Below are 106,038 nucleotides of genomic sequence, written 5' to 3' on the forward strand. Positions count from 1 at the left end.
ACGTAGTCATTGTACTCATATACTGCGTTTCCCATATACTAGGAAATATACTAAGTGCTCCACTTGGATGATCACAACAGTTCTATAAGGTGGATATTAAAGTTCCCATTTTATAGGGAGGAGGAAGGTTTTGACTTATCCAAGGTCAAACTAGAGTGGTGGAACCAGAATTCGCGTTCTTTGACAACAGCTCTTATGTAACAATGGAACGTTAATGACACTGTATGTTTTTCTAATTCTGCTTTAGGCTTAAAGATCATGAACATTGTTTTTTTCAACCAGTTTTTTTCTTTTTATAAGATAATGTTCACTCCTGTCTGATTTAACTATCTGCTCACTTTCTGTCCTCTTTACCAACCACGAGGAAGGAGAGTAAGAAGGTTACTTCTTCTGTGTTAAATGCGTCTTCTAAGTCTACGTTTATAGCCGAGCACAGGAAAAGGAACGGAACCCCCCTGGCTTTGTGCCTCTGCGGCAAACCGTGCCTCTCTCCTTCCGCGTCCATTCCGAGAATTCGCCTTCCCCCCGTTAACTACATTTCCCAGCGGCCCGCGCGGCCGAGAGCGCGGGCTCGACAGCCCTTCCTTCCTTCCTTCCTCCCTTTCTCGTCTATCAGCCGGTCGCAGCGTGATGACGCAGGCTCGCCGGGCGCTGACGAGTGACGGCGTTCTGGCTCGCGACCGCAGCGGCGGCCTTAGCAGCGGCAATAGACGCAACAGCGGCGACTGCAGGGACGACGGCGGCGACGACGACGACGGCGGCAGCGGCGGGGCGGGCGCTGTGCGCAAAGGGGAGGGGTAGGCGGGCGGCGCCGGCGGCTTCAACTGCGGCAGCTACACGGCTGGGGCGTGCGGAAGAAGAATCCCCATCAGCCGGCGGCCGAGTTAGGCCCGAGCAGCGCCGGGGGCCGCTCGCGTTGTCCTCTGTGGGGGGAATCTCCATAGAGACGGTGACACACACAGAGGCGGGGGTCCGCGGGAGCCTGCGGGACCGGAGAGCCAGCTCCTGGGCCTCTGTGGCCTCCCCCCCCTGCCCCCCCCACCTCGCTGCCGCCGGCGCGCGTTCTCTTCGCTTCTGCTCGCCGCCCCGCGGTTCCCGGTGGGCCTGGGCCCCCGCTGTGAGGGCAGCGCGGGCGGACTCTTGGGGGCTGGGGCCGGGCGAGGCAAGGCGGGGGGCGGGGGTCCTCTGAGGCCGCCTCTGCCTCTCCCGCCCCGGAGGGGGAAGCCGCAGAGGCTCCGCCATGGCCTCGGGAGCCGGAGGCAGAGGAGGGGGCGGCGGCGGCGGCAAGATCCGGACGCGGCGTTGCCACCAGGGCCCGATGAAGCCTTACCAGCAGGGGCGACCGCAGCACCAGGTAGGGGAGCCCCGGCGCCGTGTGTGAGGGGGGCCCTCGGGGCGGGGGGGTACTGGGCTGGCGGCGACGGGGTGAGCGGGGGGGGGGCGGTCCTGGCGCCCCACGTGGAGCGTCCGGGAGGCCCCGGGCGAGGCGGCGGGAGCCGAGGCCGCCGGGGCGGCGACGGGAAGTGGGCTTGAGGACGGCCAGCCCTGCGGCGCACACGTGTGGCTCGGCCTCCTCTCTCCACCACCCCCCCCGCCCCGCACCCTGGCCCTCTCCGCCCCGGGGCTTTCCCCGGGCCGGAGCGCAGGGCGGGAACACAAGTCCGAGGCCCACGGTGGGCCCGTATTTCTGCCCTTTTTTTTTTTTTTTTGGCGGGGATTACGAGCTTGGGGGGGGGTGGGGCGGTAATTACTCATGTTCCTCAAGGGAAAAGGGAAAAAGCTGTGGCTGGGAGGGCCACCCCCTTCCCCCAACGCCTGCAGATTTCTGGTCACTCGCGTTTCAGCGCGTGCGGGGAGCGGGGCTGCCCCAAGGACTCTGATCCTCACCCCGCCAGGGTACCTACCTACCTGGGGCTTGGCGGGGGCGCTGTTACAGGGAAAGTGGAATAACTTCTTCTCCATCCTTTAAATTCTCCATCTCCCCGTGGCTCTCCCCGATCTAAGAGTCCTGGCTTATTTTTTTTCTTCAACCGGGATATCGTTAGTGGCACTGGGGCATTTTGAAAGTCCCTCTCCGCACTACGTCTTTTTTTCCGTCGCGAGACTTTTCCCTCCCCACTTTTGTCCAACCTTTTTCCCCCTCCTCCCCACACAACACCCGCGCGTTTTATTTTGGAGACTAGAATTGGCCATTATGCACAGTTGACCGGGACTCCAGTTCTGATCTCATGCACAAAATATTTTAATATTGCAGTGGGTATTCTAGAAGTTTAGGTACTTTCGACACTACAGGAATGTTGGTGGTCTTGAAATTTAACCACCTTGTGCACTTGTGGGTGTTTGAAATTATAAAAATATGAGTTTATCCTCAGACATTTGATTCTGAGAAAGTTAAGTATCTTTAAGTATCTTTAAGTTAAGTATCTTAAATTAAGTTTTGCTTGTTTGTTACGGGGGATTGAGTGGGAAAATGTTGAAAACCTTCTAATAAAAGTCACTTATAAAACTTTTCACTGATAGTGAGGTAGGAAGTAAGTGTGGGCCTTAAACCTATAAAAAAGAGTATAGCAAAAGGGTCTGGTAACTTGTTGCATACTGTTAAAGGTAGACTTTTAGATTGCTTTATTCGGATGATAATAAATATTTAACAGTTAAACATGTTTGGTGCTGTTGTTAAATTGTATCATTAAAAACAGAATTTTAAAAGTAAAGATTTGGGAGAAGTTTCCTAATAGTGAAATTTGTAGTTTATAATGTTAGGTAGCTCTCTACTAATGGTTACAAGTCTTGACATTACTATCACCTCCCACCAGTGTTCCCCCAGATAGGCTTGGTTTTCAAATTTTCTTTGTGAGGAGCAAGATTAGAATTCAGGTCACAAGCCTGGCCCTTTAACCTAATCCTTTTGTTGGGAGGAAGTTTGACACATGTGCTTTCTGGTTTTTCTGAAAAAATAAATGTCTGAGTGCTTTCCTTAGGAGAAAGTTACTACATAAAAAATGAAATGTAAATACAGATCATTGGATGGTCTGGACAGAGTTTAGAAAGAAGCTCCTATATTCTAGGTGGCAAAAGCCAAAGTCACACCTTATTTTTAAATATACTTGGATAAAAACTTAATTTGAGGGAGATGATGCCTTAACAGCATAACACTTGTGATCCAAATTGTCTTAGAGCTGATATGATTTCAGACTGTGCAGTTTTATTTTAAAGTTTGGTAATTTATCATTTCCCCCTGTCTAAAGTATTCAGCTTATTGCCACAGCCATTTAATTGAAAAAGTACATTTGTAGCTATTGAATTGAGATTAAAGGTGGGAGTTTCTTAATCTACTCTGTAGGTATTATTAGTATTGGCTAATATGGTTGGATAGCATGACTCACGGACTCAATGGACTTGAGTTTGAGCAAACTCCGGGAGGTAGTGAAGAGCAGGGGAGCCTGGCGTGCTGCAGTCCATGGGGTTGCAGAATTGGACACGACTTGCCACTGAACAACAACAGTTAGTATTGGCAGTTACTACCAAAGAAAAGTATCCAGGCATATACAAAAGAAGATTTAATTTGAGGATTTTTTAAAATCTTAAGGATGTTCTTTAGTCCTTATCAAAACTTCTGTGAACTTGTAGACCACCTGCTTGCTGTCAGCTATCCTAGGCTGTCACCTCTGTGTTTAGCAGCAGCTGCTGAGTCATCATGAATAGCATGGAGCTTCATGACATGGCATGTTTTATACTGATGTATTTTGATTAAACGTCCACTGGTTTCTGGGCAAAAACAAAGTTTTTTGGTTGTGCAGCTGAGGACTGAAAGAATGAGAGATCTGGCTCAGTTAGTGGGTCTTTGCCATTGCTTGTCAGGATAACTGGCTTGTGTAGTCACGCAGTACCTGTGACTTTCGCATGTGTTCCACTGACTTGCAATTTCCTGTTTTGACTTCTGGTTTAGCTCTGCTGAGGTATATCTAAAGTTTACATTTTTTCCTTTTAACTTCTGATCTTTAAAATGGCATCTTGCTTGAAGTTGTGGAGAGAAAAATTCATTGTCAGTTAACTAACTGAAGGGTGGTAACTTAAGCGAATGTGAAAAACAGCACTGAATGATTAAGTTGATCATTTTCACCTGCTTTCTTCCCTAGCCCTTAACTCTTAGCCCAGATGCATTTAGGAAATGGTATCATTCTTCTAGTGGGAGTGAACAGGTCCCTAAAGAGTATGTGGTTAGGTCTTGTTGCCTGTTCAGTCTCCTTTCCCATTTCCTTTTTATGCAGATTGTCAGGTCCAGAAAGTGAGCTCTGGAGAGGTCAAGCTGCTTTTCTTAATAGCCGCCACAAAAAGCTTGAGCCCATGGGCAAATCAGAACCTTGCCTCTTGAAGAATCTACTGCCACCTCCTGGTGAGAGGGGAACTACTTATTTTTGCCCTTGTTTGGGGGATGTGCTTCAGAGGTTTTGTCTTCTGGCTTGGAGCTAAGGGAATCCACTCATTTTATCTTCCTAGAGGCAGTTTGTCCTTCAAGTCAGTTTCTGCATTTAGCTATTTTTTTGGAGGGAGGTGAAAGCTCCTTTATGTATTCAGTAGCTTAGATCAGGAGTCTATAAAGTTCTTCTGTAAAGGGCCAGATAGTAAATATTTTAGGTTTTGTTCCTGCGTGTTCTTTGTTTTATAACTCTAAAAAATGTGAAAATTGTTCTTAGCTTGAGGCCTGTATGAACACAGGCTGAGGACTGAGTCTGGGCCACAGACTATGGTTTGCCTGGCACTGGTTTATAAGATTGTGTGGTTTTTGCTGTTTCGGTAGCTTCTGTGTGATATTTTGTCCTGCTTGGTATTGGATGGCTGAAGAGCATTCTCAGTTTTGAGAAGGAGGGATATTGAAAGATTGAATACATAACTCATCCCAGAAATCCCTGAGTTGTTTTTTACTTTTATCTTTATTTGCTGTATCCTAGATGTTTAATTAATATTGTCAGCAAAAACAAATGGACATAGTTGTTAGAAAAAAGTGCTGTAATCCACTCAGAGCATCTGGGTTTGAATCCTTGTTCTGCCAGGACTTGGAAAGTTCTCTCTGCTTAATTTACTCATCTGTAAAGTGGAAATCTGTTGTGAGGGGTTGAGTTAGATAATGTAAGTAAAGCTCTTAGAACTGGGCCTGCATATATAGTAAGGACTCATTGGAAACTGTTGTGGTTAAATAGAACCTTTTGATTTAAATGTTTAGTCTCTGATTAGTAGAGGTATCTTTCTTTTATATACCCAAATTCAATCTTTTATAGGCTTGTATTGGATTTTACGACTTGTTTTCTGAGTGATGAGGTCAAACCTTTAAACAGCCGTAAACTGTTTAAAAATATATTGTTTTTAACATTTTCCTCTTAGATGCCAGTCATTTAAGTGTATAGGAAAATAAATCCACATACTGTTTAATGCATAGTAGAAAATTTTGTTTGCGACGAGAAACCCTTGTGAAATAGTTTTATCAATTTACTCACCAATTTTTCTTATGACAAAAAAAGTCCAGATGTCTCTCTTTCCTGGAAAGCCCTTTGAGGCAATTACCTATCAGTTTGAAATAAAATGGTCTGATGTCACTAATTAAAACCATTTCATTAGGCACACAATATTACTGGAAAGATGTAATGTTAATGACCTTGTATTTTCAAAAACGTTTTACTTGTAGCTACTTAGCTTATGGTCATGGTTGTAATATATTTTTGAACGATTCTTCTGTGTTGGGAAGCCCAGTTGAAAAGTCTTGCCACCAGATACAATTTACGGTATTCACTGTTTGAAACAGGGTGATAGAATGCTGCTTCTGTCTAAATATATTTCAGTTTCCCTGCCCATTTGCTTGTGGCTTAATACACTTTTACATCCAGTTTCCAAACAGATTGTGAAAGGAAAGCGACAGTATCTTTTTGGGGTAACTTACGGTGGGTTAAATTGCCTTAGGCTTTTATTGGGTCTCGTGTTGCTAGTTTGGAAGGTCTTGTAGGGAATCCTTTTCTTGCCCTTGTTAGATCACTGTTAATTATCTATTAATTCTACTTCTGTAATATGAATCTCTAAAAATAAGAAACTAAGCCAGGTCATGTTTCTCCTACCTGAATTAGTGTTAAAGAGCCTTAAAGGAGGTTGAAAATTGTGGCCAGTTATAGTTTAAAATTTTTTTTTGGTTAGAATAACTTGTATGCTCATGTTTTCTGACTTAATCTCTTGACACCTGATGCAAAGAGCTGACTCATTGGAAAAGACCCTGATGCTGGGAAAGATTGAGAGGAGGAGGAGAAGGGGATGACAGAGGATGAGATGGTTGGATGGCATGATCGACTCGATGGACATGGGTTTGGGTGGACTCTGGGAGTTGGTGATGGACAGGGAGGCCTGGTGTGCTGCGGTTCATGGGGTCGGAAAGAGTCGGACACGACTGAGCAACTGAACTGAACTTGACGTTGAAAAGAAAAATGAAACGTATAAAGAATGGATGGAAATCATTTACGTGGCCGGAAAGATTTAGACTTGTTGGATAGGGAAAGCTTAACTGTAGGTTGTAAAATGTGACAACAGCTTGGGTTAAATTCAGATTATTGGAATCAGATTCAATATTACTGCATTAGAATTTGAGTACTTTCTAATAGATACATTTTTGAAGTAAGTAATGTAAGAATGGATGTATTAAAAACTGGAAATAACGGAAAGACTTAGAGTAGCATCTAGGTTTTTACTATTTAGTGTTAAAGATATTTTATAATTAGATATTCAAGTCTCACATGAAGTCTTTGGTTCTTAGCCCTTGTTCTTCACTTGGGGTGGATGGAGCAAGGGGAAAACTGATTAGGGAGTCTGTTTGAAATGAGACTTCCAAAAAGAGTGGAAAGGGAAGACTAGGGACATGGGAGCTGAGGGAGTACGGAGAGAGTTCACAGACCCCTGGAAGAAAACTAAGGGTCATTGACAAACTTCAACAAAATCTAGCCCAAAGAGCAGATAAAAATCAAAACAACAGTGTTTTCTGGGAGAATAGGGCCCCAGAACCTTCAAACTGAAGATTATGTTTAATATTTATAGTGAGAGACCCAGTAAAGTTTATGTGAGAAGAGATTTTATAATCTGAATTCTACTGTTTAATAGAGGATAATGTGAAGAAAAGAGTTGAATAGAACTGAGATCAAAAAAACTAGTAGGAACAGAGGACATGTAAGAAGAAGGAAGTCTATGAGTGCTGATATGGAGAGTGTCCCTGCTTATTCTGAGATTGCAAATTGATGAGAAGATACATAGGCAAAGAATTTCTCTTTCAGTACAAAGGAGTTCTGCGTTTGGATTGTAGAAGAGCCTTGGGCCCTACCTCAGCCTTCTTTCATTAACCCTTGAACTCAGGTTCAATGTAATTCGAAAAGCTAATGTAGTCACAGTACCTTACAAATTGAATGTACTTAATATAAGGGTATAGTATTGAATTGAATTTAACTTCTGGCCCCCAAATTGAGTACTTGTTCTAAATCTCAGTGGCATCTTGATAAGGTTTTTGTTGTGGTTTGTTTTTGCCAAATGAAGAATCCTTAGTTCTTGGGGGAGAAACCCAATCGTTGTAACCTGTCTCGGTTTAAAGTTTTGCTCCTATAATCCTTGAATTCAGCTTCATTACTTAGGATCATCTAGTGTAGACTTTGCTTTGGGGCTACAAGAAGTATTTTTAAGATTTTAATACTCTGTTTTGTTGCTTTTTCTAAGCCATTCATTAATTTTTTTCTTTGACTTTTCTTTTCATTTAGTTGGCTTTGTGTTATTTATCATTCCAGAGGATGGTTTGATTTTCCCATGCTCTTGGATAGTTTCACAAATTGTTTTTTGGAGGAAGGGCTATTAGCGTGGCAACGAAAATATTTAAACTGAAACTGTTACACCAAGCAAATGTATTATTTATTTTTTGAATTCTAGGATTACTGATGTTTTTTTTTTTTTTTTGAAACTTGCCACAGCATATCACATGTGGGAATAAGAAGTTGGTTGAGTATTGCATCCGTAGATAAACTAAAATCATGCAGCAGCTAATCTGCACTGTACAGACCTGTTGCTGCCTTCACAGAGCTGATCTTCTAGCGGAGATGAGAGATTTGTCATTACCATCCCACTTGACAGCTCACCTCCACTTGGGAAGTACAGGGCACTGTTGGTGCATGTGAGTGAGTGATGGTCCTAGATTTGGAGGATCAGAGAAGCTTTTCTTTAGGAAAACTACATCACGTTATAATGAAGCCTCTGAAAGTGGAGAGAAAGCTACTCTGGTAAAGTTGGGCTTGAGTATTCACTGCTTATCAGACCTTTACTCCATGTACTTCTGTTTCCCCCTCAAGGTTAGGTTGTTTGTATTTAATATACAAGACGGGGAATTCCCTGGCTGTCCAGTGATTAGGATTCTGAGCTTTCACTGAAGAGGTTATGGATTTGGTCCCTGGTCAGGGAACTAAGAACCCAGGCTGCATGGCCAAAAAAAGAGAGAGAGAATGTATCACAAAACGTTCTTTCTCCTGGGTCCATACCGGAAGCTGATTTACCCCATTCCTGGAAAGACCTGAAACGTCTTATCTAAATAACTCTTGAAAATGTTATTGAAATAATAACCTTTATCTCAATACGAAGGCCCTTATTTGGTAATACAATCAAAGAAACCTTTGGTAAGAAAATGATTTTTCCCTTTTTCTAGCTCTTCTTTTTTTTCCTGACTCCTATTAGTGACTGAAATTCATAAAAATTGCCAGCCAAGAAAGTGCTTCTCCAAATTTGAACGGTAGATAGGGTTTCTTACTCTTTGCCTTGTTCTCTGCGTGATCAGGAGATTTCTTTTCCCTAGCAGTTCTTTAGGGCTTCCTTGGTGGCTCAGACAGTGAAGAATCCCCCAGCAATGCAGGAGCTGTTCTTTAAACTTCTAGTATCTGGTAGTCAATTATTTACTATAAATAAATGTGTTAAGTCTTTCAGTTCAGTTCAGTCGCTCAGTTGTGTCCGACTCTGCGACCCCATGGACTGCAGCATGCCAGACCTCCCTGTCCATCACCAGCTCCCGGAGCTTGTTCAGACTCATGTCCGTTGAGTCGGTGATGCCATCCGACCATTTCATCTTCTGTCATCCCCTTCTGCCTTCAGTCTTTCCCAGCATCAGGGTCTTTAACAGTGTGTCAGTTTTTCTCATCAGTTGGCCAAAGTGTTGAAGCTTCAGCATCAGTCCTTCCAATGAATATTCAGGACTGATCTCCTTTAGGATGGACTGGTTTGCTCTCTTTGCAGTCCAAGGGACTCTCAAGAGTCTTCTCCAACACCATAGTTCAAAAGCATCAGTTCTTCAGCATTCAGCCTTCTTTATGGTCCAGCTCTCACATCTGTACGTGACTACTGGAAAAATCATAGTTTCGACTAGATGGACCTTTGTTGGCAAAGTACTGTCTCTGCTTTTTAATATGATGTCTAGATTGATCATAGCTTTTCTTTCAAGGAGCAGGCGTCTTTTGCTTTTATGGCTGCAGTCACCACCTGCAGTGATTTTGGAGCCCCAAAAAGTAAAGTCTCTCACTGTTTCCATTGTTTCCGCATCTGTTTGCCATGAAGTTATGGGACCAGATGCTGTGATCTTAGTTTTTTTAATGTTGAGTTTTAAGCCAGCTTTTTCACTCTCCTCTTTCAATTTCATCAAGAAGCTCTTCAGTTCCTCTTTGCTTTCTGCTATAAGGGTGGTGTCACCTGCATATCTGAGGTTATTGATACTTCTGCCAGCAATCTTGATTCCACCTTGTGCTTCATCCAGCCTGGCATTTCTCATGATGAACTCTGCATATAAGTTAAATAAGTAGGGTGACAGTATACAGCTTTGACATAGTCCTTTTCCGATTTGGAACTAGTCTGTTGTTCCATCTCTGGTTCTAACTGTTTGTTGGTTCTTGACCTGCTTACAGATTTCTCAGGAGGCAACTAAGGTGGTCTGGTATTCCCACCTCTTTAAGAATTTTCTGCAGTTTGTCATGATCCACACAGTCAAAGGCTTTGGCGTAGTCAATAAAGCAGAAGTTGTCTTTAATTGGGAATAAAATAGATTGAGAAGTATGCTTTTTTATGTTTTACTTCTCTCCTATGTTTAATTTTTCAGAATTCATACTATAAAGTAGATAGTTTTGAAAATTGATGCAAGTGGCATGGCATTTGAGATAATGTCAGAAATAGTTAATTTTGTTGTTAAGCTTATTTTCACGGTTATGTTTATCATGGCCTTAGGTAGGAAACCTGCAATTGAATTTTTAGATGATTTTAGTACAGTGTTCTTCAAACTTTAATTTGCATAAGAATCACCTCAAGAGCCTGTTAAAACAGATTTCCATTTCTAACATGATCTTAGGTGACACCAAGGCTGCTGGTCTGAAGACTTACAGTCTGAGGACCACTGTTTTAGGTTTTGGAACAAAAGGTTTGCACATGGATTCTCTCTCTCTCTCACATGTGCATGCACACACACACCAAATGATCAAAGGGGAATTTTGAAGGATTTAAGTAGTTATTTCAAGTCTATTAGATTAAACATTTATTAACAAAGTTACTGGAAGCTTGGACAGCATGTGCCAAGGACACTTCTACATTTGAGTCTTTGCACTTTTTGCTTCCTCAGTCTATAATACTTCTCTACTAGAAATGTGCAAGGCGCCTTCCTCACGTTTTATCAGGTCTTTGCCTGTATAAAACAGCTGCCCCGTTTTGCTTTCCTGCTTTGTTGTTGTCCATAGCACCAAATCACCATATTGTGTGTGTTACACGTTACACATTTTGTCTCCCTAACTTAGAATCTAAGTTCCAAGAGGGCAGGAACTTGTTCCCTGCTTTATCCCGTGTTCTTGCCTGACATGTAGTGTATGATCAATAAGTATTGATTAAATTAATTGAATGAAGTAAAACAATGTTCGCTTTTACCTCTGTGAGTTAGATAAGATTTTAAAATATTCATCAGGATAAGCCTCTTTCCTGGTCCATTTATGTACTGTCTTATAGAGATAAAAGTTTGATGTAACTTTTGGGTAATAAGTGCTTCCTGGGGAATTCCCTGGTGGCCTACTGGTTAAGACTTGGTGCTTTCACTGCTGGTGCTCCAGGTTTGATCCCTGGTCTGGGAACTAAGGGCTTCCCTTGTGGTTCAGTAAAACCTCTGCCTGCCATGTGGGAGACCTGGGTTCGATCCCTGGGTTGGGAAGATTCCCCTGGAGAAGGGAAAGGCTACCCGTTCCAGTATTCTGGCTTGGAGAATTCCACAGACTGTATAGTCCATGGGGTCACAAATAGTTGGATAGGACTGAGCGACTTTGACTTTCACTGGGAACTGAGATACCAACACACGGCCAAAAAAATGTGTTTTCCCCGAATGTAGCACATGTATTGTTGCTAAAGAAGATGAATCCAATGACCGGGCTGACTTTAATTTTCATATTAATTAGAAAACAAATTTAACAAAAGTACACTGCTGTATCAGTTAAGGACCCAGCAAGAAACAGTTAATTCCAGCTGAAATTTCTTTTAAGAGTCTGCTCAGAGATAAATGCTGGTGGTTAAAGGAATACATAGAGGCTAGCAGGATGCTCAGAGACTAGCAGTAGTGGGAAGCTGCCGCCACCACTAGGACTAGACAAATAAAGGGAAGAAACTGTGTAACTGGAGTGGAGCTAAGGCTGGCTGGCTGGAGCTGTAGTTTTAAAGATAGAGTGTTTGAGCAGAGAGAGCCCAGGAAGAGAGACTTCACTTTCCTTCCTCCTCTGATAGCTAATGACCTCCAGAGTCTCTCATGAGCCACTTTGTTGAGACAGTCATCGAAGATGGTGTCAGGGAAGTGCAAGTGAGGACTGGTACAGAATCAAATCTGTGATTTGGTAGATTTTATTGTGTAGAAAGAGCTGTTTATTAAGAGAAATACACTTCCTGGTGGCTTTCCTAGGGGCTCAGAGAGTAAAGAATCTGCCTTCAATGCTGGAGACCTGGGTTCGATCCCTGGGTTGGGAAGATCCCCTGGAGAAGGAAATGGCAACCTACTCCAGTATTCTTCGCTGGAGAATTCCATGGACAGAGGAGCCTGGCGGGCTACAGTCCATGGGGTCGCAAAGAGTTGGACGTGACTGAGCGACTGACACACACACACACAGATAGAAAACCGTTAAGTAACAGTACAGGTAAAAATCATGGCTAAAGTTGGGAAATGCTCAGGAAATAGTTATGTAAGCCACATTGTATTCAGCACTGTCTCCTCTAAGCTTTGTTTTTCTGATTGGTTACATAGTATTTTGATATATTTTAATTAGTGTCTGACTAGTGCTCCACATATACATGTTCCAGGTAACTGAATATTAAGATTTAAGTATACATAATTTTATTCACCTCTTGTAGAGATAATTGTATTGTGATTTCCTGAAATGTATTTAATTTCCTAATCTCTTTAACTAGATTGGTGGTTCTCAAAAATATAGCGTACACCAGAATCACTTGTGAGGGTCTGTTAAAACAGGTGAGTCCTACCTCCTGGATTTAGTCGGGCTGGAATGCGGCCTGAGAAGATGCTGATATAAACGGTGAAGGGACCACATCTTGGTAACCATGAGAATTAGGGTTTACTGAGCTTACTGTAACTTTTCTTGATTTTCTTGATGACTTAGGATCATTTACCCTGTAGAGGGGTATTGAAGCATGGGGAATATTTCCTTCCGATAGTGTTTCCAGGTCAGTTTTGGCATCCTTATTTCGTTATTTCTGTCAAGCACATCGTGCTTTCTTTCATCGTGCTGCTAGTATTTCCTCTCTCTCTCACTGTAATCTTACACTAAGCTGCTCTGCGCTGTGGTTAAATAAATTGGTTCATTTTAGTTTAAGAAAGAGGGTCTGCAAACAAAATTCATGAGTTTCAGTTACATCTATTTTGACTGTTAAATTTTTACTGGTTTATTCTCAACAATACCTACGCATGTGTGCGTGTTAAGTCGCTTCATTTGTGTCCTACTCTTTGTGACTCTATGGACTGTATAGCCCTCTGTGAGATTCTCCAGGCAAAAATACTGGAGTGGATTGCCATGCCCCCCTCCAGGGGATCTTCCCAACCCAGGGATCGAACCTGCCTCTCTTAACATCTCTTGTATTGGCAGGCGGGTTCCCTAATGCTGCCACATAAGTGACCTTTGGTTAAAGATGGTGTTAATTTAATTTGTGATGTACTTGCCTCCTTAGGTGAATAGAGATCACAGGAATCTCTTAACTACTTTTAGTAGCTAAATACCTTAGAGGAAGTCTACGCAAGACTTACTTTACATACTATACAAACTTTTCCTGCAGTGCTTCGTATCAGGTATGCCTTTTGGGTGCTTGCCTGGTGGTCCAGTGGCTAAAGCCTCCGTGTTGCCAGTGCAGGGGCTCAGCTCAGTCCCTGGGTGGTAACTAGACCCTGCAGCCACAGCTAAGGCCCAGTGCCGCCAAACAGTCAGCAGACACGTATGTTTTAAAGTATGCCTTTCTGAAAATTTACATCTTGAAAGCACTTTCAAGTATTTTGGAATATGGGGGAGTAAATAAATACTTAAATATAAATAGCAAGGTAATAAACGTGTGTTTTTATAAATACTGAATCTTGGAGTAGGTATAGAATCTTTGCCAGAAAAGCCAGTACTTTGTAACACTAGCATAGAGAAGGGGAGCAGTGAATTTGTGTTTTTCAATAGTATTCCATGGCTGTAGGTTTCATGTGTTGCTAGAGAGTTTACAGATCTGTTCAAAATGTCTCTTTGGAGCAAAAATAATTGCTTATTTCCTAGTCGTTACCTACACCTTTTCGGATAATCAGAAGATACTGTCCAAGTGCCTATATCAGAGGTATCTTCCATCTTTTCTATTGACAGGATTTTTCAAGTCCTCCTTGTCTTGGGTTTGCTTTCAAGCTTTATGTATACTACCTTAACTTTATTGGTTTTTTGTGCCTGCTGATTCATTTTTCCCCTTCTGTGACTTTCTGATCCTATTCTGTGAAAAAAACCGTTGCCTGAAACTGGCTACCTCACCCCAGGTTGTTTCTGCCAGCCTTTTTTCTCATTACTAATGACATTATCAGTGTATGTTTCTGTTAATACTTAGTAAATTGTGAAGTGCTTTCACATTATTTCATTTGATCTTCTTTATAATTCCTATCAAGTAATAGTAGGAAAGGGTGTTATTCTTATTTTACCCAGAGTAAATCAGAGTACAGCCTACTGACCCCAAAGTGCATGCTAGATATTCTGCAGCAGTTGTGTTTGTACCTTGGGCACATTACTTCGTTATTCCTCTTCATTCATCAAGTGGCACTGTTAAAAGCAGTTTTATAAAATTGTTGTGAGGATTAAATTGAATAATGTGTATAAACTGCTGAGAACAGCGTCTGCCGCATAGCAAAGCTATAGTGAACATTAATAATGCTGATAGTTTTTGTACCATAGCTTTTTCTCCCTTTAAAAGTTACTGTAATAAAATTCTTGGTTTTTAGGCAACATTTAATATAACAAAATTTTACCATCAATGAAAGTCTTAGATTTTTTTATGTTGCATTTGTTGTCTTACTGCCTTTTTATTCATCTAAATTTTTGTTGTTAAAGAGTGTACAGTGAAATATTTGCTTGAGGGAGCTGTTGAAGGTATTTATATTGCTTTAATATGCTGGGATCAAGATGGCTACCTTTTGTCTGGGATTATAGCATTTTAGTGCATATCTTACTACTAAATCTAAAATGTATATTGTTTAGTTGAAAGCCTGTTGGGGTTTTTTAACGATTAGAGTCATGTGGCCATTTGGGGCAGTTACTGGCTCGTGGATACATGCGTGTAGAAGAAAGAAAAAAGTAGGAATTTCGTAAAGTCTATAGAATTTGTAAAATGCATTATGTCAGTGTTAACTCAAGTAACTAAATTTAGGAAACTTTGTTGGAAATAGTTATATTTTGCTCGGTATGGCTTTCTGTACATAGGTACTTATTTTAAAAGATAAATTTCTAAACTGCCTTCCATGTTTTCCTCTTCAACAGGGCATTCTTAGCAGGGTTACAGAATCTGTTAAGAATATTGTGCCTGGATGGCTACAGAGATATTTCAGCAAGAACGAAGATGTATGTAGCTGCTCAACAGACACAAGAGAGGTGCCACAGTGGCCAGAAAATAGGGAAGATGACCATATATACTCTGATGAGAGCGCGAACATTCATGACGGGAGAATCACTCCTGAGCCAACAGGCAGTAATACAGAAGGTAAATAGAATGTGGATATTTTGTTTTGAATGATAGGTTTTCATGCCTTAATCTAAAATATTTTTATATTGCCTAGCTGTGGTAAATCTAATTGTGTAGTATAGAAACCATGTTGGAGAAGGGTGATGATCACCTTCAAATTGGTATCTTTTTAATTTAGCAGCTTTTTGTTTATTAAGGGAGGTTGAAATACTGTATCAGTTGAGCGCCAGCTCTGCTGTTAGACACTGGGTTTGAATTTTCACACCACCAATTGTTAGTCGTGTGATTTTGGTCAAGATAATCTGCTCTCCTCTGTATGCTCATAAGTGGTTTTGAAGAGAGTGAATGTGAATGGGTCCTGAGACTGAGGGAGCAGTGTGGTAAGGCCCCCCAGCACCTGGATTTGGGTGTGGTGAAGCTGCAGTTGGCTCCCTCCCTCTGCAGCCTGCCCAGCTGGGCTGTTTAATCTTAGACTGTTTTAAATGTGTTTTGGATTTACTTAAGGCATTTTTGTGGGGTTTGCAAATATTTAATAGCTTCAGGTAACGCATGAATGTGACATATTTGGGAATACGACTCTGTCATTCACGTATTTTTTATAGCCCTACTGAGACGTACTTCACATAAATGGGTTCACCCATTTAAAGTATATAGTTCAGTGATTTTCCTGTTGTTGTTGTTCAGTGATTTTTAGTACATACGGAGTGTTTCACAGTGGATTTTAGAACATTTTAATTACCATCCTTCCCCACCCCATTCCCCTGAAATCCTATACCCATTAGTAGTCACTACCCATCCCTGCCCCTCCAGCACCAGGCAACCACCAATCTTTATCTATAGATTTGTCTAGACTGATGTTTGATATAGATGGAATCATAAAATATGTGATCTATTATAACTGGCTTCTTGCACTTAACATGATGGTTTCAGGGTTCATCCATGTCATAGCATGTATCAGAACTTCCTTTTTATTGCCAGATAATATTTCATGGCTTGGATAAACTACATTTTATTTATCCATTGACCAGTTGATGAACATTTGTGTGGTTTCTACTTTTGCAGTATTGAGAACACTCCTTTTTTGAGTATTCCTGTGCAAGTTGTTTTGTGGATGTGTTTTCTTCTGGGTAGGTACCTGGGAGTAGAATTGCTGGGTCATCTGGTAATTTAACATTTTGAGGAAAAAACTTTTTCTAAAATGACTACACCATCTTACCTTCCCACTGGTGTGTGTGAAGAATGCAGTTTCTTTACCCTGGTAGTGTGTGAAGGATGCAATATCTTTTTTACTTCTTTTTTTTAAATATAGCTCTTCTGGTAGATGTGAAGTGGTATCTCATCGTGATTTTGATTTGCATCTCCCTGATCACTAATAATGAGCATCTTTTCATGTGCTTCAGTTCAGTCTCTCAGTCGTGTCCGACTCTTTGCAACCCCATGGATCGCAGCACGCCAGGCCTCCCTGTCCATCACCAACTCCCAGAGTTCACTCAGACTCACGTCCATCGAGTCAGTGATGCTATCCAGCCATCTCATCCTCTGTCATCCTCTTCTCCTCCTGCCCCAGTCCCTCCCAGCATCAGAGTCTTTTCCAATGAGTCAACTCTTCTCATGAGGTGGCCAAAGTACTGGAGTTTCAGCTTTAGCATCATTCCTTCCAAAGAAATCCCAGGGCTGATCTCCTTCAGAATGGACTGGTTGGATCTCCTTGCAGTCCAAGGGACTCTCAAGAGTCTTCTCCAACACCACAGTTCAAAAGCATCAATTCTTCGGCACTCAGCCTTCTTCACAGTCCAACTCTCACATCCATACATGACCACAGGAAAAACCATAGCCTTGACTAGACGGACTTTTGTTGGCAAAGTAATGTCTCTGCTTTTGAATATGCTATCTAGGTTGGTCATAACTTCTTTCCAAGGAGTAAGCGTCTTTTAATTTCATGGCTGCAGTGACCATCTGCAGTGATTTTGGAGCCCCCCTAAATAAAATCTGACACTGTTTCCCCATCTATTTGTCATGAAGTGATGCTACCGGATGCCATGATCTTCGTTTTCTGAATGTTGAGCTATACGCCAACTTTTTCACTCTCCACTTTCACTTTCATCAAGAGGCTTTTTAGTTCCTCTTCACTTTCTGCCATAAGGGGGTGTCATCTGCATATCTGAGGTTATTGATGTTTCTCCCGGCAATCTTGATTCCAGCTTGTGCTTCTTCCAGTCCAGCGTTTCTCATGATGTACTCTGCATATAAGTTAAATAAGTTTCGTGTGCTTCAGATCAGATCAGATCAGTTGCTCAGTCGTGTCCGACTCTTTGCGACCCCATGAATTGCAGCACGCCAGGCCTCCCTGTCCATCACCAACTCCCGGAGTTCACCCAGACTCACGTCCATTGAGTTGGTGATGCCATCCAGCCATCTCATCCTCTGTCGTCCCCTTCTCCTCTTGCCCCCAATCCCTCCCAGCATCAGAGTCTTTTCCAGTGAGTCAACTCTTCGCATGAGGTGGCCAAAGTACTGGAGTTTCAGCTTCAGCATAATTCCTTCCAAAGAAATCCCAGGGCTGATCTCTTTTAGAATGGACTGGTTGATCTCCTTGCAGTCCAAGGGACTCTCAAGAGTCTTCTCCAACACCACAGTTCAAAAGCATCAATTCTTCGGCGCTGAGCTTTCTTCACAGTCCAACTCTCATATCCATACATGACTACTAGAAAAACCATAGCCTTGACTAGACAGACCTTTGTTGGCAAAGTAATGTCTCTGCTTTTGAATATGCTGTCTAGGTTGGTCATAACTTTCCTTCCAAGGAGTAAGTGTCTTTTAATTTCATGGCTGCAGTCACCATCTGCAGTGATTTTGGAGCCCAGAAAAATAAAGTCTGACACTGTTTCCACTGTTTCCCCATCTATTTCCCATGAAGTGTTGGGACCGGATGCCGTGATCTTCGTTTTCTGAATGTTGAGCTTTAAGCCAACTTTTTCACTCTCCTCTTTCACTTTCATCAAGAGGCTTTTGAGTTCCTCCTCACTTTCTGCCATAAGGGTGGTGTCATCTGCATATCTCAGGTTATTGATATTTCTCCCGGCAATCTTGATTCCAGCTTGTGTTTCTTCGAGTCCAGCGTTTCTCATGATGTACTCTGCATAGAAGTTAAATAAACAGGGTGACAATATACAGCCTTGACATACTCCTTTTCCTATTTGGAACCAGTCTGTTGTTCCATGTCCAGTTCTAACTGTTGCTTCCTGACCTGCATACAAATTTCTCAAGAGGCAGATCAGGTGGTCTGGTATGCTCATCTCTTGCAGAATTTTCCACAGTTTATTGTGATCCACACATTGAAAGGCTTTGGCATAGTCAATAAAGCAGAAATAGACGTTTTTCTGGAACTCTCTTGCTTTTTCCATGATCCAGTGGATGTTGGCAATTTGATCTCTGGTTCCTCTGCCTCTTCTAAAACCAGCTTGAACATCAGGAAGTTCACGGTTCACATATTGCTGAAGCCTGGCTTGGAGAATTTTGAGCATTACTTTACTAGCGTGTGAGATGAGTGTGATATATCTTTGGAGGAATGGGCTATTCAAATCCCCCTTTTCCATTTTTTACCAGGTTATTTTTCTTTTTATAATTGAATTGAAAGGGGTTTTGACATATTTTGGATATAAGTCTCTTATCTATATATGATTTGCAAACATTTTTCTCCCATTTTAGCTTCTTGATGGTGTCCTTTGAAGCACAAAAGTTTTAAATTTTGAGGTCCACTTTATCTCTCAAGTATATATTTCTTTTCAGTATATATATTGTTTTCTTTCACTGCATGTTTTGATTTCCAGTTACAGCAATTTTTTTGATAACTTAAGTCTTGTCTTGCCTCAATAATTGATGTGAATATGTACCTATTAATTTTGGTATACTTAGTAACATATTTTCCTGCCTGATTTGCTTTTAGTGAGAACTAGTGAGCGTGAAATGGGCTGAAAGAGGGATTCTTATTTTGGAGAAGTGGCAAATCTAACTTTTCTTAGTGATACTCAATTTGGTTTAGTCTTTTTTATTAGAGTAACTTAGGGAGTTTTAGGAGAAGGCAATGGCACCCCACTCCAGTACTCTTGCCTGGAAAATCCCATGGATGGAGGACCTTGGAAGGCTGCAGTCCATGGGGTCGCTGAGGTCGGACACGACTGAGCAACTTCACTTTCACGCATTGGGGAAGGAAATGGCAACCCACTCCAGTGTTCTTGCCTGGAGAATTCCAGGGACGGGGGAGCCTGGTGGGCTGCCGTCTATGGGGTCGCACAGAGTTGGACACGACTGAAGCGACTTAGCAGCAGCAGCAGAGAGTTTTAATATCTGTACTTTTCAAGATCTCTTTCTAATATATTACTAGCAACCATCTGGTGGTTTTACTTGGTAGGTCTCTAGGGTGACTGCTTCTATGTCATTCTCTTCTGACATCGAATGGGACCCCAACTTCTCTCTTGACTAGAGACTTGTAGTGTGCACCACCATATATCTACCGTGACTGAAGCTTTTTCCATCCTAATGCTTGTGGGGATTAACTAACTTGAAGAATTCAGTTTAGGTGTGAGATAAATGGAGTGTCTCATTGTACAGCTGTGAGGTTCCTTTCTGTTTGTGTGTTTGTACTTTTGTTGAAATGATGGCAGTGGTCTGCCAAGGTTCATTCCCACTTGGATTTTATTCATTATATTATTAAGTTTACACAGTAGCTTTCTATTATATATATACATAGTACACACACCTTTGTGAATAATTTCTAAATTTAAATTATTATGGAAATTTTCAAAGTACAAAAGGAAGGAGGGGGATAATACGGTAAACCCCTCGGACCTGTTAGCCAGTTTCAGGGACAGCCAGCGTACGGCTGACTTTGTTTTCCTCGTTCCCACATCTGTTCACCCGCCTTCTCATTCGAACTCCTCTGATTTAGAAGCAAATTGTGAGCAGCTTTTGATACTAACTTCAGAAACTTGGTGACATTTTTCCCTGTGTCTTGTCTTAGAGCTGACTCCTGCTCCTGTCTTAAAATCTGTAAGTTCTAGGCAGATCTCTTTTGACAGGCTGCCTCCGTCTTTCTCAAAGTATTCAGTACTTACAGCCACATGTGTGACTACAGTATCAATTGATAACTCTCCTGTGTGATGAATATAGATCTTATTAGATAATGATAAATAACGATAAATCTTATTAGATAACGATAAATAACGATAAATCACTTTGTTTACTCTGTGAAACATTATTCTTAAATTTGACAGTGTGTTCTCAAAACAACTTAGACATACTTGCTGTTAAAGTAGTGTAAAATTAGATGTAACAATCCTGCATGTTGCTTACCGATTACCAGTGTAACTCATATATTAATAGTAACTGGACCAGGAGAATATTGTACATCCTTCAAATAGCACACCCTTAAAATGAACGGTACAGAATCTGCAGCCTCTTTGATACCTGCTGTCTGCAGCTTTCTGCGTTTATGCACCTCCTTGTATTGCGTGTTTTAATGATGGTGAGCCATGAGGTGTCTAGATTTCTTTTACTCGGTTAATGGCATTAATCAGTGAGGAGAACCTCAAATAATGTAGAGGATAGATTTTTATCGATTCAGTAAGAGTTCAGGCCTCTGAGGGGGACACCCACAATGGTGCATGTACCATGCTGGTCAGCCATGGACTGAAGTTTAGATTTACTGGCTGATTAACGCTGTGATACCATAGGTGTGCTCTTGGAAACTGAGCCTTTATGGCTGATGGGAATCTGTAGATGACATGACCTCATTTAGTCTTACTGTCCCCAAACGTGTCCTTTATTGGGCCTGGTTTAGAGGGTAAGGAAGCTATATAAACCTGAAAAACTGGCATTGCTGTTAGCAGCATACCTTCCAGTAGAAGTGTATCATACTAGCTTGCTTTTTCTCTATGGCTTCTGTATATGCTAGATTGAGTAGATGTCTGCCAATAGCTTGAAAACATCCCATGGGATAAACTGCTGTGGGGGTGAGAGAATGGGTCAGTAAAAAGCACTTTTAGGATCTACTACAAAATTAGAATACTTCATGCTATAAGAAACATTTCAGCCTATGTGTATACGAATCCTGACTGTGGAGATAATTGAAATATGATAATCTTTAGATACCAATAGGTGTAAGTGCCAATACCAGTAAATTTTGAAGCTCCTGCCAGTTTCTCCCTTAACTTGAGCAAACTTGGTAAGAAATTATTACATTAAACACTAATTTCCCATTCCCTTCCCCTCAGCCCCTGGCAAACACCATTGTACTTTTGCTATGACTTTGACTGCATACTTCAAATGAGTAGAATCGTAAATATTTCTCCTTCAGTGACTGACTCACTTCACTTAGCAGAATGTCTTCAGAGTTCATTCGCATCGTTCTGTGTATCGGAATTTATTTCCTTTTTACGACAATAATATTCATTGTATGTATTTACCACATTATTCATTCATCTGTTGATGGACACTTAGGTTTCTTCCAACTTTGGCTGTTGTGAATAATGCTGTTACGAACATGGTTATACAGATCTCTTTGAGACTCTCAGTTCTTTTGGATATATAGCCAGAAGTGGAGTTGTTGGGTCGTGTGGTAATTCTGTTTTTAATTCTTTGTGATAGTAGCTGTCCTTAGGAGTGTGAAGTGGTATCTCACTGGTTTCAATATGCATATCTCTGTTTAGAAATGTTGAGAATCTTTCCATATGCTTGTTGACTGTGTATCATTTTTGGACAAGAGTCTGGTCAAATCCATTGCCCAATTTTTAATCAGATAGTTTGATTTATTATTGTAGGAGTCCTTTATATGTTCTGGATATTGACACCTTATCATATATATGATTTGCAAACATTTTCTATTTTTATTTCTATTTCTTTTATTCCTTAAGTTGCCTTTTCCCTCTTGATTATCATGTCTTAGTGCTCAAAAGTTTTTTAGTTTGATACAGTCCCACATGTCTTTTTTCTTTTATTGCCTGTCATATCTGAGAAATCATTGCCAAGATCAGCATCTTAAAGCTTTTCTGTTTTTTTCTGTAAACTTTATATTTTGGAGTCTTATGTTTAGATCTTTAATCATTTAGTGCTTATTTTTGTGTATGGTGTAGGAAAGGGTCCAGTTTCCTTCTTTTGCCTGTGGATATCCAGTTTTCCCCAAATTATTTATTGAAGAAACGATTCTTTCCATTGACTGGTGTTGGTGCTCTGTCAGGGATCATTTGACCGTGTGTGTAAGGGTTTATTTCTTGGCTCTCTGTTATGTCCTTTTGGTCTACATGTCTGTCTTTAGGCCAGCACCATGCCTTTGATTGCTGTTTTGTAATGATTTTTTGAAATCAGGAAGTGTGACATCTCCATTCTTGTTGTTCTTTTTCAGGATTATTTTGGTCATTAGGGGTCGATTGAGATTCAATAGGAAGTTTAGGACAAATTTTTCTATTTCATCAAAAAAGGATCATTGGGTTTTTTTTTTTTGTTTGTTTGTTTTTTAAAGAAATTGCATTGACTCTGCAGATCACTTTGGGTAGTATTGACATTTTAACAATTTTAGGTCTTTCAGTCTAAGAACATGGGATGTTTTTCCATTTATTTACATCTTAAATTTCTTTCAGTCATGTTTTGTAGTTTTCATCTTGCAAGTTCTTTCACTTCCTTTGTCAATTCCTAAGTGTTTTATTCTTTTTGATGCTACTGTTAATGGAATAATTTTCTTGTTTTTCATTGTTAATGTATAGAACAAAACTGATTTTTGCATGTTGATTTTGTATTTTGCTACTTTGCCAAATTTGTTGACAAGTATATTTTGATCACTAAAGTGTATTTTGGCAGTAGGCTAGGCAAGTTAATTTCACTTAGTTGAAAACCTTGTTTGGCTAAAGAATATCTTAAATTGGGCTTATCACAGGAGGCTTCAGTGTTTTGAATGGAAGTTATGTTTATTATATAGTATATTTTCTTGAAACAAACACTTTTATTTTGATAGTACATTGCTTTTTCTAAACTGAGTGTTAATAATGTTATTGCTGTTCTCTTTAGAACCCTCAACAACTAGTACCGCTTCAAATTATCCAGATGTATTAACAAGGCCTTCTCTTCATCGGAGCCATTTGAATTTCTCCATGTTGGACTCTCCTGCGTTACACTGTCAGCCCTCCACATCTTCGGCATTCCCCATCGGCAGTTCTGGATTTTCCCTCGTAAAGGAAATTAAAGATTCTACCTCTCAGCATGATGATGATAACATCTCAACCACCAGTGGTTTTTCTTCAAGAGCTTCTGATAAAGGTATTCTTGGCATTTGGTAGTAAATAATTTTGGTAGTAGAAAATAAATTTCATGGGATAATTTTTTTCTAACTTGGCTGTCATTTTCATTTTCTATGTATAAAAGCATAGGCCTTGTTATAGTGTTATTACTGTGCATTGCATATTTTTATTTCAGATATAGCTGTTTCAAAGAACACTTCGGTGCCACCTCTGTGGTCCCCAGAGGCTGAACGTTCTCATTCATTCTCACAGCACACTGCCACCAGCTCAAAAAAACCAGCATTCAACTTGTCTGCCTTTGGAGCACTTTCTCCTGTGAGTCCTAATTTGATTTGATTTAACCACATTAGTTTTGAGGGCTTGTCTTATAATTTATCGTTATGTTTCTGTGCAGTCACTTGGGAACTCTTCAATTTTTAAAACAAGTCAACTTGGAGATTCTCCTTTTTACCCTGGAAAAACAACGTATGGCGGGGCAGCAGCCGCTGTAAGACAGTCTAAACTACGGAACACACCGTATCAGGTTGGTTTGAATAGAAGGGGGCTTATACCTTTTTTTCTTTTAAAAATAAGTTAACTATTGTCACTCAAAAAAAGTTTGGGTCCATTTATTCTTTGGTGAAATGATAAAACTGGATTGCGTTCTTTTCATTTAGGAACTATATTAATATTATTTTGCACCAAAGTGAACATTTTATCCATTATTTGTGTGTGTGTGTTTTAGAAAGTATGGTAGTTAATTCCTTTTTTAAAAAGTTGAGGTGTATGTAACATATAGTAGAATTTACCCTTATCACAGTATTTGTATTTTAACTAAACACATACAGTTGAATAACTACTTCTGCACTCAAAATACTGAATAAACATTTCCATCATACCAAAACATTCTTGTGAAACTCTGTAGTCAGCCCTTCTTTGTACTTCCACCTCTTGGCAACCAGTATCTGTTTTCTTTTCCTGTAGTTTTCTTTTTTTTTCCCCCAGGATGTCATAAATTTAATCATACACTGTGTATTTTTTTGAATGTGGCTTATTCTATTTAGCATAATACACTTAGGCATTATGCAGATCAGTCTATATTTGCATATATCAGTAGTTAATTCCTTTTTATTGCAGTTATACAGTTTGCTTATCTACTCACTAGTAAAAGGATGCTTAGATTATTTCTAATTTTTGTCTATTGTGAATAAAACTGCTATGGACATTAATTTTCATTTCTCTTGGGTATACTCCTAGAAGTTGGATTGCTGAGTCACATGGTATATACATTAATTTTATAATAAACCACTGGAGTGTTTTCCAAAGTGGGTGCTACCCCTTTGCGTTCTCACCATACCGTCAGCACTTGTCATCAATTTTTTATAGGCATGTAGTGACAATTCCAACTTACTGTGGTTTTGCATTTCCCTAATGACCATGATGGTGCTTATTACCATCAGTATACCTGGGGTGAAGTACGTGTACAAATGTTGCCCATTAATAAAAATCTAAATTTTTTATTGAGTTACAATATGAAATATTAGTTTTAGATATGCAACATAGTGGCTTGATATTTTTATACATTATGAAATAACCACAAGACCAGTTACTATCCATTGCCATACAAAGTTGTTAAAATATTGTTGAATATATTCCCTATGTATACATTACATCCTTGTGACTTATTTTATATATGGAAGGGTACACCTGTTAATCCCCTTTGGCAATTTAATCTGTCCCTTTTGCTCATTTTTAAATAAGTTTTTTTTTTCTTATTCATGAGTTTTGAGAATTCATTATTCAGGGTGTATGTCCTTTATTAGATATATGTTTTACATGTATTTTCTCCCATTCTCTGGCTTATCTTAACAATACCTTGTCGAGAGAAGTTTTTACTTTTGAAGACATTCAGCATATCAGGTTTTTTTTTTTTTTCTTCCTTTTATGGTTCATGCCTTTGGTGTCATGTCTAGAAATTTTTACCCAACCCCAGGTCACAGAGATTTTCTTCTGTTTTCTTTTAAAAGCTTTATAGTTTTAGGTTTTAATTTAGACCTTTGATTCATTTTGAGTTAAAATTTTTATGTATAGTATGAAGTGTGGATCAAGATTCATTCTTTTAAGCAAATGAATGTCCATTTTTTCTCGTACGTACTGTTTGTTGATAAGATTGTACTTTAACCATTGAATTGTCTTTGCAGCTTTTTTGAAAATGAATTGACCATATATGTGGCTCTATTTCTGGACTTTCTATTCTTTTGATGTGTGTGTGTGTGTGTGTGTATCCTTTTGTCAACACTGTTCTTTTGTCTTGATTACTATATCTTTATAGTAAGTCCTGAAATCAGGTACTCTGAGTCCTCCAAACCTCCCTCGCCCCTCACAGGATTCAGAGAATTGAAATTTTCAATTAAGGCATAAAGAAAAAAAGTTGAACATGAGCTTAATGACACCACCCAAAGACAGGTTGATGTTAACAGTTAATTCTTTTTCACTTTGCACATTAAATTCTGTTTCATAGTTATTTTCACTCTCTGAAATTTGTGCTTTAGAGTATAAAGTTCCAGCAAATAACTCAAGGTTTACATTATAGGCACCAGTCAGAAGACAGATGAAAGCTAAGCAGCCCAGTGCACAGGCCTATGGTGTGACCAGTTCAACAGCTCGGAGGATATTGCAGTCCTTGGAGAAGATGTCAAGTCCTCTAGCGGTAAGTTTTTAAAATCACAATTAGATTCAGGAATATAGCAAAATTTAAGCTTAGTGAGAAATCTTAATTTCGTTATTTCAACATTAACAGGATGCAAAAAGAATTCCATCTGTTTTTTCTTCTCCTCTGAATTCTGTAAGTTGACTTTTAAATCTTTAAAGAGGTACGTTTTCACATGTTGGTGATACCATATTTTTCAGTTTCCCGTCCATTCTAATGGTATTTTATTTATTTAGCCTCTTGATAGGAGTGGGATGGATACCACCACAGACTTTCAGGCCAAAAGGGAAAAGGTAAGCCTTCTTTAGCATTTATCTAAGGTACTGGCAGTTTTATGTTTATTTTTAAGTTGGCAAATACATAAATTGGCTTTAGTTGATGGTCATTAAGGAACCTGTTTGAAAAAAATGGACTTTTTTTTTTTTAACTTGGATTTTGCAGTTTCTTGTGAGGGCCTTAGCACATGCTGTATATGTAGTAGATGCTATATATTAATTATATCTTGGCATTTCCATTTTCAGTATCCTGGCAGTCTTTTTTTTTAATAATTGATTTACAGTATTGTGTTTCAGGTATACAGCAGAGTGAATCAGTTATGCATATACATGTATTCCCTCTTTTTTTAGGTTCTTTTCCCATATAGGTTGTTACAGAGTCTTGAGTTCCTGTGCTGTACAGTAGGTTCTTATTAGTTAACTATTTTGTATATTTCTGGCTGTCTTTATATGAGTAACTCTTATCTTTTGATAAATGAAGATAGGCGTGAACAGAGCTTGACATGTTTAATTAGCAGTTCAATGAACTAAAGTTCTCATTGAACATGGTTACTTTGTAAGTTTTCCTCATAAACATGTCAAATCAGTTATGTGTGATAGGATTTCCAGTTTGCATTACTTCTTCCATCAGTCAGCCAAGACAGCAGAGCTAATGAAAAATGTAATAGTTATATCTTGATAAACCTTTTTATCACATTCTATTTGGTTAAAATTAGTTTGGGGTTTTATTGTGGGAAATGCTTGATAGTTAAGGTTAAAGAGGTATAATTTTTGTCAGTTATATTTATGTATAAGTGCCCTTAAGGGAAAGCAGATTCCCACATAATTCCTTGTAAAGCATTTATTACACCACCAGGTTCCCTCAGGAGTAATTGATTAAAATTATCATAAATCTCTGAATTAATTGTAGGAACTGTGTTCAAGATACTGGTAAATGACAATTATTTTACTGCAGTTCTGATGCAGAAAAGAAAATATTAATTGAGCTTTTTCTTGGGATAGCATTATTTCTCAGTTTTTAGTATTACCTTATGGCTCAGCTGGTAAAGAATCCTCCTGCAGTGTGGGAGATCTGGGTTCGATCCCTGGGTTGGGAAGATCCCGGAGAAGGGAAAAGCTACCCACTCCAGTATTCTGCCCTGGGGAATTCCATAGACTGTATAGTCCGTTGGGTCGCAAAGAGGTGGACTCGACTGAGACTTTCCCTTTCAGACATTTGTAATAAAGCAAGAGGGAATTCATTATTGGCTGCTGTAATGGGATTAAGTTAAGCCATTATCTGCTTTTCTGTGACTCATTTATATCAGATTGTTTAAAAAGAAGTAAAATTTTAAAATTATGTCATAAGAGAAGTTCTCATCAACAAAAATTTTATTAGTGATTGAGTATAGTATAAGTTGATGGGGTTGCAAGAGTCTGACACAACAAGTAAATGACGACAACAGTAGTTTCAGTAAAATTTTGGTAGCGAATGCTAGGAAATATAAAGGCCAGGATACAGTATTGTTGTTCAGGTTTCACAGTTGCAATCAGAACAGTCTACAAAATAGACTTTCTCATTGAATTGTAGGATCACATTCGTGATGAGGATTTAGGGAAGAGCTAGGGACTAGATGGAGGCTTTGCCCTGGAAACCAACATTGTTCACAGCTGCTGCTGGGTGAAAGGACTGTATTCATAGTATTATAATCTTTGGACAAAGTAGAAGCCCTTGGCTTTATAGTCATCTCACACCAACTGGAGTTTTGCTGTGTTTCAGTGTACCAAAAGACGTTGACATAACACTTGTGTTCTTCGATAACAAAGCCAGTTCATCTTAAGATTTGGAATTCTTCACTGTGCTTTACTAATTAGACTTAAATTGTAAAGACTTGGTTTTTAAATAACAATGGAGGAAAGTTTACTTGGAGAGATTTGCACACATTTTAAGCAATTAAAGTTTTCATAGCTGCTGCTGCTGAGTCCCTTCAGTTGTGTCCGACTCTGTGCGACCCCATAGATGGCAGCCCACCAGGCTCCCCTGTACCTGGGATTCTCCAGGCAAGAACACTGGAGTGGGCTGCCATTTCCTTCTCCAATGCATGAAAGTGAAAAGTGAAAGTGAAGTCGCTCAGTCATGTCCGACTCTTAGTGACCCCATGGACTGCAGCCTACCAGGCTCCTCCGTCCCTGGGATTCTCCAGGCAAGAGTACTGGAGTGGGTCGCCTAGTTAAATATTTATAAGTGAAGAAAATATAGATAGTAATTTGGGGAAAATGTGGCAAAATCAATTTTGGTTCATATATTTGAGATTCATCCTGTAAAAGCTTAGAGTATTCAAAATGCTCTGTAGAAGTTTCCTTGTGTGTGTCACATGTGTGTGAAGTCATTAAGTTTAGAATAAAATAGTCGGTGAAACCATTTTGAAAGTATATGTATATATAGGTATATGTCTAAATAAATTCGTACTTACATAGATTAATAATATCAATGTTAATACACATTCGTTTACTTTTAGTTTTTCCTCTTAGTGTTTGTTTGCACCCACTGTGTATTTCTCTAGAACTAGGTACTCATAGTCTCTCGGTTATATTAGCTATTGTCAAATAATTTTTAGACATTCGTGGCTGGTATATGAAAATAAAAGTTTGTCTTTGATTTCTGCCTCTCTCTAAGGTGGACTCTCAGTACCCCCCTGTTCAGAGACTCATGATCCCAAAGCCAGTTTCCATAGCAGCAAATCGAACTGTTTATTTTAAACCATCTTTGACTCCATCTGGTGAATTAAGGAAGACTAATCAAAGAATAGATAAAAAGTACAGTGTGAGTATGTGTTTATTTTCACTAGTCTTTGAGTATTGATTAAAATAAATAAGAATACATTGTAAAGTACAATTATTTACTATTGCAGTCTAGCAACTAGATAATGCGTGAAGTTTGTGAATTAGTGATTATGAATTGGTATGGCTTTTAATGGTTGACACCTTGGTCATATCCTGAATTAGTGTTTACTAGCAAGCATTGTTTATATTAAATAATTTTGCCACACTACCTTTATTTGTGTGTTTTGTCTGCGTTGTTGAGCTATTTGAAAATTTCAGGTATCATGACTGTTCACCCAGAGTACTTTGGTATACTATATGATACACTAATATCTCCTATGTTACCATGTTTAAGAAAGTTAATGTCAGTTCCTTCCTAATATTATCTAATAATCTAGTTCATATGTTGTTTATAGCTGCTGCTTTTTTGCCACTGCTCAGCTTGTGTGATCTTAATTCCCCAACCAGGGATTGAACCCTGGGGCTCTGGCAGGAAAAGTACTGAGTCCTAACCACTGGACAGCCAGGGAATTCCCTATAGCTGCTTTTTTGAGCCGGTATCCAAACAAGTGTATTACTTGTGGTTTTGTCTTTCTAGACCTCAAATCTTTACCCTCACCACACTGTTTTTATTCTTATGTTGCTTCTGTATTGAGATGTGATTCTCATACCTTGCTATTCACCTTAGAGTTTATAGCTCAGTGGATTTAGTGCATTTACAGTTGTTCGTCTGTGTCACTAGTCAGTTTCAGAACATTCTTATCGTCCTCTCCCCCACATCTCATATCCATTAGTAGTCACTTCTCACCTCTCCACCTCCAGCCTGAGGCAGCCATTTATCTTTCTCTTTAGATTTACTTATCTGGACATTTCGTATATATGAAATCTTAAAATAAGTAGTTCTTAGTGTTTGGCTTATTTCATATTTTCATCATTAGCATGATGTTTTTAGGTTCACCTCATATCAGAACATTGTTCCTTTTTATTGCTGAATAATATTTCATTGTTTAGATGTAGTGATTTTGTTTATCCATTCATCAGTTGAGGGACATTTGGGTCCTTTTCACTTTTTCACTGTGATGAATAATATTGCAATGAACTTTGATACAAGTGCCAGTTTTTTTGTGGACATTGATATTCATTTCTCTTGGGTCTTATACCTTGGAGTAGAATTGCTAGGCACATTGGTATTTGAAAAGGCCAGATCATTTGTCTTCTACTTTGTCTCATGTCCTGGGTCTGTCTGTTTTCCTGTGTCATTTAACTAAAGTGTGTTCTTTTTCCATTTATAAAACATCTTCCTATTTGTGCCTTTGTTGGTTTAAGCTCATTGAATCTTCATGGCAACTCAATTTCTTGAAAAATTTCAAACTGAAATTGAGAGAATAATACAATACAGTATTTACCTATTTGCTTTAACTTGACTCACCAGTCTTTAACATTTTGTCATATTTGCTTTATCAGACTTTAAAAAATAATTTGAACATAATTTTGGACTTGCATGAAAAATCTTAAGTCCACATTTTACTACATTTCCTTTATCTTTTTCTGTTTCTACAAACAAGAAATTCCCTCACATACCTGAAGAAGTTACCCAAACCAGAAAGAAACTTATCATCAATACAATACTGTTAATTGCAAATTTTGTTAGGATGCCAGTTGTCCCAAAAGAACAAAAATGGAAGATCATGTGTTAAATTTGTCAAATCTCTTTATCTCCTTTAGTCTAGAACAGTTTTTTTGGTTTTGGGGGGGTTTGTTTTTGGTATTTCATAACATTGATATTTCTGAAGGAGTACAAGGATGTTTGTTTGCTCATGATTAGATTCTGGTTGGAGAAAGAAATGGCAACCCACTCCAGTGTTCTTACCTGGAGAATCCCAGGGATGGGGGAACCTGGTGGGCTGCCGTCTGTGGGATCGCACAGAGTTGGACACGACTAAAGCGACTTAGCAGCAGCGGCAGCAGATTCTGGTTAGGCACTTTCGGTAGTAATACCACAGAACAAATTCTGAACTCTTCTCAGTATCATAATATCCGGCAGTTTCTGCCAGTTTGTCCTGCACTGATGCTGTGATCAGCAGTTTAGGTGGTGTCAATGGGATTTCTTCACTGTGAAATTGCTAGTATTGTACCTTTTATAACTAATAAGATAACTTTAAGAGTATAAATATCCTTTTTACCCACCACTGTTAGCAGTTTTGATGATATTTGCCTGAATCTTTTATTTGTAGATGCCAAATGGTGGTTTTCTAATTCTACTATTTCTTCTACCTTTATGAAGTTGGTTTTCTACTGTAGGAAGTTTTCTCTATGTATGTATTTCTCTATGTATTTATTTAAGTCAGTGTGAATTCTTAAATTTGATAAGATTGTAATCTTTTATTAGGATTATTTATTTTGATGTTCACTGTCCCATATTTGGCCTTTGAACCGGCTCATGTCCTTTTAATATTTCACATCATTTTTCAAGCACTTAGTTGCTTTTTAATATTATAAAACAACCCAGGCTCATCTTGTGAGTTTTCAGCCCCAGCCCTGAAATCAGCCAGTTCTCCAAGGAACCCTCATTCCTTTAGATGGAAGAACTCTTTAAGTTGCAGAGAATCATTTCAAAAGGACCGTCAGTGTAAATTTGATTGCACATTTAATAGGCCATAAGTAAAATATTTGTGTGGTTGATAATGTGTATTAAATTTGTATGCTACAGTTTTGTTTAAAAGACAGTTGTGCTTATTATCAGTTTGTGTATAATCACACTGTAACTCTTGGTCATCATTCAGGTGACAGGGTATGAGTTGTAGATTTTAAAATTCATTAAACAACTGTCAAATTCCTGACACCAAATATTAAAGTTCACAGATAAAAAGGTGGTGTTAAAATTAAATAAGCAGCTATATAAATATGTTATATTCCTTTTTTTTTAGACTGATTATGAAAAAAATACTACACCAGGACAAAATAGAGAGCAACAAGAAAGGTATTGTCATCTTTATAGTGAAGCTTCTTTATATTTTTTGTAAGGCCTATATTTGATTTGTATCTGCCTTCTTGAAGATTAAGAAGTTTAAAGAAATAGAAATCTACACATAGAAATCTGTGAGCTTTTAAAATCACATTCAGCTGAACATTTATTTTCTTAATTGTTGACATCTTTTTTTTTTTTTTTAGTATTAATTAACAAGTTATGGACCAGAGTAATATTTCATTTGTTTTAATTTTCTTTTTCTTTGCCTAGTGGCTTTTCTTATCCAAATTTCAGTATGTCTGCAGCCAATGGTTTATCTCCTGGAGTAGGTGGTGGAGGTGGCAAGATGAGGCGAGAGAGAACACGTGTTGTGGCATCTAAACCTCAAGAGAAGGAGGTAAGGTTATGCTCTTTGACATATATTTTGAAGTATCTTAATACCTTGAAGTTTATTATTAAAAGTTTTGATGCGGTGATGAGGGACCCACCTGGAGGTCCCTTGGAAGGATGAGGTTAGGGGAGACCCAGCATAGGAATTATCTACCATTGAAACAGTTCCTTAAAAGTGTGTGTATGTTTTAAACTATCAGGCTTTTTAAACCATCTTCACTGTGACCTAATCTAATACCTTAAATTTCTTGGGTATCCCTAGTCTAAAGCCGTAATTTTTCAAATAAAACTATTGCAATTGAAATTATTTGACCCTTGAAATAACTATTATGTAGTTTGGTTTTGCCCATTCCTGAAACATGATGTGTTTGTCTCATGGGCCTTTTCCTTATTATTTGTAAAATATATCAGTCTTGCAAAAAATAGCAGGTTTTCCCTGTTACGTATTTATCCAGTATGAAGACTCAGCACAGCCCATTCTGCAGGTGCCTTTGGGTTGATTCCTGTACACGCCAGTGTGAGCATGTATGCCCATCTCCCCCAGTACACGTGTAGGACTTCTCCAGGCTACTTGTCTGGGAATGGAATTGTTGGATTGTAGGGGATGATACACATCTTGCCTTATTGCTCTTCAGGGTACTTTTACAGTTTAATGCTTCCACATAACAGGTAGATCTGGTTTTCCTTTATTTTTACCAGTACTTGATTTTTTTTTTCTTTTTAATATTAATGTTATGAATGTGAAGTGATATGCCATTGGATTTTTAATTTGCATTTCCTTCTTTACTAGGGTGAGGAGACATCTTTTTGTGAGTTTCTTGGCCATTTTGCATTTTCTCTTGATCCATTTTTTTCCCCTTTGGGTTATTTCTTTTACTGGGAAGAATTCTTTATGTATACTGAACATGAAAGTTTGAAAACGATAAGGACTCACTGAAGATTGGTTAAATTAACTTTTCTGTTTAGGTTGCACTGTATATTTTCTAACTACATTGAGTTGCATCTGGGTCCATTTCAGTCTTCTGTAAATCAGTTTCAGCCTGGCTAAATCTTTGAAGTTATGTATATCGTACTTTGATTTGTGCTTTTTTTCTAATTGAAATTGTATTTGTGACTTTCTCATTGACCCATGAGGAATTAGGAGTATGTTTTTAGGTTTTTAAGTAGGAGGTCTTCTGTTGACTGTGAAATTAATGTTTTGATTGAAATTGCTCTGTGTGTGTGTGTTTCCTTCGTATCTATTGGTATTTTTTTTTGCAGCCTTGCTTAGAGTGAGAGGTCTGTGTTTTTCTTTTTTTTTTTTTTTTTTTTTAATCTCCCCTTTTCCAGTATAAGATCTTGTCCTGCGTTTGTGCCTCTCTGACTTATCAGAAGCTTGACTTTGGCAGTTTGGGCTTTCTGCCATATGCCTGTTGGGTTCTGATATTTGAGATCATGCTGGGGACCTTGGCTCAGTTACGGGTCTTGAGACTTTGCCCTTAGGTTCTACTTGTTGCTGCGCTAGAGTGTGGGGAAGGGAGGGGATGTGTTACTGCATTACAACATCTTAAAAATAAAGTTGATCATGTAGCATATAAAATTTTGTACTTAGAAAATTTTTCTTTTCTGCTTGAAACTCTTTATGTAGATTTGATTCATTACATTTAGAAAATGAGTTATTTGCCTTGCCCATGTATATGTAACAAAGTGAGTATCTCATTCATAAAGGATTAGATAGTTCTTTAGAAAAGCTTTTATATTTCTTGGTAAAATGTGTGGCCCCACCTTCTTAAAAGTTTATCCTGATAAGAGGAAAGCATTAGCTTGGTTTAGTGTTTACCAGGTGACAGATTGGGAGTTTTATTTCCCTTTAGTTTCTGTTTTTAAAGATACAGTTTCTAAGATCTTCAGCTGTAGCTTAGACTGATCTATATAGCTCAATTTTAGCTGTCTTGCAGATAGGTATGTGTTTAATATAACTTTGCTGTTTTGAGACATTTGGAGGGGGGTTAAAAATTTGTTGACTTTTACTATCTGGTTTACTAAATGTGAGGAGTTTTATGAAAATCAAAGCCCCTTTATCACCTTCTCCCTTCTCTGGACCCCCTCTCCATTCCTGCCCACTGCTGGTTTTGCACCCCAGGATGCCTGCCCTGACCTGTCTGTCCCTGCTTTGTTCCACTCAAGTTACAGTCTCCACATTTCTGAGGAAAGAGATACTAATAATGAGTGGCTGCCCAAGTTGGTTGCCTAGTCTGTGGGGTTTTTTCCCCCCAAACTTTTCATTTTATATTGGAATACTGCTGATTTACATAATGTTGGGATAGTCTCAGGTAGACAGCAACAGTAGACATGAAGTCCTGAGGTTATATATATTTAACTTTTTAAGTAAACTGACAGACTTACTTTCCCCAAAGTAATTGTAACATCAATGGATGGGGCTTTTGTTACTCTACATCTTTATCAATAGTTGATTGTCATCTTTTAAATTTTAGCCATTCTGCTTTGTGTATGACGATGTCTCATTGTAATTTTAATTTGCCTTTCCCTCTTGCTTAATATTTTGTTCTTGTTTATGTGTTTATTGGCCATAATATCTTCCTTTGAGAAGTGTTAATTTAGAACTTTTGGTCTTTTAAAAATAGGGTTGTCTTACTATTATTCAGTTGTAGGAACTCTATAAATTTTAGATCCAAGTACTTTGTCAAGATACGTGTCTTACAAATATTTACTCTCTGTCTGACTTGCCTATTCCTTTTCCTAACAGTGTCTTCTGATTAGCAGATGTTCTAACTTTTATGAAGTCTGAACTTAAACATTTTCCCATTATATTTACGGTTTGTATCCTAAGAAACCTATCCCTGTCTACAAAAAAAGTCTTCCTGTGTTTTCCTCTAGAAGATTTATAGTGGTGTTTCTGTGAGAAGATTTTCCTAGTTTTCTTTTGGATTTCGTATATGATCCATAGAGTATTTAGAAGTGGGTTTAGTCATGATTTTAATGTTGTGAAATGCATTGAGACTTGCTGTAGCCCAGCTCGTGGTCTGCTTCTTGAGTCTTGCCCATTGTGTATTCTGTGGTTGTTGAGTGTCAGATAAGATGACTGTAATAATTCTAACGTCATCTTTGTTCTTACTGAATTTTGCGGGGAGTAGGAAGGGAGGTATGTGTCTAGTAAATTGTTGAGATATGAGTTAAAAGTTGTCAGCTTTTACTTGGTGAGTTTGTCTTTTTCCTGTTAATTATATCAGTTTTTGCTTGTTTATCTTGAGGCCCTCATTGGCGTGTACACCTTATCTATGGTGGCCTCTCAGTAATTTACCCCTTTTAATATTACTAAATGTCCTTTAAAAAAGTCTTTGGAAATATTCTTTGTCTTGAAATCTACTTTATCTGGTATTTAATATAGCCAGCCACTCTGATACTAAAATATGCGTTCTTAGGGTTACTATTTGCAAGTTAAATTTTTGTCCATCCATTAACTTCCAATCTATTTATCTGTCTTTATGTTTAATGTAAGTAAATCTCTTACAGAGAGCATGTAATTGAGTCTTGCTTGCCCTTTTTTTAATTTTCTAATTTGCATGTTTACTTATAAATAACATAATTACTGGTATGGTTGGATTAAGGTCTACCTTTTTTTATTTTCTATTTTCCCCATTTTTTTATTTCTCTCTTGTTCTTTTTGAAAGCTTCCTTCTTTTGGGTTAATTGGATATTTCTTAGCATTCCATTTTAATTATTTGTTGGTTTTATATCTCTGACCCTTCTAATAATTTACACAGTCCTCTTGGGATTATGGTGTCTTTAACTCTTTAAATTCTACTTTGTGTTAATATTGATCATTTCCTATAAGATTTAAGAATCTTGTAACTTTATAGTTTGATTTACCACCGCCTTTTCCTTGGTATTTTATCCTATATATCATTTATATTACATTTAGATATGCTGTAAATCCACAATATATTTTTGCTTTACATACTTAATGTGTATTTTAAAGAAACTAAGAGGAAGAGAAGTTTACTCACATATTCTCCACTTCTTCCAGAAATCTAAATCTCCATTTGGTATCATTTCCCTTCACCCTGAAGAACCTGTAGAGCAGGTTTTAGTTTTGTTTTATCCAAGTGCCTTTATTATACACCTGTAGTTTACACAGATTTGCTCTGCCAGAGATTTGGAGAGTTTATATGCAGACTTGGGACTCCCCTTCTGTGGCACTTCATCTCCCCTTATTTTCTAGCTACTGTGGTCACCCTAGTCTGTCCTTTGAATGCCTCAATCAACAGATTGGCAGTTTTCTTTGAATTTCAACTGTCCAACTGGTACCAACTCAAAGAGGACAAGAAACTCCTCCCTTCTTCTCAGTATCTTCTTCCCTCCAATATCTACTTGCTTTTGGTTGCTTTCTAATGTTTTCAGATGGTTGTTTTTAATATATTGTCAAGCATCTGTAATTGTTACTTGTCAGAGCATTGGTTAAATACAAGGTCTTCCACCATTAGCGGAAGTGGAACTCAATTTTTGTCTGTTCTAATATGGGTAATTTGAGACTAGTGGAGATCTTTGCTTACATTGAAATAAAAACCGAAGCAGTTCACCAAACTCATCAGTACTGATGTTTAGAATGCTGATGTTACATGCCAAGACCAAAAGTGACTTTGTTTCATATTTAAACCACAACTCTGATATGTTAATTTTTTTTTTTTTTTTTTTTTTTCATTTTCACCAGCTAGGAAATTGGTACTGAGGACAGATAGGTTCACAAAGTCACATTTCTGGCTGGTGGCACAGCTGGGATTCAAATCTTGTTTAGTTTTTTCTTATTCAAGAGCCTACATTGTTAACACTGCATAGTGCTGCCTCGTCCCTGTTTATTCTGAATTTACATGTAACTATATCTGTTCTAGCTGAAAATAACGTTGATACAACAGAATGACACAAAAGATGAAATTTGTCATTATAAAATATGTTGTGTTTTAGGAAGTGGAAGTACCAGTATTACCGAAAATCTCTCTACCCATCACCAGTTCTTCACTGCCTACCTTCAATTTTAGTTCTTCTGTGATCACAACTTCCTCTCCATCACCCATTAGTCCTTCACAATCATTAACAAATAAGGTAAAAAAAAACCCATTGTTCCATAGAGGTGCTTTTTGTTTTTTCTTTATTTTAAAAAAACTAACCTGATTAAATCAGTGCTTAATTTTCACTATGGGAATTAACAACTCAGAAATTTGAGAAAAACGGAAATAGCATTGGCTTTTTAAAAAAATGTACATCGTAATGGGAACATTCTTCAATTCTTATGAATGTATTGTAAGTCTGTTTTCAAACAATATTTCCATTGAAAATACTTTATTTTTGGTTAATAATGAATTTCTGCTTTTTTAAAAAATTTCTCAAGTAGGATTAACATCTTTAATCTGCTCCTGAAATTTGTTTGCTTTTTTCCTGACTTACTTTTTCTGAACATTTCTTATAGATGTTTATTTTTCTCCCTTAAGTAATTATCTCCCTCCAAGATCATGTATATTCCTCTTTGAAGAGGAAGCCAAATCTTATAACAGTTTCATGTTGAGTAGTTTTCAGAAATTAAAAGTGATTTTTTTTTTTTAATTTAAAAGGGAAAAAAATGCTTTTGGCTTCTTTGTAATTAATTTGCTTAAGGTCTATTTCACTGCCAATTTCTTTTTCTAAAAAGCTTTTTCTGTCATTTCTTTAATAATTTGAAAAACCAGGTACAAGTGACCTCTCCAAACAGCACTGGCAGCCCCTTGTTTAGATTTTCATCTCCAATTGTAAAATCTACTGAGTCAGATGTACTACCTCCGTCATCTGTAAGTAGCAAGCAAAGAGTGTTGCATATTGATTGATTCCAAAGGCATACTGTATTTTTAAGCTGTAATTTACCATTGCTGGTAAGAAATGCCATTTTTCTTACCAAAAAAATTCCAATGTACAGAAAACTTTGAACATCTATACACAAAATATATGTGTATATATATATGTATGCATCTTCTCATGTACCATTTGGAAGTTAGGATGGAGATATTTTGGTATCCTTAATTTTCTTTGTATCCCCTAAGAAAAAAGATACTTTTTGCATACCCATAATACAGTTGTCATACCCCAAAAAATGTAACATGATGTTAATAGTAACATAGTGTGCACATTCAGATTTACCCATCAGCCTCAGACTCTCGTTTAATTGCTGTTTTGTTTCTCTTGGTACCGGATCCAGTTACAATTAAGACTTAGCAACTAAGTCATATTGCATTAAGTTAGCATGTCTCTTGGATTGGCTTTAATCTAGAAAAGTTGGAAGGTTTTATGTGCCACTATATATTTGTTTCTTCATAGTAAATATTTTGAGTAAGAGTGGTATATAAGTTGGAGACTTCCTTGGTGGCCAGTGGCTGGGACCCCGCCTGCCAGCCTGCGGCCCCTCCACCCAGTGCAGAGGGCCCAGGCTCGGGCCCTGGTTGAAGAACTGGATCCCACATAGCACAACTGAAACCCAGCACAGCTAAATACATAAATATTAAAAAAAAATAGTACATAAGTTTGATGTTCTAGTTGCCCCATCTCTATTTGGCATGTGTATCATTTAAATATGTTCAGTTCAGTTCAGTCACTCAGTCGTGTCTGACTCTTTGCGACCCCATGAATCGCAGCACACCAGGCCTCCCTGTCTATCACCAACTCCCAGCGTTCACTCAGACTCAAGTCCATCGAGTCAGTGATGCCATCCAGCCATCTCATCCTCTGTCGTCCCCTTCTCCTCTTGCCCCCAATCCCTCCCAGCATCAGAGTCTTTTCCAATGAGTCATCTCTTCGCATGAGGTGGCCAAAGTACTGGAGTTTCAGCTTTCACATCATTCCCTCCAAAGAAATACCAGGGCTAATCTCCTTCAGAATGGACTGGTTGGATCTCCTTGCAGTCCAAGGGACTCTCAAGAGTCTTCTCCAACACCACAGTTCAAAAGCATCAATTCTTCGGCGCTCAGCCTTCTTCACAGTCCAACTCTTACATCCATATATGACCACTGGAAGAACCATAGCCTTGACTAGACATGTTACCTTCTGTTTTTTTACTGTGTCCTTGGCTTGTTTTCTGTTACAACTAGATGTTCCAGATTATTTTGTAATTTCCCTGCCAAATGCCTGAAATCTACTCGATGTCCATGAAGTCTCATACTTTTTATTAGGAAATGGCATTTAGAAACCCGAAAGTGGGCATCAGGAATACATTATTATTTTATGTAATGCTTTGAATGAAAAAATGCTTTAGAAATTTAAAATGCTCTTGTTAAACTAGGACACATCATTCATTATAAGAAGCACACTGATTTTAGAGATTTAAAATAGGAAAAACTGTGAATCTTAGAATATGTGAAATCCAGTATACTTTTTTGACTTGAAATAGAGCTTTATATTTGATGGGTTGTTTGCAGCTAAATGGACAGTTAAAGGACACCTTCTCTCTCTACAGATTGGATTTACATTTAGTGTGCCTGTGGCAAAAACAGCAGAGCTTTCTGGCCCTAGTAGTGTTTCAGAACCAATTACAAGCAGTTCAGGTAAGATACTTTTTCTCATAATAGTTTACATAAAAATAGGTTAATATTTCAGATTACTTCTTTTACCTTTGGCCATTCTTGTAAATGCTTTTATGTGAATATAATTAGCTCCCTAAATGTGAATAAGTTACAGCTTGTGAAGGGGATGGTCACAATAGCAAATTTATCCAGTTTAATCCCAAAAAAGTGACAGTTTATTATAAATGAAATCTCAGTATAGGAAATTCAAGGGTGTTCCACATTGTAATTACAGTGGATTCCATCTCTGGGTTTCTCTTGAGTTCACAAGCATTTTTATGCATAAGGATTATACCAGCCTCTGCAGACAGTAGTAGTACATAATTTCTCAAAAAAATGGGCTCTTTCTCAAAAAATTATATATCTGAATAGATAATTAGACCATAGGAATTTGCTGTGGTGGTCATGATGTGTGCTCTCAAGTATTGGGTGCTTGGGGAATGAAGAATCATCTGGGCTAAACTGCTCAGGTCAAGAATTGAGAGGAAGGGCTTTTCCCCCAGCAAACAGCAAATACAAGACAACAAGAGGAAAAGCCTGATGCACTTTGAAAATAGCAAATAATTTGTCATGAGATTGAGAGGTAGCTTTAAGTTCTAAAGATTCTTGAGTGCTATGCTAAATAATTGAATTTTAATTTGAATGATAGGAAAACACTGCATGATTTTTATACTCGGGGGGGGCGGGGTGTGAGATGGTTCCTTGCAGTAACAGCAGTGTGTTGAGGGGGTGTGGGTGGGAGAGGGGTATTATGGGCTGAGGTATCAGTTATGGGGCTGTTGCCTTATTCAGAAGTGTTTCTTTGACTATCTTCTGAGTTTGGGAATCTTAAAAAACTAGATCTTCCCTCATAGATAGATTAAAAAAAAAAAAAAAATCAGAATATCAAAGAACCAGGACCCCTAAGCTGAGAAGATCTTTGGTTTGTATGGTCTGGAAGACAAGAGTATAGGTTCTGCAGGTAGCACAGAATAAGAATTTGACTGGTATGTTTGCAGTCTTAACTTCTGTTGACTAAAACAGCCCTGTGTAAGAGAAAGTAACAAGTATATTTCAGGTGTACTTAACATATGACTTTTTTTTCTTTAATGTTACTGTGAATTCAAGAAGGAATAAACCTATTCAGATTTCATGAGGGAATAGGCATTAAAATGCTTCCATTTTTACTAATGCTTTACTAATCATCCCTGAATGAGTAAGTTTGTTAAAACAACTTTTGTGTTTCATTACATGTGGGGAAATTACTCAAGAGTTTTTAAGACGTGTATTTTAAGTAGTATATATAGAATTGTTCTTACATTGACACCTCTGTTTCTTACCACTTTGGTAAGCTGATTTGAAAAGCTGATTGAAAATTGGAAGTCATGGTTAATTACTGTATGATAGGAGCTAATTTTCGCATTATCTTTTTCCATCTCTTTGAGTACACTGGAAGAAATCCTTAAAATTTACCTTAAATTCTAAAAGCAATTCAATTTTGACTGTAAAGGAATATAGAATGTGATAATGAATAAAAGCCAATTTTTCTTCATTTTGACACAATTGTAAGAAGTAGGTATGGTGTTTTGGTTTTTGCACATTTTTATTATTGAGGTGAAATTGAGATAAGATATAATCATGGGCTTCTCTAGTGGCTCAGGGGTAAAGAACCCGCCTGCCAATACAGCAGACACAGGTTCGATCCTTGAGTTGAGACGATTCCCTGGAGAAGGAAATGGTGTTTGCCTGGGAAACCCCATGGACACAGGAGCCTGGCGGGCTACATACAGTCCATGGGGTTGCAGAGTCAGATGTGACTTAGTGACTAAACAATGACAGGAATGAAGTTGATCGTTTAAAGGGAAACATTCAGTGGTGTTTACTACATGCACAGTGTTGTGCAGTCACCACCTTTAATTAGTACAAAACATGTTATCACTCCTGAAAGGAAGTACCCACTAACCAGTTTTTCTCCATTTCCTGTTCCCCCTGACTGCTGGCAACTAGTAATCCATGTTCTATTTCTGTGTATTCACCTGTTCTGGAATCATACAGTGTGACTTTGTGCATCTGGCTTCTCTCAGGTTTTCAAGGTTTGTTTGTGTCGTAATGTGTACTGTTAACATCATTCCTTTGTGGCTGAATGACGCTCCGCTCTTTTGATATACCATAACTTATCCGTTTATTTGTTGGTGGACATCTGGGTCATTCCACCTTTTGACTGTTGTGAATAGTGTTGCTAATAAAGGTACGTGTACTTGTGTTTGTTTCAATACTGGCTTCGGTACTTCAGAGGATGTACCTAGGAATGGAATTGACAGGTCAGATGGTAGTCCTACATTTAACTTTTTGAGTAATTAATAAAACTTCTCAGCAGCCAGCCTGTTCACATTCCCACCAGCAGGACTCTCCACGTTCTCACCATGCTTATTCTTTTCCGTTTTTTGATGATAGCCGTCCTAGTGGGTATGAAGCGATGCTTCGTTGTGGTTTTGATTTACATTTATGTCCCTGAGGCCTGTGTTTAGTTTTCGTTTTTCTTTTTAATGGAGAAAGATTTATTGCAGGACCAAGCAAGGACGATGGATGCCTTGTGCTTTAAAAACTTGAACTCGTGTTTAGCATCTTCTCATGTGCTTTTGGCCTTTTACATGTCTTTTTGGGAGAAATGTCTGTTTAAGTCCTTTGCCCATTTTTTAAATTGGTTTCTCTTTGTGTTGCTGAGTTACTTGCCTTTTTGTATGGTCTGGATACTAGATCTTTATCAGGTATGTGATTTGCAAGTATTTTTTTCCTGTTCAGTTGATTGTCTTGTCACTTTCTTATGTCCTTGGATGCACAGAGATTTCTAATTTTAGTGAAGTTTAGTTTTTTTTCTTCTGCTTTTGGTGTCCTAAGAATTCACTGTCATGGTCATGAAGATGTACCTCCTAGGTTTTCTTTTCAAGAGTTTTATGGTTTTAGTTCTCTTGTTTTGATCATCAATCCATTTTGAATTAATTTTTGCTCATGATGTGAAGTAAGCGTAGATAGGTTTTCTTGAACTGCTTTACCCGTTACTACTAAATTGGTGAAAACTTAAAAAAACCTGGTTATTTATACTTTTGAAAATTTCAGGCATTCTCAGAAATAGAATAGTAGACTGAATCCCCAGATACACTTTACTGAGCTTCAGCCTTTGCTATTTTGTGACCAGTCCTGTTTCTCCCACCTTCACTCCTCTGCACACACACACACACATGCAACCGTCAGGTAATTTTCAAACAATACTTCAGCTGTAAACAGAAACACTCCCCATTAAAAATGTGTTGACAAAATGATTATCATACAGTGTAGAGTATTTTAAGCATAAGAACATTATACTTATTTTAAGTATATATTCATTTTAGCAAGTTTGGGAAACAAAAAGTAACAGCATTACTGTAGATGTAAACAGGCACAATCTTCTGGACTTTCTAACCTACTCTTTCCTGTAACTGTTCTGAGAATGATTTTTGTGGCTGCATAGCATTCCATCGTGTCAGTGTTCTGTTATTTATGTAGCTAGTTTATCGTGTATTTATCATTCAGGTTTTCAGCATAATAACTGACAGGTATTTTCCATCATAGGGTGAATTTTTAGAAGAAGTATCTGACTTAAACAATCATTTTTAAAAGCTTTAAACATTTTAAAAACTTCTAAAAACTATTTTTGACTGCCCTGGGTCTTCTTTGCTGCACATGGACTTTCTGTAGTTCTGGCAAGCAGGGGCTGCTCTCTGCTTCTCGTCTCGGTGGCTTCTCTGTTGGGGGAGCACAGGCTCTGGGGGGGCGCAGGCTTCAGGAGGTGTGGTTCGTGGGCTTACTTACCCCAGGGCATGTGGAATCTTCCTGGACCAAGGAATCGAACCCATGTTCCTGCATCGGCAGGCTGATTCCTAACCACTGTACCACCAGGAAAGTCTGAATGTTGTTTTTAAATCAGTTTAAAGTTTCTGTATAATCAAGGCGTATTTCATACAGTGTTTGAGCTTGTCCCAGTGGCCATATCCTCTGTAAGACTTGTTTTGATTTTCTTAATTACTGGTGAACTCATTGACTCTTACCATTATAGTGGATCTATAACTGACTCATTTGTAGGTTATGTATAGTTTATATATATATATTTTTACTCTTTTGGAGGAGAGATGTACAATCCTTTGTTGTTCATTATCTTTGGGTTATGGTAATTTTTTTTCTTTTTTTAAGAAGTTGATTGAAAGATCTTTCTAATGCATGTAACTTGCTTTTTCTTGTCGTAATATCTTTTACAATTACAAAAATTACAGCTCAAGATACCACTGCAGTGAACAGTACAAGCTGTAAGAAGAAGCAAGATGAAGATTGCGAGAGCCCTTTCAGAGTGGCGAAAACCCTGAAAGAAGGAAGTGTCTTAGATATTCTGAAGAGCCCTGGTGAGATGCCCTTGAGATAGTCAAATCTTAATTATAAAATCATGATTTCATCTCAGTATCGTTTGTTACACTTTGTTGTACTTCAGGCTTTTAAAAAATGGTGTCTTGTCTTTTGAATGTAGTGATAGTTCAGGTGTAAATTTTTTAGGCGAAAGACTTTAGAAACTATTCCTTTAGAATTTAGGAATTGCACTAAAATGGAATCTCTAAGAAGCAAGTATAGAAGAAAAAAATGTGAATTGCATGTTAATAGAGATGGACCAATAATTAGAAAAAGTAGATAAACTTGATGATATACCTGGACATATCTCTCTCTCAGAGCACTGAACTACCTTGTCCTCAGATTACTCCCCAGTTGTGGTGTGTATATAACAAAGCCAAGTGGAAAGAAAACATTTGCTAATTGTAACACACACAGGGTGTGTGGGGGCAGGGGGAGGGTAGTACTGGAAAGGAAATAAGATATGAATGCTGGTGGGTAATATTTGAAGGTGATGAATAGAAGTAAGTGCTCAAATAGGAATGGGTTTTCAGTTTGAAAATCAGGATAGCATAATTCCAACTGGGATGTATACAATAAGAATGTAAAAGGATTTATAATGTAGTAGCTCTGAAGTAGTTTAGATTTATCCAGTACGTGTGTTCATGCATAGGTGAATAGGAGTTCAGTAAGAAGGTTGGCTGCTGCAAAATATAGAGAGATTGGGGGGGAGGGGGTTGGTGTAGCTCCCATTTTATGGATTAGTATACTGCTTACTGGAGTCTCAGTATAGACGATTTTATGCAGTTACGGACAGAGCTCCAGAATCCTGTGCTGGGTTGAACCAAGTGGTAGTCAGAATCAAATGCATATATTATAGTCTATCATCGTAGAAGTTTCACTTTGCCTGGATCCATAATGCCCACTCCCTCTTTTAAACTGTTTCAGAAAGCAAAAACTTGGAGTAGTTATATGTTCTCTTGAGAGAAATAATAAAAATCCAAAAAAGAAAAAACTGTAACACCTTGAAGTGGTTGCTGTTAAAATTTTGCCAGCTTTCGTGACTCAGGTTAATCATTAAACAGTACATTGTTGTCTGTTGGGAGTAACTGAAGTATGTGGAATTGCTTTGTCTTTCAGGTAAAAATAGCTCTAGGCTGGATTATTTCTTGGTGCCACTAAAAACCTCTAACAACCTTCTGTATCATCTTTCCCTCTGTTTTTCTTTCCTTGGATTCTACAGTCTAGAGATTTTTTTGGTGTATGTAGAATAAAAGTTAATTGGTCCAAAGTAAAAGGATTGAAAGGTTGTTTCTCCAAATAAAGTATAGCTCGAGTGAATCAATTAAATGATACCACAAACCTTTCCTCATTATTTCCTGATTCTACGTGTATACCTTCAGTTCAGTTCAGTGGCTCAGTCATGTCTGACCCTTTGCGACACCATGGACTGTAGCCTGCCAAATTCCTCTGTCCATGGGATTCTCCAAGCAAGAATACTGGAGTGGTTAGGCATTCCCTTCCTGGATCTTCCTGACTCAGGGATCAAACCTGGGTCTCCTGCATTGGCAGGTGGATTCTTTACCATCAGAGCCACCTGGGAAGCCCCAAGTCATAAATTAGGTATTGACTGAACTATCAATCAGTTGAGTCTCTCAGTCGTGTCCGACTCTTTGCGACCCCATGAATTGCAGCACGCCAGGCCTCCCTGTCCATCACCAACTCCTGCAGTTCACTCAAACTCCTGTCCATCGAGTCGGTGATGCGATTCATCCATCTCATCCTCTGTCGTCCCCTTCTCCTCTTGCCCGCAGTCCCTCCCAGCATCAGAGTCTTTTCCAGTGAGTCAACTCTTTGCATGAGGTGGCCAAAGTACTGGAGTTTCAGCTTCAGCATCAGTCCTTCCAAAGAAATCCCAGGGCTGATCTCCTTCAGACTGGACTGGTTGGATCTCCTTGCAGTCCAAGGGACTCTCAAGAGTCTTCTCCAACACCACAGTTCAAAAGCATCAATTCTTCGGCTCTTAGCTTTCCTCACAGTCCAACTCTCACATCCATATGTGACCACTGGAAAAACGATAGCCTTGACTAGATGGACCTTTGTTGGCAAAGTAATGTCTCTGCTTTTTAATACGCTGTCTAGGTTGGTCATAACTTTCCTTCCAAGGAGTAAGCGTCTTTTAATTTCATGGCTGCAGCCACCATCTGCAGTGATTTTGGAGCCCCCCAAAATAAAGTCTGACACTGTTTCCACTGTTTCCCCATCTATTTCCCATGAAGTGATAGGACCAGATGCCACGCATGATCTTAGTTATCTGTACGTTGAGTTTTAAGCCAATTTTTTCACTCTCTTCTTTCACTTTCATCAAGAGGCTTTTGAGTTCCTCTTCACTTTCTGCCATAAGGGTGGTGTCATCTGCATATCTGAGGTTATTGTTACTTCTCCCGGCAATCTAGATTCCAGCTTGTGCTTCTTCCAGCCCAGCGTTTCTCATGATGTACTCTGCATATAAGTTAAATAAGCTGAACTATAGTAAACTAAAATTCCTAGAGGATGATGATACACTATAAACAAAACACCTTCTGTGGACTTTTAACTGGGTTGTCAGTTACTAACTGTGTAATTAGTACTAGAAATACAGCTTAGGTGAAAACTCATAAGTAGTTCTTGGATTGTAATAATTCGGAAATTAAGGTAAAAAATGTTTTCTCCCAGGAATAATATTACTAACAGCTATAAGTGTATCATGTTATTGAGTTGGCTGAAAAGTTTGTTTTGGGTTTTTCTGTAAGGTCTTACGGAAAAAAACCCAAATGAACTTTCTGGCCACCCCAATGTTAATTAATGTTATTAATATTTATTAACAGTAAACAGGGAGACATTCTAATCAAAACATTAACTAATTTTCCCCCTCCCACGCCCCTCTTCCCCCTGGTTGTAGGTTTCGCATCATCGAAGGCAGATTCTCTCGCTGCTCAGCCTGGCACCACAAGCCCGGTAGTTCACACAAGACCAGCAATAAGCAGCTTTTCTTCTAGTGGAACTGGGTTTGGGGAAGGTTTAAAAGCTGGGTCATCGTGGCAGTGTGATACTTGTCTACTCCAGAACAAAGTCACAGACAACAAGTGCGTAGCCTGCCAAGCAACAAAATTGCTACCTAAAGATTCTGCTAAACAGACTGCAGCCGGGACACCAAGTAAAAGCGGCAAAGTGACTCTTTCCACACCAGGGACAGCAGGCTTCGGAGACAAATTTAAACCAGCTGTAGGAACTTGGGATTGTGATACCTGTTTAGTGCAGAATAAACCTGAAGCGATAAAATGTGTAGCTTGTGAAACACCGAAACCGGGAACTGGTGTTAAGCGAGTCCTTACGTTGCCAGTGGCTTCAGAAAGTGCTGTAACTGTGGCTGCTTCCTCCTCCAGCTGCACTGTGACCACTGGTGCCTTAGGATTTGCAGATAAATTCAAAAGGCCCGTGGGATCTTGGGAGTGTCCAGTGTGCTGTGTTTCTAATAATGCAGAAGACAATAAGTGTGTGTCCTGTATGTCTGAGAAACCAGGTACGTTTATGGCTGTTTGGAATAATTTTGTTCATTACTTCAATAGAACATTTTAATTCGATTCTCTGTAAAACAGCTAAGAACAACCTCAGTATTTTAGGTGTTTCAGGACAAGCATTGCCTCATATGTCGTAATTTTCCAAACTGTCTTGAGATGAAAATGACTTGCTTGGAACTGGCACTGCATGTTCTCTTAAGCTAGGTTGTGTGTTAATCAGTCCAGCATTTGCTTTGACCTCTTCTTTGTTTGCACTTTTATTAGAAACTTCTGGCTCTTCGTGATCATTTTCAAAGTTGGCTGATACAGATGCAAAGGTCTTAGAGCACTCTTTCTCAAACCTTTACACAGAATAAAATACTACTCTGTCTCTTTTTCTCAAAGAGGAATTGAGGATGGCTAGTGGTCATTTCCACAGCTACTTTCATTAAGGAGTAGACAGTATTGTGTTATCAGAAGAGTGTGGCTGAGTACTAATGATGATACCTGTACCTGTATGTGCTATCTGCCAGAGATCCTGCAATGATCATAAATTATTAAATCGTTAATGAAAAAATACTATTGGGCAGACAGAAAAATGGAGTTAGAGTTGAATTTTTCCTGTTTCTCTGTTCAATTTTGAAAGAGTTACTGAAGATTTACACTGATCTTTAATTCATTTGGAATTAATTCACTTGACTCTGATGTTTTTGTAATGCTATTATATAATTATTTGGTACAGATACATGGTAACATAGATAACTAAATAAAACATGTTACGAGTGTCCTGGGAATTATACCTCCTATTCTTATTGCATTATTGGTGGATGCGTGGTTTTGTGTCTACAATGAAAAGCTCTTGATAGCCTAGAACCCTGTCCTAACACAAGGGGTGTGCTATATTTCTGATTCCTGCTAGACATCTCTACAGGAATAAGATTTCAGAGTCTTTATTCTGAAATATCTTTCTCTTCCCATCTGGCATTCCTCATTGTCCCCTTAGCAAAAAAAGAAAGCTGTTGATGGATGTCTGAGAGCAAAATTAATTGAGTTGATGGGTCACACTTATACTTTTGTTCAATCACCCAGTGGCTTTTTGGAGGATGGATTTGAAGGCTACAAAATTTGGAGACCAGAGCACAGATTAGAAAGTTGATCAATAATATAGATAGAGATAGTGGTGATATGTACTAATGAAATCAAATGGAGGGGGATAGAATAATGTATTTAGTTGAAGATACATTAAGTTTAAGCTGCTGAAGTTGACAGATATGTGTGAGAAGACTTTTTAAGATATAAAACTGATTATATAGACACTCTGGACTGGAGACACAGATTTGGGAATCATTCGCTCATAATTTTCAAATAAATGATGAGAGTAGAGGTGATGTAAGGTGAGTGAGTGGAGCAAACAGAGAGGATAGCCTAAAACTGAACTCTGCTTAGCTTAAGAGAGTAGCAGGAATAGAACTTTGAAGCAGTTAATCAAGAGGAAAGACAAGAACCAAACAAGAACCACGTGATACTGCTTGCTTCTTAGGAGGATGGGTTTCAAGGGAACCAAACCAGAAGTCTCAATAAGGCTATCTGTCCACTGGAAGAGCAGTAGAAGGGTCAGAGGAAGAGAATGGAACATTGCAGAGATACATCAGGGAAGAGTTGTCATCTCACCAGGCCAGCCAGGTGCGCAGTGGAACTCCCATCAAAGAGGTCGTGCATAACTGACGCCCCGAAGTATGGGTCTTGGGTGCTAATGGGAAAGATTTTGTTGGTGATGAAAATCATTAGGGTAGATGAGAGCTTGTGAGAGGGCAGTGGACCAAAGACGGCAGGATTTTATGGGTAAAGTGGAAGAGAACATACCGGTAAACCACAGAGCAGGTACCTGGGAGGATGGCAACGGCTGGAGGACGTTGAGAGAAGTGGGGCTACCAGAGCGAATGGCTTTCCTTGCAACCCTGCATTTCTTCACGCAGCTGTGCCTTACTGAGCCATCCCTCCTACGCTGCTGCCTCTCCCACGAATTTGCTAATTCTGCTTAAAAGTGTAAATATGACCTCTGTGAATCCTCGTGTCTCGTAGTGATGTCTCCCCTGTGTGCTTGTGTAGATCGTGTGTCACTCCATCTTGGCGATTTATGCATTTATGTTTGTTTTACTTTCCCCTTTTTATACCAGAAGCACCTTTACAATCGACACTTGACTCATCTTGATATTCCCAGAACCTAAGAATATTACAGTGCTTAATCAATGTCTGTTAAATGGCTACGTTTTAACAAATGCCTTGAACATAGTAGATCATGTCTACTTGAATTGCAGAGTGGATAATAGAACACTTCTGTGCAGAAATGGTTATTTCAAAGGCAGAGATGTGTGCTTTGGAATCTTGAAACTAATATGGCCATGACTGTGTATTTTATGTGTTAGGCTGTTGCCTACGATTTATAACCTGTGTTTTATAATTTGTGATGCTTAACAAAATTTGACAAATATTATTAAGGAAAATTTAGTCTTTTATGCTCTGATCTGTGAGCATCATTAAAAAAAAAAAAGCCATGGCTAGTCAACCTTGTGTTTAAGAGGACACTCATCAGTGAGCAAGGTGAGTGTGAGTTGCTCATTTATAAGACTAAAAGAAATCTGACATGTCTGGACCATTTTTAACAAAGTGATGTTTATATTTCTGGCATTTTCTTTATCTTAATAGGAAACACTTGATAAAAATTGTTCGTTTGGACTTACGTGGTGTCGTGGAGATCGTGACATAATGTAAATTAGAATTTTGTATTTTTACTTTGTTTTCTAGGAAGTTCAGTACCTGTTTCAAGCAGCAGCATGGCCCCCTCAGTCTCCCTGTCATCTGGAGGCTGCCTAGGTTTGGACAAGTTCAAGAAACCTGAGGGAAGCTGGAACTGTGAAGTGTGCCTAGTGCAGAATAAAGCAGATTCAACCAAATGTATAGCATGTGAAACTGTAAAGTCACACACAAAGCCCGAGTTTACAGGTGAGGTGTTCGTAAAGTGCCTCCTTATGAAGTGAAATGTTTGCACACAGCTTTGTTTTTAAAACCATTCTTTCTTGAAAATTCTTGTAAAATGAGGTGTTGTCCTGGATTTTCAGCGCATAATCTATCTCTGAATTACCGTCTAGTTGAGTTATTTGGTGGTCAGGAGTGAGGATATACATTTGCTATTTTACTAGTTTTCCTTAGAGAAGGAAAATGCTTGTTGCAGCCCACTGAAGTAATGACATGACTAAGGGTTACAGCTGGTTTGAAGAACACTGCACTTAGATTTTAGGAGATAACTAAAACTCATTCTGTAACTGTTGCCTCATAGTCTCTTTGCTATTTTCCCCACTGGTAGTAATCAGTTCAGTTCAGTTGCTCAGTCGTGTCCAACTCTTTGCGACCCCATGAATTGCAGCACACCAGGCCTCCCTGTCCATCACCAACTCCCGGAGTTCACTCAGACTCACGTCCATCCAGTCAGTGATGCCATCCAGCCATCTCATCCTCTCTCGTCCCCTTCTCCTCCTGCCCCCAATCCCTCCCAGCATCAGAGTCTTTTCCAATGAGTCAGCTCTTCGCATGAGGTGGCCAAAGTACTGGAGTTTCAGCTTTAACATCATTCCTTCCAAAGAAATCCCAGGGCTGATCTCCTTCAGAATGCACTGGTTGGATCTCCTTGCAGTCCAAGGGACTCTCAAGAGTCTTCTCCAACACCACAGTTCAAAAGCATCAATTCTTTGGCGCTCAGCTTTCTTCACAGTCCAACTCTCACATGCATACGTGACCACTAGAAAAACCATAGCCTTGACTAGATGGACCTTTGTTGGCAAAGTAATGTCTCTGCTTTTCAATATGCTCTCTAGGTTGGTCATAACTTTTCTTCCAAGGAGTAAGCATCTTTTAATTTCATGGCTGCAGTCACCATCTGCAGTGATTTTGGAGCCCCAAAAAATAAAGTCTGACACTGTTTCCACTATTTCCCCATCTATTTCCCATGAAGTGATGGGACCAGATGCCATGATCTTCATTTTCTGAATGTTGAGCTTTAAGCCAACTTTTTCACTCTCCTCTTTCACTTTCATCAAGAGGCTTTTGAGTTCCTCTTCACTTTCTGCCATAAAGGTGGTGTCATCTGCATATCTGAGGTTATTGGTATTTCTCCCGGCAATCTTGATTCCAGCTTGTGCTTCTTCCAGCCCAGCGTTTCTCATGATGTACTCTGCATATAAGTTAAATAAGCAGGGTGACAATATACAGCCTTGACGTACTCCTTTTCCTATTTGTAACCAGTCTGTTGTTCCATGTCCAGTTCTAACTGTTGCTTCCTGACCTGCATACAGATTTCTCAAGAGGCAGGTCAGATGGTCTGGTATTCCCATCTCTTTCAGAATTTTCCACAGTTTATTGTGATCCACACAGTCAAAGGCTTTGGCATAGTCAATAAAGCAGAAATAGATGTTTTTCTAGAACTCTCTTGCTTTTTCCATGATCCAGCGGATGTTGGCAATTTGATCTCTGGTTTCTCTGCCTTTTCTAAAACCAGCTTGAAGATCTGGAAGTTCACGGTTCACGTATTGCTGAAGCCTGGCTTGGAGAATTTTGAGCATTACTTTACTAGCATGTGAGATGAGTGCAATTGTGCGGTAGTTTGAGCATTCTTTGGCATTGCCTTTCTTTGGGATTGGAATGAAAACTGACCTTTTCCAGTCCTGTGGCCACTGCTGAGTTTTCCAAATTTGCTGGCATATTGAGTGCAGCATTTTCACAGCATCGTCTTTCAGGATTTGAAATAGCTCAACTGGAATTCCATCACTTCCACTAGCTTTGTTCATAGTGATGCTTTCTAAGGCCCACTTGACTTCACATTCCAGGATGTCTGGCTCTAGGTCAGTGATCACACCATCATGATTATCTGGGTCGTGAAGATCTTTTTTGTACAGTTCTTCTGTGTATTCTTGCCACCTCTTCTTAATATCTTGTGCTTCTGTTAGGTCTGTACCATTTCTGTCCTTTATCGAGCCCATCTTTGCATGAAGTGTTCCCTTGATATCTTGAATTTTCTTGAAGAGATCTCTAGTCTTTCCCATTCTGTTGTTTTCCTCTATTTCTTTGCATTGATCATTGAGGAAGGCTTCCTTATCTCTTTTTGCTATTCTTTGGAACTCTGCATTCAGATGGGAATATCTTTCCTTTTCTCCTTTGCTTTTCACTTCTCTTCTTTTCACAGCTATTTGTAAGACCTCCTCAGATAGCCATTTTGCTTTTTTGCATTTCTTTTCCATGGGGATGGTCTTGATCCTGTCTCCTGTACAGTGTCATGAACCTCATTCCATAGTTCATCAGGCACTCTTTATCTATCAGATCTAGGCCCTTAAATCTATTTCTCACTTCCACTGTATAATCATAAGGGATTTGATTTAGGTCATACCTGAATGGTCTAGTGGTTTTCCCTACTTTCTTCAATTTAAGTCTGAATTTGGCAATAAGGAATTCATGGTCTGAGCCACAGTCAGCTCCTGGTCTTGTTTTTGCTGACTGTATAGAGCTTCTCCATCTTTGGCTGCAAAGAATATAATTTCAGTGCTGACCATCTAGTAATGTCCATGTGTAGAGTCTTCTCTTGTGTTGTTGGAAGAGGGTGTTTGCTATGACCACTGCGTTCTCTTGGCAGAACTCTATTAGTCTTTGCCCTCCTTCATTCCATATTCCAAGGCCAAATTTGCCTGTTACTCCAGGTGTTTCTTGACTTCCTACTTTTGCATTCCAGTCCCCTATAATGAAAAGGACATCTTTTTTGGGTGTTAGTTCTAAAAGGTCTTGTAGGTCTTCATAGAACCATTCAACTTCAGCTTCTTCAGCGTTACTGCTTGGGGCATAGGCTTGGATCACTGTGGTATTGAATGGTTTGCCTTGGAAACGAACAGAGATCATTCTGTCGTTTTTCAGACTGCATCCAAGTACTGCATTTTGGACTCTTGTTGACCGTGATGGCTACTCCATTTCTTCTGAGGGATTCCTGCCCGCAGTAGTAGATATAATGGTCATCTGAGTTAAATTCACCCATTCCAGTCCATTTTAGTTCTCTGATTCCTAGAATGTTGACATTCACTCTTGCCATCTCTTGTTTGACTACTTCCAATTTGCCTTGATTCATGGACCTGACATTCCAGGTTCCTATGCAGTATTGCTCTTTACAGCATTGGACCTTGCTTCTATCACCAGTCGCATCCACAACTGGGTGTTGTTTTTGCTTTGGTTCCATCCCTTCATTCTTTCTGGAGTTATTTTTCCACTGATCTCCAGTAGCATGTTGGGCACCTACGGACCTGGGGAGTTTCTCTTTCAGTATCCTATCATTTTGCCTTTTCATACTGTTCATGGGGTTCTCAAGGCAAGAATACTGAAGTGGTTTGCCATTCCCTTCTCCAGTGGACCACATTCTGTCAGATCTCTCCACCATGACCCACCCGTCTTGGGTTGTCCCACAGGCATGGCTTAGTTTCATTGAGTTAGACAAGGCTGTGGTCCTAGTGTGATTAGATTGACTAGTTTTCTGTGAGTATGGTTTCAGTGTGTCTGCCCTCTGATGCACTCTTGCAACACCCACCGTCTTACTTGGGTTTCTCTTACCTTGGGCGTGTGGTATCTCTTCACGGCTACTCCAACAAAGTGCAGCTGCTGCTCCTTACCTTGGACGAGGGGTATCTCCTCACCGCCGCCCTTCCTGACCTTCAATGTGGGATAGCTCCTCTAGGCCCTCCTGTGCCCATGCAGCCACCACTCCTTGGATGTAATCACCATACCTTAAGCCTTCTTTCTGAGGCAGAAGTGCCTTTGAACTCCTTTGAGGCAGAGGTGATAATTAGTTAATTATTGTCTTAGACCCCTTTATTTTTTCGCTTTCTGTCTGATGTCACGTAAGGCATTTTCAAGCCCATGTGGAGGTAGCCATTTGATCTTGAGATGCCGATGTAATTTTTCAAGTAAGTTGCTTAGGGAAAGAAAGGTGGGTGGGTAACCATTAAAGGAAAGGAAATCTGAAGACAAGTGCCTTTTACAAGTGCTTGGCTGTTACTTGTCAATTTACATGTGGGTAAGTGGGAACAGTGCATAAATCCCTTGGTACCGTTCACTGATCTCTGTGGAGCAGTCAGGTGCTTAATTTCTAGTTTATTCTGCTACAGAAAAGCATTCTGAAACTAAGACTTTGATCTTGTCATTATAGTATTTGTATCTTTTAAAATACTGCTTCCACTCATACAATTCTGGTTCTTTCATGCTAAATACTTGAGCTCTTAAGTAAATAACACATTTACAAGATTTAAGAAGCAAGTTATGACAGGACTCACACTGAAAGGTCTGTCTCTTGTCCTCATTGGCTCGTTTTCCATCCTTCCTGCCCCACCAACGGCAGTAGTCATCTTTGGTGAGTTTATTGTCTCTCTTCCAACGTCTCTTTATGCACATCACAAGCAAATGTACTTCTCTTCTCTGTATTTTTACTTCTCTCTACCTTGTTAGGAAAGGTTGTAGGCACCATCACCTTTCTGCACCCTTGCCACTGCCAAGATGAGCTCGGACGTGTCTTAGTTCTTCATTTACAGCTGCCTGGGTGGCGCATGGCATTTTACGTACTGTGAGTTTATCATTCAAATAGACTCAGCTGTAGACTTGCTGGGTCAAAGGTTCCTGTGTTTGTAATTTAGGGTAAATGTTGACAAGTTGCTTCCCGCCGACTTGGTGGTGATTTGCACATCCACATGCCATATCAAGACTGTCTGTTCCTCCTGGTCTCATCCCCAGCACTGGTTTATCAAACATGTTTGATCTCTGTCAGTCTGATGGATGAAATGTGGCTGTGAGGCTCGACATGTACTTCTTATGCTGAAGGAGGGGCAGCTTGGTTCGTGTTCACTGTCATTGTTAAACTAATGCTCTTTGAAGTAGGCCTGGTCTGAGCTGTTCTTGTCTCCTCCTGCTTTTCAAGGTTGACATTTTGTTTGACTGAATGGTATTTAGTAATATTAATCCAGTGTCCGTGTGGTGTCTTTATGTTTTTGAAGGCTTCGGCACATCTTCCTCATCTTCGAACACAGCAACCTCATCCTTCAAGTTTGGCATCCCATCACCCTCTTCTGGGCCCTCTCAGACGTTAGCCAACACTGGGAACTTTAAATTTGGAGATCAAGGAGGCTTCAAAATTGGCGTGTCATCAGATTTGGGGTCTGCAAACCCCTTGAGTGAAGGCTTCAAATTTTCTAAACCCATAGGAGATTTTAAATTTGGAGTTTCATCTGATTCTAAACCTGAAGAAGTCAAAAAAGACAGTAAAAATGACAGTAATTTTAAGTTTGGACTTTCTTCTGGTTTAAGCAATCCAGCTCCTTTAGCTCCATTTCAGTTTGGGGTGTCTAGTCTTGGGCAGCAAGAAAAGAAAGAAGAACTGCCTAAATCCTCATCGACGGGCTTTAGCTTTGGTTCAGGTGTCATTAACCCTCCCCCCACTGCTGCTGCTGACACCGCGGTGACCTCTGAGAGCAAGAGTGGCTTCAGTTTTGGAACCACAGACACCAAGAGTGTCTCTGTGGCTCCTTTCACGTGTCAGACTTCAGAAGCAAAAAAGGAAGAAACACCTGCTACCAAAGGAGGGTTCGCTTTTGGCAGCGTGGACCCTACCCCTCTGCCGTCAGCCTCATTATTTGTTTTGGGAAGGACAGAAGAGAAACAGCAAGAGCCTGTCACTTCTACATCTCTCGTGTTTGGGAAGAAAGCTGACAATGAAGAGCCGAAGTGCCCACTGGTGTTTTCCTTTGGGAATTCAGAGCAAACCAAAGACGAGGGCTCTTCCAAGTCAACCTTCAGTTTCAGTGTGGTGAAACCATCTGAAAAGGAATCCGAGCAGCCAGCAAAGCCCGCTTTTGCTTTTGGCGCTCAAACCAGTACTGCAGCTGGTAAGCATTAAACCTTTTTTTTTTTTTTTTTTTAACAAGGTGTCGACAAATGCAGCAAGTCAAGGGATGGTTTACACTGAACATAGTTGAGAGAGTCCCAGTCACAGAACTCTGGGAAGGCGTAGAGGACTTTCAGTTTTAACTGCTCCGTACCACCCCTGCCATCCCCTCCTCCACCCTCCGTGATTCTGACGAAGTTATCTGCATGTCTGACTTTGAGAGATGTAGCTCTGATGGAAAGCCCACAGTATTTGCATATTTGTCTGTGACTTTTTCCCTTCTGTTTGAGCTTTTAAAATCAGAATTGACACACACTATTCAGGAAGATAAGCTCAGGAAATACTTTCTAATAAAATCTTTATGTACAGGCCTTCATATACAAATAGCAATAGCCAGTCTTCAGCTGGCATTCGAGGAACATAGACAACAAATACAATAAATCCCTGAGAAATAGAGGTGGATTTGAAAACTAAAATCACGAAGAAAAAAATAGCATTTTTAAAAGTAAAAAAAAAAAATAATAATTGGTGAAATAAAATCACTGCGTGGACTGAGTAGCAGGAAAAAAAAAACAAACGGCTGATAATCGGATTAGTGAACTAGAGTTTCCCAGAACACAATGTAAAAGAACAGATTGATCTAAGCCGTACCCACAAGTTCCATTGGAATAGGAGTGCCTAGAAGATGAGGACATTATGAAGGGAATATCAAAGAAGCGACAGGAGACAATTTCCCACATGTAAAGAAAGACACTGGTCTTAAAAACGACGTGTTCACTGTGAAGGACCAGTGAAATTTTAGAACATGAGGGCCAAAATCCTGAATGCTTTCAGAGAAAAGAGTTTGCCACAAATAGATTATCAGATTAGCATCAGACTTCTCATTTGTAACATGGAATGCTAAAAACAGTAGAGCACTGACCTCAAAATGCAAAAATGGTCTTGAGAATTCTGTTAACCAGCCAAATACTCTCAGACTCTAAGAGCAACATACAGATGTTTTTCAGACAAGCAAAGAATCAAAAGTTGAATACCTATGAACACTTTTGAATAATAAATTGGAAACACAAGAAAATGAAAAATTAACCTGAAAATATTTGTATGGAATTCAGCACCTAGGTACGAGCAGTTTTTATCTATAAAATTTTACTTAAATTGAAAAACACCCTTCAAAGAAAGCAAAAACTAAATTATCCATTATTATTTAGAAGGAATAAAAATGAGATAGGGTCTAATCAAATTTAATCCTAGTATCACTATACTATTTCCATTGAAACATACATTTTAAACATCCTATTAAGCAACTTGAAAGTGACCTGTTACTACATTTACTGTCAATTATACTGGTGCCCATACTGCAGTGTGACCAGCCCTGGCTAGTAGATAGTGTTGGAATTGAGATATTATTGGAACAAGTCTTTTTAAAAAGTCTTCTACTAAAGGTACCTGGATTCAGGGTCACCATATACAAAATCAATAGCTTTCCTCCAAATCAAAAGTGAATAGTTTGGTAGCATATCCCATGTATATTTTCTAACAGTTCCAATTAGTGTTTTATAATATCAGCAGAACCTGCAATGTGGTAAATGAGAGAACATAAAAGAGGTATTTTACACTTGTTCCTGAGTGAATATCCTTTCCTCTCCACCTCACCCCCAACAGAATTTCAGTTCTTGGAGGAATCTTTGTGAGCTTAAGTGAAAATAATTCTAAAAATTCATATGGAAGGGAAATCTTAAATTGTGGAGAGAAAGGCTGACATACTGTCAGGTTTGCCCTACTGATATCCAGCGATACTATAAGGCTGCAATATCTGACAGTCTAGCAACGGTAGCTGTAGAGGTTTGGAAGTTTAGTATGTTGCAGAGTTACAAATAAGTGAGCAGACTAGGGTGCACTAGTCTGGACAGCCAATTCAGATAGTGGTGTTCAGTGAGATTTGGATTTAAGGAGTATTTAAAAATATATGTATATTTTGCAAATACATACATATATATATATATGAATAGTTTTATGTGTTTGACTACATCAAAATTTAACAAATTTCCATTCGATGAACTATTTATATTCAAATCTTAACGATTCTCAGAGAAGGCAATAGTACCCCACTCCAGTACTCTTGCCTGGAAAATCCCATGGACACAGGAGCCTGGTAGGCTGCAGTCCATGGGGTCGCTAAGAGTCAGACACGACTGAGCGACTTCACTTTCACTCTTCACTTTTATGCATTGGAGAAGGAAATGGCAACCCACTCCAGTGTTCTTTCCTTGAGAGTCCCAGGGATGGGGGAGCCTGGTGGGCTGCTGTCTATGGGGTCACACAGAGTTGGACACGACAAGTGATTTAGCAGCAGCAGTAATAATTCTATTTTCTAATGGACTCTTAAGATTTTGGGGTAGGAAAAAAAATGCTTTCTGTTATTACTTGTTCTTAAAGAATTTTGTTTCTTAATCTCCATCTTACAGATCAAGGTGTGGCCAAGCCAGTTTTTAATTTCTTGAACAGCAGTTCCTCTAATTCAAGTGCACCAGCCACTTCAGTTGGTGGTGGCATATTTGGTAGTTGCACCTCATCCTCCAGCGCACCTGTGGCTGCCTTTGTGTTTGGACAGGCCAGCAATCCCGTGAGCAGCTCTGCCTTTGGAAACGCTGCCGAGTCTAGTACATCTCAGTCTTTGCTGTTTTCTCAAGAGAGCAAACCAGCAACCACATCAAGCACGGGTACAGCTGTCACCCCATTTGTCTTCGGTACAGGAGCCAGCAGTAATAACACTGCAACCTCTGGCTTCAACTTTGGAGCTACAACCACATCTAGCTCTGCAGGTATGTTTTAAAAAGACAAATACATGTTGTAGTTGAATTGGCTTTCATTATAAGTAGATGAACTCTTAGCATATAATATCATAAGAAAGCATGGCTGCATTTAGGTCATCTCTAGCTGGGATGTTGTAATTACTCAATGTGGAATGAAGTACATTTTGAGTTTAATGTAATTCCAGACCACAGCCTTGTCTAACTCAGTGAAACTAAGCCATGCCTGGAGGGCCACCCAGGATGGGCAGGTTGTGGTGGAGAGGTCTGACACAGTGTGGTCCACTGGAGAAGGGAATGGGGAATGGCAAACCACTTCAGTATTCTTGCCTTGAGAACCCCATGAACTGTATGAAAAGGCAAAATGATAGGATACTGAAAGGGGAACTCCCCGGGTCGGTAGGTGCCCAGTATGCTACTGGAGATCAGTGGAGAAATAACTCCAGAAAGAATGAAGGGATGGAGCCAAAGCAAAAACAATACCCAGCTGTGGATGTGACTGGTGATAGAAGCAAGGTCCAATGCTGTAAAGAGCAATATTGCATAGGAACCTGGAGTGTCAGATCCATGAATCAAGGCAAACTGAAAGTGGTCAAACAGGAAATGGCAAGAGTGAACATCTACATTCTAGGCAGTGAACTAAAATGGACTGGAATGGCTGAATTTAACTCAGATGAGCGTTATATCTACTACTGCGGGCAGGAATCCCTTAGAAGAAATGGAGTAGCCATCATGGTCAACCAAAGAGTCTGAGATGCAGTACTTGGATGCAGTCTGAAAAATGACAGAATGATCTCTGTTCGTTTCCGAGGCAAACCATTCAATATCATGGTGATCCAAGCCTTTGCCCCAAGCAGTAATGCTGAAGAAGCTGAAGTTGAACAGTTCTATGAAGACCTACAAGACCTTTTAGAACTAACACCCAAAAAAGATGTCCTTTTCATTATAGGGGACTGGAATGCAAAAGTAGGAAGTCAAGAAACACCTGGAGTAACAGGCAAATTTGGCCTTGGAGTACGAAATGAAGCAGGGCAAAGGCTAATAGAGTTTTGCCAAGAGAACGCACTGGTCATAGCAAACACCCTCTTGCAACAACACAAGAGAAGACTCTACACATGGACATCACCAGATGGTCAACACTGAAATCAGATTGATTATATTCTTTGCAGCCAAAGATGGAGAAGCTCTATACAGTCAGCAAAAACAAGACTGGGAACTGACTGGCTCAGATCATGAACTCCTTATTGCCAAATTCAGACTTAAATTGAAGAAAGTAGGGAAAACCACTAGACCATTCAGGTATGACCTAAATCAAATCCCTTATGATTATACAGTGAAAATGAGAAATAGATTTAAGGGACTAGATCTGATAGATTGCCTGTGAATTATGGATGGAGGTTCGTGACATTGTACAGGAGACAGGGATCAAGACCATCCTCATGGAAAAGAAATGCAAAAAAGCAAAATGGCTGTCTGGGGAGGTCTTACAAATAGCTGTGAAAAGAAGAGAAGTGAAAAGCAAAGGAGAAAAGGAAAGATATTCCCATCTGAATGCAGAGTTCCAAAGAATAGCAAGGAGAGATAAGAAAGGCTTCCTCAGCGAACAATGCAAAGAAATAGAGGAAAACAACAGAATGGGAAAGACTAGGGATCTCTTCAAGAAAATCAGAGATACCAAGGGAACATTCCATGCAAATATGGGCTCGATAAAGGACAGAAATGGTATGGACCTAACAGAAGCACAAGATATTAAGAAGAGGTGGCAAGAATACACAGGAGAACTACAAAAAAGAGCTTCACGACCCAGATAATCATGATGGTGTGATCACTGACCTAGAGCCAGACATCCTGGAATGTGAAGTCAAGTGGGCCTTAGAAAGCATCACTATGAACAAAGCTAGTGGAGGTGATGGAATTCCATTTGAGCTATTTCAAATCCTGAAAGATAATGCTTTGAAAGTGCTACGCTGAATATGCCAGCAAATTTGGAAAACTCAGCAGTGGCCACAGGACTGGAAAAGGTCAGTTTTCATTCCAATCCCAAAGAAAAGCAATTCCAAAGAATGCTCAGACTACTGCACAGTTGCACTCATCTCACATGCTAGTAAAGTGATGCTCAAAATTCTCCAAGCCAGGCTTCAGCAATATGTGAACCGTGAACTTCCAGATGTTCAAGCTGGTTTTAGAAAAGGCAGAGAAACCAGAGATCAAATTGCCAACATCTGCTGGATCATGGAAAGAGCAAGAGAGTTCCAGAAAAACATCTATTTCTGCTTTATTGACTATGCCAAAGCCTTTGACTGTGTGGATCACAATAAACTGTGGAAAATTCTGCAAGAGATGAGCATACCAGACCACCTGATCTGCCTCTTGAGAAATTTGTATGCAGGTCAGGAAGCAACAGTTAGAACTGGACATGGAACAACAGACTGGTTCCAAATAGGAAAAGGAGTACGTCAAGGCTGTATATTGTCACCTACCTTATTTAACTTCTGTGCAGAGTACATCATGAGAAACGCTGGGCTGGAAGAAGCACAAGCTGGAATCAAGATTGCTGGCAGAAATATCAATAACCTCGGATATGCAGATGACACCACCCTTACGGCAGAAAGTGAAGAGGAACTCAAAAGCCTCTTGATGAAAGTGAAAGAGGAGAGTGAAAAAGTTGGCTTAAAGCTCAACGTTCAGAAAACGAAGATCATGGCATCCGGTCCCATCACTTCATGGGAAATAGATGGGGAAAGAGTGGGAACAGTGTCAGACTATATTTTTCTGGGCTCCAAAATCACTGCAGATGGTGACTACAGCCATGAAATTAAAAGACACTTACTCCTTGGAAGGAAAGTTATGACCAACCTAGATAGCATATTCAAAAGCAGAGACATTACTCTGCCAACAAAGGTCTGTCTAGTCAAGGCTATGGTTTTTCCAGTGGTCATATATGAATGTGAGAGTTGGACTGTGAAGAGAGCTGAGCACCGAAGAATTGTTGCTTTTGAACTGTGGTGTTGGACTGCAAGGAGGTCCAACCAATCCATTCTAAAGGCGATCAGTTCTGGGTGTTCATTGGAAGGACTGATGCTGAAGCTGAAACTTCAGTACTTTGGCCACCTCATGTGAAGAGTTGACTCATTGGAAAAGACTGATGCTGGGAGGGATTGCGGGCAGGAGGAGAAGGGAACGACGGAGGATGAGATGGCTGGATGGCATCACCGACTCAATGTACCTGAGTTTGGGTGAACTCCGGGAGTTGGTGATGGACAGGGAAGCCTGGCGTGCTGCGATTCATGGGGTCGCAAGGTTTCAGACACAACTGAGCTAGTGAACTGAACAAAACTCTTGGAAGCGATTTTCTCATCTCATTAGGAGTGTAATCTTTAGTTTGTTCAACTTTTTTTTTTTTTAATGTTGTAAATAACCAGACACTGAAGATTATTTTATTAGACGTTAGTCCTCTTCATGCAGTGGATGCATGATCACATAATAGTCAGTACTTGCACTATGTTGCTTTTCTGATAGGAGATCAGTAGTTTTGGCTGCAAGATAGGAATCTTGTTAATTGAAGTTTTTTTAATGGATTCTTATGGTTTTACTAAATAATGGTAGCAAGCATTGTATTTTCTTCATCAGTAATTCAAAACTTGTCCTGATAAGATCTGCTCAGCAAGGTAAGAGTCTGCAGAGAATCTTGATATGTGCATTTCAGTTTACAAAGATCTCTTGAGGATTGTCTCCTGTTCAGCCATCCGTGCTGATTGAAGTGTCTCTGGGTCTCTAGGATCCTCCTTTGTGTTTGGCACTGGAGCTTCAGCACCTTCTGCCAGCCCAGCGTTTGGTGCTAACCAGACCCCAACATTTGGACAAAGTCAAGGTGCCAGCCAGCCTAACCCCCCAGGTTTTGGATCTATATCATCTTCAGGGGCATTATTTTCTGCTGGTTCTCAGCCTGCACCACCTACTTTTGGGACAGTGTCAAGCAGTGGACAGCCTCCTGTGTTTGGACAGCAGCCTGGTCAGTCTGCATTTGGCTCTGGGACAGCTCCTAATCCCAGTAAGTATGTAGTAATGGTGTAGTTTGTATCCCTATTGGAGTTTTGTATGTCTTCAGTACAATTTTTTTTCTTTGAATTTTGAAACCATGCATGTCTCTTTTCTTCAGTCTCTTGTACTTGGCAGAATAGAGACGTGTATGTTTAGTTTTACCTATAAACATCATTCCCAACTCTTTTCCCAACACAGTTAAGCACTCTCTTTTGTTTTGTTTTGTTTTTTTAAACAAGGCAGGTGCAGTTTTTAAATAACTTCCTGGTTTATTGTGTACTCGTGTATTCGTTCATTTGTTTGGCTGTGCCGCATCTGGGCTGCGCTCAGGCTTTCTCCAGTTGCAGCGAACAGAGGCTGCTCTGCAGTGCACGGCCTTCCCACCGCAGTGGCTTCTGGCGCTGTGGAGCACAGGCTCTAGAGTGCGGGCTTGTTCCATGGCACATGGTAACTTCCCGGACCAGGGATTGTGTCCCCTGCATTGGCAGGTGGAGTCTGAACCACTGGACCGTCCGTATCCTGTTGATGAAAGTTTGAGTTGTTCTTAGCTGTCAGGACATGCAGCTCTGCATGCATCTTAGTGCATCACAAATCATGCACACTCTGATGGGTGGTGCCAGTCACATCCTTCCAGCATTAAATGAACATCCTCATATTTGGATGCTACTTGATTTCATTTTTTGTGAATTCTTTTTGTAATTTTTTTGGGGCCCTTATACTAATTGGTTGTTTTGCTTTACTTATTGATTTGTAGAAATTCTTCATGTATTTTGAATGTTAGTATTTTGTTAGTACATGTAGCAAAATTTCTCCTGTTCTGGACACATGATAATCATATCAGGATTTAATGATTCCCAACCCCCTAATACAAAATTGAAGAGTTTAGCTCTCTTTCACACAGCTAACAATGCCTTCAGTCCTAATAGAGTGATACTGTGTGGTTAGACCACTGTGCTAAATATGCAAACACTGTACGATGTACTGTGACTTTCTTTCCTAGACAACATTTTGTTTTTCCTAGCATCAGTGATTTCTTCTCATGGTTAATATTTTCTTCTCCCATTTGTATATAACTATTTTCAGTTTTTTCAAATACTTTGGCTATTTCTCAGTATCTGAAATTTTACCACATAATTTTTTAAAGTTTTTTATTGGCTTTTATTTTTGCTTTTGTATTGATCTCGTTGATGGGCAGTGTTACGTAGTGTACAACATAGTGATCCACAATTTTTAAAGGTTATACTCCATTGATGGTTACTGTAAAATACTGGCCACCTTCCCCATGTTGTATAATATATCCTTGTAGCTTACATTATACAGAATGGTTTGTACCCCTAACCTCTCCCCTGTCTTGCCTCTTACCCCTTTCTTCTCACCACTAACGACCAGAAGTTCTTTCTGTGTGTCTGTGAGTGTGTTGCCTTTTTGTTATATTCACTAGCTTGTTAGATTGTTCAGATTCCTCAGATAAATGATATCATACAAGTATTTGTCTTTCTCTGACTTATTTCACTTTGCATACTTCTTTCGAGCCCCTACGTGTTGTTGTAAATAGCAAAATTTCATTCTTTTTGTGTGTATGGTGGGATACTACTCGGCCCCGAAAAAGCACACACGCATACACACTGCTGCTGCTAAGTCGCTTCAGTCGTGTCCGACTCTGTGCGACCCCATAGACAGCAGCCCACCAGGCTCCCCGTCCCTGGGATTCTCCAGGCAAGAACACTGGGGTGCGTTGCTATTTTCTTCTCCAACACATACACACTGCATCTTCTTTATTCATTCATTTGTTGAGGAACACTTGGGTTGTTTCCTTATCTTGCTATAAACATTGATTGGGATGCGTGTATTGTTTGGAATTAATGTTTTGGATTTTTTTTTTTTTTTTTTTTTTCAGATATGTACCCCGGAGTGAGATTGCTGGGTCATATGCTAGCTCTATTTTTAGTTTTTTGAGAAGCTGCCTGTTTTGCAGTAATTAGTGGCTGCACCAGTTTACATTCCCACTGACAGTGTGTGGGGGTTCTCTCTTCTCAACATCCATGCCAGCTTTTGGTATTTGTGTTCTTTTTGATGGTAGCTATTCTTACAGGTGTAAGGTGATACCTCATTGTGGTTTTAATTTGCATTCCTCTGATGTTCAGCATCTTTTCATGTTCCTGTTGACCATCTGGGTACCTTCTTCAGAAAAAAATGTTTATTCAAGTTTCTGCTCAGTTTTTGTTGGATTGTTTGTTTTATTGATGTTATGTGAGCTGTTATATGTTTTGGATATTAACCCCTTGTTTATCATATCATTAGCAAATGTTTTCTCCCATTTTGATAGTCTCCTTTGTTGTGCAAAAGCGCTGAAGTCTAATTAGGTTCCATTTGTTTGTTTTTGCTTTAGGAGACTGATCCAGAAAAATATTGCTACAATTTATGTCAGAGTTTTCTGCCTTTGTTTTCTTCAAGTTTTATGGTTTCTGGTCTTACATTTAGGTCTTATGTTTTTGTATATGGTGTGAGAAAACATGCTGATTTCACGTTTTTACGTGTAGCTATATGATTTTCCCAGCAGCACTTACTGGGGTGACATTCTTTTCTCCATTACGTATTCCCACCTCATGTGTCGTATACTGCTGACCACTAGTGTGTGGGCTCGTTTCTGGGCTCTGTTGTGTTCCTTTGGTCTGTGTGTCTGTTTTTGTACCTCTAGTGTGCTGTTTTGATGACTGTGGTTTTCTAGTGTGGTCTGAAGCCAGGATGCGTGACTGCTGCAGCTCTGTTCTTTTCTCAAGGTGGTTTTGGCCATGTGGGTCTTTTGTGTTTCCGTACAAATTTAAAAATTTGCCAGGGATTCCCTGGCAGTCCAATGGCTAAGGCTTCACTTTCCAGTGCAGCAGGCGTGGGTTTGATCCCTGGTTGGGGAGCTTAAATCCCATGTGCCTTGCAGCCAAAAAACAAAGCATTAAAAAAAGAAAAAGCAGTAGCAATATTGCAACAAATTTGATAGAAACTTTAAAAATGGTCCATATTAAAAAAAATCTTAAAAATATTAGTTCTGTGAATAATGTTGTGGGTATGGGTATTTTGATAGGGGTTGCATTGAATCTATAGATTGCTGTGTGTAGTATGGCCCTTTTAACAATATTAGTTTTTCCAGTCCACAAACTTAGTATATCTTTCCCTCCGTGTTGTCTGCAGTTTCTTTCATCGATATCTTATGGTTTTGTGAGTACAGATGTTTTCCCTCCTTAGGTAGGTTTATTCTTAGGTATTTTACTCTTTTTGATGTGATGATGAATGGGATTGTTTCCTTAATTTCTCTTTCTGATAGTTCATTGTTAGTGTATAGAAATGCAGTAGATTTCTGTATGTTAATTTTGACTGTGCAGCTTTACTTAATTCATTGATGAGCTCTAGTAGTTTCCCGGTGGTGTCTTTAGGGTTTTCTCTGTATAGTATGTCATCTGCAAACTGACAGTTTCACTTCTTCCTTTATAATTTGGATTCCTTTTATTTCCTTTTCTTCTCTGATTGACTTCCAAAACTATGTTGAATAAAAGTGGTGAGAGCGGGCATCCTTGTCCTGTTCCTGATCTTAGAGGAAATACTTCCTGTTTAATATGTTCACAATGGGCTTGTCAAAATGGCCTTTATTTTGTCAAGGTATGTTCCATCTATGCCCACTTTCTGGAGTTTTTAACATAAATGGATGTTGAATTTTGTCAAAAATATTTTCTATTGAGATGATCATGTTGTTTTATTCTTCAGTCTTTGGTGTGTATCACATTGGTCTGTGGATATTGAACAGTTATTGCATCTCTGGGTATCATGGTATATATTTCTTTTAATGTATTGTTGGATTCAGTTTGCTAATACTTCGTTGAGGATTTTTGCATTGATGTTCATCATTGATACTGGCTTGTAATTCTCTTTTCCTGTAATATCTTTGTCTGATTTTGGTGTCAAGGTGATGCTAGTCACCATTCTAATGACCATTCTAATGGAGTTCCCTTTAGCTTCCTCTTAAAGGAATCTGTTTCCTGAGTGTCATGTGTTTTTCCTCCTTATGCCCTTGTTTTGGGAGAATACATTTTCCCATGATTTCTTAAGGACACAGGGAAGAAAAGTTTGAGACCTTATATTTCTGGAAAGATCTTTATTCTGCCCCCATGTTGGGTAAGATTTTGGTTGAATATATATTTAGAATGGAAATCACTTTTTTTTTTTTTTTTAATGATTTTGAGGGCATTTTCCCATTGTGGATGTTCTAGCTCCCAGAATTAGTTGCTCTTGAAGTATCTTTATTTTTGCTTTTGATCTGTTTTTCTTTCTGGAGTATCATTATTTTTTTTGCCTCCAGTGTTCTGCTTATGAGGGTGTTCCTTGGTCTGAATCCATTTTTATCCTTGGATAATGTTGGGAAGGCAGTGTGTCCTATTTATTATAAATTTCTTTCATGGGAATTTTCTTGAATTATTTCTTGGGAGATTTTGCGCCTCATTCTTTTTTATCTTCCGTTTTTTCTCTTTTTCTCCCACTTTTTGTTGTGTTTCCTGGGAAGATTTTCTCAATTTTATCTTGAAACACACCTGTTGAGATTTTACTTCTGCATGTATTGCTTATTTTCTTAATGGAAATTGTTCCGTCGATGTTCTTTTTTATATCCTTCTGCTTTTGTTTTATATGTGTTATCTGTTGATCTCTTGAGGATATTAACAATGAGTTTTTGTTTTGTTTTTCCATTTGATAGTTTTTGCTTTGTTTTCTCCAAATTGCTTTTCTTTATTATTGCTTCAGTCTTAGTGTTTCTTATGAAATATTTTCCTCAGATGTCTGGTGCTTCTTGCCTCTTACTCATAGTGTTTAGGTTTTGTTTTTTTTAATTGTAGTGAGAATGTTTAACATGAGTTGTGTCTGCTCATCAGCAAAGGCACAGGTATTGGTGACTGTAGGCACAGAGTTCTAGAACCTGAGCGTCTTGTGTAACTGACCCTGGGCACCTGCTCTGAACAGCACCGCCTCGTTCTCCCCGCCCCTACGTCTCCCTGCAGCCCCCGTTCTCTCAGCTTGTGTGAATTTGGTTATTTCAGATTCCTCATAGAAGTGAACTCATGCATTATTTCACTTAGGTCCTCCACATGTCTCCATGTTTTTTTCAAATTGCAAGATTAATATTCCATTTTTTGTGGACACGTCATTTCCTTTATCTGTGCGTCTGTCTGGGGATATTTGGGTTGTTTCTACTTAGGTTATTGTGAATAATACTGCAGTGAATAAGAGTCCAGATATCTTTTTGAGATCCTGGTTTCAAGTCTTTTGGGTAAATACCTAGAATGGGATTGCTAGATCGTATGGTAGTTTTCTCTTTAACTTTTTGAGAAGCTTTCATACTGTTTTCTTTAGTGGCTGTGGCAATTTACATTTCCACCAACGGTTCACAAGAGTTCACTTTTCTCCACATCCTTGCCAACACTTGCTATTTTATCACTAGCCGTTCTGAGAGAGGATAGCTCCTAGTGGATTTGATTTGCATTCCCTCTGATGATTGGTGAGGTCGAGCATCCTTATTATATATACCCATGTGTTGTCTTTGGAGAAATGTCTGTTCAGGTTCTTTGCCCATTGGGCAAAGGGTTTAATTTTAATATCATTGTAGGTTTATCTAACTGGCTTGTCCTCTTGCCAAGAGCTGAATGTTAGTATGTTTCGGTTTCTCCTTTTGGACTGTCACATTCCCCAGAGAAGATTCTTCAAGTCTCCTGTCTGAAGGGCATAAACACTCGTTGCCTGTGTTTTGGGAGCTGAGTCAGGGCAGAAGGCTGCAGTTCTCAGTATTCTTTGTACTCGGCCTACTGCTAGTCCTTCTATCTGCAGTAGGTATCCTTGCCTCTGTGTGTGATGCGCCGGTCCAGAGGCCTCTCCAGAGACTGGAAGTCTGTACCTCTGCTAGGTAGAGGAGGAGCGTTCTCATCCTGCTTGCTGGGGAGGGGTTGATCTGGGTATCTGCTTCTTAAACAGTTACTCGACCATCCTGCCTTGTTTTTTTTCCAGTCTTCGTTAGCACTTCCAGAAGTCCCTGCACCTAAAACCCTGTGGGCATGGTTGGTGTAAATGGAATGCCCTCTGTGCTTTCTCTTGCTACCAGTTTAGTATTTGGCTCCAGCTTCTAAATTTTGTTCTGTCATCTCTTTCTCTCCCTATCTTTGTAAAATTCCCCTTCCTGTGATTTTAACATAATTTTTGAAAAAGGTAGAGCTCAATATGTTGATTCCACAATCTCAGTCAGAAGTCCACTCGGCCCTTTTTCCCCTTGGTCATGGGTGAGTTGGGTCACTTGTTGGAGGGTGTCAGATGTATATTTTGTTTACAGAGAAATTAATTTTCTTTAAGTAACCATAGGAGAACTTAACCCTTCACGTTTTTGTATGTAAAAGTCAGAGTCATGACTAGAAAACGGTCGTTTTTACCTTATGAGGTTTTTCTGCTTCGACCGTTTTAGGCTCCGTTTTCCAGTTTGGCAGCAGCACTGCGACCAACTTCAACTTCACCAACAGCAGTCCGTCAGGCGTGTTCACATTCGGTGCAAGTCCCAGCACACCCGCGGCCTCCTCCCAGCCCTCTGGCTCAGGGGGCTTTCAGTTTAGCCAGTCTTCAGCAGCGTTTACTGTGGGGTAAGAGAACTTTCTGTTGAGATGTGTGCATGTGTGTGTGTTTAGAATCACCAAGGTCAGTATAGTTGAGGTAAAATCGAGTATGTTCTCCACCAATTCACCGTATTACAGTTTTGGAGGATCATAACCCAAGAAGAGCATGGGTGTGTGTGTGTGTGTGCACGCGCGTGTGTAGGTATGGGTGTAACAGAGTGTGCTTCCTTTAACACTGTCTCCCCACCCCCCATCAGCAGTCACACAGTGTTATGATTGTGAGATTTTATGTGAGCATCATGTCACGTTACAGAGTTTTTATTTTTCGCAGGTCAAATGGGAAAAACATGTTCTCTTCTTCTGGACCTTCGGTTTCTGGTCGAAAGATAAAGACTGCTGTTAGACGCAAGAAATAAAGGTCATGATGTGTTACACACACTGTTTTAACAGCTGGCGCACTGCTCTCAGATACTGGATTGTACTATAATACTGGGTTATCTGAAGTCAGATCTGCCTAAGGACTTCTTTAATTTGGGAATTTTCCTCCTTTTTTCTTTATAGAAGCGCAACTTCACCTCTCCCACCCCCCTTTTTAAAAAGATAATAGCTAGACTGGTGACTGATTCTTCAGCAAAATTATTTTATGATCCAGCAAATTATTCACTGATTGGCATAGGCTGGCAGAACCAGGAACCGAGCCTGCTCGGAGAGTGGCTTTGTGTAGAACCTCTTCGTCCGCACCACCGCGCGCGGATACGCGTTTATGGAGCGCGCTGCAGTTGTAACTATATCTGAGGAATTCTGTATAGACTAGAGAATGTTGAAATGAATGATTTCTATGCTGAGTTTGTGCTGGTGTGTATGTGTGAAGTGAGTGAGTTGGGTGTATCGTGCACTAAAATTTTCTGATAGAGGAAGCCTGATTAAAGAACGGTCCATGCTAAGGACTTGTTAGATCTAGTTCGTTCTCCATTGAATAATTATATGCTATTTCTATATTGTCATTCTTCTATCACCTGTCTTGCCTTTTTCATTATTTTATTATGAAACTTGTGTAAATACAATCTTGTTTCTGTACTTTTTTGACATAACATAAATCTGTGAACTTGAAATTTTAATTTTGTGTTAGAAATTTTTTTTGTTGTTTGTTTAGTCTCGTCTCAGATTTTATTATGTAAATCCCATTATTCAAAGTTGCCTAAATCCATTTGGAAATCTTTAAAAAAAAAAAAAAATTGGGGATTCTTAAAGTGAGTTTATTGGCTTTTCTGATCCAGTTTTTGTTTGGACCAAAAACCAGTATTGTACAAAGTATTAAGCATATATTTTTATATTTACTGAAATGGACTGTGGTGACTTTGGATAATAAGGAAAAGTTTAATATTAAAGCCATGTTTATTACAGTATAATTAACATGTTAAACCATGGGATAAATGCCATCAATAAAAAATTATGAAATACTTTTTGCTCTAGTGTTAAATTATAGTGAAGGTAAAAGTGTTAGTGGAAGGGAATCTTTTTATAGAAGTTAACAGTGGTCAGTTAGAAGAGAAATTCCAAAGAATACATTTAAGGTGATTTGGACAGCTCCTATGTCTGAAGGTACGCTCGCTGCATTTTTGTCTGGTGCTAGGAATCACGCCTACTTTGCATATAAATTGATATACCTTTTTAAAGTAGAAAATAAATGGAAACAACCATTTCTGTTTGTACTTGTATCTTCCTTCATCGGTGACTAGACAATGTTTATTGATTGAATTTTTGGAGATACATACCTAAAGTAGCCCACAAAAACTTCAGTGGTCCTTTTGTGCGATTTCTTTTGGATTGTTTTACGGATTATTATTTTTTTTTAAGAAGTAGATTTGTTACGGCCCATAAAAGAGCTCTTGGGCAAGAGCATTTGACAACTTTATTCTTCAATTTGAACATATAATTTTATGGTGACTTTTATTTTTACTGAAGTTGTGGTTAGAGTCTAAAATCAGTACTTTAACATGTTTGAGCTTTTCTGTTTCCAGTGAAATGATTTCTGTTATGGAAATGTCTTAGGCCATCATCAAGTGCTAGCTTTGGAGTCGGAATTTTGTATTTATAATTCTCAACTTATTAAATAATAAATGTTTGACATGAACCTGTTTGGAGGGCAGAAGATGATGGTGAATACTAATGGAGTAAATTGGAAACGTGTGGGGTGTTAATGCTTAACTAAATTGCATGCTCGCTCAGTCTTAGTCATTGTTTTAAACCCATATGGATGGGGATATTAAGCTTTCTATTCTGGGAAAGATTTTTCATTAAAAATGTACTAGAAATATTTCATTTTATTAATTTTTTTTAAGCTAGTAACCAAAAACCAAACAGGGTGAGTTATCTTATAAAAATGAAGTCTCCTATGCCCCCAGAACTGAGATCTCTAGGGCTAGAGTTGTTGGGACTTGGGACTTGTTTTTTCATCTCTATTGCTTTAACTCTCAGGCTGCACGTGGCAGCTATAGAATACACTCCTGGTAGCAGTTCCAACCACAAATCTTTCCCTGCTGAAGCCCAGCCGACATCTCTCTTCATCAGATTGGTGCAGGCTGCAGACCCACTCCCTGTGGCTGTAATAGCAGCCTTGGGTTCCATACTCCATACACAGATGAAAGTCAAGTGCTGTTTGTGAAACATGGGGAAACGTTATGGAAAGAAAATAGCCCACTTTTCATGCTGGATCAATGAGGAACTGTTTTTAACCGAAAATAATCTGACGGTAAGAAAGCCATATGCAAAAAGATTGAATAATCAGGTATGTTTATATAATTCAGTTGATTTGCAAGAGTCAAGTTGTTCTCACTGAATGTATCAGTATGTTTGGTGGGGTGTGGCAAATGTATATTCTCAGACCTATGCACCAGAGATTCATGCACTCGCTGGGTTCAGATCATGTCCAAAAATCATTCAATAAGTGCCTGGAAGACTTGCAATGCCTGAGGTCCAGGCCTGCCACTTCTAAGGGGTAGGGTTTTTTTGTTTTTTGGTTTTAGTATTTTACAGTTTGAGGCGTTAAGAAAAAGTACAGTTCAGACAACTGAAGTTTTAGCTAATATGTTATGAATTTCTAATTATTCATGTAATTAGGATTTTATTACTTGAGATAAAAGTGTTGGACTAATGTTAGCAATTTATAACCAGTCCATGAACTTCCTGGTTTAACCTGGGGAAGAACTTACGGTTTCTTTAATATTAGGGTGTCAGGTGCTGGCCCTGTCTAATGGAAACTGACAAACTTGGTATAGTAAAATCGAGAAAAATGGAATGTGTTGGGTCTAGCTACACAACAGCTTTATGTCAGAGCTTTCATTTCCTTTTCATGTGGGGCGACTTTTAGAGACATCTCTGACCTCCACTGTAGTTCAGAGTGGAGTGGCTGGGTGCCTAACAGCACACTGCCTACAGGACTCAGACCACACTGTAGTTTAACTCCATTTAAGTTTACCTTTTATTATCTTTTTCTTTCTTGAGGAACCTGTTTTGTATCCTGTCGATCTAGTTTTGTTGTAATTGTTTGAATAGGGAATGCTCCTAAGACCGGAATAAGATTAAATCGCCCGGCTCTTTGACTAGCTGTGACTGAATTCTTGTTCCTCATGTGTCATGTGGGTCTTTAATACCTTGCATGGTGGCTGGAATGGTTAACAGCTTTTACGGAATGGACAGGATTAGTTTAACATCAAAAGCTTAGTCATCTACAGCTAACTTGAGTGACTTGCTAAAAGAATATACCTCAAAGTGGATGATCTTTTTTTTTTTTGGATAGACTTCTATTTCTGAAAGCACTCATCTCTTGAAGGCAGAGAATGCTAGAGCAGCTGTATTTGGAAGCAAGAGATTCTAGAGCAAACCTCAAAGAAACAGGCAAAACACAAAGCATTGTTGACCAGGTATTTATTGAGACAGTACAAAGTGGTGGCATATAAATTATTAAAAATAGAATGCTGAATTTTTATTTAGTAGGCAGGCCATCAGATTACTGCTTGTGGGTCACACCATACTATAAATGAAACTGCAAGGAAGTACATATACAATTTGAGATGAATTTTACCCAGGCAAGTACATACTGATAAATTCTGGCCTTTGGCATAGAGGGGTGAGAAGTGGCAAGTAAGTGAAATACTTGCCAGATTTTAGGAATACTGCCATTATTTAGGAATATTTTTTAAAAGGAAGAATAGCCTATTTTCATAGAGATAAGTATAGAAGGAAAATATTTAATACCCATGCTCCCATCAAAAAGCCCTTTATCCCCAAGTAGCAACAATTTTTCAACTCCTGTCTTTGTTTTGCGGGAACTATTTATGTCTCCATGCACCCAAGCAAGTTACATAAGGGAAAAAGTCCTTTTTTAAGAGTTGAAACAATTTTTACTGTCATTTGAAACAAACATGAAGACTTTTATAAATTGAAACAAAACTCTGAAATATAATGCATTTTTTTTCAATCCTAAATATTTGGGGGGAGATGCGGTGACAATTTAGGTAGAAAGCATTAGCTTCTGAACAAGTGCCATATGAGTATCGCAGCAAGTACTGGCCTTCTCTCTAGTCACAGATTTAAAAGCACAGCTTGCTCGCCACCACTCACTCTCACTTGCCTCAGCCCAGCATACACTTAGTGTGTCTGACTTTTCTCAAGGTCCTGGGGCCACTCAGGCTGCTTTAGTTAATGGGTAGATTTTCTAGATGCCTAAATTATCTGCCTGTTTTGTGGTTTTATGTATGGTATGTTCATTGAAATCGTATTCTCAGCATGACTTCTAATTTTTGTTCCTTTATTATCTTGTAAAAGTGATGAATAATATTTATACTATGAGACAGCTTTCTTTTTGCCTTTTTAGGCTGTGGAGCTTCAGTATGAGGCTGTACACAGAAAAGTCAGCATTTCTAAAAATGAAATATAATAAAGTATACAGAAAATAAAGAGGGCTCCACCCCAAAAAACCTTCCCTATTTTGTCATTTATTTCCCCTCAAATTTGGGAATCCAAAATCTCCCTAAGTGCTACATTCATAATCAGACTTGGGTTTTCATGTAAAGGCAGACAGAGTAATAATAATGTTTATTTTATAGGGCTACATAGTTTAACTTGAATCCTAAGATAGCTCTCAATGCATCTACATAGATATTAATCTGAATCACTTGTGTATAGCAGATGTGCAATATTTTAATGTATAAATCAAACTGGGTATTTACTTTTGTTTCACTGTATAAGTAAAAATAGCCCAGGTAGTTAACCATCCAATTATCTTAGAGGAAAGTATACATTAAAGATAAATTCCACAGCGATATGTAAGAGTACATTTCAACTTGAATTCCCAATCCAGGGCAAAGAGGTGTGTATATGTCAATAAAGTATACACTACTAATCAGTTAAGTATGTAACCATTTATGTAACATTTCCTAATAATCTACTCTGAAAAAGTTAGTGGACGGTTTTGGTTTGTTTACTGCCAAGGGCCGTAACACTTTATCTTCCCAGAAACGACAAGTGAATGATCTGTTCAGTATCTTAACACATTTAACTAACAGGCTTTCTGTGATGTTTTTCAAAATAATTTTATATTAAATCCATGGTTTATGAAATTTTACAATCAAAAGTATTAAGGACATTGTTAAGGTTTCTATAAACTGAAAATACATTTTAAATGTCAAAAAGACCCACTTTAAAAACTGATACAGTAATATAGCAATGTATTTATTATGACCAAAATAAAGCCTAGATTGATCCTGTAAGCACCTGAGATATGAACTGTTCAGTACAGCTTAGTGTTTTGGGGGGAGAAAATACAGCAAATGCAGAAAATGCCTAAGAAAACTTTTAGTTTAGCTATATCTCAACACAGCTAACTGGGCCATCTAACAAAAGCACACACACACACACAATTCAGCGACAGAATAAAATAGCAGCACACACAGTATTACACATTTCCCTCAAAACATCATCCCTGACAGACTCCAAATGAGCTGGCGGCCTCAGAGCCAAAGAACTTCGAACACTGTCTGGACATGCTGCTCTTCCTTGCTAGAGAACAGTCCCTAAAGGGAAAATTGCTAAGTATCTCATAGGCTACTATTTATTTAATCATGAAATGCTAGGATGACTGAACTCCTTGATGTTTCAAAAGTTATGGAGTATAATAAAACTAAAACTAGTATGTGAATATCCTGTATATAAAGAGAAGGTATACTCAGAACACTGAAAAGCACTAATACTTCATGCTGCGCACATACTGGGAATATTGTTTTAGAGTAAATATGCCACAGTTTGATGGAACTAATTTCCCCCCACATATTTATAGTTTGATTTAGGGCACAGAAAACATCTGCACATGAATTTCAATTTACAGTGAAAATTTACCCCCCCACACACACACATAACACCCCACCCCATTTAAAGCAATCACTAACTTACCTTTTTCTTAAAAAAAAAAAAAAAAAAGCAATATGACTTAATACTTTTTCATCATGCAATACTTATCCTGAAATACATGTGTAGGCATTAAGAATAGCTGTGAAGTCATCACTCCTGCGGTAAACTGCAGTACAGGTGTTAACATTTCAGATCAGGGAACTGCTTGGCTGGCCTCAACCTTCCCCTTGTAGTTAACTCACCACCCCCTGGGATGGGAGCTAAGTGGATTATAAAGTGTGTGTCCCCACTCCCTCCCCACAAAAAGCAAAGACGAACATTTCCTCAAGACGTGTTAACTAAAAGAATAATGTGTTTACAAAACACAACTGGACGTTTTCCATCATTTTGGGATAAACCAAAATAACTTTTTAAAGTTTCATTTGGAGATTTCAAAGCTGAAAGTGCATTCAGCAAATTCTAACACCTTAGATGTATATACTGTCTGTTGATGATGACACCACTTGCCTTCTGTTCGATATACAAATTTTAACACTTGGACTCAACAGGTTTTTCTTCTGGAAAAGTTCTTTGGCATTCAGGTAACATCAATACTTTGAGCACAGTCACCTGCATCACACTGGATCGACTGCTTTAATTTCTAAATGAATTAAGGTAACCCAGGGACACTGATGGCCTTGACACATAATTTAGTCTTGTCATTATTCCAGAGAATATGGAATTCATGGCTTTTTGGGGCATCATCTGACCCCATTTCTTTTTACTACAATGGTTCCTGCTACAATGTCATAGGCTGTTCGATTATGCTGAAAAAACAGCAGTGTGATGAAAGCAGGGAAAAAAGAAGCAATAGAAAAATTCTTGATCAAAGCTCGTATAGCGGACCTAAAGAAATGGAAAAAAAAAGTTATATACCAACTACATATAGATTAGTAGACTATCAAGCTCAAAATGTATTTAAAACATTCAAAGTACAATTGAGAGTTTTAACCTTTTGTATCTAAATTACTTTCAAGTAGCATTATATTGGAGAAGGAAATGGCAACCCACGCCAGTATTCTTGCCTGGAGAATCCCAGGGACAGAGGAGCCTAGTGGGCTGCCGTCTACAGGGTCGCACAGAGTCGGACACAACTAAAGTGACTTAGCAGCAGCAGCAGCATTATATTATGATCAAACCACCTGGGCCAGTTCTAAAGACTTCATAACATAAAATTAGACTTTAGAACTTTCACGTGAAAAGCAATAATGTCTTAGAATGTGAGCTAAAAGCTTAGTATTTCCTAGTATTTTGCCAAAAGAACAGAGTAACTTCCCTTTACTTACCTTTTCTATGGTCACTCACTACTTTTAATATCTTTATTTTCTGTATGTTTTCACTGTCTTCTAAACTGAGTAGGTTTAGTACAGTACCATTTTCTACCTTCTGTGAAGAGCACCAGCATTTCAAATTACTGCTTTATCAGCTCTCTCTCTTTGCAGGGTCCTGTGGTTTATTTTTGGCTGTGCTGTGGGATCTTAGTCCCCTGACCAGGAATTCTACCTGCACCCACACCCTGCAGTGGAAGTGTGAAGTCTCAACCACTGGACCACCACAGAAGTCCCTGTCATCCTGTGATTAAGGAAAGCTTCAAAAAGCTTTCAACAGGAGCTTAGAATGGGGAATTATTCTAATTAGATTTTTGCCTTTTAGTGCACTGAACAGTTACAGAATAGCACAGCAGCTGAATGTGGGCTCTGAATCCAGACTGACTTGGTTTTAGGTTCACTTTCTACCATTAGTTGTGTCCAAACAGTGCCTGGTTTACAACGTGTTCAACAAATATTAGCCAACATTGATTCTCAGTAAAAGTAGTAGCCCAAGATTATTAGAATCACAAAAATAAGCAAATTTTGAAGATGTAAGCAAACCCCAGGCTTCTTCTAAAATCTCTTGTTTATATTTCTTTATATAACCATCTAACTCTGAATCATGCTGGCAGCAATTCCAGTCAGAACCTTGTTTTGCTCAGCTAATTACCATCTACTCACCTCCACAACTTCTATTATCCACTTCCATTATCCATTATTCCACTATCTGTACACTACCCTAATGGCAGAAAGTGAAGACAAACTAAAAAGCCTCTTGAAGAAAGTGAAAGAGAGTGAAAAATTTGGCTTAAAGCTTAACATTCAGAAAACTAAGATCATGGCATCTGGTTCCATCACTTCATGGGAAATAGATGTGGAAACAGTGTCAGACTTTATTTTGGGGGGCTCCAAAATCACTGCAGGTGGTGACTGCAGCCATGAAATCAAAAGATGCTTACTCCTTGGAAGGAAAGTTATGACCAACCTCAGTCCAGTTCAGTCGCTCAGTCATGTCCGACTCAGAAAAACCACAGCCTTGACTACCAGATCTCCTGACCGGCCTCTTGAGAAACCTATATGCAGGTCAGGAAGCAACAGAACTGGACATGGAACAACAGACTGGTTCCAAATAGGAAAAGGAATACGTCAAGGCTGTATATTGTCACCCTGCTTATTTAACATATGCAGAGTACATCATGAGAAATGCTGGGCTGGAAGAAGCACAAGCTGGAATCAAGATTGCTGGGAGAAATATCAATAACCTCAGACGACCAACCTAGATAGCATATTCAAAAGCAGGGATATTACTTTGCCAACAAAGGTCCTTCTAGTCAAGGCTATGGTTTTCCAGTGGTCATGTATGGATGTGAGAGTTGGACTGTGAAGAAAGCTGAGCACTGAAGAATTGATGCTTTTGAACTGTGGTGTTGGAGAAGACTCTTCAGAGTCCCTTGGACTGCAAGGAGATCAACCAGTCCATTCTAACGGAGACCAGTCCTGGGTGTTCACTGGAAGGACTGATGCTGAGGCTGAAACTCCAATACTTTGGCCACCTCACACGAAGAGTTGACTCACTGGAAAAAGACTCTGATGCTGGGAGGGATTGGGGGCAGGAGGAGAAGGGGATGACAGAGGATGAGATGGCTGGATGGCATCACCAACTCGATGCACATGAGTTTGGGTGAATTCTGGGAGTTGGTGATGGACAGGGAGGCCTGGCGTGCTGCAATTCATGGGGTGGCAAAGAGTCGGACATGACTGAGTGACTGAACTGACACCTTCCCCCAGCGCCAGATGCCAACAGCTAGCCATGAATACTGTGAGTATTACAACCTCTTTCACTTTAGAGCAGGAGCATGTCAAAACTCCTATTGCCTATTTAAGATGGGGGTACTGACAAGTGTTACCAGAAGGAAGCTTCAACGCAGAATAGTAACTAAACTCCATAACTACAGATCTAGAGAATATAAACAAAGCTAGGCCTGGAGCACTGATACAGACAGCACCACACCCCAATCCTCTCATTATTGTGGCCTCCAGTTCATAAAATGCTTACCCTTGAAGATGTGTATACTGAAAAGGAGTCAATAAATGTTACTGAAAAACATTCAAACTTTGTTTTAAACTTATTAAATGTAAGCCTATTATATGCCAAGAAAAACCAACATCCTAAAAGCACTTTTTTGTAAGTACCATCATTTGATAACGTTTAAGTACAGTAATTCATAAGTACGTAGTAGATTAAGAAAAGAACTTACGTTGTAATGCTAACATTTGAGGATGGAATCACTAAAACCCGACTCGGTGCAATAAGCACTGATGTATCACAGGTCACAACTCGAAGTCCTAGCAGGAACTTCCCTGGGGTAGCTCCACCTGCTCCCCAAATGCAAATTATCTAAGGAGAGAAGGATAATTGTAAAATAATTTACTGGCTCAACTATACCAATATTTTCCTGCCATATGATTCATGGTTTAACATTTTCAAGTTGGAAGAATTCCATAGAAATACTTTGTTTAATCTTTTAATGCATTTCTGCAGGTCTCTAACATCCTCAAGTACCACAAGATGTCTATTGCAGTTATTTCTCTATGAGCCATTATATTTTTTAGCAAGTTGGTTCTATGGAAAAACATTACATGTTCCACAACCAACTTAAAACATTTTTGGACAAATGACTGAAATGTATTACCAAGAAATTGTAAAATTTCTCTGCTCAGAAAATTTTAACTTGAAAAGGTACTATGTTAAAATTTAGAAAAAAAGACACCTGACAAATACAAGATTATAAATCTCTATTACAATATTTCTGTCTTGGGCTGATAATCTAAAATTATATTGTTAAATATTTGCTGAAGTCAGTGGCTTACCTCATAGAAACAAACTAATAACCTGTATATAAGTGCCACAACCATCATCTTCTGCAAGTCTTCCATTGATGTGTCTTCATCTATTTCTTCTATTATATAATGCATAGCAAACTTAGAGATATCCCTATAAAAAACAGTTTTGGGTTATAGAGAATGTGTTACCAGAGCAGTTGAACTGGTATTTTTTCATCAGTGTAAGCCATAAACTCTAATTGAAATCACAAACTAATGTTTTCTAATTATCTAGTTTCACAAAACATTATCTTATTCAACAAATAAGTAGCAGTACCATGAGTAAGCATTGTACTAGCTCTGGGGATAAAATGGCAAGTGAATGAAGTGGGCAAAGGGTAAAATAGAGAAGCACTGGGTACTTGGAAACACCTAACAGGAACACAACTTACTGGAGGCTTCGAAAAAATGACATTTAAGTTGAGATCTGAAGGGTGGAAAGAAGTTGGCCCCGCCTAAGGGAAACGTATGCAAGAGCGGGACTAATGAGAGGAGGACTTGGAGAGTATGATGGCAGCTACAGGCATTTCTGTGTGGCTCAAGTATTGTGTGAGGAGAGAGTGAGTAGAAAATAAAGCATTCGTGCTCAGTCATGTGTGACTCTGACCCTTCAGACTGCAGCCCGCCCGGCTCCTCTGTCCATGGGATTTTTCAGGCAAGAATACTGGAGTGGGCTGCCATGTCCTCCTCCAGGGGATCTTCCCCACCCAGGGATGGAACCCGCATGTCCTGCATTACAGGCAGATTCTTTACTGCTGAGCCATCGGGGAAGGGAGTTTAAGAAACAAGGGTATCTGTTAAAACATATGAAGACATTAAGACTTATGATGGCAATGAGAAACTACTGAACGATTTTAAGGCAGCAGAGTGGCAGAATCAGAATTTATGAGATTAGATGTAAGACAGGACATGGTAAACTGAGATATCGGTTAGAAGACTTGTTACAGTCCAAGCAAGTGATGATGTGACTGGGACTGCTAAGTCACTTCAGTCGTGTCCGACTCTGTGCGACCCCATAGACGGCAGCCCACCAGGCTCCCCCGTGCCTGGGATTCTCCAGGCAAGAACACTGGAGCGGGTTACCATTTCCTTCTCCAATGCGTGAAAGTGAAAAGTCAAAGTGAAGTTGCTCAGTCGTGTCCGACTCTTTGCAACCCCATGGACTGCAGCCAACCAGGCTCCTCCATCCGTGGGATTTTCCAGGCAAGAGTACTGGAGTGGGGTGCCATTGCCTTCTCCAGTGACTGGGACTAGGGAGAAGCAATAATGATGAAAACTGAAATTTTGACACAAACGAGTTGGTACTTGACTGGATGTGTAGGGACTAAGGGAGGGAGAGATATAATCATGGTAACCATTCAGGTTCCTGACAAAGGCCCTGAAATTGAACCACCAGGGTCTGAACTTAACTCTATTTTTGTAAATTTACCTTTGTAAATTCTGGGCTTAACCTTTTGTAAGTCTAAATTTCAATCTCTATAAAATGGAGGCATTAATCTCTACTTAATAGTGGTAGCAAGATTATGAATCCATACAGGGACCCCCCTTGTGTCCAGCGGAGCCCACGCTTTCCCTGGAGTCTGCCCTTTCACTGCAGGTGGTGCGGGTTACCCCACATGCTGTGTGGTGTGGCCAAAAAAAAATCCATACAAAGCCCAGCACGTAGAAAGTGCTTACCGAGTGATAACTGCTATTATGACTATTATTCTGAAAGAAAGACTATTCAAATAAATGGCTCACTTTGCAATTCATTTAGAACTTGCCTGATGTATATAGGCAGCCCCATTTGGAAATGGCATCTAGCTGATTATTAACAGTTTATGCCTTTGTCTTTAGGTACTCCGCTCTGAAAACAATTATAAGAGAAAAATTTGTACCTAGCCTAAGAAAATAGTGAATAAAATCAAAGCAGGGTTGGAGATAGCTTTTACCTACTTTTATAGGTGAAATTCTCCCCCATCTTGCAGAATTTATTGTTTCTCTCTTTTGTAGTTATTTCTTAAAACCAATAAGAAAGTAAACCTGACAAAGTTCCTATAAAGAAATTGTTGACCTTGGCAAACAAGTTATCCATACAATCACTGGCAAGCATGGAAAAAAACTTAAAACAAGACCTCTACACAGTAGATATTAAAACCTTTCTGCAAGTGGCCTTAACTTACTTTATTCCACTCAGGTGCATAATGCTTAAGACAATGGTCGCTTTTATAAAGAAGAGAATAAAGAAATCCACCATCTCTGCCATAAATCTGTGGGCCAAGGATGGAATAACATACTCTCTGCCTGTAAATTTAAAAAAAAAAAAAAAAGTTAAGAAAACTAATCGTTCCCTTGGAACCCAAGCTAGGCAATGAATGGGGAATGTAAAGTCAAGGTACAACTTACTGATAAAAAATTTTTATAACCTTGAAACAATTGACTTCAATAGGGCATGTTATTAAAACACAGCAATGCTACTTCGTAACAATTTAAAGCTATTTTTACCCCCTTAATGTTTAAAAATTATTTCACAGGTAAATTTCATTATTTAAAGTACTCAGTACATTTCACCAGGGATTCAATCGAGAACCGGGGTAATTACAAGCCTATGACAGAAACTTAAACCCTGTGTGGCTCATCTTACCCCTATTCATTTGTCTCGCTTTCTATGTATTTAACAAATTCAGTGATTAATAAGCTGCCATCCTAAATTCTGGATCAAATTCAGGCAACTAGGTCTTGTCCCATATTACCTGAATAAAATAAAAATAAACTAAAAGGTGTCAATAATTCAAAACATTCTAATATCCATACAGAAGTAAAGAGACAATACAGACAATATACAGGATTAAGCCAAGGTTCATAACTGCATTTGAATTCATGAAAATCTCTAATATCCGTCAGTTCCATTGTCGCTAATTCATAAAAGTTACCATATAAACTATAAATCCATGTCTGGATTATTACCAGCATTACCGGCCAACACCTCCCCTCCCCACAAACCGGCTTTGCCATCTGAGAATTAAGCCCTGGGTCTCACTCCAGAAAGTGGAGAGCAAGGTAACAGCAAGTGGTTTGAGGAGCAAATATTTCTTTACATTTGGAAGCGACTAGTCCGGGGAGTAAGGGAATGGATCCGGAGCGCCAGGTCTAAAGGAAGAGGAAAGTAGGGCCTCGCCGGACACCCTGGGAACTGAGACGCGGAGAAACAACGGCGAATGGCAGCAGCGGCGACAAGCGCAGGGCAGAGCCTGCGGGCTCCCGCCCCCCACCTCCCACCCCAGCACGTGCCCCGAAGAGCCTCTCACCTGCCTGCCGCCCGGTGTCGCTCGGGGCTCGCGAAGCGGCTGCCGGTCCCACCCTCGTGGCCGCGGCTGCGCGGACCGGCGGCTGCAGGTGAGGGGCGCGGGCTGCCGGGCCGGCGACCGGAGCCGAGGTGGTGATGCCTGCGGACGCCCCCGGCTCGGGCCCGGCTGTCGCGGCGCTTAGGAAGTAGAAGGGGTTGTAATAGCCCAGCTGCAGGGGCGGCAGGGCGGCTGCCGGGGGAGCGGCGGCGGCTCCGGCAGCCGGGAGGTAGCTGGGCGCGGGCGGCTGGGGGCTGCAGTAGGCGGGGAAGGCGGCCAGGCCGCTGTGCCAGGTGAGGTAGCCGCAGTAGGACTGCCACAGCCACTCGTGCACCTGCCGGGAGTACTCTCGGGCGCTCAGCCGCGCCGGCTTCTCCGGCGGGGCCGCGGCCTCGGACGCCTCACAGCTTGCCGGCTCCTGCAGCCCCGCGCTGGAGCCAGAGTCGGAGCCGGAGGCCGCCTCCCCGCGATTCTCGGGCTCGCGCGGCGGCTCCGATTCCTCAACCGCGGCCGCGAGGCCCAAGGCTGGGGGCCGGCCCAGGGCCTGGGGTTCGGCCTGCGGGCAGTCCCGGGACAGTGGGGCGGCGGCGGCGGCGGCGGCGGCAGGAAGGCCTCTTAGGGAAGGAACGGACTCCTGGTTCCCTCCGCCGTCGTCCTGCCCGGGAGGGCGGCCTCTGGCTTCCTCTGGCCCCTCCGCCATCGTGGCCTCAGCGGCACCCTCGGCGGTCCTGTCACTGCGCCGTCTCCCTTCCCTACTGGCCCCTCCCCAACAGCCCGGTGGCCACCGCAGCAGCCGCAGGCGTCAACAATCCGCCACCGGAAGCGGAAACCCCGCCCCGTGGACGTCGCCGGGGCGGGGCGGAGCTAGGAGGCGGGGCGTGGGATGGTGCTTGGAGCCGCCGAGCCGGTTATGGTTATCGAGGCGCTTCTCAGCTGGGCGTCCTGGGATTATCGCTAGTTCCGCTCAACTATCACCCCTCCGCGCCCCCCACTCCCCCCCGCCCCCACACACACCTCTTGCGGATTTTAACGAAGTTGAAGGCCCAAGGCTTCTCCAGATAGTCTCACGGGTTGTAGACTCCGGCTGCTCCTGGAGGAACAGCTGATGGAGGAGGAGTATTTCAGACAGAGGTCCGGGGGTCAGCGCTGCCTTTTCTGTTTGCAGCCGCGACAGTTTTGGTCTCTAAGCACAGGACCTGTTATTTATTTCCGCCTGCATTCATTCCAGTTAACTGGTCCCCTCACCCATTTGTACTCAAGGTGATACAAGGCATATCCTCAAAGGTTAAGAAATTAATAACCAAACTGGGACCTAGCAAGGTAGTATGGCTCAGCTGCAGCGATCTTGATTGTAAAAGAAAAGGGGTTTTGTTGATTTAAGAGCTAGATTCTGTCCTTGTCCTGGAGCTAACCTGAGTCTGCAATATCTTACTTTCCACTGCTGCAGACACAACCCTACCTCAGCAAAACTGTGCCTTTCCTCAGGCACGTTGTTTCAAACCTTTGGCGCCTGCCTTTCATTTTATGTTCAGGAAAGGCCTTGTTCATATCTCGGGGCTTTGGAACCTCCTCTGAGTACCGTAGCCCAGGCATGATTTCCCCTTCCTCCGAACTATATATGGCACCTTAACGTATTTATATTTTAGTATGCCTTCCGAAGTCCTTAAGTTGGTTAAGTGATAGGCATATATCTTTGTTTCCCCTGTCCCACACAGGAAGGAGATCCACAGGGGCCAGGTACTGTGGGTACAGTTGTCAGCATGATGAATCCCAGAATCATTCTTGACTCTGCTCTGGGAAATGAAAGTAAAAGGCTTAACTTTTCCCCTTAAGAAGCTAATGGATAGGTTAAAGGGAAAGACTTTGATGAAGCACTGGAAGACCTATTTAAGACAATACCAATATAGTATGTATCCAAAACAAGGGGAAGATCGTGGTGGCCTATAGCTAGGTTTATTCTTACAAATGTGGTTTTAAAAATCAGCTTTCCTGGTGGTCCAGTGGTTTAGAATCCACCTGCCAATGGAGAGGACACAGGTTTGATCCCTGCTCTGGGAAGATACGCCATGCCTTGGGGCAACTATGCCTGTAAACCCCAAATGCTGCCGCCTACGCCTAGAGCTGGTGCTCCACAAGTGAGCCACTGCAATGAGAAGGCTATGCACCGCAAGGAAGGCCCCGGCTCCCCCGTGCTGGCCGCAGCTAGAGAAAGCCCAAGTGTAGCGATGAAGACACAGTGCAGCCAAAAGTTAAATAATAAGTGAATAATATTTAAAAAGTCAACTGTGAAGAAACTGTAACGTTTAAACTTGCATTCCAAGTTTGGGTAGGGAAGGAAAGGGAAGAAAGAACAAATAAATGAAGAGAAAATGGAATGAGTGTAAATATCGTGATTATTGGAGACACAGACTTCGTTTTGAATACCACTGGTTAGTAGCACCTGGCATAGTGCTGCTCACATAGACATTTGTTATTAATCAGGACTCCGCTGCAGTTGTCAGGAATCCAACTGTAATTGATTTAAGGGATAAAAAGTAAATGAATTTATTGACTTGCATAGAAAGTTCTGAAATAGTTTAGATTTCAAGGATACCTAGTTATAGTTAATCAAATAGCTTCAGGGACCACCTTTTTCTTTGCTTTTGAGAAAGTAAGAGTGTTCCTGTTTCAGTAATAAACCTAATTCTAATTGGCTTAAGCCAAGAATAAAATTATTGCCTTTTGTAACCAACAAATTCAGAGGTTTTATATATTATAAGAAGGTTCAACAGTACATCTAATAGGCATTCCAAAAGACGGAAAAAGCAATAATGGCCAGTAATTTTCTAGAATTGAAGAAAGATGACTCTTTACATTGAAGCATCACATCAAGTCTTGGGAAAATAACATATACATACAACACATACATGATGAATTTAAACAAAGAGAAAAATAATAATCTTAAATAGGAGCAGTTAAAATATAACCTAACTAGAAAGAAATGGCATTTACAATGGAAGCCATATTGTCAAAAGTAAAAATATCCTGAAGATAGCGAAACATTTATAGTACAGAGGGGAAACTGTGGACAATCTAAAATGTTATAACCAAGTAAGTCATCAGTCAAGAATGAGGATGTGATGTAACACACCATTGCCAATCCAGACAACACCCTGAACAACCTTAGTACCTTCCTGTCATACTCAGCTAAGGACTGATGTCTCAGGGACATAAAAAAGGAAGTATTCATGAGTCTGTAAAATATAAACAGATTCTGGGAAGGAGGCAGTACATGAATCTCAAATCTCCATGAACCACCAATTCAAAACAAACTGTGTAGTGAAACCAAAAATGCATGGATGGGGCAATGTTTACAAAACTAGATAATAGATAACGCCACAGACCCCCAAATACAAGAGTATGAGATCAAACCGCAAATGCAAAATTGCATAGTGTCAATGCCAGAAAAAATCAGATCAAAACTGTGAAGATACTAAGAAAATTATATAAAATGTGAAAGAGAAATTGGAATTTAAAAACTTTCAGAAAGTAACAATTGGGGAAAGAATTACAAATAAGAGGAAAAAGTGGTTTCAGATAAATACTGAACTAGAAGGAACACCAGAGAAGGCGATGGCACCCCACTCCAGTACTCTTGCCTGGAAAATCCCATGGACGGAGGAGCCTCGTAGGCTGCAGTCCACCAGGTTTCGAAGAGTCAGACATGACTAAGCAACTTAACTTTCACTTTTCACTTCCATGCATTGGAGAAGGAAATGACAACCCACTCCAGTGTTCTTGCCTGGAGAATCCCAGGGACGGGGGAGCCTGGTGGGCTGCCGTCTATGGGGTCACACAGAGTCGGACACAACTGACGTGACTTGCAGCAGCAGAAGGAACACAGAAGTAAATACAGGTGATGCTCAAGAAAACTGGACTTTGAAGATGAGATTTTAAGTAAAACAGGTAGTAATGATTTTAGAGAAAAGATAAATATTGAGGACAAGTAAAGAAAATCCAACATATGGATTAAAAGTTCTTCATAAAACCATAGCTAGCTAACAGAACAAAACACATTATAATTCAAGAGAATCTTCCCTGAAATAGAACATATGTACATATATTCTATTTATATATATATTCACACATATATTCATATATGTATTTGAAGTCTCATGCTGAAAGAGTGTACTATGTACCTGAAAACACTCAGAATAAACAAGATATATTCTACGTAGTAAAATTACTGTACGTTTCTTAAAATGGTCATTTAGGTAAAAAAATATTTCTGAAAGAAAATTGGATTACCATAATACTTCAAAATTACTGCTTCATGTAGTAATACTTCATGTGAGGAGAAAATGGTGAAATATTTAAAATACTCAAAGAAAATGAGAACCAAGAGCTCTGTGTCCAGCAAAACTGACTTTCAAATATAAAAGTGTATTTGTTATCAAAACGAAAGAACTCAGACTATCATTTATTTGAGTTTTTCCTGAGGAGTGAAGCTCAGTAACCAAAATTACTCACAGTGACTTGAAATATTACATTTAGAACCAAGACTAAAAGAAGATTTGTCTCAGTCAGGGTCTAGTCAAGAGATAGAAACTACATAGTAATTTGAACCGAGGACTATGTTCAATACTATGAAGAATTATTAATAGAACTGGAATAAAAGGAGGCTGACTGCTAACAGGCAAAGAGAACACTTAGTGTATAGGAGGAAGAGTAGATACAGAGAGAAGCCACCACTCAAACTGAAATAGAGTGGCCAAGAAACACCCTGGCCCTGGCCCTGGCCCCTGACCCCACACCCCAGCCACCTCCTACTTGAAGAGGGCATAATTGTGGCTCACTGCTGTGGCCCCCATCGGTCAGTCAGTCGGTCAGTTCAGTTGCTTTGTTGTGTCCGACTCTTTGTGACTCCGTGGACTGCAGCACACCAGGCCTCCCTGTCCATCAGCAACTTCCGGAGTTTACCCAAACTCATGTCCATCGAGTCCGTGATGCCATCCAGCCATCTCATCCTCTGTCATCCACTTCTCCTCCCGCCTTCAATCTTTCCCAGTGCCAGGGTCTTTTCAAATGAGTCAGTTCTTCTCATCAGGTGGCCATATTATTGGAGCTTCAGCTTCAACATCAGTCCTTCCAATGAACACTCAGGACTGATCTCCTTTAGGCTGGACTAGTTGGATCTCCTTGCAGCCCAAGGGACTCTCAAGGGTCTTCTCCAACACTACAATTCAAAAGCATCAGTTCTTCTGTGGCCCCAATGGAACCCATTAAATCCTCCCTGGAGTTCTTGGAGAAGCTATCCAGAGAGAAATGACTTTATCAGAGTTCACTGCAAAGTGCCCAGAGCAGCCACTTTCAGGAAGGTGATATGCCAGCAGCATACCACTCCATGAAGCCATCTAAAACATGGTGTTTTTGGGGAAACTGCCCTGGGAAGCTGCTGCTTGTTGTGGGCAATGCTGGAAGGAACCACCGGCTCTGCAGGGGAGCCCAAAGAGATAAGCACACAAGAATCAGAAAGAGAAGCCTCTTCCTTCTCCAGTACCTCCATGCCTCCACTCCCAAGAGCACCCTCCATTAACAAAGCCTAACATTAAACCAGCTGATATTGGAGAAGTATTTGCAGAGTTCAGCTCCATTATTGCACAGCAAACAAAGATCTGGAGCTGAGAGCCACAAAGAGTATAATCTGAGATGGATTTATAATCTGAAATATTGGTACAAAATTACTGTAAAACTGGGAAGGAGTTTGGGAAGAGCATTAGCAAAAATTTAACTTTTCAGTGTATTGATGATGGCAATATTAGAGGAAATGGCAACCCAGTCCAGTATTCTTGCCTGGGAAATCCCATGGACAGAGGAGTCTGGCAGGCTACAGTCCATGGGGTTGCAAAGGGTCAGACATGACTGAGCACACACACACACACACACATATATATACACATACGTATGTAATATGGGGTGAAATGAGTAATTATCATGAGTATCAAATATCTAGTTTCCTGCATTATTTTCACTAGCAGTGTTCACTGTTACCAGCTGGACTGCAGTTTGAAATACCAACTCCCACTTAAAGAAGCAAAGATTACTTGGAGAATTGGATGATTCTAGATCTGGGGCAGGAAATGTATAGAATCAACATAATATATCTTATACCAGAGAGCAGAGGAACTATTAAAGACTTCTAGGGTCACGTCCAGAGGACCCAGGAAGGCTAACTTGAAGAAGTTCTCCATCGGTCAAAGATGGGATAATTTGAGTTTCAATAAGGGTGATAATTGGAGAAGGCAATGGCAACCCACTCCAGTACTCTTGCCTGGTAAATCCCATGGATGGAGGAGCCTGGTAGGCTGCAGTCCATGGGGTCGTTAAGAGTCGGACACGACTGAGCAACTTCACTTTCACTTTTCACTTTCATGCATTGGAGAAGGAAATGGCAACACACTCCAGTGTTCTTGCCTGGAGAATCCCAGGGACCGAGGAGCCTGGTGGGCTGCTGTCTACATGGTCTCGCAGAGTTGGACACGACTGAAGTGACTTAGCAGCAGTAGCAAGGGTGATAATTAGAATGGATTGACACCGTATAAATAAGTTTACATACATAAATTCATAATAATGTATAGTCTTACCAAAGAGATCAAACCTGAATCTAATCAATCCGACTTTTCCAACACCACTTTTCCAACACTCTGGATTCAACTGCCAATTTACAGGAAATAGAGGACAAAGACATACTGAAATACACCATTAGTGTGAAAATTGCTCAGTCATGTCCAACTGTTTGCAACCCCATGGACTGTAGTCCATGTAATTCTCCAGGTCAGAATACTGGGGTGGGTAGCCTTTCCATTCTCCAGGGGATCTTCCCAACCCAGGGATCGAACCCAGGTCTCCTGCATTGCAGGCGGATTCTTTACCAGCTGAGCCACCAGGGAAGTACATTAGTGTACAGTCTGCAAAATCCGGACTGTGGGGAACCCAAGTCAGACAGCTGAGTTCAGTAGATAAATTGTATGAAAAAGAGTGAGGAGAACCACTGGATTAAAGGAAATAAAAGACATTAGATTAAAAGGCATCAAATTATCCTAAATGATACATTAGAACAGTTAGACTAATTGATAGTTTCAGGACATTACATTAACAAAACCTAGAATACACATGCTTTTCAAGTGCACATGGAATATCCTCATGTTATTGTTGCTCAGTTGCCAAGTCGTGTCCAACTCTTCACAACCCCGTGGATTGCAGGCCTCCCTGTCCCTCACCATCTCCCAGATTTGCCCAAGTTCATGTGCATAGCATCTGTGGAACATCCTCATACCACATACTAAGACACAAAGTAAGCCTCAACAAGTCTGAGACTATATAAATTATTTCAGTCATCTTTTCTGACCACAAAAGCATTACTGCTACTGCTAAGTCGCTTCAGTCGTGTCCGACTCTGTGCGACCCATAGACGGCAGCCCACCAGGCTTCCCCGTCCCTGGGGTTCTCCAGGCAAGAACATTGGAGTGGGTTGCCATTTCCTTCTCCAGTGCATGAAAGTGAAAAATGAAAGTGAAGTTGCTCAGTCGTGTCCGACTCCTAGCGACCCCATGGACTGCAGCCTACCAGGCTCCTCCATCCATGGGATTTTCCAGGCAAGAGTACTGGAGTGGGGTGCCATTGCCTTCTCCGAAAAAGGCATTAAACAGTATGAAACTAGAAATCAACCACAGAAAAAGAAATGAGAAGAAAAAGATTACATTGCGACTAAACAACGTACTACTAAGAACCCAATGGGTCAATGATGAAATCAAAGAGGAAATTTTAAAATACCTTGAGACAAATGACAATGAAAACACAACCATACAAAATCTATGAGATGTAGCAAAAGCAGTTCTTGGAAGGAAATTCATAGCAATACAGGCCTTCCTCATAAAATAAGAAAGATCTCAAATAAACAACCTTACCTACTACCTAAAAGAATTACAGAACGTAGAACAAACACAGACAAAAGTCAACAGAAGAGAGGAAATAATAAAGATCAAAGATGAAATAAATAAAATAGAGATTAAAAAACAATAGAAAAAAATCAATAAAACCAAGAGCTGGTTCTTTAAAAGGGTAAATAAGATTGACAAACAGGGGTGTCAAAATTGACAAACAGAGGCCAGGCTTACAGTGAAGAGAGGACCCAACTAAACAAAATAAATGAGAAAGGAGAAATAACAACCAATACTGCAGAAATACAAAAAACCCTAATTGAATATTACAAACAATTGCATGTCAACAAATTTGACAACCCAGAAGAAATGTACCAGTTTCTAGAAACATACAGCTCACCAAAACTGAACCAAGAAGAAATAGATAATTTTAACAGACTGAAAGTGAAATGGAATCTGTAATTCCAAAAAAAAAAAGAAAACCCTCTCCACAAACAAAAGTCCAAGACCAGATGGCTTCACAGGCAAATTCTACCAAAAATACCTTTTCAAACTCTTCTAAAAGACTGAAGAGGAACGAATACTGCCAAAGACATTCTATGAAGCCACCATCACCCTGATACAAAACTAGACAAAGACACTACCAAAAAAGAAAGTTATAAACCAATATTCTTGATGAATAAAGATGCAAAAATTTTCAACAAAATATTAGCAAACCAAATCCAACAACACATAAAAAAGATCATATCCCATGACCAAGTTGGATTCATCCCGATGTCACGGGATGGTTCAACACACACAAATCAATCAGTGTGATACATCACTTCAACAAAGGAAAAGAAAAAAACCAATGATCATCTCAATAGATGCAGGAAAAAAATTTGGCAAAATTCAACATCCATTCATGATGAAAACTTTTTGCCAAATCGGGTATAGAGGGAACACATCTCATAATAAAAGCTATTTATGACAAACATACACCCAATATAATACCCAATGGTGCAGAGCTGAAAGCCTTCCTGCTAAAATCCAGAACAAGATATGAATGCCCACTCTCACCACTTCCTTCACATAGAATTGGAAATCCTAGTCATAGCAATCAGACAAGAAATAAAAGGTATCCAAATTGGAAGGGAAGAGGTAACATTGTCATTATATGCAGATGACACAATACTCTATAGAAAACCCTAAAGACTCCACACAGAAACTACGGGAACTGATAAACAAATTCAGCAAGGTAGCCAAATACAAGATTAACATATGGAAATCGGTTGCATTTCCTTACACTAACAATGAGATATCAGAAAGCGAATGTTAAAAAACAAAACCTTTTAAAATCATGTCAAAACAATAAAATATTTAGGAGTAAACCTGACCAAGGAGGTGAAAGACCTATATGCTGGGAATTAAAAAACATTAATAACGGAAACTGAAGATGATTCAAAGAAATGGAAAGATATCCTATGCTCTGGGAATGGAAGAATTAATATCTTCCATACTATCCAAAGCAATCTACAGATTTAATGTGCTCCCCATCAAATTACTCACAACATTTTTCACAGAACTAGAACAAATAATCCTAAAACTTATGTGGAACTGTAAAAGACTCAAGTTTGCCAAAGCAATCCTGAGGAAAAAGAACAAAGCAGGAAGCATAACCCTCCCAGGATTCAGCCAATACTACAAAGCTAGGGTGACCAAAACAGTTTTTGTATTGGCGCAAAAACAGACATATGGATAAATGGGACAGAATAGAGAGCCCAGAAATTAACCCACACACCTATAGTCAATTAATCTTCAACAAACGAGGCAAAATACACAATGGAGAAAAGACAGTCTCTTCAGCAAGTGGTGCTGGAAAAGTCGGAGACAGCTGCAGGTGGATCAATGACGAGCAGGCCCTCCCATTGAAACATCGGGACACCAGGGCCTTGCCCCTCCCCCACCATGCCCTCTGCCTGCCCTTTGTCTGTGGAAAACTTCAGTCAAAGAATAAGTTTCATCACAGAAGAGAGAAGTGTGGAAACAAAGGAAAACCGTCAAAGGAGACCAAATAATAACAATGTAGTCATTAAGCATAGTCAAGAACCTTTAGTTCTTTCTCAAGGGCTGTAGATAAAATTCTGAACCATATCTTGTGACGGGTCTTCTAAATGCTAAAACATCAGGTGCAGAAGTTAACTACATGATGACCAGACTGCATCCAGACATAAGCTGCCACAATTCCAAAAACTGACCACAAAGAATCGGGAACAAATGAACCCTGGAACTGAAGATTGCTATGCTATGCTATGCTAAGTCACTTCAGTCGTGTCCAACTCTGTGTCATCCCATAGACAGCAGCCCACCAGGCTCCCCCGTCCCTGGGATTCTCCAGGCAAGAACACTGGAGTGGGTTGCCATTTCCTTCCCCAATGCATGAAAGTGAAAAGTGAAAGTGAAGTCACTCAGTCGTGTCCGACTCTTAGCGACCCCACGGACTGCAGCCCACCAGGCTCCTCCGTCCATGGGATTCTCCAGGCAAGAGTACTGGAGTGGGGTGCCATTGCCTTCTCCGAGGAACTGAAGATTAACTGTACCTAAAATCACCAAGCAGGGGGGGCAAAAGATGTTATGGATAGAAGTGGGGGTGGCTACACGCAGAAATAGCACAGTCATCCCTAACAGTCATCTTCAAATTGATTAGTCAGACCACTATTGGTCAATTTGAAGATGACTGTTAGGGATGACTGTGCTATTTCTGCATGTAGCCACCCCCGCTTCTATCCATAACATCTTTTGCCCCGCTGCTTGTCGGGGGGTGGGGGGAGTTGGCCTTTGGACAGATGTCTGCCATCTTCCTCCTGTCCCTCCAGTGACTGGCATCTGAAATAAAGCAAACTTTTCTCTTCACCAACCTAGCCTCTTTATTGGCTTTTGAGCAGTGATCAGTCGGACCCCACACACACTCTTTCAGTAACAGATTTTGGTGGCCCAACCTGGGGCTGGCTGCTGCTGGCTCCTGCTTTCATGGCACCTGACTGTCCTGGGTTTTTCAGGGGAGAACTGTGGCCATGACAGTGTATTAGCCTGTTGTTTATGGCTGGCCAGCCCCAAGTAGGGAACTGGGGGGACGTTCCTAGCTGCTGCAAAAACCATTTGTTTTGAGGATCCTCCCTGTTTCTCCCCTGCTCGGCACTGGTTGCCAACTTAGGCTTTTCTTTTGTGGAATGGGAACTTGCACTTGGGACAAGCTGACGAGCTCCAAAACCAGGTAAATCCACCAGTGTGCACGTGGGCAGCCTTCCCATTTGTGAGTACTAGTGCTGTTTGGGCAGTCTTGCTAATTGGTTCTGACTGCCGCTGAAGACTGTTTGTGAGCACTGCCTGCTATTTGGACATTTTCCCCAATTGCTTCTGATGTCTGTCTGCCTTTGAGGACCATTTTGAAGCATGAAGTGCTATTTGGGCATTCTGGCCAATTGAGTCTGACATCTGACTACTGTTGAGGACTGTTTATGTTGGGGAAGTGTTTGTTTGGGATTTCGTGCGGGTCACCTTCAAAGAGCGTTTGTAATAGCTGTGTGAGTGTGTCCTCCATCTGTATAATTGGTACTCTTGTTGACTTATAGATAATGGTCCATTCAGGTCCAATTCATTAAGAAAAATTTTACCCATGAAATTATGACTAAAAAGAAGTGATTTTTTTTGGGACAATGTATGTTTGGCAACAGTATCCTTTAAAGTCTGGAGAAGATACGTTAAGATGAAACTCTTGAAATTAAAACAAAAACAAAAACGGTTCATTTTGCATATGCCGTTAGGGAAAGCCAGCTTGATAAAACACTTTTTTCAGACTCTGAGGAAACAAAAATATGCCTAGCAGAAAATCTGAAGTTAACACTTATCACGTCCTTGAAATATAAATACAGTCCACTTTGCCTGGATCTTCAGCCTTGGGTTAATAGTAAAAATTCAAATCAAAAAGAAAAAAGAAAAGGAGGGAAGCCTTTTAAAATTGAGTGTGTAAATTTGGCTATTCTGACTGATAAGTTTAATTGCAATGCCTAATTCATGAAATGTAAAAAAAAATGAAACAATGAGATCTCTGTTTATCTGGATGTTTGTATGTCTCAATATGTGGTTTTGTCCTTGGATAATATTGCTGAGGTTTATTTGTAAAAGAGCTGTATATAATTGGCCTTAAACAGAAATAAACACTTATAAATCAAACAAATCTAAATTTACCTGCTTTTGTCTTCTTGTAAGACCAAGAGGGAAACTAAAGATGTTTTGGTTTATTAAACATGCATGTTGTAACACTGAAGAAAAATTATGCTATGAAAAAAAGTGTTTGTTTTTTTTTAAGGTTATAGAATATATTCTTAAGTTTGCCAAATAGAAAATGCTGGTGTAACATTTTAATCACTTGTTTCTTGGTTTTGTTAATGTATTCAAGGATTAAAAATTGTGATATATCAAAACGATAAGGGAACCATTTTAGTATGTAAAGCAAGTCGGATACGTGCTGTGTGTGAAGAAAAGGTATAAAAAATAGAGATGTTTTTGGTTAGAAAAAAACGATAATAATTTTGTCCTACAGTTGTTTGTTTCTGGATGAGGAAATACAGGACAAATTTCTTTGGATCCAGAAGATGATAAAAGGTTTATTAAAAAGGAACTCTGAGAAAAGAATTTTGTATGTTGTCAGGATTAAGATTAGACTGAATTTAATTAGGTAAATGAATTTTGTTATTAACAGTAAACTGATGCAAGACTGAATTTGGTTTTGTCTCTCTGTTAAGAAAGCAAAGTTCTCCTGGAATATTGATCTGATTTTGGTTAACACAGACTTCTAACGGAAAATAATTGCTTTGTTTCTAAGCATACTTTTGACCCTAATATTCAAGATGGAAAAATCGTCCAGTAAAGATGTTACAGAGTGTAACTACGCATGGTCTGTAGCACTGCTGCCTTTAAGGGTGTAGGTGATAAACTGTGCGGCCTACAAAGCATTTCCCTGTTAATCTCTGGGCCTGTTCATGGCATCTGATTAGTTTCCCCAGCATGGACAACTAGGCAAACACATAAATAAAAAGAAGGCCTAGCAATGAGGGGCGTGGGTGGGCCAGAGCAAGCGAAAGAACCACTCTGGCAACACTGGAAAAATATATTGATTATCAGTGCTTCCTATGAAAGGAGTTACAGTTAAAAGGGGAAAATGATGGAAGAAATTTTCACACACTGAGGTGTGGGGAAGTCATTCTGACTTTACTTTGAACTTTAGGCTAGCCAAAGCAGCCTGTTTGTGGCCTATGAAATATATATGTACATCTGCTTTAACCATTAAGAGAAAAATATATTCAGAGAAAAATACAAAGATGCATTTTTATTATTATCCTCATTGTAATGTGTCTAGTCATTTTCAAACATTTGTCCAGGTGCTATGAAAGTTTATTCCCAGTCTTGTTCTGTAGCTGTCCTTCCTCAAGATTGAGGAGGGTCAAAGAACAGTGGGGACTGAAATGGAGCAGGACCATATGGTCCTTGCCCCCCATCCCCCAGCCCCGACCATGTCTTCTGCCTGCCTTCTGCCTGTGGAAAAGTTTAGTCAAAGAAGCTTAATCAGAGAAGAGAGAAATGTGGAAACAAAGGATAACAGCCAAAGGAGACTAAATAACAAGAATGTAGTTATTAAGCATGGTCAAGGACCTTTAGTTCTTTCTCAAGGGCCCTAGATTTTATTCTGAGCCATATCCTGTGAGCTGTCTTATAGATACTAAAACACCATGTGGAAAAGCTAACTACATGATGACCAGACTGTACCCAGGACGTGAGCTGCTACAATTCCAAGAACTGGCCACAAAGAAACGGGAACCAGTGAACCCTGGAACTGAAGATTAACTGTACCTAAAACCACCAAGATGACGCTGGTCGGACCACTGATGATCAATCTGAAGATGACTGTTAGCGATGACTGTGCTATTTCTGCATGTGGCCGCCCCCCCACTTCTGTTTATAAAATTTCTTGCCCCACTGCTTGTTGAGGAGGGAGGAGTTGGCTTTTGGACAGATGTCCACTACCCTCGCCCACCCTCAGTTGCTGGCATCTGAAAGAAAGCAAATTTTCCTTTCCACCAACTTGTCCTGTTTACTGGTTTTTGAGTAACAAGCAGCTGGACCCACCACACTCTTTCAGTAACACCACCACACACAAAAATAAACTCAAAATAGCTTAAAGACTTAAATATAAGACACAACACCATAAAACTCCTAGAAGAGAACATAGGTAAATTATTCTCAGACACAGACCTAAGAAAACATTGATATGATCTAACTCCCAAGGCAATAGAAACAGAGACAAAATTTTAAAATGGGACCTAATCAAACACGAGCAAAGGAAACCATAAACAAAATGAGAAGAAAACCTACAGACTGGGAGAACATATTTGCAAATGAAGTGACTGACAAAGGCTTAATTTCCAAAATGTTAAAACAGCTCATACAACTCAATATTAAAAAGCAAATAACCCAATCAAAAAGTGGGCAGAAGACATAGACGTTTTTCCAAAGAAGACGCACAGATGCCCAAAAGACACATGAAAAGATGCTCAACGTAACTATTTGAGAAACACAAATCAAAACTACCAGGAGGTGCCACCTCACACCAGTCAGAACAGCCGTCCTTAAAAAGCCTACATATAAGAAATTCTAGAAAGGGTGTAGAGAAAAGGAAACCCTCTTACACTGTTGGGAGGAAAGTAAACTGGTGCAGTCATTATGGAAAACAGTATGAAGCTTTCTCGAAAAGCTAAAAAGAGAGCTACCTTATGACCCAGTAATTCCACCCCTGGGTATGTATCTGGACAAAATTATAATTCAAAGAGAAACATGCCTCCCCAGTGTCCATAGCAGCACTGTTCACAACAGCCAAGACATGGACACAATCTAAATGTCCATCGAGAGATGAATGGATAAAGAAGACGTGATATATATACATCTTTGTTATCATACACACATATATACATACAACGGAATACTATTTCCCTCTGTACACTCCCAAGGGGTGAAGGAGTGGGAGAAGTAAGGGTTGGGAGCTTGGGATTAGCAGATACGAATTATTATAATAGGATAAACAATAATGTCTGACTGTATAGCACAGGGATTCAATACACTGTGATAAACTATAATGGAAATGAAAATGAAAAATAATACGATATGTCTAATAGAATCACTTTGCGGTATAGCAGAAATTAAGACAACACTGTAAATCAACTATACTTCAATAAAATATTTTTTTAAAGACATCAAATTAAAAAATAAGAGTAAGATGATAGAGTCTAAATATATACTTAAAGAGTTTTAAAAATTGTGACTGTCCTAGTTAGGATAGTGACTACTTTTGGGTCAGTGAGGGGTTTGTGATTGGAATGGAGAACACAGGCTTATGGTGTGGCTGACAAAACTCTGATTTGGGAAGCGAATACACATACGTTCACCTGGTAAAAACCCATCAAGCTGTTAGTGAAAGTGGTAAAAGATGGAGAATTTTTCACTCACATACCTAAAATCTAAAGGACATACGTTAGTGAGAGGGAAATGGAACTCAAAAGCAAGGGATGAAAGGCAAAAAAGAAATGACTTTGAGAAAATAAGATCCTAAGGGTCTAATTCCTGAGCTAAATAAATTTGGGAGTCTGGAAAAGCATGGGGAATTGACCACATTCACTCCTTTTCTTTCCAAAGCACCTACTGAAGTGAAATAGAGGAATAAAATTACAGAATTAACAAGGTGGCTGCAGTTTTGCAAGACAGAAGGTCACTGACTTGAGGACAGGCTCAGAACTTGGAGGTACATATGGGTTCTTTGGGAACTGGAAGTGGAGTACAGTGCTCACAGGGAAATGATAAGTGAGTCTGTATGCTGAATGTGTGTATTTGTGTATTCATTAGCCCAGTTGTATCCAACACTTTTCGACCCCATGGACTATATGGACTTTAGCCCCCCAGGCTCCTCTGTCCATGGAATTTTCCAGGCAAGAATACTGGAGTAGGTTGCCATTTCCTACTCCAGGGAATCTTCCCGACTCAGGGATCAAAGCCCTGTCTCTTGCATCTCCTGCATTGGCAGGAGGATTCTTTACCACTGCACCATCTGGAAAGCTGAATATGTGACTCCTCACACCCCAATTTTTTCCTGTTCCTTTTTTTGAAATCCCATCAGCCAAACCCATGCCTCCCAAACTGAATATTGGAGTGTTCTTTGGAGAAACCAAATGGTGGCAGAGAAAGCCTTCTATATGTTGCCATTTGGAGTTCCAAGAGCAAAAGTTTGGTTTACCAGCTTATCACTCCACCCTGAAGCCTATTAAGAGTAGAAAAGCTTATGGAAAGAAGTCCCCTACACAAAAGTGAAATCTATAAATCTCAATCTATGAGTTGTGGAGCATAATAATTGATGAGTATTTGACAATTAAAAAGATAATTGGATAGATGATATACAGAAAACCTGGGGGGCTCCCCAGGCGGCACTAGGGGTAAAGAACACACCTGCCAATGAAGGAGGCATGGGAACCTGGGTCTCCTGCATCACAGGCGGGTTTATTACTGTCTGTACTACCAGGGAAGACTGAACTCTACTTCTAAAAAAGATCCTGCTGCAACTGCTGCTAAGTCGCTTCAGTCGTGTCCGACTCTGTGCGACCCCATAGATGGCAGCCCACCAGGCTCCCCCGTCCCTGGGATTCTCCAGGCAAGAACACTGGAATGGGTTGCCATTTCCTTCCCCAATGCATGAAAGTGAAAAGTGAAAGTGAAGTCACTCAGTCGTGTCCGACTCTTAGCGACCCCATGGACTGCAGCCTACCAGGCTCCTCCGTCCATGGGATTTTCCAGGCAAGAGTACTGGAGTGGGGTGCCATCGCCTTCTCTGAAAAAAGATCCTGAGGAGGCTGCAAAGGAAGAGCAGGCTGCTGCTGAGAAAGGCTGTCACCTAGGGAGAATTTCAGGGTGAATGGACTGCTCCAGCTCCTGGGCTGACGGCTACTCAGCCTGAGGGCACAGACTGGTCTCAAGGCGCACAGGTGCCCCCTGTGGACACAGACCAGCAGTTCCCTGCTGAGGACTGGAGCGCTCATCCGGCCACTGGAGTCTCATCCGCAGCTTCCACCACTCAGGACCCTGAATGAGGAAGAGCCACCTACGAGTGGGGCTTAAGCTGTCCTCCTACAGACTCTTCAACAGAGAGAGGAAATAAGGATGACAGAAAAGAAACTGTGAAAAAAATAACAAGAAAAAAAAAAAAAAGACCCAGGACAGGAAACATTAATCACAGTTACTACTCAGCCCATCACCGAATAATATTTAGAGTCATAATAATATCAACACAGTTATTTTAACCAGAACTTGTGATGTATTTACTATGAGAGAACAGGAAATAGAGGAAGTGGGGGAAGGGATGTCAGCTCAGGGCTGATCTCGTTAAGTCAGTCAGTTGTTGACATCTCAAACTGGAACTTCTGTTCTGTTATTCTGAGTCATGGGATGAGCGTGTGACCTGAGCTCAGCAAGTTGGCGGGCTCACCTGGGACTTGGAAACTTGAACCAGTGACCCAGGGATGGCACAAATGTAATGCCAGCAGAGATCCCTGATAAGACTTTTGATTAGCTCTTGCTGCCTGCATGTCTTCCTTTAAGTCCAGAGACTGATGTTCTTCTAGTAAATTCCTCTTACATGTTAAGTTAGCAAGGGCTGGTTTGTGATCCTTCTACTAAAGAAACTTGATTGGATCCAGCTATTAAAAAGTCATCGATGGCTTTACCTGAGTAGTTCCTTGGGGTGAAGGGCGAAAGGCTGATTGAAGGTGAGGAAGTAGACACAGTACTTGCATTCTCATCTTCCAGGAGTTTATTTTGGAAGAGGAGGCATTAGGAAAGTAGCTAATAATTGTAAGCCATGTTTGAATCCATGAAGGAAATGGCAACTCACTCCAGGATTCCTGCCTGGAGAATTCCGTGGACAGAGGAGCCTGGAAGGCTACAGTCCATGGGGTCATAAAGAGTCGGACATGACTGAGCGACTAACATTTTCACTTTTTCTGTGTTAGGGTAACTGAAGAGTTCCTAAAAATTGGGCAGCTGTGCAGCTGTTGTTTCAGAATTGATTTCTCTAATCTTTAGTGATATTTAGTTTATCAACATATTTCAACTATTCTTTTTAGTAATATTGACAAACCCACTGCCTGATGGCAAATTGCTTTTGTCTGAGCTGATATGCTGGTGGAAAATAATTTGAAAAAAAGTATATAACCACTACCAGAAGTTTCATCTGAAAAGACGTTCCATGCACCAAATAAAAGATTAAATATTAAGATAATTTGATCTCTAACTTTTAGAAATACACATAAAACAAGGTATCTTTTCCTTCTGTAGCCAAACTTGGAGCAAGTCACTATATGATGCTTTTCTGCCCTCCAGCGGTTGTCACACAGCATTAAGAAATTTATCATCTGCTCTATAATATTGTTTAAGAATACATTCTCTTCATAACAGAATTTTAGGAATTCAAAGTGATTTATAAATGTGTCAGCATCCATAGAGGCACACGATATTCTTGAAAATGGGCAGACTCATAAAGCAACACTCTCAGTGCAAACTGACTTCAGACAACCAGTAGGTGGAGGAATTTCCAAAGCTAAGAACCACCACACTCTCCAAACCCGATTTCAGAACCTGAGATCTTAAAAATCATGCCTCCAATTTTGTCCATTTTATACGGACAGAAACCAAGAACTGTTGACTAGCTCTGAGTTGTGTATACATATACGCTGCTGTTGTTGCCTTGCTAAGTCGTGTGCAACTCTTTTGCAGCCCCATGGACTGCAACTCTTCTGCGGCCCCATGGATTGTAGTCTGCCAGGCTCAGGCTCTTCTGTCCATGGGATTCTACAGGCAAGAAAACTGGAGTGGGTTGCCATTTCCTTCTCCAGGTTATCTTCCCGACTCAAGGATTGAACGCATGTCTCCTGCTTGACGGGCATGTTCTTTACCATTGTGCCACCTGGGAAGCCCATATATATATATACACAGTGCCCAGGAAATTCCAGTAAAAGGAAAGACTGTTTTAGGTTAGGATTAGATTTTACTTGTGAGATATGAGAACTGGGGGTGAGGTGAGAGCTTTTTAGGTATGAATGGTTCGATCCTTGGGTTGGGAAGATTCCCCTTGAGAAGGGAATGGCTACCCACTCCAGTGATCATGCCTTGAGAATTCCATGGATAGAGGTTACAGTCCATGGGGTTGCAAAGAGTCGGACACGACTGAGTGACTTTCACTTTCAACTTTCAAGCTTGAGATAAAAAGCTGAAACTAAGTAGGGTGACTATGATGTAAGGGAGGAAAGAAGCCAGAAAGAGAGCGCCCCGGTGAGACGTTGGAAAGTGTTACGATATACAGAAGGGTCAAGAAAGGGGGCTGAGTTTGGCTTTCATACAGTCAGCAATGGAACACTGTTACGAAACACAAAGAAAATATTTATAAACTATCGAGTGTTGATACATCATGATGTACATGAAAACCATTGATTTGCCTCTGTCTGCACGACTGAACAACTTCACTTTCACTTTTCACTTTCATGCATGGGAGAAGGAAATGGCAACCCACTCCATCGTTCTTGCTTAAAGAATCCCAGGGACGGTGGAGCCTGGTGGGCTGCCGTCTATGGGGTTGCACAGAGTCGGACATGACTGAAGCGACTTAGCAGCAGCAGCAGCTGCTACTGCTCCTTTATTTATTAACACTGGAAGCAACGAACCCAAGGGGAAAAACCATGGAAGCTTTTGACCACCAGATCAATTTAGCCCTCATCTCACTAACTCAGATTCTTTTCCTTGAAATTTCCCCCTTGACCTTGCACACCTCCTGCCGAACTTCTTCCTGAGTTCCCTCCACAGCCCCATTATTACTGCTTTTACATGGTTTTTCTTATCTTCATGATAAAGTGGGATTCCCCCTGAAGGCCGATTTGGAGTCATAACATGTAGGACATTAACTGAAACGTCGTATCAACTTCATCTAATGCCAACTCTGTTCTTGGCCCCCATCATCCTTTTTAAAGAATGAAAAATTCCATAATTCTGCTGGTTTCTTCTCCATTTTCTCCGTTATCAGAGAGTTTTGTTGATCTGTACACTCTTCTAAATTTAATATCCTGGCTCATTTGACTCTCATTTGCTAACCATGATAACATATGTGCTTTTTATACAGTAGGCTGCCCCACCGCCACTCTGTCAGCTTTGTGCCTAAATAGGCCATATCATATTTTTACCTATCAGACTGGGAACATCACTAAGATTGATGGTACCCAGTGTTGATGAGATATAGAAAAACAGGTTCACTCATAGTTTGTGGAAGTGTAAGATTGCACAGCTTTTTAAAAGGACAATTTGGCAGTATCCATTAACATTAAAAACCCTAGACTTGTGACTCATTAATCCGCCTTTTAGAAATCTACCTTATAGAAATATAAGCACAAGGGTATAAAGATGCAAGTCAAGCATATTTCCTGTAGGATTATTTATAATATTAAAACAATAAAAAAATGAGCTAGTCATCAAAATTAAAAGATTAGAAAGCAGAATGATAGTATAACTTGTCAACAAATCCAATAACTAGTTTTCAGAAAGGAAAAAACAATACATAAAATTCTGGTAATGCTAATTAAGAAAAAAGAAGAAATTACAACTAAAACATTATTAAAAAGTATATGTTTTTTTGAATGTCTTTAAAATGATTGGCTGTTTAGTAATCACTAAAAACTATGAGAAATGTAATAATCAAGTGCTCATGTTTAGTCTGATAAATTCAAACAATAATAAGAACAGAAAGAGTGAAGTTTTTTTCTCCTCTAACCCCATACTCCAAAGATAGCCTTTCTATATTTTTTTCTGTTATAATGATGATGAAAATAATATTGACTAAAACATCTATAATTTCTACTATGTGGTATACATATACTTAACTTATATGCAGAGTACATCATGAGAAATGCTGGGCTGGAGGAAGCACAAGCTGGAATCAAGATTGCTGGGAGAAATATCAATAACCTCAGATACGCAGATGACACCACCCTTATGGCAGAAAGTGAAGAAGAACTAAAGAGCCTCTTGGAAAGCGAAAGAGGAGAGTGAAAAAGTTGGCTTAAAGCTCAACATTCAGAAAACGAAGATCATGGCATCTGGTCCCATCACTTCATGGGAAATAGATGGGGAAACAGTAGAAACAGTGTCAGACTTTATTTTTGGGGGGCTCCAAAATCACTGCAGATGGTGACTGCAGCCATGAAATTAAAAGACGCTTACTCCTTGGAAGGAAAGTTATGACCAACCTAGACAGCATATTCAAAAGCAGAGACATTACTTTGCCAACAAAGGTCTGTCTAGTCAAAGCTATGGTTTTTCCAGTGGTCATGCATGGATGTAAGAGTTGGACTATAAAGAAAGCTGAGCGCCAAAGAATTGATGCTTTTGAACTGTGGTGTTGAAGACTCT

The 106,038-nt window shown here is 39.8% G+C and overlaps 2 protein-coding genes across 3 annotated transcripts; one reads left to right on the forward strand and one right to left on the reverse strand.

Moving 5' to 3' along the window:
* Nucleotides 1–709: 709 nt before the first annotated feature.
* On the forward strand, nt 710–72,763 carry NUP153 (nucleoporin 153). 2 transcript variants are annotated; one of them, XM_019985628.2, is made up of 22 exons: nt 716–1,354; nt 15,063–15,282; nt 23,323–23,571; nt 23,728–23,867; nt 23,947–24,075; nt 26,125–26,241; nt 26,332–26,376; nt 26,478–26,534; nt 29,173–29,319; nt 32,246–32,298; nt 32,557–32,683; nt 37,639–37,776; nt 38,397–38,495; nt 40,151–40,238; nt 44,543–44,668; nt 47,590–48,210; nt 50,993–51,190; nt 56,260–57,147; nt 59,612–59,968; nt 63,735–64,007; nt 70,485–70,656; nt 70,961–72,763. In XM_019985628.2, the coding sequence occupies exons 1-22, from the start codon at nt 1,241–1,243 to the stop codon at nt 71,043–71,045; spliced, it is 4,443 nt and encodes a 1,480-aa protein (XP_019841187.2). In that variant the 5' UTR covers nt 716–1,240; the 3' UTR covers nt 71,046–72,763. The 2 variants fall into 2 exon arrangements, with proteins under 2 accessions (XP_070634456.1, XP_019841187.2); XM_070778355.1 differs by lacking the exon at nt 63,735–64,007 and having other exon boundaries at nt 710–1,354.
* Nucleotides 72,764–74,541: 1,778 nt separating this feature from the next.
* Nucleotides 74,542–85,406, reverse strand: FAM8A1 (family with sequence similarity 8 member A1). The gene is made up of 5 exons (XM_019985629.2): nt 84,557–85,406; nt 83,432–83,552; nt 81,258–81,381; nt 80,645–80,784; nt 74,542–77,922 (listed from the first exon to the last, which is right to left on the reverse strand). The coding sequence occupies exons 1-5, from the start codon at nt 85,290–85,292 to the stop codon at nt 77,778–77,780; spliced, it is 1,266 nt and encodes a 421-aa protein (XP_019841188.2). The 5' UTR covers nt 85,293–85,406; the 3' UTR covers nt 74,542–77,777.
* Nucleotides 85,407–106,038: the final 20,632 nt, after the last annotated feature.

The sequence above is a fragment of the Bos indicus genome, chromosome 23 (assembly GCF_029378745.1).
Source record: "Bos indicus isolate NIAB-ARS_2022 breed Sahiwal x Tharparkar chromosome 23, NIAB-ARS_B.indTharparkar_mat_pri_1.0, whole genome shotgun sequence".
NCBI lineage: Eukaryota > Metazoa > Chordata > Mammalia > Artiodactyla > Bovidae > Bos > Bos indicus.

What these genes read in the sequence shown, in the direction of transcription:
- NUP153 (XM_019985628.2), top strand. Translation starts at nt 1,241, where the DNA reads ATGGCCTCGGGAGCCGGAGGCAGAGGAGGGGGCGGCGGCGGCGGCAAG. An exon ending in TTTCTTCTCCTCTGAATTCT is followed by an intron (nt 26,377 to 26,477) that starts GTAAGTTGACTT and finishes TTATTTATTTAG; the next exon opens with CCTCTTGATAGGAGTGGGAT. An exon ending in TCAGCAGCGTTTACTGTGGG is followed by an intron (nt 70,657 to 70,960) that starts GTAAGAGAACTT and finishes TATTTTTCGCAG; the next exon opens with GTCAAATGGGAAAAACATGT.
- FAM8A1 (XM_019985629.2), bottom strand. Translation starts at nt 85,292, where the DNA reads ATGGCGGAGGGGCCAGAGGAAGCCAGAGGCCGCCCTCCCGGGCAGGAC. An exon ending in ATGCACCTGAGTGGAATAAA is followed by an intron (nt 81,382 to 83,431) that starts GTAAGTTAAGGC and finishes TGTTTTTTATAG; the next exon opens with GGATATCTCTAAGTTTGCTA. An exon ending in TCAAATGTTAGCATTACAAC is followed by an intron (nt 77,923 to 80,644) that starts GTAAGTTCTTTT and finishes CCATTTCTTTAG; the next exon opens with GTCCGCTATACGAGCTTTGA.